Source organism: Sciurus carolinensis, chromosome 13 (assembly GCF_902686445.1).
Source record: "Sciurus carolinensis chromosome 13, mSciCar1.2, whole genome shotgun sequence".
In the NCBI taxonomy this organism is placed as follows: domain Eukaryota; kingdom Metazoa; phylum Chordata; class Mammalia; order Rodentia; family Sciuridae; genus Sciurus; species Sciurus carolinensis.
Window position 1 is genome coordinate 13,956,107 of NC_062225.1, and position 144,179 is coordinate 14,100,285.

The window sequence follows — 144,179 nt, forward strand, 5'->3', positions numbered from 1 at the left end:
CCCTTATCCCTCAGGTGGATGGACCAGAGATGGCAGAGGAAGGGTTGGGGCCCTGTGTCCAGGTATAAGGAGGTGAGCTGCAGGTATGTCCAGTACCCAAGGTAGGGGTCTAATGGCAGAAGTGGGCTGGCAATGGGGTGATATCGGCAGGCACAGCTGAGAGTCACTGCGTCCCTGTAAGGGCCTCTGTGCCCCATGTGCCTTACCACTCGAGTCCTCCAGGGACTCCTCCAGGGGCGAGGAGAAGCATTCACACTGCGCTGATGGGGGCACTGAGGCTTTGAGAGCGTGGGCTCTCTGCTCAGCAGAGGGGCAGAGCCAGGCTTTGAACCTAAAGCCTGAGGTCCCATGGGGCCCGCTTGACAGGGAGGCTATAGCCAGATGCCAGGGGAGGGATTTCTGGGCTCTGCAGTTCTGAGAACTTTGGGAGCTGTTGACCAGGAAGAAGCCCCATTCTGCCTTCTGGTCCCAGAACTGGGAGAGTTGAGTGTGCACACCCCTTCCCTGCCCCACACCTAGTCCAGGAAGCAGGGGTATCCCTGCCCCCCAAATTCAGTGAGAGCTCCCAGCTAGGAGGTTTAGACCTAAGAGGCAGCCAGGACCCCTGAGATCCAGACCTCAACGAGGGGAGGCATTTAAGAAGACCCTCATCTCCAAAGTCAGAGTCGAGGGTCTTTGTCCTGCTCAGCCTTCCGAGCTAGTGATCCTGGAATTTTCCATCTGTTAAATGAGAAAAAACCTGGTTGGCCAGATGGTTTGTTGTGCAAATAACTAAGAAATGACATGTGAGACACTTGCTCTATGCCAGGCCCTTGTATGGAGCCACCTGCCCACGTGGTCATAGGGTCCACTAGGGCCCAAGGTCTTGAAGTCCCTCCTCAGATGGCCCTTTCTGCAGGCTGATCAGGATGTTCAGCAGTATATAAGGAGGAGTGATGAAGACCCAGCATGACATCAGGTCACAGGTGCAGGACTCAGTGAGGGCAGGACAGGAGGACATGCTCTGTGCCTGCCATATGGGTCCTGTGCTTGGGGGTTTTGTTCCTGGGTTTCAGACATTCAATTATTGATCCGCTCATCCGCTCATTCATTCACCTATGCAGCAATACTCACTGGCCCCCACCACGTGCCCAGCGCGGTGGCTTCCTCAGTTAGCCTGATTCCCCTGGTCTCGGCCTGTGTGGAGCTGGCACACACCGTGTGATGTGAAAGAGCATGGCTCTAGGGACGAGTGGCTCTGGGAATCAGCCACTGCATTAGAACTTGTCTGTATTTGAAATAAATAAGGGGAAAAGGACTTGCTTCGCACTCTATCATGCAAAATGAAATGAAGGCATGAAAAGTGGCTTGTGCATATGTGCTTGGACTAGGATTCCTGGATCCTGGTGCGTTCTGTGTGGGCTGGGCGTGTGGTCTGTGAACCCATGTGGCTTCCTGAATAACCAGGGCACAGGAAGCACAGGAAGGCACAGGAAGCACAGAGGGGCGGGGCTGGCCTGGAGTCCACAAAGCCCTGTCTTTTTTTCCCCACATTATTTTATTGGTGAAGTCCTGTCTTTTTTAGAAGACCACTACGTAGGGAGTTATTCAGTGTTCTCCTGACACATGCCACATAACCACAGTATGTCAAACACAGGATATGTTGCTCAGGGGGAAGCCAGGAGAGACCAAGAGTCCCCCACCAGGAATTCAGGAGCCACAGATTGACTAGTACTTACGTATCCTATCTCCTCTTTTCACAGTGAGGAAACTAAGGTTTTGTCCAAGGTCATCCAGCAAAATGGGGACAGAACCCTGGGCAAATGGACAGAGATTTGGGGGTCTATCTTTGCTGCCCCAAGTGAGGGTTCGTCACTGCCCACACTGACGTTCCAAAACGCAAGAGGGCAAAAATCAGTGTCTGGGTCTCAGTTGAGATTTGCACAGAGATCTGCTTGTCAACCAGAGGATGCTGGCTCTTGTTCCAAACAGAAGTTTCTCCCTAGGACAAGGGATATGAGGTCCACACAGCGAGCCACAGGGCCTGCGCCCACCTGCCAAGCACCCCTACCCAAGTTCCCTGGCTGGGAAAGCTCCACAGGCGCCCCTCCCCATGCAGATGAGAGCCCGAGGAGTCCTGCCACCCTGCCACCCAGGGTGTCCAGACTTACCTGGCCACGGAGTCCCTACTGCTGGGAAATGCTCTGGCATTCCTTGGCATTCCAGAGGAGGCCACAGTCGGTCCCCAAGCCCTCTGAAAGAACATCACCCACTCCCTCCTTTGACCCACACTTCAGCTCTCTGGAGCGGTTAGGAGGGAAAAACTCCGTCTGGTCCATCTTGTCTGCCTTTGTCATGGAAACTAGGGATGAATTTCCTCCCATGTCCATTTTGCAAATGAAAAAGCAGACAGGGGAAGGAACCCACCACACAGGGCCATAGGGTAGAGGCCTGTTAATTTCAAGTGTGGGTCAGCCAGTGGCCCTATTCCTTTTGGGGCTGTGGCAAGGCAGCACATCACGGCAGGACTTCATGTGGAGGAAGCCCATCAGCCTCATGGCCAGTGTGCAAGAGACAGACACAGGGGGAGGGAGGGCTGAGGTCACAACCCCCTTCAAGGGCATGCCCCAACGTCCAGAAGACTTCCCACTGGGCCTCACCGCTTCATTTCCACCAGCTCCCAATGACACCATACTGGGGGACAGGACTTTAACATATGGGCCTTTGGGGACACTTATCCAAAGCACAGGCATTGTGGATCCCACATCCCCTCCCACATGCCTTACTCTGTTTTTTCCTGGGCCACTGGACAAGAACTTGTGCATGACCGGCCCATCCAAGCAGCTGCTCTGCACTGAGCTCAGGCCGCATGCCGGTGACCTGCATTCCCTCACTCAACCCCCACAGGGCTGCTCTGCACTGAGTTTACATTTCCAGGCCTCCAGCATAGAGTCTGGCACACCGAGGGCACTTATTGTTTACTGAGTAAATCAGTGAAGGAATCAGCAACCCTAGGAGGTAGGTGCCCTGAGAACAACTGCGAGCTTGGCCTTGTTCATTCCTGCATGCATTCAGCACCTGCGTCCGCTCCCTGGTCCCTGACTCAACCCCTGCCCTCAGAACTCACAGCCTGACAGGTGGAGCGCATCACACCCGCAGCCAGTAGTGGGACCCAGCTCCGGTGACCTGCTGCCTCCTCAGAAGATCCTTAAGTAATATCAAGGGTTTTTACATAGGCTTGGTGTGTGCGGAGAGAGACATACAGAGGAAGAGAACTGGCAAACAGGCACTGAGCTGTCCCCCTTGTCTAATTCCTGTGTTTAAGCTCGTTTTGTTCTTCTTGGTCTCTGGATCCCTTGAACATGTAAGCTCTCTGCCCAAGACCCTAGCTCAATCGAGCACACCTGCTGTGTTTTCTCCCATCTTTCTTTCCCCTCCAAGTTGTTGCTTGTTATATTTTTAAGTCATGGGGGTCTCTTTGTCTTCCTTCTTCATTTCATCAGCCCCTTCCTGGCCAGGGTAGTCATGAGGCTAAATTTGCCCTCCTCTACTTTAGGGGTAGGTGTAGGATACAGGGTGGGCCTGCAAAGGGCTGTGGTCAGTAGGCAGTGTCCTGGGCCCGTCTGCCAGAGCCACAGGGTTATGTGTGCCCTATCTTGCACGTCTTTATTAAAGAACAGCTACCAGGGTGGTGCCAGTGCACATAAGGAAGACCAGGGAACTTTGCGAACATAAACTAAGTAAAGAAAGTTAATGAGGAGGTTCCATAGGTCACAGGGAGCTAGGGTTTCTGCTAGAAATACAGGCACGTCTTTTTAATCAGCACTACTGGCTCCTGGGCCTGTAGTGGGATTTGGTAGTTTCTGTTGTTCTATCTTTAGGTTAATAGATACTTTCCTTTATTCTCTCAACTCTATTGAACTCATCTGTGAAGTTTTTTATTTTGTTTTTTTTTAGTTTTCAGTTATAAAATTTCCATTTAGTTCTCTATGCCTTTTTCAATTTTTTAATGTTTAAAATCATCGATGTGGGCTGGGCTGCAGCTCAGCGGCAGGGTGCTTGCCTAGCACATGTGACGCACTGGGTTTGATCCTCAGCACCACATTAAAAAAAAAAAGTATAGTGTCCATCTACAACTAAAGATATTTTTTAAGAAAATCATTGATGTATTTTTACAATTTCCACTTTAAAATATTTGTCAGATAAATTCTTAACCTGTGTCATCTCCCAACTCACATCTCTTATTTAGTTTGATATCTTCTGCGGTTACTCGAATGAGACTTCATCAATTTCCAGAGTGGTCGTGTGTTTTAGCAGCCTCCTCTGACACAGTGAGCAAGGCCTCCTTTCTATCAGGTGTGGGTGGAAGTCGATGTATTAGGCCTCCGCAGATAAAATGAAGGTTGGGAAGGTGTGTTAGTCAGCTTTCTGCCACTGTGACAAAATACCTGAGATAATCAGTTTAATTAGAGAAAAGGTTTATTTTGACTCATGGTTTGAGAGGTTTTAGTCAATAGTTGGTTGGCTCCATTGCTTCTGGGCCTGTGGCAAAGCAGCACATCATGGCAGAGAGCACATCTGGAGCCCGACTGCTCACCTCAGGGTGGTTGGGAAGCAAAGACAGAAGGGCTCTGCGTCCTAGTAGCCCCTTTAAGGACTCCACCTACTAGGGGTTCTGCCACTTTCCAGCAGTGCCATGGGCTAGAATCCAAGACTTCAACACACAGACCTTTGGGGAACACTGAAGATCTAAACCTTAGCCGAGGGGAAGGAAGGGTAACTGCTTATTCTCCCCAGGTGACATGCATGACAGATCATCTTGTCACTGCTGAATGTTGAAAGTGTTGATTATTGAAAGTCTCAACTCTCTATGAGGTCTGCTCTGACACCACCCTAGCAGGGAGTGAGAGGGGCACCCCCATGCTGCTGGCTGGTGGTAGTTGAGGCTCTCCACGTAGTCTTTACTGATAACCCAGGGATTATCCCAGCTCAGGTCTTCTAACCTCTGCTTCCAGTGGTCTTTCTGATACCACCATGGGCATGGCGGGAGGCTGAGGCATTGTCTTATAGTCAGGCAAACAAGGGTCACTAGGTGCCACTTGGTCTTTGCTGGCAGTTTGGAGATAATAGCACTAAAGATTTTATATGTGGTACTTGGCTGGAACAGAGCTATTACTGTTTAAAAGTCTTGTTTTATTAGGCCACCTCTTTCGTGGTATATTAGCTTCATAAAATTTTTTTTGACTGTGCCATTTACATCTGGGTTGCTGATTTCTCCATTTTCAAATTTAGGATGTGTGAGATAAGGAAAGCCAGGGAACTTACCACTTATATTAGCTTTTCAGGGTTGCTATAACACTAGGGGACTTGAACAAGAGAAATTTGTTTCTTCATATTCTGAATTGTGGAAGTTTTAAGATAAAAATGTCAGCCGGGTGGGCTCCTCCTGAGGCCTATCTCCTTAGCTTGGAGATGGTCCATCTCCTTGTTGTGTCCTCACAGTTTTCGTGTGTGCACAGCTCTGGTATCTAAATTCTTCCTTCTTAAAAGGACACAAGTCAGACTGGATTAAGGCCTGCTCTAAAGATTTCATTTTAGTTTAATCACCTTTTAAAGACTTTTTTTTTTTTTTTTTTTTTGGTGGTGCTGGGGTTCAAACCCAGGGCCTTGTGCTTGCAAGGCAAGCACTCTACCGACTGAGCTATCTCCCCAGCCCACCTTTTAAAGACTTTTACTCTAAATATGGTTGTGTTGCAAGGTCCTGGGGATTAAGACTTAAACATATGAATTTAGGGCAACATGATTCAGCCCATTATAGCTTTCCTCAGGTCCTGAGGTCCCTAGGTGGTCTACCTTCTTCTATTCACCTTCAGAGTCTTATGTTTATATATAATGTCCAAAATTTTTATTGTACTTAGTTGGAAGATTAGGAAAAGTATGTCCACCTCATTTTCTTGAAAATGGAAGTCTCTTCTTCACATCTTTGTTTTCTTGAAAACTCATTAATAAGACTTCTTTATTAATCCCTGGTTATGAAACGACAAAGCCAAATATTTTGACTCCTTCATCCTGGGTCTCTATATCAGATCACATTAGTTTCATTTCAAATAATATACATATAACATATAGAAACTCAAAATTCAACAAGTACCAAAATATTGACTTTTAAAAACATTGAGGTTTTTATTAGCCTGTTTTCTGTTGCTATAACAAAATACCTGAGGCAAACTAACTATATAAAGAAAAGAGGTTCACTTAGTTCACAGTGTTGGAGACTAAAAGTCCATGGTCAGGCAGTCCCATAAATTCAGCCTCTAATGAGGGCCTAATGACATCATGGTGTCACAATGACAGAATGCATGTAAAAGAAAGAAATCCCATCTTCAAACAGGAAGACAGAGAGCCAATACCAGGGCCCAACAAGAAATACTTCAATTGCAAGGATTGCAAGTTCAAAGCCAGACTCCTGCCTCAGTCTCCTGAGCTGCTGGGATTATAGGCGGATGCCACTGCGCCCAGCAAGAAGTTTCTTAATAAAAATCCCTACTTTTTTCCTTCCCACAGCTGTAGATAAAAATGTCCCCTGTTCCCCAAGAAGGCAAAGCTACAAATAGGACATCATCAAGAAGCCACGTGGGTCAATCTTGGTTGGTTACAGCAACAAAGTCCCACTGCTGTTTTTGCAGCAAAGTGCGTCACACCACAGATTGTGGGAACAGTTCTCGGGGAGATGAATATCTTGGCTCCCTATGTACCAAAGGTAACAGTCAACCATGAGAAAGTGTAGACATACTGAAATACTAACACTCACAGTTATCCTGTCCTAGGAAATAACTGGGGATTTCCACATTCCCCAGTCTACGAGGGCAAACTACTAGCTGTGGTCAAAACACCATTTCACTCAACACAGCTGCTGGGTTAAGGATGAAGTCAAGCTCACACCTAACCAAGAATCCTTAACCAGCACCACGGCCCAATCCAGTGCCAGGGCCGTGAGATCACAGCCGGAGTTGCTGGGCTGGGTTCATCATCCAGGAGGGGACAGCTGAAAGCCAGTATATTCAGAGAGTGTTTTGTACTTTGCTTGAGCCACCATGACTGCCACTGAAGTGACAAGTCAACCCACACCAGTCTCCTCCCTGCCAGTCATAAATGACACCTTTAATCAGGAGCTACCTCCCAAATGTGAGGGCAGCACTGTCTTAGTCTACTCAGGAGGCTGTAACAAAATACAATAGACTGGGAATTTTATAAGCAACAGGAATTTATTGCTCAAAGTTCTGGGCTGAAAAGTCCAACATCACGATACTGACAGATTTGGCGTCTATTGAGGGCTCACTTCCTGGTGCACAGATGGCACTTTCTCGTTCTATCACACTTGGCAGAAGGGGTAAAAAGGCTCCCTTGGGCCCCTTTTATAACATCACTAATCCTATTTGTGAAGGCTCCACCCTCCTGGCCTAACTGCCTCATAAACACCTCACCTCTTAGTACTCCTGCACTGGAGATCAGGTTAATATGTGAATTTTAGGGGACAAACATTTGGACCAAGGCAGCCATCACCTGCCCACCCATTCATTTCTTTCCAGGCCTCTCAATTTCACTCTTCTGTCTCCCAGGGAGACTGCTCGACTCAGAGCTCACATTATTTAAGTAAGTTCACACTACACCTTTCCTTAAGGTGAATTATAGACAATGCCTCTTCCATTTCTTTTCCCCATCCTGAAAATATTTTATGAGAATCATAGGGAAGAAAATTACATGAGCGAATCCCATGGAAGAATTCTAGGTCTTAGCAAATAACAAGGTAAGAGAATTCTGGACCCTGGGACCTTTCAGGGACTTCCAGATCACACTGTCCTGCTCAGCACCACAAAACTCTGAGCCAACCCTACCTATACTCCTTCAATTTCTGGGGTCACCACTGGATGGACCCAAGTGAGGTACTCTGTTCATTCTACCTCCAAAAAATGGTGTATCACTTAGTTTGGGTCAAAATAATGGGAATTAAAAATAAGGGCCTGGGATGTAGCTCAGGGGTGGAGTGCATCCTTGGCATACACAAGACCTTGAGTTCCTTCACCACAACAAAAAAGGGGAGAGGTGAAAACATGAGATGCTATATCATTCTTGATTCCTCTCTCACACACCACATTCATTCTACGCCAGTCTCAGTTCCAGATTCTTCTGGCAGATTGACCATGACAAAGAAAACCACAGCATCCTTGGCCAGGCCCCAGAGATCTGATAAGAAAAACATGTTCAATTAAAAACAAATCATAAGATGATCTGAAGGACAGGTGAGTCTCTGAGGTAGCACAGGCCGCCCATTTTTAAAGGCTTTTGATCTGCTGATTTCTATTCTGCCACTGTTTAGGATTTTGTGGCTATCTTGCAGAGTCAATCTACTTGGAAGACACACTGCTTAAACTTATGGTCTGTTCTTCCATTGATTTTTAAGTGTAAATATAAAATCCTCACATTAGGCCTTGAAAGAGTTCTGAATAAAGACAAAAACTCTCAAAGTGTTCACTCAACAAGCCAAATCTTTCTACATAAGATAAATGGCACTTCTTTTGCTCCATCTGGTCTGTGATGCCAGAGGACACAAAACAATTCCAACCCTGGGCGAGATCTGAAAATTTCACAGTTAATACAGGCTGAGTGTTCCTAACCCGAGTCCAAAATCTGAAAATCTTTGAGTGCCAACACGATGCTTCAAGTTTCAGATTTCAGAGAATTTCTTCCTTTTTGTTTTTTGGTACAGGGGATTGAACTCAGGGACATTCAACCACTGAGCCACATCCCCAGCCCTATTTTGTATTTTATTTAGAGACAGGGTCTCACTGAGTTGCTTAGTACTTCACATTTGCATTTGCTGAGGCTGGCTTTGAACTTGTGATCCTCCTGCCTCAGTCTCCCGAGCCGCTGGGATTATAGGCATGCACTCAGCCGATTTCAGAGAATTTCTAATTGCATTTTGGGATTAAGAATGCTTACCAGATAAAGTCTATGTAAATATTCACGAATTTAAAAAACTCTGAACCGGTGGCTCAGTGGTAGAGCGCTGGACTGGCATATGCGAGGCACTGGGTTCAATTTTCAGCACCACATAGAAATAAATAAATAAATAAATGTACCGTATCCATCTACAACTTAAAAAAAAAAAATTAAAACTCTGAAATCTGAATCACTTCTGGTACAAAGCACTATAGATGAGGGACACACAATTTCTATTACATGCATAGATCTGACCCAAGCAGCACATAAACGCTTTTAATATCTACACATCAAATTATATATTATATAAACCTGGGTTTTTCAGAATCTTCCTCTAAGTTAAATTCTCCAATATTTTCCTTAGCAATCCAATAATGTTTTATGCAAATCAGAAAGTCAATCTTTGAAACTGAAAGTTTGTGACTGATGAGTTTCAATATTTTATTAAAATAGCAATGTAACCACAATTAACCAAGAATACCTTAATTTTGTCCCCCACCCCCAAATATGCAGCAAACACAGTAGTGATTTCAAATATCCTTGATCATGATAACCAACAGAAAATATCTCAAAGTCAAATTTGCAACTAAAAAAAACTAGACCGTGGAAAAATTCTGTATTAAAAAAGAAACATAAAGCTCTGAAACAGAATTCTTTTATCTGTCCAAAAATAAATGCCAGTGCACCACCCACCTGACAATACTGCTAGGTTTTTGTTTTTCTTTATGCATAGTATAACATCTCATTTTATTTACTTTATAAATAAAATCAGCATTTTTTCATCTTATTTAATGTTCCTTTTCAGCTTCACAAAGAAACCAGTAAATAAAACTGTCAATGACAGTCATGACATACGCTCTCACAGCAAGATAAAAAACTTGGAAATATGCAGAGATGCATCTAGGCTATTTTACAAAAAGACAGATTCAAAAAGTGCAAGCAAAGTCTGCAGGTTTTGAGGGAGCTTTTAGGCACATCCATGTCTTTAAAGCAAGCTTCAGAATGAAATTCCAGTTTGTTCTTCATGACACCTGTTTAAGTCTTTTTTTAAAAAAACCAAAAAATACATCTCATCAAGTGTAAGACAGGGAGTCTTGTGTCCTAAGAGCGGGCTCAGTGGTGGCGCGTCCGGCCCTTTTTTATTCTGGCAGGCTTTGGTTTGGGGATGTACTGATTATTTGCCTGGTACTCCAGTTCTTTACGGAAGTAGTGAATTGCTTTATTTAAACCTTCTTCCAGTGGGACCTGTTGACAGAGAAAGTGAGAGAGAAGGTCACATTCCCCGAAGGACTTGGGTGAAAATAACAGCAGACTGCCTCAGAGGTGCTCAAGTGTGGTCGCTGGCTTCCTTCTGAGGACACTCACAAAACCACTCGCCGGTCATGAAAGCAATCAGATCCACCCTGGAAAAGCAAAGGTCCCTCCAAAGCCAGAATGCACTGTGCAACTGAACATGTGACACTCCTGCTGATGTACAGTGAGATCCAGCCCCCGCATAACACCCAGAACCACCTCGTGCTGGCATGATATCTCCTCCAGTGTGAATGAGTCACAACAACTGTTTAAAATAATGTGCACAGTCCATTTGTTCAGAAGGAATCTACGATGGAGCAGAGGAGAATGCTTTGAGGGGGTCATCAGCACGGACCCACAGCCGCGTCCTTCCATGTGACGTTGACCCTTTACACTTTCTGGCAGATGGTCCACTTGTACCCACACTGACTTGACAGTCTGAGAGGAACCATGACAACAACACACCCTGTAAAGCACCCTTAATTTGTGGTAGTGGTTTCACAACTGCCCAAATATAGAAAAACTTATCAAATTGTACATCTTAAATATAAGCCATTTGCTGTGTGTCCATTACGCCACAACAGGCCTGGCTGAGACCCTAAAAGCACAGGAAACAAAAGCAAAAAACAGACAAACAGGATTTCACAAAACAGCAAAGGAAACAATCAGCAAAGTGAAGATAAAACTGCAGAATGAATGACTCTACTGGCAAACTATAACCTCAGACAAGGAGTTCACAGTGAGAACACACAGGAACTCAAAAAACTCCAAAGAAAGGAAAAATCTAAAAGATGAGTCACAGGATTGGAACAGACATGTTTCAAAGCAAAATGTAGACATGGAGAACAGGTACATGAAAAAATGTTCAACACCAAGCATGAGGAAAATCAAATCAAAACCGCAAGGAGATACCACCTCACCCCAGAATGGCTGCTATACCTCCGCCAGTTGTCCTCCCACAAACACACACACAGAGGACAGTTAAGTTGGAGTTATCTAAGGTCCCTTAGATCAGACTGCCTCAAAATTTCTTCTGCAATAAAACTACTACAAAGAATAGAAGCTAATACTAGACACCTCATATTTGAAGAGTCAGACTACAATACATCCAAAATACAGGCAAGTAAAAATACTGACTGTACACACACCTCACACAACACTTTTTCAAAGTGAACATGCTTGTAATGTTAAAAAAAAAAAATTCCTTAAAATACTGCCAGAGGTTCTACTGCCAAAAGGACTAATGGCAAATTATTTCAAAAAACAATGACCCCGCATGCTTGCTGTGACTTGTTTTGCCCAGCTGAGATTGTCAGGTTTTGTTAAGTCAGTTTTATTTTAATTATAAGTTTTTATTTCATTCACCAAATTTCTATGGCCTTCAGCAGATAACTGAGACGCAGACATCACAGGGTAAGGGTCGGACTGAACTCTCACGTCCTGCAGGGCTCAGCCTCTAGGATTCTACTCACTGTGACACGCACTCTGAAAAGGTTTCCTGAGGTCTGAGCTGCACCTGTCTCTGACTTTGCCTGACGGTGAGGCAGCCTCACCTGCTGGGTCACACCCAGGATGGCCACACCTTTACCCAGCACAGGATGTGAGTCTGGATGTGACAGCTGCTGGGGCTGCTTCTGTGCACAAGGCCATGTGCCCCTGCCCCGGGGGAGGGGCTGCCCCACTGGCACATGTGGGGTAAGCAAAGAGCAGACGGTCAGACAAACAGCGGAGAGTGAAAGAGGTGGGCCTGCTCCGGCAGTGGCCGGTCCTCTCTACAAAGCTGTTCTCTGAAGGACGGCGACTTAAGAGACAATAATGAGTAGTTGTGGGAAGCCCTGGGGGAAGGCATTCACTGGCAAGAGAGGAGCACCCAATCTCCTGCACTGGGGTGAGCAGAAGGCAGCCGGGACCACGCATCACTACTTTTTAAAGCTCCTAAAATGATTCCAACGTGTGGGCGCGGGAGGGGACAGCCACACCTCACAGCATCTCACAGGCCAAGGTGGGTCTGACTCAGTCTAGGGGCTGATGTAAACTGGCTCACCCCTCCTCACACTGTAACCCTGCCCGATGCTGCAAGGGCACACGCTGCCGCCACGCTCCCTGACGCAAAGGCCACCAGGCCCACATAACACCGTTTATCAGGCTGGAGAAAAGCCTCCATCTGCGTGCGCGCAGAGCCCTCCTCGCCCCCGGGGGCCACGCAGCCTGTGAGGACACAGCATGCCGGGGGAGGAACCCTTCTGGAGCGAGCGTTTCGCCCCCGTACTCACCACAGGCTCCCACCCCAGCATCAGCTTTGCTTTTTTGATGTCTGGTTTTCTTTTCTGTGGGTCATCCTGGGCTTCAGAGAGAAACTGAATTTCACTTCCACTACCTGAATTGTTTAAAAAAAGAAGAGAGAGAAGGTAAGAGAGAATCCTACACCACTAAGATGTGTTCTTTTATTAGCAACCTCAAAGTAAAATCCCATCTGTGGAGTAAATAAGGGTGTAGGCCGTGTATAAACAGCTCCCACAAGTCACCCAGCTGTGTGGGGGACTGTCCTCAGGAATCTAGGACAAAGATGTGGCTGAGCTCACACAGGCTAGTGCAAAGGCTTTCCTTCTGGATCGATAAGAGCTTGGTAAGTGTTATGGCTTGGATGTGAGGGGTCCCCCAAAAGCTCACATGTGAGACAATGCAAGAAGGTTCAGAGGAGAAATGATTGGGTTGTGAAAGTATAAATTTAATCACTGATTTAATCCTCTGATAGGGATTAACTGAGTGGTAGGTAACTGAAGTGGTGGGATATGGCGGAGGAGGTGGGAACTGAAGCGTGGCTTTGGGCATATATTTGTATCTGTTGAGTGGAGTCTCTCTCTCTCTCTCTGCTTCTGGTCCCAGTGTGAGCTGCTTCCCTCTGCCATACTCCTCCACCATGATGTTCAGCCTCACCTCAAACCCCGAGGAATGGAGCCAGTCTTCTATGGACTAAGACTTCTGAAACTGTAAGCCCTCAAATAAACCTTTTCTCCTCTACAATTGTTCTGAGAGGATCTCTTACAGTAGTGAAAAAGCTGACTAAAACAGTAAAAAGGGGAAAGTTATTCTTCTCTACAGGTCCAAGTTCCCTCCCAGGACAGTGAGGGCCTGGTCCAAGGCAGACCACCCACACAGGTCACAAATGCAGACACATCCCTGGCCCCACGTACATGAAAACCACACTGTGGGATGGACCAGCTCTGAGGTGGACGCTCCCAGTGGGTCACATGGGGGTGTCTGGACCCTACAGAGCCCCTCCCCTGGAATGAGGTGGCTTTCACCGTAACCAGCAGAATGCAGGGGGAATTACCATGGCCAGTTTCAGGTTTCAGGTGTACAGCTCACCAAGACCTGGTCACTGCTGCTGTGGCGAGAACATACCCCAAGCTGACACGTAAGATATCCAGCAATCTTGCTGGAGGAATGACAGGGAGGACAGAAATGCCTTGGTCCAGCAGCTGAGGTGAGCCTAGACCCCAGGGACCAGCAGAGTAAAACCACAACAGTGACCATCAGCCAGACCTACAGAAATAATTCCCAGTGGAGGCTGGCCCCAATGTAGTGTCTGGAGCAAATAAAATGGTGGCTGACTTAAGCCAGTGTGGGTAGGGGTGATGTGATGCACAGCCCACAGAGCAACCATAGGGGCCTCCTGTGGCCCCTCAGGCTATAGGTCTGAGTTTCTCAAATGCCAATGTGTGGACAGACCACTGGAGGAAATTGTCCAGATGCAGATTCCAGTCTGGGAGGCGACACCTCACCAATTCCTCAAGACTTCGGGGTATGGTTTGACGGGGACATCAGGGTATGGCTTGACGGGGACATCAGGGTATGACTTGACGGGGACATCAGGGTATGACTTGACGGGGACACTGCCCCCAAGTGTTATACAGCCTCAGTGTCTCACGGTCAGCCTGGTCCGAGCTATAAACAACGTCAAACTTGACAGAAATACAAAAGCTGGTGGGACTCTCTCCTGTTCTATGTAATTCTAGTCTCAACAGGACCAATGTTTAGAAATCAAGGAACCGTCACACGTAGGATGACCTAACACAATCACATGTTGAACACTGAGAACAAATCTCTAGCTCCTGCTCCATGCAGATCTGCAACTAAAACCGAACAAAACCAACCCCACCTCTTTTCTCTATTACTTTAAGATTTAGAAAACAATTAGGTGCTCTTGATAAAAAGTTCTGCTTTGATCCAATTCAACTGGCTTGTATTAATTACCCATTTTTCCAGTCAAGGTGTTATTAAAGGACAAGGTAAGCACAGAAAACGTCATTCAAGAAGTGGTTTATCCTACTTACCAACAAGGTTTTTAATTAATTGAGCAAATTCCAGGATTGTGTGTTCTTCTGGGTTCCCCTAAGGAAGAAATGGTTTCTTCTGGTTATAAGTGTAATGATGACAAGCAGCAACCCCTACTCTGAGTCTTCCAAGTCACACATATTTTCAGAGATGTCTGGTGGCCCACCTCATCCCACAAGGTGCCAGCCTTGCCTGCCACCCTGCCACCTGAGCTCCAACTTGCTTAAGATAAGAGCTGTTCAACCTGCACCCCCTTAACCGGCATCCTCCAGAATGTCCATGCACAAGAACAGTCAAGGGTGTCTAATGAGGCTGCGCATCCACTGGCTGAGTTTCCGGGACAATTTTTTCCCTACCATTTCTGTATGCTGGGTGCTACTTATCATCAAAGTTAGGATTTATAAAATAAGCTTTCCTAAGACAATATATTCATTCCCTTCTGGGTGCACTGTGTTAACAACTGCAATGATAAAGGGCTTGCAATCCTGTGGGGAAAGCAGTAAAAGAAGTGGATGCACTCACAGACAAGTCTTCTGGACAAGCTGGAAAGGCAGTCTCCTAGTTTTATAAAGGGAGTTTATTTTGGGGTGCTTTCAGGAAAACCATTTTTCCCTTTCCTTTTTTCCAGCACACATTCTAACAGTCAATCCCATTTCCCTTCCCAGTCCTCTTACTCTTATTCCATCCCCAACACCAGACACCACAGTAAAGGCTGCCCATTTCCCAAACTGGTCTGAAGCCAGATTTATCATCTGGCAATAAGGGACTTGGGTCTACTTGTGAGCATAAAGAAAGGCTGAACTGGCCCTGTATTTTTTGGGCTTTCTGGTAGATGTACGATTCAGATCTTAGAAAGACAGGTTTCTAAAATGAGATGGGCATTCCTAAATGGCCCTCCAAAAAAGAAGAAAGAAGGAACATGATACCTGAGGAGCAGAGGGTCTTTTTAAACAGCATGTAACAAAAATGCCAGGGTAGGGATGACTCAGGCCTCAACAGAAGATGAGGCAGGCAGAGGCTCCACATGATTTCCTCTTCTCCTTAGACACCATATTGCTTCTTTCCTCCTCTTTAGAGGGTTAAGAGCACCCATCTCGTTTTGGAAACCTGTCTTCCTAAAATCTGAATCATGAGTCTGTCCTGTACTTACCAGGTTGACGGGGCTGCTGACGTTGCTGTTCATGAGAGCCACCAGGCCGTTCACCAGATCACTGGAAAAGAAGGGGAGGTGAGTCAGGTGCTGCCTGCCAACGTGCACCAGTGAGTGTCGCGAGTCACATGTGAGCCCTCCCAGAAGAAACTTTACCACCTCCCATAAAACAAAAACCCAAATGGAAAGCTGAATGTCAAAAGGAAATCCTGCAAATTAAGATGGTGCTTACAACATTAGCACGTTCATGGATGGAATGACATCTATGGCATCTGGGATTTGCTTTCAGGGGGTGGGTAAGGGTGGTTAAAACGTGAGGGAAGCTGGGTGATGGGGCCGAGTTTGCCACAATTGTGTATTTCTGAAATCATCTAACAATTAAAAACCAAAAACACATTAAAATAGAGCTGCACCCCCTCCAAAAAATTGGTCTGCAGAAGTCTTCAATGGAAGCCCATGTTTAATGTGAACTCACATTGGTTGGCCTATATGAAAGCATATGGTTATTTTACAAAATAAGATCCACCAAAATGAATGAACTCCAGTATGTATCCCCATACTGGCAAATCACAGATAAAGCCAAACGATACTGAGAGCTGGAATCAACTGGGACATTGCTCTCTACCCCCCAACCTTCAACCTGCCCCCTCCCAAAACACCTCACATGAAACTGTCAGGGATATCTGGATGTTTCAAATGAATCGTGATTGATTGGGCCATGAAGGTGAAGATAAGTAAGCAAATTTTCGCTTACCAAGGTTTGGTTCTTATTTTCAGAAGCTTTAAAGTGTGGCTCTGTTAAAAAAAAGTTACTTCGTAAAAATGACACCTCACTGCTAAACACAAGCACGTTCTCTAATGCTGTTCATCAGCTATGATTCTAAGAAGACTTTTAAGGTTCCATCCTGGTGATTCAAACCAAGTCTGTTTTAAAACCTCTCCCTCCGCTTCCTCCATCATTACCAGCAAGAAGCAGGTCACTATGGGTCATGATCAACTCCCAAAAGAAAACCCCAGATTGTTTTTGCTTTCCTTTTGTTTGGGGGATTTTTTGGGGGGGTGTATTTAGTAAGCAAGTTTTTTTTTTTTTTCATTTTCAACAAATGGGTATTTTATATGAACATGCTTAACATTCTATTCTCACAGATCAAGTGCAAATGCAAATCACTGTTGACCTTGGATGATTTCTCTTTTTATAGAAACTGGCAAAAAGTCACTTCATCACTATGGCAGTGGTCATTACATGGCAATTCATTCTCTTCTGGCTTCCATCTGTGCATATTTGTAAGGAGACATTAAAAGCTGCCATTCAATAGCATCCACAATAGGTTTTAATATTGAAACTGGGGTTGGGGATCATATTAAGTTCTTCATTAGGAGAAGAGGGAGGGAGAGTCATGCACCTTTTATATAACAAGCTGGCAACTTTTAAGGTCAAAATTGCATAGATCACACTCATTTAACCTGAAGCTCTTTGAAAGTGTCATTTTGACAAAGTGACTTTTTAAAAAAATACAGCATGCCTTTGTTATGTGAATGAGGATATAAGTCAATCATGAAACTATCAGACATAGTCGTGCCAAAATGTCAATGCAGATGACCACCTGTGAATCCCTGTGATGCTGTCGTAGCAACTTTGGATTTGGGAACAGTTACTTTAGTAGAGCTAACTATAGATTCAGAAGTACAGTTTTAACCATGAAGTAAATATTTCACTTTCTAAAAAAAGAACTCATTAAAAATTGCAAAGTTTTGGTCAGTTAATGATCTCAGGTGGGTCTTGAATAACTAAACCGTGTATGCTGGAAATCCTGGTCCCAAGTGTGGCAAAGTCGCTGAAGCCTCATCACCTGGAACACACTGACCTGAGATGACACTGCAGTATTATGGAGAACTTTCTAATGTGGTTTGTACCTATGTTTCTAGGAAACCAGTCCTCTAAGTTTTCTGTTGGCCTGAGACCACCATGCGTACGACAGGACTGACTGTCAGAGCAGAGCTGGACAGTGTGCAGTACAAGCACTGGTTATTAAAGTACCTCAATCCCTATCCCCCGCTCAAAAAAAAGAGACCATCTGAGGCTACAGAAAAGAATTTTGATGTGATGCCATTGAAGTCATGTGACCAGTAAGAAGAAAGAGTTCTAACTGGTTTCTCTTTCATTACACTCCATCTGGTGTGGGCATGGGAGAAGTTTGGGGTCACTAATTAGTAGTTCGAGATGAATTTGTGTAACTAAATACATTAAGCCCTCCTCAGGAGAGTGTACGACTGCGAGTGGGCCACAGAGGATGGGATGAAGATGTACAACTGTGAGAAGATGGTACTAATGCACAGGAGTCTGACTGATATGGTCCCGCTACAGAAATGTACCCGGACAATTTTCTCCTGAGTTAAGTGCCTTGAAGTGGAATCAGTCCTGCAGGAGGGCAGCTGCCACTTCCCATTAAACTGCACAGGGACGGATGTGCTTGTGCTGGCTGAGATGGGGCTGCCAGGACCTGCACCCCCACGGCCACCACCTCTTCCCTCGGGTGCCCCTGGAATGGCCCCAAGGCACCAGGAACAGTACTTTTGGATTGATAGGCATTCTGGGGTGTTTACATTAAATAGCAAAAATACATGGTGTCAAAATATAGAATGGGGTTTTACAATGATTCAGGATACCAGAAAATTTTACAAAAATTATAATAGCCGTATAATGGTGACTGTTTCTTTGGACTATTAACTGCTTAAAATAGTAACTCTAAGAATCCACGCCACCTTCTACAGATAGTTACCAACTGAACTGATCAACAAAAACCTAGATTTACAAGGAATGCCAAAATAAACAAAAAGCCACCATGTGAAGCTATTCAAAAAATATGTCTATTTGCATTTAGTTTCATCATAAAATTTGAAATTAGGATACCATTTACCCCAAATCCTAAAGAAGACTCTCCTCCCTCCTCGAAAGCCAAGTTTAAAATGAGCCAGATTTTGGAATCTGCAGGTTGAGTGATTAAGGCCCCCTCTCTTTTTGGTACCAGGGACTGAACCCAGAGGGGGTGTTAATCATTAAGCCATATTCCCAGTCCTTTTTATTTTTTATTTTGAGACAAGGTCTTGCTAAGTAGTTTAGGGCCTTGCTAAGTTGCTGAGGCCTGGCTGTGAACTTGTGATCCTCCTCAGTCTTTCAAGTAGATGGGATTATAGGCATGTGCCACCATGCCCAGGAAGGGCCGCAGGGAAGTCATGCAAGCCACACTCAGCACTGGGCAACTTCACCTACACAACACTAGGTGGCAGTAAAAGATCAGCTCAAGAGCCATAGATCGGTATGAAGATGAAAGTCAATCTTAACTTTTCAACAGAGAACAGCAAGAGTTTTCTCATCGTGATATTAAAATTAAATTTAATCAATATTATACAGGGTAGTTGAAGTAATCAACACATAAAATAGATACAGAATTGTCCACTCTGCATTCCCCCTGCTTCAAATCAGTGATAAAAGCCATACCTGACATACTGGAATGCCCTTGTTTGAGATCCAGATCCATACACCTAGAAGGGAAGCAACAGTTAGGCTTCTTGAGAAAACCACACTGGCACCAGAAAATGGGGCTCTAGGAATTCTGGGAACAACCACAGAACGGATCCCTAAGGTAGGCAGTGACACTGATCAGTCTTGAGCCACATCTCACTCACATTTGTCCTTCATTTATGCCCACTGGTGAGAAGGCAGCAGGAACAGTTAATGCATGCATGTATAAGTACATAAAGTTTTTCCTCAAATTATGGTATCTGAAGGAATCTGCTTTTCCTAGGGTCTCATGAGTTTCTAGGGACTGTGATCCCAGAGTCAGGCTGGATGACAGACCCACACCCAAAGAGTAAGCTGAACATTCAGTTAGAGTTCTCTACTCTGGTTCTTCATCAGACCAGCTGGTACTCCCCTGCCACTCCTGTCCACAGACTGAGGTGAGGCAGGCATCTCCCAGTGTTTCTACACCTAGCTCTGTGGTGATCAGAAGGTCAAAAGAGCCACCCAGGGGAATGCATGGGAGACCAAGGTGCCATCTTATTAATTCCCCTCTTCTCTCCTGAACTTAGAATCAATCAATAAGCAGAGGAGGGTCCTGTGGAAACCAAGCATGGTAGAATGAGGTTAGAAGGTTGCCTATACAGTCACAGGCTCCTCCCAGCTCACCTGGTATCTCTACATCAATGGTTCTCATTCTTGCCTGCACAGTAGTGTCCCCTTGTAGCCTCCTGCAATTACCAAAGTTTAACCACCACTGACAGACAGATTTAATTGATCTGGGTGGGATCATGCATTTTTAAGGTCCTAAAATGATTCCCACGTGCAGTCAAGGCTTAAAACCACTTAGCACGCACCCTCCCCCAGGAGGGGTTATTAAAACACAGGTTTCTGGACTGTACACCCAAGTTTCTGATCCAGAAGATCTGGAGTAGAGCCCACGAATTCACATTTGTAACAATGCTGCAAGTGACGGAGACACTGCTGGGTCTGGGACCCTGCTTGGAGAACCACTGCCCTAGTCAACAACTGAGCAGAGGACTACGAGGACCACGAAATTCAATTACAATGGAAATGTGTCTAGGTTGTTAGAGACAGTTTCTGTGTCTTGATTTTTACGTATTGAATAAGGAATACCATAAAAAGAAAAATGGGAATAGAAAACACAATCCCATGGTCTTTACACATACGTCACTGTATTGCACAAAAACACGACAACAGTTGTGGCTAACATGTACTGCACACTTACTATATGTCAGTCACCAGCTAAGACTATAGGGGCACTTTTTCCTTTCGTCCTCATGCCAACCCTCTGAGGTAATTACTTTATTATTTCATTTTACAAGTGGGGAATCGGTAACACAAACACACAGTACACAGGTTCTCTGTCCAGAATGCATTTCTACACCTCTGTGCTGTGGCTTACGTTCGTTCCCCTGCTAGCTATGAGTTGTCCAGTCTGCTTCCCACCTGGCAGAGGGCTAGTCATCTTTGAGGGACCAGCTCTGATGCCAGCTCCCCAGAAAGATCCATCTAAGCGCATTCACCAGGAACATCTACTCCATATGCCAGCTTCCCCCGATTGTGAGCTCACAATGCTTAGCATGGTGCGAGTGCAGGGTGAACACTTGCTGAACCATAACCTGTTAAATTCTGAAGTTTACAGAGGTTGGATTTTACCTGAAATGCATGGGAACAGTGTCTCAGATTTCAAAATACCTGCATATACATCAAGATTGGACCCAAGTCTAAACACAAAATTCATTCATGCTCCATATACATTTTAGACACAGAGCCTAAAGGTAATTTTATGTGACATTTTTAGTGTGTCTACCTTTTGATGATGACCTATTGCACGAGATCAGATGTGGAACGTTCCACCTGCAGTGCCATGCTGGCACTCAAAAAGTTCTGGATTTTCAGGTAGAGTTTATTCAACCTGTACCATTACTGAGAATGAAGAGACTGGAACAGAAGGCTCTCTGAGAGATTTCCTAACCCCACAGTCACAGAGAACAATGAGTCACCAGAGTTTCTGTCTGCTTGCAAGCTTGTGGTTGCAAGAAGGTGGCCGGGAGAGCAACTGTTTTGGAGTAAGCCCGACTGTAACACCCCAGGGCCCCTCCCCATCAGTTTGGCCTGACCTCCCATCATTTGGCCTGAGCTCAAAGAGAAGAAAGTCAGCAGCTCTGCAGAAAGCCCCAGCCCCGGCAGCCTCCCCCAGTGCTGCTTCCAGGAGCTCATCGCATCAGATTTGAGCAGATGGGAAAAGGGCAAGGAACAGGTAGGGAAGGAAAGCAGGCCTCGACGTTCCTGAATGTCATTTTTTTTAAAGCAGGTTTAAAGGCTGCTTTTCTTTTCTTAATGCACATTTACACAAGCCGATTCCATCAGTTTTAGTTCTATTTAGGTTCTGTTCAAGGGTAGATGGCTCTCAGTGAGGAAAAGCTGACAGGACAGAGAAACTGCAGCAGTGACCTCAGTAGGCGACAATGAGGAAAGACGGCTGGGCCTCTCAGAAGCATATCCCACTTCTGACTGACACAGCCAGCTCTGTGGCCTCACTGACACCTCTGATACATTTGCAAGGGTAAAGGCCATATCTTTTTTACTGACCTGCCACAAAGTGGGTGCAAAGCAAAGGCCAGGACGTGAGTAACACGTGGGTCTGTTGCCATTGGGCGCATCTACACAGCCCACGGACTCTGTATTGTCCTCCTAACAGAAGACAGGATGTGACTTTGTCCTTCTGACTTCATTTCACAGAATGGGAGACATGGAAAGAGTTAAGGCCATTCTCAGGGACCTGAGGGACAAAGGGCTGAGTGAAGGTCAAAGCAGCATGGTGTCTTTGGAGTCCTCAAGAAGGCAGGGGGCCAGGCGAGAAGGAGCGCTCTCTACTGAGCGCAGTGCTTGGCACTGTGCCTATGGCTTAAGATCCAAAAAGATTCTCTGCTAAACCAAACTTCATTCAGGCTCCCAAACCTCTCCAAGGTTCATCTACTCACTTTTTCTAAGATCCAGTTTTAGCAGGAACCCACTAAGTCAGTTGAGCTAGAAACTCCACCTTTATATTTGATTGCTTTCCCTATTTGATTGGGTTCCTCATCCTCCACTTTCTCTCAGTAGATGTCTACTCACTTTGGTTTGTCTTCAGCAAGGATCGTATTAGTCTGGTTTTGCCAGAATTCTCCTGACTCCAGTGCTTTCTCTTAATAATTTCCTACCTACCAATCCCAAACTGCTCCCTGGCTACAAATTCCCACTTGCCTATGTGTACTTAGAGCTGAGCTCAATCTCCCTTGCTAAATCCCATTGCCATGTTCCCCATATTTACCATCACAGTTCTGAATAAACTTGCTTTCCATTCTTTAACAAGCTGCACTGAAGAACTGTTTCTTTAATAGATCCTATCACTTCTCTTCACGAATGAAGGTCCCACATCAGGAGCACTCAAGACGCCATAGCATCAGTAAGGGGAATTACCACACCAACCTTGAACTGGGGTTAGAAATACAGTACTCTAAAATTGCCCTCTGGAAAAACATTAAGTCTTTTAAACTGAAATAGAACTCAATTCAGACCCCAATTCTGCCACATCTGGGCTGTCTTGGGTAAATTCATGAAGCTGTTTGCTTGTCAGTAAACTGAAATAAATCCATGGAAAAACAGAAACCCAGCTGTGAATGTGTACACTCTAATTGAATTGTGAGCCAAAGCCTCTTCAAAAATAAACATGGTAAGTTAGGTCCCCCTGAACTTCTATGTGATTCAATTTAAAATGCAACTTTGATGTTCAAGGTGCTAATCTACACACTTGCCTCATCCTCAGGACAGGCATCTGGTACGACTGTCAGGAGACCCTCGGGCATGCCCCAAGCCACAGAGGGCTTCTCGAGGGTGGCTGGAAAATGAGCGCTTGCACTAGGCCAGCTCCGAAGGGGGAGGGGAAAGGACTGAGCTGGCGCCATCAACCTGAGGATGTCTTTCATCTCAGAGAGACTTGTTGGAACCATGGCAACAAGGGGAGACAGATTATCTTCCTATCTCCCTCCTTAGCGAAGCTTTTTCAAGGACACCTGGGTGGAAACAGTCAAGCATCCCCTCGGATGACTTCCACAGAGCCCTCTACAAGGGCCATAAATGACATCTCAATTGGTCAGAAAAGACAAATTTTTGATGGGAAATAGAATTCTGTGTGACAAAAGGACTCCCTCAGGACTCCTGCCTTCTACCCCAGAAGGCACCTAGAAAAGGCAAGAGCCTGGCGTGTTCTGGATTAACAGCATTCACAATGGCACCAGCAATCTTTCCTTTCCTGCCTCTGGCACAGAAACTTGTAGGACCTGAAGACAACACATGAATTATTACCCTCTGCCAACAATGTGTGCACTTGTAGGGCGGCCAGGGGCCTGCTCCCCTACCTAACACTGGGGGTCAGGTTGCTGCCAAGGAGGCCATAAATCAAGTTGTTCCTGGGAAGGCTGTTAATAGTTTACTCTGCAAACAAAGTGGCTCTGATCTCATATGAGGAAGAGTTATTGAGCACAGTGGCTAAAAAGGCACCAGGGCTGTGCCCAAGAGGTGGAATTCTCAATAGAGCAGTTGGGAGGAGAAGAGAGTCGGTTCAGACCACTGGGAACCTAGAGCTGGGGTTTGGACTCACCTCTGTCCTGAAATGTTTTCAGCAAAAGTCACCTACATGCTGCACCTGCCCTGGGGAGGCCACTCCACTTTGTAACAGGCCCAGCCCTTTGTTCTACGCTGGCAGTGGAGTAGCTAACACAAATGATGGAGGCAAACCATGGAGAAGAGAGATTAAGAAGGGTCACTGGGTTTAAAAACAGGGTGTCACCATTTGGTCAAGGAAGCCTGGGCACTTTAACCTCGGCTTCAGTCTCCTTACCTAGAAAATGGGTGTAATAGAGGGTACTAAGGTCAACTGGAGCCCAAAGAGCTATTGTGAACATTAAGTGAATTAACAGCTATAAAGATGACAGAATAATAAAGCTAGTTTTATTGATGGACTGACTGGGAGTGGGTAGATTCATAAGTACATACAGATAGTCATTGACTAATGATGGTGTGACTTTATGATGGATTCACCTGAACACACCCCATCTTAATTTGAGGAGCATCTAGACCTGTGGTGGTTTGACATATAATTTCCAACTTAATGGGTTTATAAGGACATAGTGCCATTGTTGAGAAGAGTATAAACAGTTATAGTTTTCCCCTAGAATATAATCAATAAGCAACCCATCCTGCAGAATTTTCTGAGGAATAGGATACTTATCTCCTCTGGGTTCCCACCAAACTCCAAACTGAAAAGGACTCTAGAAGACTACAGATGTGAAGAGCAAAGATATCAAGACAGAAAACCAGAAGGAGGCTAGGGAAGGCCAGAAGAGAGAGAGGAGGAGAGCCAGGAGGTATCAGCAAAACCAAAGAAACCCAACCAAACTTAGGAGAAAGCCAGGGTGATCCTCCCTAGGTAGGTAAAGGGGCAGAGATGGATGAGGAATGAGCCACCCCTCCAATACCAACAGATGACACCAATGGAGCCTGTGGGGAGGGAGAAGCTAAGCACTTGTCAGCCTTTCCAGGTAAGTTCCCAGACTGACCCAGACATGGCTCACTTCCTTCCCACCCTGACCTGTGGATGCTTCCTGGCCTCCTGAGGGCCACTGAGTTCAGGCACAACTCTGGCTAAAGCCCTAGGTCAAGAAAATGACAGGGATATAAACAGGCCTGCTGGCACAGGAAGAGGGGGCCTAAGATGGACATGGAAGGGCCTTACCCAGTGAGGTCATCCCTTGTCTGGGTTCTGCCTATATACCTTCCTTTCCCTTCACTAAGCCTAGTAGAGATATGAATGAATCCTAAATGGCAATGCTGGCATGCTATTATTGCCTGAATCAAAATCCATTTGTCCTCCACCACTTTGGGCTGATTCCTGACTTGGGTTCTGAGTGCCCCTGGGCCCAGCGGGGCCAGCACCTACCGTTAGTGGCTCCCCTTGGAGAGCTTGCAGGATGAAGTTGCTGACCACCCGCCCGTCATTCATGTGCATGCGCGGCCCAAAGGTGTTGAAGATTCTTGCTACTCGCACTTCCACGCCTTCCTGGAACAGAGAGAAGAGGAACTGAGGTGCACATCCCTTTGCAGTTTGCATGTACATTTCCAGGGACCTACAGAGGTGCACCTGTGACAGGGGTACAAGACCTCACCAACAAAAGGCCACTAGCACCAACATTCTGGTAAAGAATCTATGAGACAGCACAAGGGGAAAAGTGTTCAGATGAGTTTTTCACTGGGAAAGATCAATTTTCCAAATGGGATCCTATAATATATTGTGCAAGTTTATCACACAAAAGAGATTTAAAAGTCAATGAATAGCCGGGTGCAGTGGCGCACGCCTGTGATCCCAGCGGCTCGGGAGGTTGAGAGAGGAGGATCATGAGTTCAAAGCCAGCTTCAGCAACAGCAAGATGCTAAGCAACTCAGTGAGACCCTGTCTGTCTCTAAATAAAATACAAAATAGGGCTGGGGATGTGGCTCAGTAGTTGAGTGCCCCTGAGTTCAATCCCTGGTAAACCCACAACCCCCACAAAAGTCAAAGAACATTTGACAGCTGGTAATAAAAACAACAAAAAACAAACAAACAAACAAAAAAACCCAGAAAGTACTTTATCTTGGACAAAGAAGGAAATAAAATTTTTAAAGAGCTGTCTTGCACCTTAATTTCTGTTCTAGAGCAAACGTAAATACAACTTGGTGCCCCATAAATGCTTAGCTGATGGCTTATAAAGATACCTCTTAATACTGTTTAACATGCTTATCTCTACTATTCATTGTCATCTGTGAATTTTCTTCTATCCTTTTTATAGGAAATTTTATCACTACACTGAACATGAATGACTTATACAACCCAGAAAAGTTTATTTTCAAATATGTCATAAGTGTTATTTTTTTCAACTACAAAAGTTTTTCCCAATTGAACCTGTTTAATTATAAATTTCGCAGAGTGCTTTGGCCAAGGATGAAAAAGTTAAATGTCCTTATAATAAACTGTTAGTGGGCTTTCACAGCGTGTGACCTGTTATGTTATGAACATACATATTCTGGGAGCCAGAGGGTAGGCAGGACGAGGTGTGACCACCTGGGGTTCTTCCAGCCTCACTGCTTCTTGTCAGGCCAGCACTACCTTCTCCCACTCACAGTAAAACTGGGAGAGGAACAGTACTTACTTCCCAGGGGTATTATAAGACTGGAATCTGCCCCTGTATACCCTTAGCACAGGGCCAGAGGTAATGATGATATGTTTTAGTTGTTACTGCTGTTGCTACCGGTTGAACAAATCTTTTCATTTCTAATTCTACCACCTTAGATCTGGCATGGGGGGAATCTTAGTAGACCCTTAGTTAATGAGGTTTATTTAACACAAAATGTATCCACCAGCATAGCAGGTAAAGCAGGAAGAACTGCACAGTTCCCGGGGCCCACATGAGATATCCAGCGACTGCCTCTGCCCACAGAGACTTATCTACCTCTCCAGCATACTGGCCAAACACAGGCATTTCCCACAAGTGCTACGATATGAAGAGGGTTGGGATCTACAGATCTGTCACACGGCTAACTTCAAAAATCATTGTACTTTATCTGTGCTAATTCTGCTCAGCAATTTATGATAATGCTTTTACACGAACTATTCAGATTCTTAACCAAAATGTGAATTCTTATTCTCAGGAATAAATCAATGCTTTTCTCTAGTGAACTAACTGGCATATACAGTCACCTGCTTTATCCATGGTTTCACATTCTGGGGTTTCAGTTGTCTGCAGTACAGAAAAAAAAAAAAAAAAGAAAGCAAAAGAAAATTCCAGAAATAAAAAATTCATAGGTTTAAAATTATAGGTTATTCTGAGTAGCATGATGAAATCTCTCATGATTTCACTATGTCCTGTCCAGGATGTGGGTCATCCCCTTGTGCAGAGTATCCGTGTTGTATATGCTACTTCTTCATTAGTCACTTAGCTATCCCTGTTACTAGATCAACTGTTGAGATGTCCTACACTAGGGTTCAAGTAACCTTATTTTACTTTAATAATGCTCTCAAAGTCCGAGAGTAGCATGCTGGCAACTGCAATAAGCAAAAGAGGAATTGTGAAGTGCATCTTTTAAATAAAAAGATAAAAGTTCTATGTTTAAGGAAAAAAAAAACAACAACACAAGTTAAGGGTTAATATTTATAATAAGAACAAATCTACTTGTGAAATTGTGAAGAATGGAAAGAGAAATTTATATTAGCTTTGCTGTTGCACCTCAAACTGCAAAAGTGAGAGCCACAATACACGGTAAATGCTTAGTGAAGATGAAAAGACATTACATTATAGGGTGCAGCATAATTCATGATTTGGGGTACCTACTGGGGTCTTGGAATGTTTTCCACAGATAATGGGATTAATGTATCCAAGGAATAGGAAAAGCAGACAAGAGAGACTGTTTTCCAAAGAAAACAACTCAAAAATATTTACTTGCATTGAACTGTTAAGATGAGGAAAGATGAGGAAAAAAATCCTAAGTGGGTGATTATGACTTTATTCTAGGAAAAATACTAGAAAAACCTAAGTCAATTCACAATACTCAAACCAGTGTGCCTGTCCAGTGAAAGTTTAATGTGCTCTGCCAAGTCTGTAGCAAATCAAATGCTTTCATCCTCTTGCTGTTCCCTTCCCTCAGGAACGACATTCCAGAGCATGGCCTCATTAAGAGCTGAGTTGTAGACATTGACTTGCCAGCAATGAGCTTGCCTGTTCTGATTTCTCCATTTGGAATTATACATGTGAGGCACTACACGACAGCAAGTTAAATGGGATGAGCTGTAGATTTCCCCCTGTGGGCCCTCATCGTTGCTAGACTTCCTGGCTGCAACCTCTGCCCACAGCAGCCTCATCTGTTTCCCAAGTATTGGAAGTAAACATGGCAATTTCCATGAACTTGGATTCTGCAGCCCGATTTACACCAATAAGATCAGCTATATTTAAGTCTAAGCTCCTTAAATGAAATAAAGATAAACCCAAGGCTGGCTCCAGTTAAGACTCATTTTCTTTTTGGACAATGGTGTCTCCTAGAGCGTGTGTGCTGATCTGTCTCTTTCCAGAAAGCATCAGCAAACCTTTGCCTTGACACAGAGGAACCCCCTGTTTGACCTGTGCAGTCCCCTTGACACCACCCTCACAACACGATTTCAGAAAACTAACTGCTGATTTGTTCTTCGTCAGAGCTGTGTGCCACTTGGTGCTCTCTACCCTGGTGGTGAACCGTGAGTCATTTACTTCTGACTCCAAGAAGGACAAGAGCAATTCCTGCAGTTTGAGTTAGGTCGGTATAAAATGAAGGGAAACTTAAAAGGGGGCGGATGTATAGAAACCCACGTGGGGAGAACGTACCTGAGTGGCACACACGTGAGCACACGGGGAGCGGGCAGATCGTCCTGGCACTCACTAAACACTGCGGGGAAGTCACTTCATTTTCTAAGACTTAAGAGCCAAACCTTTGAAATATATCCACTCTGCCACATCACAGGGATTAAAAGAAAATGTGAAACTGCTTTGAAAAATGCCCTTGCTATTATCTATCTCCACACCACGGTTTCAAACCCAGTACTAATGTCTCTTGGTATCTGCGGGGGCTTGGTTCCAGGACCCCTAGGACACCAAAATCTGAGGATGCTCAAGTCCTTATATAAAAGGGTGTAGTATGAGCTAACAACCTAGGCACACTCTCTTGAATAGTTTAACGCATCTCTAGATTACTTAAAACACTTAGTATAATGTAAACGCTGTGGAAACAGCCATTATACTATACTGTGTAGAGAATAATGACAAGAAAAAAGTCTGTACAGATACAATTTTTTCCCAAATATTTTCAATCCCTGATTGGCTGAATTTCTGGAGACTAAACCCACAAATGAGGAGGGATGACTAGTTGCTCTTGACCCCCAAGAATAAGGGGCACTACATTAATAATCAGGTCAAACTTTCTGACATCCACTGTACAGCAGGCTATGCTACCAATCACTGCAAGGCCAGGCAAGAGCAAATTTCACCTGCCAATGTCCAGATGGGGCAGTGGAATACAGAGGGCAGGCACCTAGTGGGCAAGCTGCAGGCGCCTGGAAGCAAGACTGATTTTAGGCAGGGAGGCCTACAGTGGAAGCCCTATCTATGGGGCACTAGACTTGATGTGGTTGACTTCTTTTCCCAGCAACTACAATATACATACCAACTCTTTGATTTTTTTTTTTTTTAAAGTATCCAGGGTCAAAAAATAAAACAAAGACATCCTGAAGGCCACAATACTAAATGACTTCTTTTTGCTGTGCTGGTCTCTGCTTTCATGAATGGTGGCCTGTTTTGCAGACCCAGTGCAACTGGTGGGTGGGCCATGACCTCAGGGGCGGACTCACTAGGAGCAATAAGCTCAAATGCACACTGAACCCTGACCACAGCCTACAGGGTAAGGCTCCACGTTTATAAAACCACTGGGACCTCAAGAATGCAGAAGGGGTTATTTAATTCCTGACGATGAATTAAATCCTATTAATGAAGGATGCTATGCCCTTTCATTCTACCTTCTACTTCATTCTATCCCAAAAGAAACTCAAGGAAGCCTCTCTTTCTGTAAGGGATGTACGATAGGCTTTCCTGGGAAATCAAACTTTATTAAACTTTATTTTGAATACATTAGAGGATATTTCAATCACTGAAAGAAACTCAGAAGTGAATCCTCTAGAAATGGGAAATTTTTATAGAGATTATCCATACCTCTATTCACTTGTTTATATTTCAGTCTTTATGTATTAGGTTTATTTAGAGTAAGACAGAGTCACATACCATACGGCATGGTGAAAAATGATAATTTATACCAAAGGGGATATGTAAAAAAATTAAAGTTATTAAGATAATGAAATAAAAATGTGTGAAAGGCACACCATTCCACCTGGCCCCTCATTTCCGATCCTTTTATCTCCACTTGTCTCCAGACATTGTAAGTTCTCATAACTCATATGTTAAGTCATTCCTAAGTCTTTCTCTCTCAAAAGGCTGAACGTTTAGAACTACGAACTGACCACTATGACTTTCTCTCTCTGCTGAGGAGGGACTGGCAATTCTGGAGCAATGCCACATGGACCGCTTGCTTGGGGCAGCACCATACGACTGTGCACACTGCTCTGGGCCTTGATGCCCTTGGACGGAGCTGTGTTCTTGCTCAGCAATGCTTCCTTATCTGTAGCCACCTGACAGGACAGTCAGATAGGGGAAGGGGCACACCCTTCGGGGAGTCCTCCAGGCCAAAGAATTGGAGACAAGTCTTGGAACCCCTTCCCATCTGTAAAATGGATTAACCACCCACCTCAAAAAAGACTGTGGGAAATGAGGGGAGATGAAACAGACTCAGCACTAATAGAGGCCAAGGCCTGGCGGGCACTCTCGCCCTGGTTCCCACTCCTTAGAAATATCCACTTCGGGTATGCAGGGAATCCTTCAATAACGTCACCTCCAGAGAGCGGCGCATTCAGAAGGGTACAATATCATGGCACCCTGCAGGGTAGTGGGCTCAGTTATGTAGGACCCACAGGATTGCATATGCTAAAATGAAGGAAATGAGAAGCAGCAATCACAGTCCCAGAAAACATGTCTTTGGAGCCGGAGCCTGAAGAAGGCCAATAACTTGCCCCAGACCAGGCCACACCCAACCCAGTGGAAGCAGCAGGTGCTCCCATTCACCCCAGCTGGCTAACATGAAATCCCAAGCTGAAGATCGGTCTTCCTGCCTTGAATGTTTTATAGCCTCTTCGCTCTTTACATGGTAGTTTTTGGTTCATCTGTTTTCCTCTCTTACATTTGTCTTTAAATGGCATTATGATTAGCATTATGGCATAATGAGGAAGAAAACTTCCTTCTGGGTTAACCTTGATTTCTTATGTTTCTACTACCTAGCAAAGCATCCTGCCATAGCAAGAACCTAAACATGTCTCACTGTTCTCCTCCCTACTTGGCACCAATTCAGACAAAAGAGGGAACAAAACATTCATAACGCAAAGAATGAGGACAGGAGATGATGGCGTAGGCTGATTGTCCCAGCTACTCAGGAGGCCGAGGCAGGAGAATCTCAAAGTCAAAGCCAGCCTCAGCAAGTTAGTGAAATTCTGTTTCAAAATATAAAATGGTCTGGAGATGTAGTTCAGCAATAGTGCACTCTTGGGTTCAATCCTCAGTACCAGCTCCTCCGCACCAAAAAAAAAAAAAAAAAAAAGAATGGGGACAAGGGGCTGGGAGTCCACATCAGGGCCTTTTCACAGGTTTGTCAGAATTCAGGTGATGTCACAGTGACCTCTACTCTGCCATATCATCTCTTCTCAAAGTCACAACCTCTACCTATCTGCCTTGCAGTCACCAGAAGGGGACAGGATTCTGGCATACCCAAGGTTAGGTAAATGATCATTCTGTGGCTTAACGGCCACCCAGGTAACAGGTGAGGGGTTTTAGGGACATGCAGCTAAATTACACCTGCTTACAAGTCCCAAACTGTCTACAGGGGCAGGCTTCCCTAGTGTCATCTCTAGAATGAGACTGCTGCACTTGCCTGGGCAGATGTGCACCTAAGCATGGTGATGAGCCCTGACAAACTACAAGTACCTGTCAGCCAAGAGGCCAAGTTCCACGGTTTCCTTCCCAGGAGGTGCTGGGAAGTAACTGAGGCTTTGTTCCCACCAGGAGGACCCACATGCCCTGGTGAGAAGCACACTAGGAGGCTGGCCAGGGCTGTGACTCTTGCATGCATCCCACAATTGTGTGGCGCCTTCTGGGCATGAGGTATGTGCCTGGTAAATCCAGAGGCGCACTGTGCCAAGGGAGTGATACAGGTCCTTCACGAGGACAGCCCTTGCCATGTGGGGACACCTGATGGGGTTCTGGGCAGGGATGCTCAGTCACAGAAATGAAGGACCAGTTACCCACAAGGGGATTTTTAACAGGTACAGCCCTCTACAGGTTACAGGGCAATGCCATTCATGCCATGAAACCTGAGACAATGCAAGCATAAACCGAAACAATGGTTCAGACATGTGTGACAAGCAGACTTTGGGTAGTGTCTAGGTGCCAAGAACAGGGCCTTGGCACATAGAGTGCTCAATAAAAGCTGACTCCATTGTTATTAAATTCTATCATTGTCATGAGCACATAGTCACTGAATGTTAATAAGGTTATACTATTAATCATTTAACAAAAACTAAAAGTTTAATGACATTTTCTGACTATCGACCAGTTTTACTTATATAAACCTGTCTCAAAGTTATTAATAAAAGAAAAGGCCTGGGGATGTAGCCCAGTGGTAGAGAAATCTGGGTTCTAGTCCCTGTACTCCTTCCCCACCATAGTCATCAGACTGAAAGCAAAAGAAAAAAGTCGAGAACATACTATTCCTGAAACATACTACTAGATAAAATGCATTTATGTTCCTTCACATTCTATCCAGTTTTTGTAGGCACATAGGTTGTTCTGCGTGTGCAGAACATCTTGATTTTGGGGTCTAGATGTTCTGGGTTCAAAAATGACAAAAGCACATTTTTTAAAAAACTGGTTAACATTTCTTAGAATAAGTGGATAATACAAGGCAATGGCCCAAAGTGGGCTAGAAAGCATTAGTTCTACTTCTGGCAGGGAAATAAAGCAGACCAGTCCAAATACTAACACCAGCACAGGTTCTTTTAAAGAACCTTTAATGGTATTTTATTAAAGTATAAGGAGCAAGAGAGACCCTGACAAGCCCCTCCTGCCATAAAAAGGGGCAGCATGTTCCTGCTTGGCTTCACGCTGCACCATCTGTGGTGCATGTGCCCATGCCTGCTCCCCTAGGGCCTCAGACAATCAGGAAGAGTCTCTGGGAACTGGGCACCCATATGCCACTCTCCTCTCTCTCAATGTCCCAAGTTCACCTGCAGGCTGAGAATACTGTTCCCACTGACAGACACTGCATCTTTTAACAACCTATCCTGGAACAACATTCCATGCTCACATTTATTTCCCTGCATGTTCCACTTAATAAAGAACATTACCCTGAGGATCTGAGAGAGCTGGCCTAAGGATAGGGAAGTACTCCCTTGGAAAATGCATGGAAGAGCCTGGGCTCTCACCTGAGCCTGTGGGTCCCCCTCTCTGCACAGCGCATTGGCCAGCACAGCAGGTGCACTGAACCCCATGTCAGGGGTTAAGAAAAGTAACCAGTGGGTCATGTCTCCAAGTCACACAGCAGCAGAGACTGTGGGAACCTCAGCCTTTTAGTGGGTAATTTCCGTTATGCCACGTGCACATTATGAGATATCTATGCAGAAGCACCCAGAGCAACAATGAACCATGAGAAAGCAGGAAATGATAGTAAATAAATGTGAAGAACAATTCTTTAAAACAATAGTGAATTCATTTTTATACTATTAAGAAAACCAAAAGAAAAAAAAAAGAAAATCCATCCATTTGGAGGTTTCAGGAAGTGAGGCACTCACAAGCTGCTGGTGAGCAAGTGGTAACAGAGAAGCATACTGTTCGATAGTATTCCACACCTAAGAATTCAGCTCTGTGAAATTATTTTTAAAATAAGGAAACACACGACAAAAGTTGTGCATAACACTGTTCATTAATTATAATGTGCAACTGGACTTCTCCACACCCACACCCAGGCATAATTAATGGCAGCATTTAATCCTTTTACAGCCCTTTACGTCTGACATGCTGATGCTCTCTGTGCCTAGAACACAAGCCCCAGACCTGGTTAAGTACCTGCTTCATGTAGGCATAGCACATGGTCTCTGCGACACGTTTGCCTTCGTCGTAGCAGGCCCGGGGTCCTATTGGATTCACGTGGCCCCAGTAATCCTCACTTTGAGGGTGGACTTCAGGATCTACAGATCAGGGAAAAATGAGACTGTTTTCATCTTTCCTTTTTAACCAGTTCATCTGCATTAGTAACAGACCATCTTTGTGATGCAAACATCTACAAAGGTAGAGAACTATCAAAGTGGGAAGGAAACTCAGAGTTCCATACACCATTCTCCTAAGTTCCAGCTGGAACTGGTATTCTTACTACTGATATTAAGTAATGATAGCATTTTATTTTTTTGGTATTAGGAATCTAACCCAGGGGCACTTTACTACTGAGTTAAATCTCCCCACCTCCTTTTTTTGAGATAGGATCTCACTAAATTGCTCAGGGCCTTGCTAAATTGCTGAGGCTGGCTTTGAACTTGTGATCCTTCTGCCTCAGTCTCTTGAGTCACTGGGATTACAGGCATGGATCTCTGTACCTGGCTAATAATAGCATTTTAGAGGGGGGAAAAACAAAACAAAACAAAACACCAAAGTGTCTCAAATCTCCCTTCTCTTCCATAAATTGTTCTTAAACTTTTAGTTTGTCACATAAGTTATCATGTGTGTGTAATGACAATGCACTAATAAATATATAATAGAAAAGAAATCGGTGGAGTATCAGGAAGAGGGGGATGGGGGAGGATGGGAGGGAAAGGGAAGGTACTGGGGAAGGAGACTGATCAAATTATGTGCATGTATAAATATGGCATATTGAATCCTACTATCATGTATGATTACAATGAACCAATAAAAAGCAAACAAACAGCATCTCTGGAACATGATGACTTTCATATGTTCTATCACCAGAACAAATCTGAACCTGTGATGAGACAAGTTGGAGGCCCTCTGGGGGGTAAACAGTGGGACACCGTGTCCACCAGCGAATGGAATACCAGTTCCTGTTTTCCTAGTGTGGAACCAATCACACTGTAAGATCTACCAGAGAAAAGAAGTCAAGTAACAAATTCTTTTTTAAGTACAAGTGTATTTCTGGAATGTGAATTACTACTTGGTTTATCAAGTACATCAAGAACTTCATACTCTGGGTACAATCGGGTAGAAAATATATAAATCTTTGTCAAAAAATCTGGACAAAAAGATACAGGGACTGTATGTTATTAATTCACATCTTGCTGATCTTGCCCCTGAAGTTTGAGTTCAGGTTCTTCAGGAAGAGGGCCTTGAGCGAGCACTGGGAGGGGAACATGCATACCACTGGCAAGAGCCTTTGAATTGTCACCATCTCCACAGCCCCCTGCAGTTGCTGCTGCGCAGCACAGAGCAAGGTCTCTCTGTCTGGGGCTGCAGCTTACTGTTCCCTTAAGAAGAAGCGAGGCTTTCGTTGCACATGGGTAGAAAAGATTGAAGCAAAGACTCCCAGAGAGGAAAACCAAAGACCTGCATTCACAGATGACTGATACTGGAGCTTTTCCCAAGGATTTTTGACAAGGGCTGGGCAAGCCAGACACCAAATGAGATGGTCATAAATTTCTAGCAAAGGATGAGAAAGAGAGGGCTGGGCATACCCATTCAGTCATTCACTGGCACCGTCTGGGCTGAAATACCCATGGCGCCAAGATTCTGAAAAAAAAGTTTCCTCACAACATCAATTTGGAGAAAAACTGGGACAAACCACTTTGTTATTAGAAAAGTAAAGTCAAAAATGATTTCTAATTGCTTACCATTTTATTGGTATTTTGCAAGGTTAATGGACTAAGCAAATGCTCCACAAAACATAAGTGTTCATTTGTCAAATGTCAGAGTAGAGGAACGGGCAAATTAATTGCAAGGATTACACCCTAAAGTTATTTAAGAACCTAAAGGACATCAGCTCTTATCAAAAATGCAGATAAGAAATCGGGTGGGCAAGGATGAAGGAAAAAGATGTTACTCCATCTTTTGGACAGAAACATAGGTGAGGAGATTCATACTCTGCCCTTTAGCTGTGCAGGACTTCAAAGATGAAGATGTGCTACATTTTCATGGGGTTATGAAGATTATAACTGCATTGGGTACAATTTGAGAATTTTTTTTCATTTGCTTCCCTTACATTAAAAAAAAGTGTCCCTTCCAATTTTACCTTTCCTCCTTTTTCTCATCCAGAACAATAATGCAAAATAGGAAAGGGAAAAAACAAAAGAAGGGTCAGGGTGTGGCTCCCATTGCATCGACTAAGCAGTTTCCCCAAACCTTGCATCCAGTTAGTTTTGGGCTGAATAGAAGCCAATGTGGATTGAAAACATAATCCTCCTCCTACCACCAACATGAATTCCCAGGCATTGGTGGGCCTGGAGAATGATGAAGGCTTCAGCCTACTAAATCAGGCTATGGAGTTTTCTGGCACCCTCCACTTAAGGTTCTTCCAGAGATTGTTCTGTATCAGGTAAGGCAATCGGCACATGCCTCATCGCCCAGCAAGCTCTAAAGGCCAAGCTGTGGGCTGCTGGTGGATCTGGCATGCAGCATGCATTGTTCATAGTGAGGAATAACGTGTGCCAGCTGAACAGGCAAACTATCCCCATGGAATGCAAATTCTGTTATACTTAAGAGCAGAATGGATAAAACACTCCTGTGGAATCAAACAGTGGGCCCTTATTGGCCAGGTGACATGGTTCAGTCCTCCAAGGTATACAGTAAGAGATAGCCCACTCAGAGGAGGAGTCTGGTGACCCCAGCGGCTGGGATGGAAAGCCTCTGGGTCATCACATACAGGAAGAGCATGAGCGGGCTAGGCCTTCTCAGAATGGGATCCTGGACTTGATTCCTTCTTCACCCAGGACACGAGGGAAACAGCATAAAGGGTTAGCGGAAGCAACTGTGTCTGGGGCACCACCCACTCACCTCCATACACCTCTGAGGTTGAGGCCAGGAGCAAACGGGCACCCACGCGTTTTGCCAACCCTGCAAAAGAGCAGAGACATGATCTGAGAAATTGTTCACTTTCAAGGACAGGCACACTTTATGTGGCTGATTTAAGTGTGTTTTAATATGAAAATTATCTGGTGATCCACCAAATTATCCACTCTGATTGCATCTACTTTGGACCAAACAAACAAAAGCAGTAAGAAAAATCACAAATGGATCCTTAGACAAACAGTATTTGGTTGGATTTTTAGGTTGTAAGGAAGATCAGAATCTGTTGTTTTGCTAAGGTGTGATTTCAGGAATTTTATGAAAAATTATTTGCCTTATGAAAAATATATTGCCCCATATTTTCTGACCTCACCTTGGTAGGCAGAGGGCAAGGCTTTTTTCACCTTAGGCTCCAAAATGGCCCCTGCTGCCCAGGAAGCACTGCCAGGAGGGCACACGAGGCAAGGTGTGCAGGCAGGACCCAGGGGCAACGTGTGGAGGCTGGGAAGGCTGAGGGCTATAGTGAGAGGGAGTCAGCGGTCTGAGTGTCGGAGGATCTGGAGGGAAGCAGAGAGCCATGAAGGTAAGTGGTTGTCGACACCTAACGGGGGCGGGGGGAGGTAAGGGAAGAATGGAAGGAGGATGGACTGTGTAGGCGAAAATGAGGGCTGGGGGGGCGGGGGAAGGAAAGGTAATAGAACCAGACAAACATCATTATGTACATGTATGAATATGCAAAAGGTATGACGGCTTCGTGTACAACCAGAGAACCAATAGTTGTACTCCATTTGTGCACAATGAATAAAAAAAGTAAAGAAAAGAAATTTAAGAATGTGATAGCTGCTAAAAAGGTGAGAACCTGGAGATGGATCCCACCAACCCCACCATGTGCAGGAGGAAGGAAAGCTGTTAACAGGAGGTTGCATCAGATCACATCCACAGGATACAGACTCAAGGGCCCACGGAACCTGAGAGGTGGGTCACCACAGTGTATTATGGCAGAGGCAGAAGTCGTAGCTTCAACAAGGATCCTGAGGTGTTTTTTCATTGTAAAGTTGACTTTTTGAGATATTTGTACATTCAAATTCAGTGGTACGAAGTTAACACAGAGAGATCCTATGTACTTCTTCACCGTTTTCTTCAATGTAAGAACTTCCAACTCTGAAGTATCAGATTTTACAATGTCACAGTGACACTGATGTAAAGACCATCTCCACTGATAGAGTCCTCCACTGATGAAATGGACACAGAACATTCCGTCTCCACAAGGACCCCCTACTGCCTCACCTCTTCTTTCCCTTCCACTCCCTTAACCCCAAAATCCATTCTCTATTTCTGTAACTTTGTCAGTCTAATATGATACATAAATGGAATCATACATCACCTTACAGAACTGAATTTTTCACTGATCATACTTCCTTGGAAGTCCACCAAGTTATTATGTCAACACTTCCTTCCTATTTTGTCCTGAGGACTGTACGAGGGAATGGGTGTACAATCTAATCATTTACCCTTTACTGGACATTTTAGTTCTTTTTAGTTTTTCACATGACCAAAGCTGCTATGAACCTTTATTACAGGTATTCATGTGGATGTATGTTCTCATTGCTCAGAGATAAATGCCCAAGATGACAATCACTGGGTTATTATGGTAGTCACATATTTATTTGTTATATTTATTTTTTTATACTGGGGGTGCTCTACCACTGAGCTAAATCCCCAGTCCTTTTTATTTTTTATTATGAGACAGGGTCTTGCTAAATTGCCCTAGTTGGCCTGAAGCAATCCTCTTGCCTCTGCCTCCAGAGTAGCTGGAATTACGTATGTATGCTGCCGTGCCTTCCTGCTCTGTTCAATTAAAAAAAAAAAAAAAAAATCAAGCTGTTCTCCAGAGTAACTGTACCATTTCCACCACATGGGAATAATCTAGTTTTTAGTTTTCTCTAACTTTGGTAAAATATACACATAAATATGCAACATTTTGATTCAAGAGATACTGAGCATAGAGATTCTGAAATAGAGGCAACTGTGAAGCCAGGATAGCTCAGGTGTTTATGTTGAGACTGGACAAAGAGCAAAGAGGTTTCATCAGATGAAGTCAACTCAGGACTTGAGAGGTGGGGAAGCGGGGGAGGGAAGGGCTCTCCCTGAAGAAGCCAGGCAAAGTGCACATCTTGTCTCAAGTGCAAAATGGTTGATGACAGCTCCTCTCGGTTCAGACTGCAAAGTTCCATGTGGAGTCCACCATCCTACTGAGGGTCTCCTTTGATTTTTGTCCATGTAATTCCTAGAAGATCCCCCATCCTTCCTGCAAGACTTCCACATCCACTCTCACTCAAGCCCTAGCTCAGTCCTAGCTTGGACTCCAATGGCATCTTGCTGGGACCTTTCCCTTCTTCATCTGCATCACCAATGCCTGTGCCTACAGAGCACCCTCCCACGAGATGCCAAGGTCCCTGGCAGAAGAGCCTGGGTACCTTATCTGAATCCCCTCACAGTGGACAGTATGGTGCCCTGGGTACAGAGACTGCATTCCCTAAACTGATGATCAGATACCATGAGCACAGTGCGCTTTTCCTCCATGGGGTGTGGTTATGGTACAATGAGGGGGATGGGGGGCCAAGAGAGTGTGGGGAAGGTTTGGGAGACTGTGGTGGCAAGACTCGGGTGCAGCACACCATGTTTCTAAGTAGGAGGAGAGATACCCTTTCCTGCCTAGTGATTAGGGCAGGTGGCTGTAACAAAGAGGGGAAATAAATGCTCTTTCTAGGTTAGAAGAACAGATCATCTTAATCCACTCAGAACTTGACCCCTGTGAGGGTTAATTTTATGTATCAACCAGATGGATTAAGGGATATACCCCAACAAATATCTAGTTGAACATTATTTTTGGGTGTGTCTGTGAAGGTATTTCTGGAAGAAATTAGCATCTGAATCTGTAGACTGAGTAAAGGAGATGGGCATAATCCAATCCCTTTAGGGCCTAATAGGATGAAAAAGTAGGCATTGATCTGTCCTGAGGTCTCTGGTTCTCAGGCCTCTGAACTACACTGTCCACTTCCCTGGGTCTCCAGCTTGCAGAAGGAAGATGGGAATTCTCAGCTTCCATAATCATAGGAGCCAATCCATCATAATAAGTTCTGTTCTTCCTTCCTTCAATTTTTTAAAAAATTGCAGTGCTGGGGATCGAACCCAGGGCCTTGTGCCTGCTGGGCAAGTGTTCTATCACTGAGCAGCATGCTCAGACCTGAATAACCCCCTTCCTACATATCTAACTACATTCCTACTGTGCTCCTCTCAAGGACCCTGACTAATACAACCCTCCAAAATGTTTGGCCTTAGAGACTTAAAATCCAGTCTCCAGCTGCCCTTTTAGATCCTTGTCTCCAAGTTCCACTCAAATTAATATTTAGGACTGTCTTTCCTAAATCCATTTATAGAACCTGCTTTAAATGTTCCTATAATTAAACCCATTTTTCACTTGACATTTTAAAAAGTGGTTCCTTTCTTCCACTTTGCAAATAATCAAAACACCTGAACAAAAGTTAAGCATGCCTCTAATTTCTTTTTAGTGTAGTGCTGAGGATTGAACCCAGGGCCTTGTGCATGTGGGGCAAGAGCTCTCTCTACCAACTGAGCTATATCCCCAGCCCCAAGTCTCTAATTTCAAATGTTAACAAGTGCATATTACCCACAGCCATGATCTAAGGCACACCGTTTGTGAATACATATGCAGTCATTTTTAATGCCACCAACCCTTTCATCTTCCACCTCTAATGTAAATCCTAAGGTTATTAGAGCGGAAATTCAGTTTCCACAACATCCACATAGGCAGACTCTTCACCCCCACCTTCCAGGGGTGCTGCTCAGTCACCTCTTTGGGCATTATTTAATAATGGTCCCAGTCCAAGATTGTGCCATCCCAGTACAATCTTGGGACCAGAGCCTTCCAGCACAAGATGTGCCATTAATCCTGGGCACTGGTCAACTGAAAGAGGAATGCTGGTCACCTGTGGTCACTCCCAGGGGATTTACCCTGAGGCATCAAATACCAGTGACTGTGACATAAGAAAGTTATTTTTGACATACATGCTGCATACTGTGAAACTGTCAAGTAACAGGGGCAAGGTGATGAAGAAGACGTGTAAACACCAAGGTCAAACTAATTAACTTCCAATGGTGGGGGTCCTCTTAGGCAGCTTTGCTTTTCATGGTCAGCTACCTGTGGTCAACCTCAATCTGAAAATATTAAATGGGAAATTTCAGAAATAAGCAATTCATAAGTTTTCAACTGTGCACTGTTCTCAATAGAGAATGAACTCTTGTGCTGTCCCACCCTATTCTGCTCAGTATGTGAAACATCCTGTTTTCTGGTGTGTCCACACTGTATTTGCCACCCACCAGCTGGCCATTCAGTGTCCACCTCAATGATCAAATGTTCTGGTAGGGCACTGCTTATGTTCAAGAAACCCTTATCTTATTTAATGATGGTCCCAGTACCAAAGAGTAGAGATAAATGAAATTCAGATAGGCCAAAGAGAAGCCATAAAGTGCTTCCTTTAAGAGAAAGGTCAAAGTCCTTCAATAAGGAAAGAAGAAAATAATCATAAGCTAGAATTGTGAAAAAGAAAAAAAATCTGTGTGCAAGTTTTGTGGTTGCATTTCAAACTGCAAAATTACCACTGCCATTAAGTGGTAAGTGCCCTGTTAAGAGAAAAGTGTTTTAGGAATCCTCTGGTGGTCGTGGAGTGTACCCGCTGCAGACAAGGAAGGACAACTGCATCTATGCTTGCAACTGCCCAAAATACTCCCAGCAAGAGCAGCAAAATGAGAAAATGACCACTTACCTAACATGTTTAATGTCCCAATTGTATTGGTCTTCAGTGTCTTGATAGGGTTATACATATAGTTCGGAGGGGAGGCGGGGGACGCCAGATGGTATATTTGGTCAACTGAAGGAGAAAAAAGGGAAGCGTGTTATTTCCAAGAAAAACACTTGAGAAAGTTTCAAACTTCTAGCGATTACACTGTAAAATAAAGGTGTTAGTGTATCTTTCACTAGAATTCTAGTTCTTAGCACATTATTCTTTGTAGAAACTAATTTACATTTGTAATTAGAAGAACTTTAAACAAAAATAGAAAGTCTAATTATCTGGAAACAACATACGTGCTGGGTCAGTAAGTGGAGTCTGTGCTCTGTGACTAAACTCTATCTGATGATGGAGTTCAAAATCTTCTGAGATTTGTGTCCCAAATACAGCATTCATATCAGAAAGAAGACTGATTTTGAGACACAGAATTAAGCATGCATATCTAAAGTGAACGTTTAGTTTGTGAAGCAAATCTGATACAAAAGTAGAGCAGAAAATAGCAACCCATACGTGTAAAACTAGACCCTGAGACGACGGCTGGAGAGGGTGGTTCCAAAGCTCTGCAAGGAAACACCCATCACTCACAGCAGAGCTAAGAATGAGATCAGAAAGCCCAACTGCCGAATCAATCATCCTTCGCACATGGGTTCATCCTGTACAAGAGGCCTGGAGGGAACCCTTTGCCCTGACACACCAGCTCTTCTCCAAAGTTTCCTGCCCACCTCCTGACCAGGGGACCACTGCTCCGTCCCTTTCCTGACCCTGGGGTGTAAGGGATAAAGAAGAAGTTCCTGAGGCTCAGGCTGGGATCTCCATTAATCTTTGCTCCACATCTGAGTGCTATGGTTTGATGTGTTTTGTCCCCTAAGGGTCCATGTACTGGAGGCTTGGTTCCCAAAGTGGCAGTGTCAAGAAGGGATAGACCCTTAAGAGGTGGGGCCTGGCAAGGGGTGATTAGGTTGTGGACTAAAGCAGTCTCTCCAGAGTCTAGCTCCTGTAGGCTATATTGATACTCGAGAGAGAACTGCTATATAAAGGTGGGCCTGGACACTTCCTACTCCCCTGCTTCCTGTCTGAACATGTGATTTCTTCTTCTTCTCTCTCTCATCCTTGTGCTACTGCTAATGCCATACTTTTGAACCTTCAGAACTATGAGCTAATTAAATCTCTTTTCATTATGCATTATGCTGAATCAGATATTCTGTTATAGTAACACAAAACAGACTCAGAGAGTCACCCAGTGGGGCCATGCCTGGGTAACAGTCTGGTATAGAGTTTCAGGTGGGTAGACAGGAACTTTGTGTGTGTTTGTATTGTATATATGTATATACGTATGTATGTGTATACACACACACACACACACACACACGTATATTTAAAGCCAAATCCAAAAAATACTGACCTAATTTAAAAACAGAATTAATGCTTGGTGAAACAATAATCTTTTTCTCAAGAGAACTAAGAAAACACAAATCCTTTAAAATCTTGTTGTCCCCCCTTCCACCAACTATTCTAACCTGATAAATTGCTGAAAATAAAAAGCAAACCAAAAAAATCTATATTACATGAACTAGAAATTAACAAGTATTTTAGAATCAATTCTCACAAAATCCCTTAATCCCGAGGCTTCTGTCTTTTCAGATTACAAAGAGGACCAGTATGAGTCTGTGTGGTGTAGTTTGAATCTGGAATATCCCCCAAAGGTCCTTGTGGCAAAGGCCTGTTCCTTGGTTTAGCATTAGTGGAGGGAAATGCAACCTTTAAGGGATGGGAGCTTGTGGGAGGCTGTAAGGTCACTTAGGGATGTGCCCTTGAAGGGACAATGGGACTCCAATCCCTCTCCTGCCCATTTTTCCCTTCCTCACATGGAGTGAGTAGTTCTGTTTCACCAGGCACACTTACCATGTGCTGCCTCACCACAAACCCAAAAGCCACAGGGCAAAGTGAACAGAGACAGAGACCTTTAAAATTATGAGCCCAAATAAACCTCTTTTCTTTATACGTTGATTATCTCAGGTATTTGTCACAGTAACAGGAAGGTGACTAACATACTGTGTTGTTCCTGTGTATCTACTTAAAGGTTCTGGGGCTGAAGGTTTAAGTGGCAGATGGTTAACCTCAAATGTGGGCACTGAGGCTCCCTAAAACATGTCCTCAACACTCCCTGCCACTCTAGAGCAGGACCGGGTCATCAATACTCAATGTGTCAAGCAGATGTTCAGAGCCAGAGCCGAGAGTGACCCCAGAGCACACGGAGGTGGGCCAAGACCTGGATCTTGCTACCCACCTCACAAGCATTTCTGCTCTCACACAGGGACACCCCATGTTCCTCAAAGACAGTGTGAGCCAGCGCGCGTGGGTTGTGACCTTACAGAGCCGGCTGCTCAGTACCACCTTCACTCCTGTGGAGACAACATCTGCAGGGAGACAGAAAACTGCACTGAGAGGAAGAGGGAAAGAATGCCTTGAGAGGCTGGGGACACCGTGCAGCCGCAGAGCACCTGCCTCCCGTGTGCGAGGCCCTGGGCTCAGTCCCGGCACCATCACACAACACACACTCACAGGATTAAATAAACACGATTCACCTTAAAAAAAAAAATGCTGTGAGAGCCCGAGACAGCCCCGACATCAAACGGAAACCACCGCCTTGCACCTTCCTCTCCTCCTCACGGCTCGGGCGCGGGTTCTCTTCTTCAAGGCTGAACCCAGACATCGGTTTCTGGGAAGCCTGACCAGAAAGAATCTCTCTTTGCTGCCGGGGTTGTAAGGCTGGCTCACAACAGCTTCCGGCTACCTCACCGACCCACACGTCTTAGGCAGACTCCGTGAGCACCAGAATGCCTCTTCTCCCTTCCTACCTCCACACGGCTTTGGCTGCCGGGAGGGCAGGCCTCCTTGGTGGCCTACTGGCATGTGCAAACAGAAAGCCCTGAGCCCACTGCAGGGCTCAGGCACAGACTCTGTAGATGGGCCCGGAAACCTTCAACTGAAGACAAATAGCCCTCACAGTGCTTTGGGCCCAAGTCCAAAGCAACAGCTGAGTGAAGCGATAATTTGGAACTTTTTCATTAAAACAGAGTATTCCATCTGTTTTTTTCCCCCACCATTTGAGAGTTTAGCCAATCTCCTGCCTCTGATAAGTTAAGGGATATTCCCATAAAACTGTGTCATGACCTTATTTAAGTAGAGCATGGTGCAGCACCCCGCTTAGAAACCTAAGAGCCCGAGGAAAAGCAGAATTCTCCTCAGCCCCTCTTCTCTGTGAGGAAGTATTTGGCCTGTAACGCTGATGACAGTAACTCCAGTTCCTGTCCTAAAAAGGACACTGCACCAGTCTGTCATTTAATTAATCTGGTAAGGAATCATGAAGGGGAGAGAGGAGGGGAACTTCAAAGCAGAGATAAAGAAGCAGGGATGAGACGCCACGTGAGTGCTGAATGATATTAACAATGACCAGTTCTGGAATGTAAATAAGGTGCAAAATTAATGATGCCATGATTTCAGCTAGACAGGAGCCTCAAGAAATGAGCCCAAAAGAGCTCTGATTAATCAGACAGTACTCCCACAGAAGGCGGCAAGAGACAGGTGAGAGGACAGACAAGGCCTCCTCTGCCCTCCCAAGAATCCCAGAGACGGAAAACCCTGTGTCTCGCCACAAATGAACTTTCTATGTTCTTCAATGGACTTTGCTAATGATCGCAGGTGGGGAAGAAAAGAACAGGGTAGAAACAGAACAGCTCTTGGGAGAACCAAAACCACTTATCAGAGAAATCAGGCATTAATTTCTACCAGAGAGGCGATCCATATAAAAACAGACTGCAGGTATACACGCCTCTGTTGATCACCTCTGCAGCACTTCCACGGTGCCCGGTGTCAGTTCCTCCTGCCATGCTCAACAGCACTGTGGAGGGCCAGTAAAGATTTGCACCTTGAAACTGAAGACCCTGGACAATGAAACAGCTAAAAAGGGGTGGTTCTTTCTGTGAATGCCCGTGACGATGCAGCATATAATGAAATATTATCATAAAGCTATATGTGCCGTAGGATTCTCTTTCTACACTCCACGTCACAGGCCTGGCAGAAATAGAGTCAGGCCTTCCATATCCATGGCTCTGCACCCACAGATTCCACCAGTCATGGGTCAAAAATATCCCCAAAGGACTGCATCTGTACTGAACGTGATGATTTTGTCTCATCATTGTTCATTAAGCAACACAGTATTAGCAAGTGTTTATATAACATTTACTTTGATTAGGTATTCCAACACATCTAAAAAGGATTTAAAGCACGCAGAAGGATGTGCATTGATTTTGTGCAAAAATCACACCATTGTATGTAAGAGACTTGAGCATTTGTGGATTTTGGTATCCTCGGGGGTCCTGGAACCAGTCCCTGCTGGGTATGAGGGATGACTGTACTACCCAAGGAGAGGTCACTCTGCAACTGGCATCCCACAGCATGGCCCTTGTCCCCAGCAACAGTATTTATGACGGAGAAAAGGATTTCAGAAGATGCAGAACTTCTAATACTTCTCTCAGCATAAAGAAGAGTGTGATTTTGCCTTGATTCTTATCAAACAGTATTGACATAATGTGAAGGCTGTAAGCTGGAGATGTGGCTCCTCTTGGAGAGCACTCACCTAGAATAATGTGAAGGCTGCACACGCCGGACATCTGACTCAGCCCTGGTCCCGGGGCTGCCGTCAGTGCTACTGGCAAGGTACAGAGGGTCCCTTGCCCCATGATGCCGCCACAGGGAGGGAGACTTCCAGTGTCCTGAGCCGCTCTGGAGGAAGCCCCAGTGATCCAAATTAAACGATGGGACCTCTGAAATCCACTACCACTACAGTTCATATTTACATACGCAACATAACAAAGTGGAGACAGAAATTCATGTACTATAATTCAATAACAATACTCTCATCATAGCAGCACATTAACAGGGACTCGACCCCCTTGGCAAACCCCATTTCCCTCCACACACCTTTTCACAGTGGGCACCAGGGCTGGGAGCCCAGCTTCTGCTATCTTCCCTCTTGACATCTCTCCTCATGGCCTTTCAGGGTTTCAGTATCTGGGTAGAAGACGGGCAACTGAACTCTGTGCCTTTCTTTCCTCACCTGCTTCACACAGCACCGAACCTGCTAATCGGACTGTGGTCAGAACACTGCCTTGGACGTAGAATGTGTGCAGTGTTCGCTGAAGTCAGGCCCTCTTATTTTCCTAACTTTTTCTACGGCAGTTTCCAGGTATCAGTCTCCCCAGGACCCGATGGGCATTATTGCCTTTTTTGGTTCTCTACAGGAATGCTGGTCTCAAGAGTCCTATTTATGAGGACAGGGGAAAAGCAAATCAGAGCAGCTTTTCAGGAAAATACTGGCTCCTTGTTTAGGCTCCACTATAAATGGAGATAATGATGAAAGGGACATACAAGTGAATACTGGTGGCTTTCTGAAGAATGGTTCATGATGGCCCTAAGTTGCAAAGAACCTAAAGACCCAATGACAAGAAATAATGAAACTGTCATATATTATCACAATGGGGACTTTCCAATAAATAACACTGAAGGGAAGAAAAAAAATCTTTGTAAAGAGATCTAGAACAGCCACACAACAGAATACTAAACAGCTGAGCAAGTCTGATATGAAAAGATCACCAGGATGCAGTACGAGGAAGAAAATGAGATGCAGGGCACTAGGTAACAGGTTGCTGTCTCTTTAAGGGAGATGGATGAACACATACTTGTATTAGCTAGGTCACTTATATACACTTAAGATTCTCTCATCTCAATCTTTATCAAATGCATAAACAAAAAACTTAATTCTCTTATTTAGGTCAAAGTACTTTTTTTATTTTGGGGGGATACCAGGGATTGAACTCAGTGGCACTCCACCACTGAGCCACATCCCCACCCTATTTTGCACTTTATTTAGAGACAGGGTCTCACTGAGTTGCTTAGCACCTTGCTTTGGAGAGGTTGCTTTGAACTTTCAATCCTCCTGCCTCAGCTGCTGGGATTACAGTCGTGAGTCACTGCGCCTGGCTGAAGTGCTTTTTAATCTCTATTGAGATTTCTTCTTTGACCCAGGTGTCACATACAAGTATGTCATTCAAATCTCAAAGTATTTTGTAGTTTTCTAGCTATCCTGCTGCTCTTGATTTCTAGTTTAATTTTGCTGTGGTTCGACAGTATATTTTATCTGGCCTTTATTCTTTCAGGTTTGCTGAGGTGTTTTGTGACCCAGAAAATGGTCCGTTTTGGGAATGTTCCTTGTGAGCTTGAGAAAATGTGCACTTAGCTGCTGCTGAATGAAGCAGGCATTGTGGGGAAGAAGTGGTGAAGGGAAGAGATGGTGTGGGGCTCCTGCAGGACAAGGAGGGAATTATCAAGCATGTGAAAGAACCCTATGCCAAGGCTGGGAACCTTGGAAGGAGGAAGTGAAAAACAGGCTTCAACTCTGAGGGGGAAAGGCTTTGTGCCTCCCAAGATAAATGTCAACTGAGGGGATTTGATATTTTGAGCACAGGACAAAATATTCATTCATCATATGATTCCACCAGTGTAGGGGTATGCACGTGTGTATGATGTGTTCTACACTCGGTCTACAGGCAGAAGTAGTGGAAATGGCCTAGAGTGGCTTTGGAGTCAAATTTCACAGGTAAGGAACATAATTTACTTACTAACATAGAATTTCTACCAAGTTTCCGTTTCTCAGTAGTACTAAATTATGTAATCAACTGCTTCATACTATAATAAACATATTGCCAAGTATAGAACAAAAAAAAGAGTAATAAGAAGAAAAATGGTTATCCTTTAGGGAGCAGTAGCTGTGGGCCAGGTATTGTGCTAAGACCCTGTGGTTGTTTTCTTACTACCATCCCAACAAATTTAGAGGCTTCAAAACTACCCAACCATGAGGTCAGAGGTCAGGCATGGTGTGCCTCCACCGGTTCTCAGCTGGGCTCTCTTGGGCTGAAGGAAGTGTCAGCAGGGCTGTGTTCATTTCTTCAGAGGGTGATGCAGCACACTGGAGAGCTGAGCTCCTCCAGGCTGCGGACGGCCCCTCCTGCTGGTGGAGAGCTGCTCTTGGTGCTGTGCTCCTTGGCTCATGGCCCCTTCAAGGCTGGAAGCCTTGTGAAGTGCCTCTCCCACACAAATCTCATGGCTTCGCTTCTGCTGGGACTCTCCAGGGCATCTCTTCCAAGAATCTCACCTGCCTCTTCTACTTCTGCTGCTTTTTAAGTGTTTGTGTGCTTGATTACAAGGGGCCCTCCCAGATAATCCAACATAATCTCCATTTTACAACAAGTGGTTCTTAATGTTGGCTGCGTCAACAGAGTCCCTTCGCAGCGGTCTCCAGACGGATTCTGGGTGATTCCTGAAAGAAGACACCTTAGCAGGAACCTCGAGAACTCGGCCTGGCAGAGCCCTGGTCATTATGAGTAAGTCCAGGGGCAGAAGGTGGAACATCTGACCTATAGTATCTCAAATTGGTTCACTTTACAAAAACGTGGCCCAATCTAAAAGTCAAACCGAAGTGGACTCAAAAATTAAATATTTAAAACAAGGCAAAAACCAATCAACTAACAAAAAAAATCCCACCATGGCTATTTTTAAAAGATCAGATTAAATATTCATCTAATCTTGAAATGGTTAAAATATAACACAAACAGAAAAATAGCAAAGGTGAAATGAACAGATGAGACTATATTAAAATTATAAAGTTTCGATGAAACAAAAAGGCTCAAAAAACCAAACTGGGGGAAGATGATAAATACAGACCAAAGCTTAACATTCCCAGTATGAAGAACTCATGCTAAAAGCAAATTTTACAAGTCAGTTAAAGAAACCATCTGAATTTCTTTTGTGAATTAACATGTTAGAAAATTGCAACTTTTCAATGCAAAGAAATATACCTTCAACCACTGATTTTCTACTATATTAGCAAAACATTTTGTTAGTAGTTTTTAAAGATAGTACTTGGCGTTATTAACGTCAAAGTAAGGGTCAACCTCCGAAAAGGAAGAAGACATGGAAGTATTCGGTACAACTTGCTTTTTGATATTTACAGAGAAGCAAAACATTCCAACAAATGCATTTATAACAAAACTCTGTAGAATGTTAAGTAGGATTAAATGAACTTCGGGGCAGCCATACAGTAAGAGCTCCTCAGTGATTACACCGGCTGCTCAAAACACTTTGTTGGACATGGGCAATGCCTGCAGCGTGGGAATACCGGGGAAGGAAGCACGCTGCTCTCTGTATGTGTCCAAGGGTTGGGAGAGGGTATTGTAGAAGCCCTGGAGCCTCAGAACCAGGCTGAATTCTGACTTTGCCACTAATAGCCCTATGCTTTGGGCAGATCCCAGCCCAACTCCAGTTTTATACTCTTCAGCTCATGGGGTTGCCCCAATGAGGATGCCTCAAGTCTGTGAGCTCAGAGGCTCCCACCAGCAAGACCTGGAGGCAGCTCGCCTCAACACGCCTTAGAAAATTTTAGAGGAAGAAGACCTTTCAAATTCCACCGAAGGCCCCTGAATTAGCTTCTTAAGGTTGCTTTAGCTAAAGACCCACAAAGATTAAAACATGTATTCTTGTTCAGCTATAGAAGCCAGAAGCCTGGCAACACAGCAGTGCCAGGCCACACTTCCTCCAGAGACCCAAGGTAAAGCCTTCCCTGCCTCTTCCAGGCATTCTTTGACCTGGGGCTGCATAACTACACTCTTTAGTCTTCACATGGTCTTCTTCTTTTCTTCCTGTGTGTCTGAGTCTTCTCCAATTCTTTTATAAGGACACTTGCCATATGAGGTATGGTCTATCCCATTAATCCACGTGAGATTCACTGGAAATCCTTAATACACCACTTTCCACAAAAGGTATATTCTGGGGTAGGTTCTGGGGGTTAACATGTGGATGAATCATTTTGAGAGTCACTATATTACCTATTGGCCCAATCCCTTTAAAATGGCAAAGTTAAGAGGACTCTAAACACTTGTAACTGATATTAATTCAACATTTTTATTAGTCATCTCTCTATTACTATAAAGAAATGCCTGAGACAATTAACTTATAAAGAGGAAAGGTTTATTTTGGCTCATAGTTCTGGAGGTTTCAGCTCAAAATCGAGTGACCCCATGGCTTTGGGTCTCTGGTAAGGGCAGCACATTATGGCAGGAGTTTGTAGCAAAGCAGAATCAATTACATCACAAGCCAGGAAAAAAAGAGGAAAAGGGAAACACTGGGATCCTGTAACACCCTTCAAAGGCAAGTCCCCAATATTCTAAGGACCCCCATAAGGCCCCAACACCTAAAGGTCCACAGCACCTCCCGATAACACAACCTCAGGGACCAAGCTTTTAATACACAGACTCTTGGGGAACATTCAAGATTCAAACTGTAGCAGCATTCTACGTCACGAACTTTCTACAGGAAGCTAGAAGTAATTAGATGCAAGTAGCTTGGGAATTTGACTTGTTAGGCAATAGAAGTGCTGTCTTAGTTCACTCAGGCTGCTATAATGAAGTATCATAAACTGGAGACTCATACGCAACAGAACTTCCTCTCTCATAGTCCAAGACCAAGGTGCTGGCAGATTCAGTGTCTGGTGAACACCCGCTTCCTGATTCACAGATGGTACCTTCTCACTGTGTCTACCAGTGGTACCGGGGTTAGGGGGCTCTCTGGGTTTCTGCTATAAGGACATTAATCCCAGTCATATAGGGCTCCACGCTTATAACCTAATCACCTCCCAAAGATGCCAACGCCTGGGGGTTAAGGCTTCCACATATGAACCTGGGGTATACACACTCAGACCCTAACAGAGTACATTACACAAATGTTACTCATCAGATCCAAGAAGTTCAAAGCCAGGGTGTGACAGAGAGGACATTCACACTGTGATAATCATTCTGTACCATAGGAATGAGGAAGGTGCCTTATACACATTGAGATCATTTCAAAAACAGAACATAACACAACACTCAAAGTGGCCCAATCAGGCCAATCCTTGGGGCTCTGCCTGCTCTGGGGAGAATGGCTACCAAACTTAAAATGAAGCCGATGTGCACTTTTCTCTTACCTTCTATGTAGAGGGGCTCCACTACATCATGGTTTATCAGTTCGAAGTTCTCATGGCCAATCCAGTGCTCCACGTTTCTCTTCCTGCCTGTGAAGAAGTTGTCCACCACGGTCACCTCATGGCCGTCCATCATGAGTTTGTCAGTAAGATGGGAGCCCACGAACCCTGCACCTCCGGTAATCTGTATTGGGACACAGCACGTAAAACACCCCCAGAAAAAGGCACATAAGAACACTGTGACGACTGACATGGAGGAGGCAGAGAAGCAACAGGCAAAACACTTGCCTGTGTGAGGGCCCATGTCAGACAAAACAGAGATTCAAAGTGGCCACTGTAAATACGTTCAAAGGACTAATGGAAACAACGCTTAAAGAAGAGAGAACGCAAAATGAAACAAGTGAAAATTCTGGAGTTGAAAAGTACCACAACTGAAAAGAAAAATTCAATAGAGGAATTCAACAGCTGATCGAAACTGCCAAAAGAATCAGCAAACTTGAGACGGATTGGGAGGACTTATGTAACCATGGGATAAATTAAAAAAAAAAAAAAAGGAAAGAAAGAAAAGGAAACTGAATAGAGTCTCAGACAAAGAGGGGATACCATTAAGTGCAGCAACATGCATGCAGTTAGAACATAAAAAGGAGGAAGACAGTAGGAGGCATCACCATACCAGGCCTCAAACTATACTACAGAGCTACAGTAACAAAACAGCACGGAACTGGCACCAAAACAGACATGTAGACCAGGTACAAAACAGAAGACACAGAGACAAACCCACACAAATACAGTTATCTCAACACTAGGCAAAGGTGCTAAAACCATTCACTGGAGAAAATACAGCCACTTGGACAAATGGTGCTGGGAAAAATGGAAATTCACATGTAACAAAATAAAATTAAACTTCTATCTCTCACCCTGCACAAAAATCAACTCAAAGTCGATCAAAGACTTAGGGACTAGAACAGAGACCCTGTACCTTAAAAGAAGAAAAAAGTAGGCTCAAATCTTTACCGTGTCGACCTAGGATCTGACTTCCTTAACAAGACCCCTAAAGTACAAGAAGTAAAATCAAGAATCAATAAATGGGATGGATTCAAACTAAAAAGTTTCTTCTCAGCAAAAGAAAAAATCGATAATGTGAAGAGAGAGCCTAGATAGCGGGAGATCTTTACCACATGCACCTCAGATAAAGCACTAATCTCTAGGATATATAAAGAACTCAAACAACAACAACAACAAAATAACCCAATCAATAAATAGGCTAAGGAACTGAATAGACACTTCACAGAAGAAGAAATACAATCAATCAACAAATATATGAAAAAATGTTTAACATCTGTAGCAATTAGAAAAATGCAAATCAAACCTACTCTAAGGGGCTGGGGAGATAGCTCAGTTGGCAGAGTGCTTGCCTAGCATGCACAAGGCCCTGGGTTCAATCCCCAGCACCACCAAAAAAAAAAAAAACTACTCTAAGATTTTATCTCACTCCAGTCAGAATGGCAAATATCAAGAATACAAGTAACAATAAGTATTGGCGAGGATGTAGGGAAAAAGGTACACTCATACATTCCTGGTGGGACTGCAGACTGGTGCAACCACTATGGAAAGCAGTATGGAGATTCCTCAGAAAACCTGGAATGGAATCACCATTTAACTCAGTTATCCCACTCCTTGGATTGTCCCCCAAGGACAGCATATTACAGTGACACAGCCACATCAATGTTATAGCAGCTCAACTCACAAGAGCTAAGCTACGTAACCAACCTAGTGATGAATGGATAAATAATATGTGGTATATATATATACAATGGAATATTACTCAGCCATAAAAAAGAATGAAATTATGGCATCTGCTGGTAAATTAATGAAATTGGAGAATATCATGCTAAGTGGAATATAACTATACGTGGAATTCAATTAGTAAAAATGTGATACAGATCTCATAATATATACAAGTACTAGAGAACCAGAAATAAAATTAATTTTAAAAGTTAAAAAAAATTACAGTAACTCAGGTGTTATACAAGAATATATTTAAAGCAAAAGAAAACAGGAATACAGGAACAGAGACATGAGGCATACAGAAAAGTTAAACAACAGGTATAAATCCAACTATCTCAACATTAAATGTGAAAGGATTAAACAATCTACTCAAAAGGCAGAGATGATTAGAATGGAAGAAAAACAAGATCCAATGATGTAAGTATTTAATGAGGCACACTTCACATTTAAATAAGCTGAACATAAAAAGATCTAAAATATAGTATACAATCAGGAACAAAAAAAAAGTGGCTATAACGACAACAGATAAAATATGCTTTAAAATAAAAAATATTAAAATAGAGAGGCCTTTTATAATAACAAAAGGGTAATCAGGCAAATATAACACTTATAATCATTTACGTAACTAACAAGAGCAACCCAAAATATTGAAAGAACTGAAGGAAGAAACAGTGAATTCTACAAGAATAATTGGAATAATCCCTTGGCTCAGGAGGCTGTGGCAGGAGGATCTGAGTTCAAACCAGCCTCAGCAAAAGCAAGGCACTAGGCAACTCAATGAGACCCTGTCTCTAAATAAGGGGATGTGGCTCAGTGGTCGAGTGCCCTTGAGTTCAATCCCTGATACACCCCTATCCCCAAAAAAAGAGTAATTGGAGACTTCAATCTTCCAAGCTTATAATAGAACTATGCAGATTAACGGGGTAACTGAAGGCTTGGAAAACACTATAACCAGTTAGAGCTAACACAGCTATGTTATGCTCCAACCAACACTGTAACAACAAGATTCTTTTTAAGAGGAATAGAATACTCTTTAGGTTAGACGACATCCTATTCCATAAAACAAGCATCAGTGTATCTGAAAGGATTTGCAGCAAAAAAAAAAAGTGTGTTCTCTGACTACAACGGAATGAAATCAAGTTATCAGTATAAAAAGCTCAGACGATGCAGGAATTTTCAGAGGTAAACTGATTAGATCATGAAAGGTACGACCTAATCAGTGGATTGATTCACTGGTGGATCAACTGGGTGGTAACTGTAGGCAGGTAGGGTGTGACTGGAGGAGGTGTGTCGCTGGGTTGTGCGTTTGGGGTTTATATTTTGTCCCTGGTGAGCAGAGTTCTCGCTTCCTGGTTGCCATGCTCTGTACTGCTTTCTTCCCCCACGATGTCCTGCTTCACCTAGTGCCCACAGCTATGGAGCTGGCTAACCACTGACTGAACTCTGAAACAGTAGGTCAGAACAAACCTTTTCCCCTCTGTTTCATTCTGGTCAGGTTTTTGGTCACAGCAACGCAAAGCTGACTAAAACACAGAAAGCTGAGATAATTACAAGTATGTAGAAATTAAATAACACACTCCTGAATGGCAAGGGATCACAGAAGAAATCACAAGAGAAATTGGAAAATACTTTTGAGATGAATGACAATGAAGAAAGGGTGTACCCCAACTTATGGTATGCAGCTAAAGCGGTGTTTAAAGGAAGATTCATAGCAGAATGTGCCTATACTGAATAAAACGAGATCTCAAATCAGTAACCTACACGCTCAGCTTAAGATACTGGAAAAAGAAAAGGAAACTAACCCTAAAACAGAAGGAAGGAAATAATAAAGATCTGAACAGAAATTCATGAAATAGAGACCAGAAAAACCCAAGAAAATCAACAGATAGTTCCTTAAAAAGATCAACAAAATTGACGCTATGCTAGACTAAGAAGAAAGAGACAATATTCAAACTAATAAAATTAGAAATGAAAGGGGAAACATATTACTGAACTTACAGAAATAAAATAAATTATAGCAAAGCCATAGTCTGACCAATAAATTAGACAACTTGGGTGAAATGGAGAAACCCCTAGAAATGCACAAGGTACCAGGGATGATTTACAAGATACAGAAAATCTGAAAGACTGAATTAGTAATTAAAAGAAAAAAAAATAAAACTCACAAAAAATTACTAACAAAGTCCAAGCCCAGAGGGCTTCTTTGGTTAATTTCAGTACACATGTAAAGAAGAATTGAAACCAAGTCTTCACAAACTCATCAAAAAAATAAATAAAAGCACAAGCAATCAACAAACATATGGAAAAATGTTCAACATCTCTAGTAATAAGAGAAATGCAAATCAAAACCACCCTAAGATTCCATCTCACCCCAATTAGAATGGCGATTATCAAGAATACAAGCAACAACAGGTGTTGGCGAGGATGTGGGGAAAAAGGTACACTCATACATTGCTGGTGGGGTTGCAAATTAGTGCAGTCACTCTGGAAAGCAGTGTGGAGATTCCTTAGAAAACTTGGAATGGAACCACCATTTGACCCAGCTATCCCACTCCTTGGCCTATACCCAAAGGACTTACAATCAGCATACTAGAGATACAGCCACATCAATGTTCACTGCTGCTCAATTCACCATAGCCAAATTGTGGAACCAACCTAGATGCCCTTCAGTTGATGAATGGATAAAGAAACAGTGGCATATATATACAATGGAATATTACTCAGCCATAAAGAATGATAAAATTATGGCATTTGCAGGCAAATGGATGAAATTGGAAAATATCATGCTAAGTGAGATAAGCCAATCTCAAAAAACCAAAGGAAGAATGATCTCGCTGATAAGTGGATGATGATGACACATAATGGGGTGTGGGAGGGTTAGTTTTAGGGTTAGAGTAAGGGTTAGGGAGGGGGGCAAGAATGGGGGAAGGAAGGACTGTATAGAGGGAAAAGAGGGGTGGGAGGGGTGGGGGGAAGGGAAAAAACAGAATGAATCAAACAACATTACCCTAAGTAAATTTATGATTACACAAATGGTATGCCTTTACGCCATGTACAAACAGAGAAACAACATGTATCCCATTTGTTTACAATAAAAATAAATAAATAAGTAAAAGCACTGGGGGAATACTTCCCAATCTATCCTATGAGACCGCTATTACTCTATTAAAAAAAAAAATCACAGACCAATATTCCTTTTGAATATAGATTCACCATAACCATTCAGGATTTATTTTGCATATGCAATATTGGTTGCAAACTGAGCAAATTAGGAAGTAACTTCTTCAACTTGACAAAGGGTATCCACAAGAAGGTCACACCTAACATGATACTTAACTGTCAAAGACTAAAAGGTTTCCTGCGCTTCATAAACAGAAACAAGGCAAGGGTATCTGCTGTTTCCATTTACAGTCAACATTGTACTGGAAGTACCAGAAGTTCTGTCCACAGCAATTAGTCAATGAAATAAAAGACACCCATATTGAAGAGGCAGAAGTTAAACTGAGGTAGAAATTTGGGGATTTAAAAAAAAACAAACAACTGAGTCTCAAAGAGACCCGTGAACCTCACTGGAATCAAGAAACAACATGAACCATCAGCATACAGGAAACACCAGTAAATGGATGACACAGAAAACCCGCAGAGCCTGAGCAACCCAGCCCCTGTCCCTGCCCACAGAACAGAACCCATGAGGGCAACAACTGAGGCAAAGCTGTGTAACCAAGACCACCTCTCGTTCAGCCCCGGGGCCACCATCCCTCTATGAATGTTAAAACCCCAGACCACCACAATGCCAGATAGTCTGCACTCACTCTCTCTTGCCCTTCCAGTGTATAATCCTTGTTTCCTAAAAATTTCTGTGCTTGGGCTTATACCTGGTGTATCCTTCAAGTGTTTTCTGTGACGTTTGTCAACAACCCCCCAGTCCTGAGGTCCTTCTCTATGGGACCTTCGCCAGTGATAAAACTACCTATACTTGCAGGTAACGTTCCCTTGTGTTTAGAAAATCTGAAGAAATCCAATTAAAATTACTAAAGCCAACCAATGAATCCAAGAAGGTTGCAGGACACAGCAAAATAATCAACGGGTTTCTATATACTTTCCACCTACAATAAAGCTAATAAAACAATTTCCATATACAATAGCAATAAAAACAAATACTTTTGAATACATTTAACAAAAGGAGTAAAAAACTTGTACTCTGAAAACATAAAAAATAATAAAATAAAACGCTGAAAGAAATAAGACTAAAACAATAGAAAGAACCCATGTTCAAGAATTACAAAGCTTACTATTAAGATTACGTGAATGGTATGAATCTATATTGTGCACAACCACAGAAACAAACATTTGTACCCCATTTGTGTACAATGAATTGAAATGCAGTCTGTAAAAATAAAAAAATAAAAATAAAAAAAAGAAAGGTGGCAATACTGTCCATATAGACCTATAGGTTCAACAGTCTTTTAAAAAAATCTTAGATGACTTGTCTAGAGGAACTGACAAGCTGATTCTAAAATTATAAGAAACTACAAGGGATCCCCCAAAAGCTCCTGCGTTAATGCAGGAGGCAGGCAAAACGACTGGATCATCAGTGTCTCCTAGTTTGAAGGGATTAACTGGGTGCAAACTGCAGGCAGGTGGGCGTAGCTGGGGGACCCACCACAGAAGGGTTCATCTTCCCTACAGTCCCTGCGCCTTTCTCCCTCTTCCCTCCTGGCCTCGTGAATGGAAACTGCTCCTCCACCTTACCCTCCGTCATGACGTTCTGCCTCACCATGGGCCCAGAGCAATGCAACTGGCTGGCAATGGACTGAATCGCTCAAACTGTGAGAAGAAATACACTCTTCCACCCCTAAGTTGCTCTTGTCAGGCATTTTGGTCACAGCTGTGAAAATATGACTAACACAGATTCAAAATAACCACAACTATCTTGGAAAAAGAATGAAGTTGAAGAAATTATCCTTTCTGACTTTAAAACTTACTACAAAGCTAAAGTAATCGAGATGATGTGATACTGGCAAAGGATAGCCATATGAATTCTATGGAGGTGAACATCTAGAAACAAATACTTATATTTATGGTCAACTATTTTTAACAAGCATGCCAGGATAATTTGATGGGCAGTTATGAATCTTTTCAACAAATTGTGTTGGGCAATTGGTCAGCCAGATGCAAAAGAATGAAGGACCCTCACCTAACACCATATTCAGAAAGTAACTCAATTGGACATAAATCTAAATTTAAGAACTAAATCTATAAAACTCTTAGTAAAAGACACAGTAAAGTTGTATGATTTTGAGTAACCAATGACTTAAGTGTAATGCCAAAGTACAAACAACAAGACAAATGGACTTCACTGACATTAAAAACTTTGGTGTTTTAAACAATGCCATCCAGAAAGTGAAGACAGGTCACAGAGTGGGAGAAAATATTTGTACATTAAATACCAGATAAAGAGCCTGCATGGGGAATATACAATGAACTCTTATAAGTCAATAATAGATAGGAAAATAATCCAACTTAAAAGTATCTGAAAATTTAAAAGATATCTCCAAAGTTAAGAAATGGCCAATAAGCACACGATAAGCACTCAGCATCATTCATAACCTGGGAAAAGCAAATCCAGACCACAAAGAGAAATTACTTCACAACATGATCAAAATGACCCGACAACAGTGAGTGTTGTAGAGCACGTGGAAACCAGAACATTCACACGCTGCTGGGGGACACGTGAAAGGGCACAGCTGTTCTGGCCAACGGTCTGGCAGGTTCTCAAAAGGTTAAACACAGAATCATCATTTGACCTATAAAATGAATGTATAAATAACATGCTTTATTTGCACAAAGGACTATTTGGTGCTAAGAAGACAAAAGATACCGAGACAAGCTACACTTAGAATGAAGGTTGGAAACTTCATGCTAAGTGAAAGATGCCAGTCACAAAAGGACAAACATGACATTATTTCATCTGGATAATAAATCCACAAGTGGTAAACCTATACACCAGAAAGCAGACTGCCAGCTGCCAAGGGCTTAAGGCGTGGAGGGCTCTGGGGGGAAAACAAGTGACCATTAGTGGGTTCAGGGTTTTTGGGGTTCTAAATTAGATATATAAAGGTTGTACAACTCTGGGATTATATGAAAAACCATGGAATTGTACATTTTAGGTAGAGTAAATTACATCTTAATAAAGCTGTTAGTTAAAAAAAACATAAAGGTACAATCTCTTCAGTTTTCTATAGGATAGTAAAATAGGGCTTTTTCACTGGTGAAATTTGTATTGATGTTTAACAAGAAGACTATTAGCCAAGGAAGCCACCACAGTATTTACCCCAAAGTGGTCTTTGAAACAGAAAAAGTTGAAAACTTCTGGAAGTTTCACACTTCCTCAAAAAGTTAAACATAGGATTATGTGATCCAGTAATTCTATTCCTAGGTATGGCCTAAAACTGAAAACCTACATGCACAACAAAACACACACACACACAGACAGATGTTCACAGTAGCGTTATTCAAAATAACTCTAAGCATGAACAACTTCCAAAGTCCAACAACTGAGAAATGGATAAGCAAATGAGGTCTATCCATAAAATGGAATATTCTTCAGCCCTAAAAAGGAATGAAGTACTGCTTCACAGAACAGTATGGATCAGCCTTGGAAACATTATTCTTGGTGAAAGAAACTAGTCACAAATGACCACATATGGTTATCACTTCGTTCATATGAAATGTTTATAAAAGGAAAATCCACAGAGACAAAGTAGTTTTAGTTGCCAGGAGTTGAGGAGGAGGTGATGGAAAGTAACTACTCATGGGTACAGGCTTTCATTTGGAGTGATGAAGATACTGTGGAATTGTGCGTGGCACTGTTGCAGTGATGCAAACAAACTACAGCCCACGGAACTGCCATCTGAGAAGGCTGGATTTTATGGTATATGAATAATCTCTCCATTAAAAAAAGAGTGTCTTGCTGGGTGTGGTGGTGCATGCCTGTAATCTCAGAAGCTGGGGAAATTGAAGCAGGAGGATCGGAGAGTTCAAAGCCAGTCTCAGCAAAAGCCAGGCACTAAGCAACTCAGTGAGACCCTGTCTCTACATAAAACACAGACTAGGGCTGGGCTGTGGCTCAGTGGTCGAGTGCCCCTGAGTTCAATCCCCAGTACCTCTCCCACCCCCAAAAATTGTCTTAATATGTCTTAAGATGTGCAAACTTACCAAAATTCTTTTCCGATCCTTTTCTGATAAGAACTTTACTGGTGGGTATTTCTGGGTAAAGCTGTATAATATGAAGAGATTAAAGAAGAAAAGTCAGACATCTCCTGCATTTTCTCCATTGACCATCAGAACCAATGCCAGATTCTCAAGTTCTTGCAATTTGCTCTTCCTGTCTTCGCCTCGACTAGGAGAGCCCGTGGCCCTTGCTAGCTTCAGTTTAAGAAATATCCCATTTGATCCTGTTTAGAATCAAGCTAGGGACACAATGTGAGTTTCTATCCCTGGGAGGTGAAAATGTAAGAGGCTGCAGGCAGCCACGAAAGCAGAGGCAGGGCTACCGCTATGAGATCAGGTAAAAACAAAACGTGGGAGCACGAGGCATTCGGGAGAAGTACGTCGGGGTCTGAGGGAGCGTGCAGCTACATGAAGTCAGGCTGCAGGAGGCTGCCACACGAGGCTGAGAAAAGGAGACACTAACAAAACCGTCTCCTGTGACGGGCAGTCTCACGCTTCTCTCAGCCCCTTTCTGTCATCGACACTTCTGGAGGACAGGGGTCTTCTGCCTTAGGTCTGGGACCATGCTGCAGGACTTGAGGGAGCTGGACCCATCTCTGTTTGTCAAACAAAATTTTGAGTCATTCCTTCCTCTGTTTCTCACGTGGGGGCTGGCAATGGAAAGCTCTTGTGGTCCAGGTCACCCCTCAAACGCACTGCAGTCTCCCTCAACTCTTGCTAAGCACACAGCACCCTGGCATCCCACTGGGGGGCAGAGCACCAGGGAGAAGTGCTCATTCCCACAGCAGCACCGTGCCTGGCCAGAGCTCTCAGACTGCTGGAACCCATAACGCACTCCACTTCAGGCCTGGGTACCCTTCACCGGCTGTGCGAGTCACCTCCCCACCACCTGGTGATGGAGACAGAACCTGGGCTGGAACCTGCTAGCAAGCAAGCCTCCAGGAGCTACCCCGCAGCCCAGGGGTTCATTCTCTACCATGCACAAGGCTTTAGAGGAAGAGTCTGAGGAGAATGAGATGGAGCTGCACCCTGGAAAATGCAGAGGAAGCACAGAGAAATCCATGCAGTGAGGGCCAGCGGCAGAAAACTGCCTGAGAGAACCTCTCCTTAGGACTCCTAGGTACCGACATCCGAGGATGCTCATGTCTCTAACATAAAGTGGCACGGTATTTGCATTTTACCTGTGCACATCCTCCCATATGCTTAATTCATGTCCAGGTTACTTACAATACCTTATACAACGTGAATGCTATGCAAACAGTCATTAGACTGCATTGTTTAATGAATAATGAAGAGTCTGTCCAGGTACAGTATGAGCACATTTTTCACACACACACACACACACACACACACACACTTTTTTTTTAAATACCAGGGACTGGGCCCAAGGGCATTTTACCATTGAGCACATCTCCAGTTCTTTTTTTTTGAAACAGGGTCTCATTAAGTTTCTTAGGGCTTTCTCTAAGTTGCCAAGACTGACTGAACTTTCGATCCTCCTGCCTCAACCTCCCAAGTTGCTGTGATTATAGGTATGTGCCACCATACCCAAGCCCCCCTGAAATATTTCTGATGCATGGCTGGTTGGTTGAATCTGATGCAGAACCTGAGGAATGGAAGGACAACTAAAGCTACTGTTTGAAAGCTTAATGAAACAGTATAATACTTATACCAAGAAGAAAATGCATTTTCTTACAGGAAATGTACTTAAATAAAAGTGAAGCAGATATGAACAGTGCACAATATGTACATGTAACATCAACTAGTGCCCCTAAATAGGCACAACTTTTATGTTCATTTTTCAAAAATCTGAGGGAGAAGCACAATTACCCACTATGCAGATTTAGTGTATGGAGGATGGACTACAATATATTTCCGACACTGTGTGCTGAAACCTATAATTTAATAAACAAAAAAGAGTTGGGGTTTCCTGCTTTGGTTTTCTCCAATATGCAGCAACTGTGTTCCAGAGTTTGCACATGGTATTGTCATTCAACTTTTAAAAACTATCTTATACCCTCATTGCTTCCTTGGAGAAATCACACACAAGAAGCTGTGACGGGATGGGAGAGCCACCAGGGCCCTCCCCAGTATGCACGCCCCACATGCCTTCTTGTAGGCGTGGGGGACAGGGTAGGACGACCAGGGGGCAGTGCTGGGTGCACATGGCTGGACCACACCCTCAGCCAGTGGCTCAGCACTCCCCAGCTGGACAGTGGGCCGCAGACAGGCACAGAGCCTGAATGGGGGGATCTCAGCCAGTGTATTGCTCTTCCTTTAATTTAGAAACCTTAACTGAACACTGGTGCCACGCTAGACACCGGGTATACGGCAGTAAACAAGGGAGCAGGTCCCTAACCACACAACCCCTGCGTCCCTGAGTGTGGGAGAGACCAGCCAGAAGCAGAGGCAGAAGAAGGATGAAGCAACTAGTGGGTCTTTTCTTACACCTTCTCAAATTAATCCTTTCATAATTGCTATATGTAATTTTCAGATCTTACTGCTTAGTAGGACAGCCTGCCAGAAGTACTCTTACTTGGAATTTCAATTAACATTACTAGCTATCTACTCAAAATATGTTTAAAAAGACAGAGATGAAATGAAATCAATGGCACAAAGCAGGCATGTCAGCAGGTTTAACCTTCAAGAATTCAACTATGGATCAAAAATATTTTAGAACTATCTGTATTGAACAGGCATAGGTTTATTTTCTTGCCATTAGTACCTAAATAATACAGTGTAACAACTATTTACATACCATTGACAGATATAAATCTTTTTTAATGAAGAGTATCTAGTGCTTTCATTAGAAATAGTCCTTAAAGACAAAAGGTAAAAAAAAAATGGGTCTAAAAACTGCATTTAAATTTTAAAGTAAAAACTCATGTTCTTATGGAAAAGATTTCTCTTGAGAACACCTAACATCTTCTATATTATGTAAGTTTCACATATAAGTTCAACTGAGATGAACTTATATTTGACATTGACCTTTCCTGTCACATAACTAAGATACAACTCAAAGCAAAAGGTGCTCTTACCTTTTCTCCAAATCTCTGATTTTCTCTCTGAGTGGTTCAACAATCTAGAAAAATCAACCAAAATCAGGTTTAAACAAAAGCAGTCTTCCACTGTTCTCACTCCATTCTGATGCTTTATATATGCATGACATGATGCAGAATAGATTTTAATTCCACCTACAATTTCACTTCCACTTTGAAATTAAGGTAAAACATTTGAGTCACAATGTTAGAATCAAGCAGATAAATTCCATATTGGCACTCTAACTCCACAGGTCTACGTTTGAGAAAATTCACCTTTTTACTCACTCACATTACTAGGAAGAACGTGAAAGGTGTTTCAGGTTCATAAAAATGAGATCAACACTTTCCATCTTTTCAGGAACCAAGAATTCCCCAAGTGTGGCCCCCACAATCCTAATGTTTTGTTTTTGTGATTATATCCATGTTATCAGTTCTTGCACATAAATCACAGGCTGTGAGTCAAACCACATCCATGTGTGTCACCACCCATCATGAGCTCAGGTAAAGAAAGAGCAATCCAAAGGCATCCCTGGGATGTTGGTATTGGCTTCAAATTCAAAGTGGATAACTCTCCAGCCTCTCCCACAGTCCATGCTATAATATCCTAGATGTATCTCTATTTATTTATCTATATGATATAGGCAATTGTCTTAAAATAGAAGGTATACGATCAAGCAGAGGTGCTTGCCATCAGCTAGGTGGGCATGTGATCAACCATTTGTGCATATGGATGCTGTTTGTATTTCTCAAATTCCTGCATTTGGTTTGGGGTAGTTTTCCTTTGAGCATCTGCTCCGTGCCTGGGTATTGGCACTTCCTCCATCTCTCACAGGTTATTACTTCCCTTCCTCTAAGAAAGGCTCACCTGAAGTCATGTGAAAGTCTAAATATATTTGGTCGTTAGGGCAAAATTTGTTTTAATATATCAGACCTTTATAAAAATAGGCAAATGGTGATAGATTGAATCTACAGGATAATAGAATCACCTCTTAAAGAAGTAAATGATGGTTTGAGAGATGGTTTCAAAATCGCCGTATGACATCAAGCTGGCACAGTGAAGAGGTCAGCATAAGCAAAAGGAAGTGAAACCGCATAGTTAAGACAAAAGCAAAATATGGAAAACAAACCAACCTCTTCAATCTTGCTTTCAATTTTTAGTTCGCCGTTTTCCTGGATAGACCTGTTGAGCAGAAAGCTACAACACTGAGATCAATTGAAAGGACTCGTGACTTCAAGATTTATTTCTGAACAAACTGCCATAACAAATCAAAGGCTGCAGCCATCTCTCCCCCTGGCACCAGTGATGTGTGCCAAATCCCTCCAGCAGGGGGCATGCCAGGGGAAAGTAGGACACCAGGAGGAGGAAATCTCCCTAAGTCCATATGTGAACATGCCCAGTTTTAACTATTGGTTATTTTTATAAACCAAACTAATTTCACCTCCACATTACACCATGGGATTTTAAATTAGAAGCAGGAAGCTATGTCCATAGGAGTATATGCTTCTCTGCGGGGCTTTCCCAGGGATTTAACACAAAATGGAGTTTATCCAAGTAAAAACAGAGCTCCTTTAAATGGGATCTGAGCACCCCACCTAGCCACACACAGCAGCCTTTGTCAGGAGACACACACCCCAGCAGCAGGAATTGGACCAACATGGCCCCACCCACCTTGCAAAACCAACTCCGCACGCAAAGCCTGCTGGGGGTCCAGTAACCTTCTGCCCTGTACACTTGTGCAGCAGGATGAACTTCCAGCGCCAAATTCCACAACACAAATGTGTCATTCTTACATTTCTTAATACCATGGAATAACAAAGTGGAGCAGATTTTCTTCAAATGGAAAACCATACTAATGGTGCCAAATTTGCTTTACGGCGAATACTCATTACTTTTGTGCTGACTTTTTAAAAAGGGCTATTTTTAAGTTTGGTAGAGATAATTAACATAAGGATTTTTGCTTTACAAGCGTCCCTCTTGCCCTGTTAAGTGGTACAAATAATGCACACTTAAGTCAGAAGTTTCCTCAAGCCTAACCCTGGGATTGACAGGTGGTCTCAGCATCCATATCAAGTATGGGCTGAGCATCCCAAACCTGAAGATTAAAAAAAATCTGAAATCCAAAATATTCCAAAATCTAAAATTATTTGAGAGTTGACATGAGAACACAAGTGGAAAATTCTACCTGACCTCATATGACAGGTTATAGTCAAAATGCAGGTACACAAAAATATTGCACAAGGTCATCCTTAGACTATGTATGGAAGGGACATATAAAACAAATAAATTTTACATTCAGATGTGGATCTGGTCCCCCATCTGTACACACACACAGAAAAATAACAACCAAGATCAGGTTTAAAAAAAAGGCACAGTCTTCCACTGCCTTCACCCTATTCTGATATGTATATACACGTATGTACATATATGTGTGTGTATCTACATGTGTGTGTGTATTCCAAAGGAAAAATATTCAAAATCCAAATATTCTGGTCCCCAGTATTTTGGATAGGGTTACGCAAGCTGTAGTTTGCCCTGAGATCAAAAGACCAGCTATCATTTCCCTGGGACAACTCTGTTCTCAAAGGCTTTGCCCCTGTGTCCATGCTCTCACCACCCAGAAATACAATTTACCTTTTAATAGTGCAAAAGATAGGGTCACAACTGTATTATCTACAGGAGGAGGGACAGTACAGAGGCAATAAGAGAGGAGCTGACCATTCTTTACATCTGAGATTTCTTTGGGTAAACATTCAAATCAACTATATTCCTTGAAATCATCCACAGCAGAAAAGAAAGAGCCCAGATGTGTGAATAGCAAAATACTTAGTTTCACTAAAATTATTCAATTAACCCATGACACCAATAGCATGTAATTACTAAAGTGTGTCTATAAAACCCAACCACAATACCCAAGCAATTAAAAACAATTACCTCATATTAACAAAGTTGCCCCAAACAGCTGTAAGAGAAAGAAGAAAAAAAAAAAGTCAACATTGAGTCTGCAACATTCAGGAATTCCAACTGACAAAATTTTAATTTTTTTAAAGGCTATGAACTTCTAAAAAATTTTATTTATTTATTTATTTATTTGTTTGTTTGTTTATTTATTTTTATGGGGTGCTGAGAATCAAATCCAGTACTTCACACGTGCTACCCAAGTGCTCTACCACTGAGCCATGACCCACAGCCCAATTTTCTTAACCACTGAGAATCTGAACTATAGCTCATGAAGACAATAAAATGTACACTTTGTTTTCAGAAGAATTAAGTCCTACTAAAAAGAAAAAACAATCCTATCTATTCCTATAGTTTTGACATCTGGAGTTCAAGGGTGCTTGTGTTTTGGATGATAGTACGTCCACAACACAGTGTTTCCAGAAGAGTCAGTCACAAAAATAAAAAGAACTGTATACCTCAAAGAGAACCCAGTGTTCAGTTCAAACTCTCCCTTTTAAATGTTAAGGAAAACAAACCCCAGAAGCTAAATAATGGCCTGCAGTTGCAGCTTACCACCACCAGGTGGCTAAACCTTTGTCAGAGCCTTCACCAATCTTGGTCAATGACTTCTCTGCATGTCTCTGCTATTGGTTGCAGGCACCTGGTGGCAGGTTATCTTGTGCCTTTGGACCCAAAGTGAAACCCAACCATGGATGGTTTTAAAATATAATACAGAGGAGCATCCTGATTCTGAAAATTCAAAACCTGAAATGTCCCCAAATCAAACTTTTTGAGCCCTGATATGACACCACAAGTGGAAAATTCCATCACCACAAAACATTGTTTCATCCATGAAATCGTTAAAGATACTGCATAAAATTTCCTTCAAGTTACATGTCCAGGGAACAGATTAATTTGATGTTTAGAGTTGGGTCCCATCCCATTTTGTATATGCAAATATTCCAAAACAAAATTCCTCAAAATTTCAAGTCTGAAACACTGCTGGTCATAATATTTCAAATAAGGGATACTGAACCATTCTAGACCATGAGAAACCACCTTAAATTACTGAGCAGAGCATTATTTCATAGGCACTTTTGCTATGAATACATGGTCCTAATGTAATACATGGTCCTTTGTATGTATTCCAGTTTGGCTCTCACCAGCCACTGCATGCCTACAACATGCCTGACACTTTTAGGTGATTCCAGGTGCAGTGGCTGAACAGACAGCAAATACAAATGTCCCAGGGACAGGAAGTTTTTGAGTTTGGGAAGGCCTTGAGGCTCGTATCTAATAATTCTAGGCTCTGTCACATTGCTATCTCTGGCACAGAGTAGTGGTTTAGTAAATGTCCAAAGTCGTCCCCAACACGAAATTCCCATTGTCAAGTGGGGAATGTTATTGATTCCATAAAAGCAAATCTCTCTTCAGAGGAGGAAACTATTGATAGAAAAGACAGCAATAAATAACTACACAAGTAGTAAATAAGAAAATAAAATTTAAAAGTTACACTAGATTCATTAATCATTAAAAAAAACAAGTGTTTGTTTTTGGATCATGTACTATTCTCGGGAAAAAAGCGTAAATATAGGAAAGTCACCTTCATAGAAATATAAACTTGCCTGCACACCAAAAGGAATAAACCCCAAGGCCCCACAACTGGGAACCTCCTATACAAATTAGAGTCATTCCAGGCAATCTGAAAGCCATTAGGTACTCGTATGAAACTACATGGTACCTGTGTAGGGAAGAAGGGGCTGATCCCTTTCCTCCCCATCCTGAGGGTCTGTCAACACACCTATCACAAAGGAGAAAAGCAAAACATACATATTTAATCATAGTTTTATAAGACATGAGAACCTTCAAAATGAAGACCGAAGGACATACAGGAAAATGTCTATTTTATGGTTCAGTTGGAAGAAGCAGGAACAACTATGTGAAGATGCCACTGGACAAAGGGTGTGATCTAACAGTGATGAGGCTGGGAAGTCCAGCAGGCCTGTCAGTCCAGATTCTTCTTGGCCCCTCTGTGCAGCACTCTTTCCCGGGAATGGAGGTCCGATGACCTACCATCAGACAAGGTAGGTCAGACAATCTCTTAATGGCCAGCTCTGAGACAGGAAAGTCCAGGAAGGCGAGAGTACTATTTTTAGGTTTTATGGCTGACTTTGGGGGAAAAGGACTTTAATTTCTATGACTTGTCCTGGGGAAGAGGAATTCTGGTTTCCATGATTTGCTTCTGTGGAAAATGGCAAGAGACAGGAGGGTAGAGAGACCTTGGTTCTAAGTCTGCTTCTGAGGCCTTCCAATGTCCATTATTCAAAATACTCACCATGCAGAAGCACTACACTTTGGATTGTCATTTTCTGAGCCTCAAGACATGTCAATGCTCTTATGACAGAATCAATATACATGATGAAAAAAATATATATTTACAGTATGTAACAGTCAGTTTTCCATCACTCTAATAAAAAACCTGAGATAAACAACTTAAAAGGAGAAAAAGTTTATTTTGGTTCATAATTTCAGTCCATGGTCACTTCATCCTGCTTCTCTGGGCCGGTGGTAAGGAAGAACATGGCAGGAAGCACTTGGCAAAGGTGTTCACCTCATGGCCAACAGGAAGCAAAGGAGAGATGAAGGGGTGGGGTGCTAATATCCCCCAATGACCCAACTCCCTCCCACGAGGATTCACCTCCAAACAGCATCAACAGTGACCAAGCCTTTAACACCAGCCAAATCATAACACAGCATAACGTCCACTGCTAAAAATACACTGAAAAAACTGAAATTCTTAAAAACCTGAGTTTAAATGCTGACATGAGGAATTGTTTCTCCTTGGATTTAGGAGTTTACTTGCTTTTAGTAAAAGAGGGGAGAGATTTTTTGCTAAACTCCATGCACCTGTTACCCTGTTCTCAGTCTCCTCCTACACCCCTGTGAACACCCGGTCAGTCCTCACCTCAGCCACAGGCACTGCCACCACCGACAGAGCCACAGAGATCACGGGGGAGGCACTACTGTCGACTCACGGGAACTTTAGGATAAAGCTCCTTATCTAGACTAGACAAGGCTCTCTCTGGCTATGCTATGGAATCATGTACACAAGGAAAAATCCATTCTTTAAAGTGCCCTCTGGGTGGGAGCAGACGAACTTTCATATCATTCTATGACTACTGGTTTATTCAGCTTTTTTCTTCCAACCTTTGCTCATCTCTCAGTCTTATCACCACTGAGTCCAATTCAGAGCAGCCCAGGATGCCTCCCCTCCCAGACACCTGTTCCCCGGCCCTCTTTCCCTTCCCACTAGTCCTCCTTAACCCCCACTCCCCAGGAAGCAGGTGAGGCCCCAGCTTCACCGTCCTTTATGAATGGATGAGAATGGACAGGAGTGAAAAAGGCCTGCAACTATTTCTGCAGCTCAGGCCTCTTAGACTGTAGTTCCCACCTGCAAGTGCTCCCTCCTTCCTGGTGGTTCTTCCCCTCCTCCCCAGTCAGATCTCTCAGCAGCCCTACTGTGAGACCTGCAAGCACCTCTCTCTGGGGGACTCACGGGACTCTGCCCCTTCCTAAACCACTCACCACACCCGACCCTCCTGGTCCCTGAGGTGGTATCTGGGCGAGAAGTGGCCACCACCAAGCACTGCCAAGCTCAAAGGAGCACTCAGGAGAGGTCCCCTGTCACCACAATGCACACTTCCCATTTTCTCTGCTGGCTTTCAGGAGGTCTCTCTTCAAGATGAGGAACACCAGGCACATGCCATCCGAGTACTAAAGTTGTGTATGTCAAGGAATTTTGTCCCGTTTCTTACAATCTTTATCTTCTCCTTATTACTGTTTATTTTCAAGAGTATCACCAATTGTATTTACAATGTTTTCAAGTCAAGGGTTTTGGGTCTCTTTTTAAATGATCAAAAACTGAACATGCTTTTCTTTAGAGAGCAGAAAGGAGCTCAGCACCTAGCACAGGCAAAAGAACAGGGGCACCTGCAGGCAGGACAGAGCCTCGTGACACGGTGCACTTGGTCTAAGGTGAGACACAAGTGGTGTCCTGCAGTTCCAGGGCCTGGCTCTGGTGGGTTTAAGTGGCTCATGACAGACTTTAAAAGTTTAACATTGTAAAAAATTAATCTTGCTTCTAGAACTTTGCAATTTGTTTGAGTTATTTTGACCCATCTTACCGTGCCTCAGAGGGACAGCTGGGCATTGCTAAGAGATGTACTCCGTAAATATAAATATCTGAACTAAATCGAACTGAATTGAATCGATTACACATAATACCAGGAGTCAATGTCACAAAAGGTAAACACACTAGAGGGCTGCACTGCCACACTGTGGTCAACGGCAGATGGCACATACCAACGGAGGTCCCATCATATTACAATGCAGCTGAGCAGTTCTATCGCCTAGTAACATCAAGGCCACTGTAATGCTACACTGACCTTCTTTTGGTGATGCTGGCGTTGACACACCTACTGCACTGCCAGGCACAGCTAAGTACAGCACATGCACTTTTGTACAGTGCACAATATTTCACAGTGATAATGAATGACTGAGTTCCTGGTTAACTTATTACCACAGTGTGTTTCTTACACGGCAGCAGCCTCATCCATCTCGTTTAGTAAGTCTCTTGACTGCATCAAGAGGTCACATGGATTGACCAGCACTATCCAGGTTTCTATAAGTACACGCTGTGATGGTTGAACGAAGACAAAAATCACCTAATGATCACTTCTCAGAACGTGTCCCCATCATTAAGCAACATGTGACTTAAAAAAAATAAAAAAGTAATTATTCATTATAATTGATAAGGGGTTTAAACCCAAGTTCCCTTGCATAGATTTCCAGATATTTTAATTGATTTTAATTTTTAATGTAAATTTTTAAAAAATACTATGTATGCAAACTAAGGCACATTAATTCTTGATGCCAGGGGTGGAGCTCAGTGGTAAGGCTCTTGCCACAAAAATACAAAAAAAGGAAGTGTTTTTCACAATTCTTATTATGTCTATCTAAATTTTGTGGTGTCCAGGAAAATTTGTTTCAATAAGATCTTATTACATACATATTTTCATTGGGGCAAGAAATTGAGTTTTTATGTATATAATTAGAAACAAGCACCCTCTTCCAACATAGGAAAAAATTAAAATGCTAACATAACACCTTTGTGATCTTAGCCTAACTTGGTTTCTTAAATATTAATCAGCTATTGTGAGATAAATCCTTTTAGAGCATGATTTCTCAATCAAAAGTCTGTGGTCTCTAAGGATTTCTGAAAGATTTGCAGGTATTTTGAGGAAGGGGAGAAAAAACTTTGAAAAAGTTGCAAAATCATGTGTCCACAGCTTTCAAAAGTCCTCTAAGGAGCTCAAGACTCAAAACAAATTAGAAACTACCAGTTCAGAGTCACAAAAGCTTTGAATTTAAAGAGGCACATCTGTTTTAGAATGGGATGAGTCTGAGTTCTGGAATACAGGCCACTGTGGGCTCAGACTCCCCTCTGGGGATCCAGGTCTGGAGCAAGCCATTTCCCTGGCCCTGCTGAAGAACCTTCACAAGGCTGGATCGGGCACAATGACCATTTCCACTTCACACCTGTCCATTTTAAAGGCTGCAAGGTGTCTGGCACTCTGGTCACTTTTTTAAGCCAGGAAGTGTTACGTACTTTCACTCTAAGTATGGCTTCAGGAAACAGTGCTCTGGCCCAGGCATGTTCGCATACGGAGCCCCCGTAAACCGGCATGCCGGGCACTCAAGTCAACAGAGCAAGTATCAGACAGTGCAGACCACACAGGCACTCTGCCTTCCTTTCATGATTTCCTGACCTTCCTTGTTCATCCTGACAGGGAACAGACAGACGCAAATGGTGGAGCTTAAGAGAACAATTCTAAAAATGGGCATGCGGTGCTGACCCCACGTGCTTTCTTTTTCAAGAAGCAATTACTGCAGCCCTGCCTGCCTTAAGCGGACATGTCACAATCCTCAGCAAGCTACCTGTTATCCGCAGGAGAAATGCAAGCCCAAAATAATGCTAAGAGGAACCCAAGTTACTCTGAAGGAGTAAACTTTTGTGCCCCTTTCCACAGACCAAATTCCAAAACTCAGGGAGATGAGGATAATTCCTCCTAACCATAAAGTCTGCGAGAATTTATGGGTTAAGAATCCAATGAGAACCAGTCAGCACGAACAAAGTGACCTAGAGTTGCCATGACAGTGGGGACCTGAAAGTCTGATGTCATCCTGCTCAGTCAAAAGTCAGGACTGAGTCCTGGGCAGGACTCTGTGGAAACTTCTCTGGGATCTCCAGTGAAACTGGAGTGCAGGAGAGGCACACTGTCCCTTCTGTCTGAGAGGACCCACTCTCCCTGCAGAGCGTCCCCTTTTCCTATCCCTTCAATGAACTCATGCCTGTTACTCTGAGCAACACGTCTGAAACCTTTCTGACTTGATCATAAGCACTGGGGTTTGAAGGCCGGGGGGAGGGGCGGTGTCTGCGCCCTGCTTCAGTTTCCCAGAAGCCCCCAGCCCTGTAACAATCCACAGGCCACTGACTGAACAAACTCGTGCCTGGAGCTCCAGGAGGAAGACCCTGTCTCCTTTGCATCTGGAAGGGGTGTGAAAGTGTGACGCTGGGAAGGTCCTTCAGTGAAAGGTGAAGCAACCTCCACCAGCTGGAAGCAGGGGAGCTCGCTAGGTCACTGGATGAGCACGGCATCCCCCCCCAAAAGAAAGTAACAGAGAGGACAGGCAGGAGGCATAAATGTAGGTGTCCTTAAAACTTCAGATGTTTATTTAATGAGCCCCTGCTAGAAGCCAAGCTATGTGTGAGGTGGGGCAGCCAGGGTTCCTAATTCAGGCTGCCCCTTAGCTTTTAAAGGCTCTGCAGACTGATGTTGGTTGTGAATGGGACTAGGATGGAAGAGTGGGGCTCTGATTCTCCAGTCTCAATCAATAAAACCAGGTATTGCATGGCCTGCCAGGCCCTACCCAGTGTGTACTGCAGACCTACTGAAACAATCTCTGCAGAGGGCTCTGGCAGATGCATCTTTTAAGTGCCCCAGGTGACTCTCATCCCTGGCAATCTGGGAACCAGCCACTCTAACACCTCACCTATTGCCCACCTCCAGGCCCAAGCCACTCTGCTCTTGTAATTACTCCAACTTGTTGAGCCTGCTCCCCACACCCCAGCCTCAGGGCCTTTGCACTTATCTTCTCCCTACTGCCTCCCTCTTACAGTTCATTTAGGTCTCAGCTCAAAAGTTATCTAGTCAAAAAGGTCTTCTGGGGTTCTATCAGTAGGAACACCCCCAGGCCACCCCACTCCATCTCCCTGTCTCCATGAAGCCTGCTTTCTTTCTCTTCACAGCATTCATCACCGGCTAATATATCTATACAGGTTGCATAAATGTTTGAGACTGGAAGTGTACAGATTTTGGAGTATTTGTACATATATAATTAGACTTCTTGGGGATGGAACTCAAATCTACACATGAAATACATTTATGTTTCAGACCCACATTATACACAGTCTGAAGGTGATCTTACAAAGGATTTTTAATAATTTTGCTCATGAAACAAAATTTCTGCACACTGACCCCTCGGGAAGCTAAGCTGCCACTCTCTTAGTCATCCATGGGTGGGCCAGGGGTCAAGTGGCACCACATCACCTCAAGTCTGAATTCAGAGGCTGCTGATCAGCAATTGTCTTCTTACACTTACAGACTTAACATAAAAACTTGAGACCGCATTCACAGTGAAAAAACGGAAGGTTCAGGATAACCAGTGTCATGTTGGTACCAAGAAAGTTCAAGATTTTGGAGCATTATGGATTTTTCATTTTCAGACCAGGGAGGCTCAACCTGTATATCTATTTATCTGTGATCCCTGGTAACTGCCAATTTCCTTCTCCCAATAAAATATAAACTCTGAAGCAGCAAAGATCTATTTTTCACACAGCACTGTTTTCTAGAGCACTGAGACAGATGGACATAATACATACTCTCTAAATAGTTGCTGAAAGAATGAATGAATGAGCGAGTGAATAAACAGCTTCCTCAAATGATTAAGAACAGCTGCTCCAAGGGAACAGTCAGAAACCCTTTTTTATAAAGAGCTAGGTAATAACTATTTAAGGCTTTGAAAGTACACATGGTCTCTGTCTCAACTGCTCAACTCTGCCTCTTCGGGTGACCACAAACATTGACAATTTTGGAAAAATCATGGCAGTGTGCCCATCACATCAAGGACACAGAAATTTTGATTTCATATAATTTCTAAGAGCTATGAGATATTATTCTTTTTAACATTTTTGACCACTTAAAAATTATTAAAATTTTCTCAGTTTCTGGGTCCTACAAAACTAGCCGTGGCTGGATTTGGCCTGCGGGCCATAGTACCTCATATCCTGGAGGAGAAAACAGTTATCAGTCACCTACATAAAATACATGCCAGAGAAGTAATGGCTGCAGTCTGCAGGGGTGGGAGGGTGACAAAGCTCAGGACCTGCTCCTGGAGAAAGAGGGTGTGAGGTACAATGGTGGCAGAGGCCCCTGGGGAGGGGTAAGGTCAAGACGAGCCAGAGTAGTTTTCTTACACAGTTTCCCTGGAGACTCTGTTAAGGAACCAAATATGGGCACCACCATGTTTTCTTTTATATTATTCAATAAAAGCTGGGCTCCAGTTAGTAGGCAAGGAGCAAATGTTTGGAGTGTCATGAAGGCCAGCAAGATGCTCTAGCCTGTACCTCAGCAAAACAGAGAAGCAGAAGCCAGGGAGAAGGTGGACTGAGGGGACAGAGGCCCGGGTGAAGACTCTGAGGGCAGAAGTTGGAAAGGGTGGGGATCACGGTCTAGGGTAACAGAAGCTCAGCTAGAGGCACCCTACAGTGATCCACAAGGTGTCAACAGCCAGGAGAAACTGAGGCCTGGAACCCAGAAGGCCAGTGGTGTACGCAGGGGCCTCTGGGGCAAATGCAGCAAAGGTTCATCAGAATGTGGCAGTGACTGCTACTTGCCACCTGGTGAGGGATCTGGAGACAATGCCAGGGGGGCATCTGCAGCGCCAGCACTGTGCGGCTCACCAGGCACCTGCTCCACACAGGGCCGTCGTGCTTGCTGTCTCTAGTCACAAGGTCATGTCAGAGCCTTGTGCCATCTCACAGCCAGTGCCAGACGGTTGTCCTGTGACTTGCTCAGGCCCACAGAGCCAGTGGCCCCCATCCTCGTGCCACCCTTTGAGTGTGAGGCCTCATCCCCAGTCCTGTGTGACCTGCTGAGGGCTCCAGAGTTGTCCCCACCTGCACGGAAGAAAAGCACCTTGTTCATTTCCAAACTTGTCGTCTGAGCTAATCCCCCACCTTCTGACGCCACATGGCATATGCTCAGACTAAAATGGAGTGATACTGGCCTTCATGAAAGCCTCAGGTGGGAACAAAGCTATTCCACATGGCGACACTCCCACTTCAGAGAACAAACAGTGACTGCAACCTTTCACCACTCGGGGCAAGAACACTTTAGTTTAGAGAAGTATTCAAAATAGAAACCCTGCACAAACAGAAGGGACCTTGAGCACATTTAAAGTAAGAACAACGCTGCCACCCATTCTGCTGCCGGGCTGTTTACTGTTCCCCTTGAGCTCTTCAGAGCATGTTAACTGCACTGCGGTGCTTGCCTCACCTGTGACTTGGACTGTCTGCAAGTGCTCCTGCAAAGCTCTGCTGTGTCACCATGTTTTTACAGAGGAGCCTCCAACACGCCCTTTTAAAACCTGCCCCAAAATTATCTGACACGCTTTCCATGAGGCGAGGTCTACATGTCCTCCCTTTGAATCCAGTGGACTTATGCTGCTCGGACCACAGGGAAGATCAAGATGACACTGTGTGACTTTCGAAGCCATCACAGACAGCCAGGAGCTGTGGTTGCTGCCTCATTTGCTAGGACACGATCTAAGAGGCCTTGGTCACCCTGGAAAAAGTCTAACCACTTTAGTGTGGAGAGGTGGCAGATGGGTACTCTAAGAGCCGGAACGAAACGAGTCTGAGCTCAAGGAAGCGAACAGGCCCCGTGCAGGTGGCTGGCTGGCCATCAGGAGACACACACACCATCCCGCTTTCAAGCTCTTGACCCGTACAGCCAACGAGCATCATACAATGAAGCAACGTTTTTTTAAACACTGAGTTTAGACGTGGTTGGTTCAGCAGTGAAAACTAACCAGAACTGAAACAGCTGAGTCTGTAATCCTCTTTAAAGGACACTCAGATCCAGTCCTAAAATCAAGCCAGGTACTAGAATTAAAGTTCCTCCCACCCCGACCAAAGCATTCCCCACCAAGGACACTGGCACTCCTAGACAGAGGCTAGCTTTGCATGGAGAGATCAAACCTGCAGTGCTGGGAAATGCTGACACGCCTCAGCCCTGGTGTGGCTGCCCATCTGCCTCATTGAACAAAATAGCACCTAACACCCGGGAAAGGTGCACTCTTACCTCCAGAAAACCCCAAATGTGAGCACTCTGGGGAAAGAAAATATTTGACTCACCCTGGATAAACTTTGAGAGGGCACAACTGAAATATTTTCTTGAAGCAGATAAGAACATGTATTATTCTTGTAATAAGAAAAGCACTGAACTTCTAGATTAACTGACCAGAAGATTCAAATAAGAAGATATGAGTCTGCCTCTAATTCTTCAAACACAAAAAGGTGACAGGCAGAAGTGAGGCCACTTCCCAGTCTTCAGTTCTAAGAATGAAGGACAAGGGCTGGATTGTGGCTCAGTGGTAGAACTTGCCTAGCATGTTCAAGGTCCCAGTGTCCACCCCTCGCACGGGGCAAAAAGACTAAGAGAATGAGGATCTAAAAGGCCAGGCAGCATGAAGCACCAAAAGGAAGCCTGCCTGTTCCTGACCTACTCCTGAGCCTCAGCCACTGTCCTCAGCCTGCCAGGCCTGAGCACTAGCTAAGCAGTTGTACAGGATGAAAACTGCCCCATATTAAAAGGTGACTGTGAGCAGGCTCTAGAAACTGGTACACTCTGAAACTCACGCATGGGGACTGACCTGTCAGACCTTCCTGTGGCTCCAGCTCTGCTTCTGGCCATCCCAAGGTCCAGACCTCCAAGGAAAAATCCAGAGGTGAAGGAGCAGTCCTTTCCAAAACTCACTGCCCTGCAGCACCCTGAGTCTCAGCTGGTGGATTCTAAATTCCAGTTATGAAACCTCATCAGTTGACTCACACCTTCCCACAGACTTACCTGATAAAAGCTACTGCAATGGCTGGAATGTTCTCTCCTAAACTCATGTTGAATTTAACTGCCACTGTAACAGTATTAAGAGGTGGGACCTTGCCAGGTATAGTGGTGCATGCCTGTAATCCCAGGAACTCAGGAGGCTGAGACTTGGAGGACCGTAAGTTCCAGGCCAGCCTCAGCAGCTTATTACTATCCTGTCTCAAAATTAAAAGTAAAAAGGGTGGGGGATGAAGTTCAGTGGTAGATGATCCCAGAGTTGGGGGAGGGAACCTTTAAGAAGTAATAGGTCATGAAAGCAGAGCCTTCATGAATGGATTAAGGTTGGTATCACAAGAGTGGGTTAGTTATCACCAGAATGGATTCATTACAAAAGCAAGTTTAATCCAAGTCCCTTTGTCTTCCACATGCTTCTTCACCGTGGGATACCTTCCACCATATTATGACACATGAAAGCCTTCATCAGATGTGGCTCCATGATCTTGGACTGTCCAGCCTCCAGAACTGTGAGTCAAAAAAATCTTCTATTGTTTATAACTCACTTGTCTTTGATATTCTTGTTATAAAGACATTTGCCAAGATTACCAGAGGGAAAAGTTTTACTCCAAGACTTACTTTTCTAAAAAAGTGATAAAAAGTACAAGAGACTGTGGGGTTTGTAGGTGACATCCAGACCTTGAAAGTCTTTATGGGTAAAAATGGCAGAGCTAAGTGAAAAGGGCAATTATAGAATAACATGTAGAGTCAATGCTTTGCTTTTTAAAACTACATGTAATTTTAAAATCACAAGGATGTGTATTTTTTAATACCAGAAGAAAGTCTCACAGAGATGACGTAAGATAGTTCTATACATTTGCACTGCATTACTTTAAGTTCTACAACTCATAGGAACAAAGATTTAAATACACTTTGTAGGTCCTGCAGAGGATGATCTGGTCTGTCTAGTCGAGGGAGGGCAAAGTCACAGTTTTCAAAGTATCAGGTCAAATCCTTCAAACTGGCCAGAAATTCAAAACCAGTTACTTAACTCTCTCAAGGAAATTTACTACTGTTTTAAAGCCTGGATAAGGGGAATTCCCTTCCATAGGGATCCCTGTGGGTGGACAGGACAAATGGTACAGCCAGAGCTACACAAGCTGTGTCCCCAGATGGCGGCAGCCACTGCCTGAAAACCGTGGCAAAAGCAGATTCTCAGGTGCACCCGTGGCTCTGTGACGGTCTGAATGCGTGCCCCTGCACTGGGTGGCTCTCTGACGGTCTGATTGCGTGCCCCTGCACTGGGTGGCTCTGTGACGGTCTGAATGCGTGCCCCTGCACTGGGTGGCTCTGTGACGGTCTGAATGCGTGCCCCTGCACTGGGTGGCTCTGTGACGGTCTGAATGCGTGCCCCTGCACTGGGTGGCTCTGTGACGGTCTGAATGCGTGCCCCTGCACTGGGTGGCTCTGTGACGGTCTGAATGCGTGCCCCTGCACTGGGTGCTGGCATCCGATCCCCAGGGTGATGACAAGGAGCTGGGAGGTGATGAGGTCACCAGGTGTGGCCCCCAGGATGGATCAGCACACTTACAAGAATAGGAAGAGACACGGGAACATCCTCTGTCTGCCACGTGAGGACACAGCGAGAAGATGGCCACGTGCGGCTGGGAAGAGAGCCCTCATCAGGAAATGAGTCAGCAGGCACCTTGATCTTGGAAACAAATTCCAGCTAGTCTATGGTACTTTCTTAGAGCAGCCTGGATGGAGTATGATACCCCCAGTCAGAAGCCTGGGTTCTCGCGAGCGCTCCAGGTGGTGCCCATGCCACTAAAACCTGAGCAGCTCTCTGTCCTCACTCGCTCAAACCTCCTAAAACAGCCCAGAAAACAGTTAAGCCATGTCCAATACGACCTCTCTGCCGACACCCCCCTGTTGCTGACACCACAATTCTGGAAGCCCCTGTCCCTCCTCACTGACCCTTCCTCCCTAGAGGACTGACTCATCTCTCCAGAGCCCTCCCCACACCAGGGCCTGGTCACTGCATCACCAGGTGACCTTCTTCGAGGTTCTATCCTTGCCATCTCTGTGGCATTCTCCCTTACCCACTGCAATGTCCTGCTCTAGACTGCAAACTCAAGAGTTTGTCCTACTTAAGATTTTGAGAGTTCTCCTGACCATTTTGAACGCCTACTTCCAATTATCAAAAAATCTGAGCATGCACTTTACACACATGCTTATGTGCCACTGTATTCTGTGCTTATCACAATTAAAATGAAAAATGTAAAGAGATGAGGTAAAAAATGTGACATATATAGTCCCACCATCTCTTTTCACAACACTCCATGTGGGGTGTTCCAGGGCCCCTCCCCACACTAACATGTGCCTTCCACTGGCCTCACCCCCAGCGAACCCCCAGCCCCATTCCACTCCTTCTTCCCTGCAGCCAGCAGGGCAGTACCGTCTTCCCACCCCATAGTGTTCCTTCTGGCTTCTTCTATCACGTTTGTATTTCCCAGCCATGAAATAATCAGTGTCTGATCAAAACAGGTCTCTCTCTCCCTAGTGGATAGCAGAGTGGGGCTGATGCAGTTCGCAGGACTGGTCCCTGTGCTGTGACCCCACTCTGCCAGACAAAGCCCACCATGAGCACTGGTGTCCAGCTCCCCGTCCCCGAGGGTGCCCTATGCTTCCTCCCTTGGTTCCCCATATACTAGGCAGAGGTGGAACATCCTCTCCAAATGCATGCAACCCCAAGGCTCTCCTGCCTGTGCTCCTGGGCAAGACGCCCGAGGGACTGTCTGTGACGAGGCCCTGCCTGCCACCCCTCCAGTCTCATCTCCCACTCCTCACCCCACTGATCTTCCTCCTGCAACACTGATCCCCACTTTCCTCCTCATGATCTGTCTCTGCCATCTTTCATCTTGTGTGGGTCTTCACATGCCCTCTTGGACCCTTCTTTTATACTTCCTTTATACTGTGTGGAGGCTTTGCCTCCACAAAGCGGTCAGGGTCCCTGTCCTACCCATTCTGTCTGTTCCTCTGCATGTTAAACATCAGAGAGGAGCGTAAACTGCAACAGGAAAGAAATTCTAACACAACTGACCTTACAACCCCAAGGCAGGCTTTGGCAAAATTTTAAAGCTCTAAATACTGAGTTCTGTCCTTACTCAGGAAAGCTGTAAGAATAAGTTTAAAGGAACAAAACTCTCCACTGAAAGCCTCACCTGTGCAGAGACTTCTTTTCACCTACAGGAGACACCATATGATCGAAATCTACCTGAGCTCTGTGCAACCATTCAAACGATGAGGCAGATCTCACACTCAAAGATTTTCTTCAGGCCTAGGGCTATAGTCTGAGGCAGAGCAGGAGGTTTGGGTTTCATGCCCAGCACACACACACACACACATACATACACACACATAAAATCTCAATAACTCTTGCACCTCACTGTCTAAACAAACTGTAAATGACTTAACCACTAAGTGAACTGGTTCCCAGGTCATTCAACTCAACTCAGTACTTGGCAGTAACAACCTCACAGAAAGAAAGCTTCCTGTGTAACATGCATTAGTAACAATTACATGACTAATTCTTACAGCTGGAATTATGATTCAATCTTTCTTTACCTGAGAAAAATCATGTATTTTCTGCCATTGGCACAGGACACCAAAAAGTCTATAAACAAGTTTCATTCATACATACCACTCAAAGAATAAGCAAATACTAACAAAATCTCAACCTGAAATACCACGGATAGCATCAAATCTGGGGAAGAGAGAAGGAAGGAAAGCAGTTAAACCAAAAAACACACCCCCCTCAAAAAAAAAAAAAAAAAAAAAAATCAGCCAGTCCACTTCTGAATTTCAGAAAGCAAAAATGTACTCTAATTCTTCAAAGAGCTACAAGATAAATATTAAGCAACTAAGAAATCTCCTTTCTACCCTTCCTTAGAGTTCTCCAATACCAACAGGTGCCTGGCATAGAATGGAGAATGCTGCCACTTTGTTTCTTTTGCTTTTTTCTACTTAGGTAGATGTGGGGTCAAATGAAGGGAAATGTAGCAATATTTTCTCTAAACACTGGAAAATGAGACTGACTTCTTCTGAAGCTACCAAATGAATGTACCTTCAGTTTTCTGATAGAAATAGAATCATTAAAGAAAAAGAGAACAAAGAAGGGAGAAACTTCCACCCACCCAGCATCACACAAGGAGGGCTGCAGGAAGATAAAAGCTCCAACGGCATAGACCTCTTTTTTGACAAGTACAAAATGCTGCCTTCTCCTCCTCCACTGGCTTCTCAGGAATACAACTGCCAAGGCTGAGAAGAACCATGCAGGAATCTATTCTGAGGGGGCAGGGAGCATGGTGCCAGTAGGGATGAAAAAGTAAAGTCAGATCTCACATCACAACTTTGCATCACTAAGGGACAAACGGGTTACCATCCACCCTGGAACCAGAGCCAGACGCTCAGATATGACATGGCATGTAAAGCTGTATTGATTTCATTTAGAAAGAACATTATGATTAAGATGGAAAAAATGTGGATACATTAAAGATGAGTATAAAAGGAAAAGGAGATATTTGCTTAAAAAATAGATTATGCTTTGGGGCTAATTTTGTTGCTCTGTGTTGAAAAGTTTTCTGATACTGAATCTTTAGGTAGAATGCTCATGTAAAACTTGATGGAAATAAACATCACACAAAAAGGTACAAGCCTACATGAAAGAAACTACAAAACTTTCCTGAGCGCCAAGAGAAAGATCTGCCTAAATAAAGAGAAATGCACTATTTTGGAGATGAAAGATATTTTAATACGCATAAATTATGGTTACTGTGAATTTTTGATCTTCTTTGCACTTCAATCTAGTCTTCCTACACTGAGCACCTTACTTTCCTATTACGTTGTAATTTTTAAATGGAGCTTTAAAATGTTTAATGATGTTGAGGTCAGCCTTTTCATTTTGTATTCAAAAAGAGGGAAAGAATATGGGGAGGGATCTGGGAGGTCTGCCTCCCATCCTCAGTGCTCAGGGGCATGATGGCACACAGGCATGACCTCAGATCATGGGCGTGACTGTTGGCAAGCACTCTGCATTCCAACTGAGATAGTGCTCTAGGCTCATTCTCCTTGGTGGTGTGGCCATCCACGTGGTCAGACCCCATGACATGCTGTTCCTGGAGGTCAGCCTAAAGGTCCCTGCCAGCCTATCACCAGGTCCTCAGGGAGGGCAAAGGCAGGGTCTATAAGAGCATATGGAAATCAGAGTTAGAAAAGAGGGATAGGCTGAGGTAAGAAGAGTAGGGGTGGGTGGAGAAGGGAAGAGGGTGTGGTGTGAATGGGGAGTGAGGAGGTTGAAGTGGCGGGAGAGAGAATGCAGGGCACACAAGGGTGGAGAGATATGAAGGAGGTAGTGGGCAGGTGCCTTGGAAGGGCTCTGGGGGAGTCAGAGAAGACAGTGGGGCACGGAAGGGCAGTGCCACGCATATGCACATGGGATAGGTACACGTAGCTCCTGTAGGTCAGTACACAGCACCTAGAGACACCAGTGGGGCTCAGTTAGAGCAATGTGCCTTCCAGTCACCTAAACTGGGGAAACTAGGTGTTGGGGGTTTCAATCCAGACAAGATGACAATAGGCCACCTGTGACTATCACACCGTGCCACCATTAGCCACCTTAGTGCTATAGGGAAGGGGGAGAAGGGTCCTACAAGAGGCTACTAGACCACTCACCAAGAAAAGGACAAGGATCCAATTTCGATCCACCAAAATATAGTTCCTTGGTACCTGGCGGATTAGTTTCAGAACCCTGACACTCCTCCCCCATAGCAAAATCCACAAGTGCTCAAGTCCCTTTTGAAAAATGGCACAGTATTTGCATAGAACCCATTCACATTCTGCTGTATACTTGAACTTACCTCTCTATCTTACTTATCACACCCAGTACAATGTAAATGCTAGGTAAATAACACTTATTTATTTTTTAAATTTATTCTTGTTTAGGAACTAATGACAAGAAAGAGCCTGTGCATGTTCAGTACAGATAAAATTATTTTAACATCTTCAATCCCTACAGATAGCTGTATGTCCTCCTGCCCCACACTTGACCTTGTAGGCACCCCATGAGGACTGCCTCAAAGTAACATTTCTTTCAAGATATGTTTCATGAAAAGTTTATAAGCCCACCTCATATCCATTAGGATGGCTACTATTTAAAAAAAAAAAGAAAAAAAAGAAAAGAAAGATAATGCATGTTGGCAAGGATACGGACTGCTGGTGTGAAAGTGCTATGTAAAACAGTGTGACAGTTCATACAGAAAATTAAGCACAGAATTACCACAAGCTCCAGCAATCCCACTTCTGGGTTTGTACCCAACAGAACTGAAAGCAGGGTCTTGAAGAAGTGTTTGTGCACCTGTGCAGCATTATTCTCAATAGCCAAAAGGTGGAAGCAACCCAAATACCCATGGTCAGATGAAGGAGCAGGAATGTGGTACATACACACCGTGGAACATCAGTTAGCCAGAAGAAGGAAGTTCTGATATAGAACAACATGGGTGAACTCTGAAGACATTTCACTAAGTGAAATAAGCCAGCCACAAAAGTAACAAATGTGGATAATTCCAGTAATATGAGGTACCTACAGTGAAGAAGTCATAGAAAGTAAAATGGTCACCTGGGGGAGAGGTGCACTGGGAATGCTTTAACACGTGCAGACCACCAGCTGGGGAGGATGAAACAGTTTTGGAGACTGGCTGTAAAACACTGTGGATGTACTTAGCACTACCGAACCACACATTTAAAAGAAGATTAAAATGGAGGCTGGGCTATAGCTCAGTGGTACAGTACATGCAAGCACGTGCAAGGCCCTAGGTTCGATTCCCAGTTTAAAAAAAAAAAAAAGTTATTAAAATGGTAAATTTTATATAATTACGTGCATTTTGCCACCATTAAAAAAAAAAGTCTACATCCATGCTAACAAATGGGAGAGGAAGAGCCTTTGTTCCTTCAGGTCCCTCTATGCCACCACAAAATCACTGCAGTCGGACTGAGACCTGGGGCAGGGATTTCAATGTGCCCTGCCTCAGTCTTCCCATCTATAAAACGCAGAATGCACACCCCCAACCTCTCTGCAGCACATCCGGGTGACTTAGCAGGTCACTCCTTTTGCCCAAGGGCAGAGCAGGTGGAGCACCTGCAAGGGTAGGTGGGGCTGGGGTGGGGGATGAGGGCCAGGGGAAGCCTAAGGAGGGCAGAGCAGGCCTGGGCAGGGAGGGGAGTGTCACCACACTGAAAACTTGGGAGAGAAATGTTTGACTTTTAAGCAATTAAGATGAATTCCGATCAAATTCTAAATAACCGCAAAGGAACTAAGAGGAAGAAAAGATTCTGATTTGGCCCCATATGAGTTTTGAGAAGCCCCACCAGGAGGATCTTTTATCCACCCCCAACAACCATTTCCACAAGAACTACCACTGGCGCCCTGGATGAGAATAAAATTAACCAGATTCTTTCACTTATTACAACCTGGCTGTTCTACACCACTAGTCTTCTGCTGGTGCTATAACCCAGCTGCCTGCAGACACCTTTAAACAAATAGACGAGAGCCAGGCACCTACGGTATGTAGGGCAACTTAGACGCAGCATGTTTTGTTTTCAACTTCTGAAACTACTATAAAAATATTCAAAGATACAATGAATAACACTCCAAGATCTCACCACCCTGAAAATTATTTTCATTTTTTAGCACCCTTAAGACTCCCTCTGAAAAAGACTACTTTGAAGAAGTTCAAATGTTTTCTTTTGTTGCTTTACTTCACTTGTTTATCTTGGTTAGAACGACTCTAAAAAGCTTAGTCAGGAAGTCAAAAGAAACTGACAGATTAATTTCAAATTCACTCCTCACCCTTTTAAAGCAAAGGGCCATGTCAGAACAGCTCCCATTCGGTGGCTGTCAGTGTGCTTCCTGCCTGGGAGTCTCTTCCTCTCATAGGATACTTTATAAGACCCACACAAACCTTCTTTTCCCATGTGGCTAATCAGTTAGAGCTATCATGTCTTTAAATCCTTTCAGTTCTGGTTAGTACTTTTAAAAGCTATTCTTGCCTCCAAGGCCTAAGAAAACCTAGAAGCCCCTGTCAGGCAGATGGCTTGCCCTAAATTACTGGGTGGCTCAATCAGGACAAGTAAAACCATCCTTTCCAGAAAAGAGCTAAACCTGAGTATTCCTTCCCACAGTTACTCTCCAGGTAATTCCTAAGACCTGTCACCTTTGTAGAGCAAAAAGCAAGAAAAGACACTGGAAGGAGGCATGAATGTGGGCTCAAGACACAGGGAGAACTAGGGACCTGGCTTCACCTATGAACACCTCTTCACGAAATCTCTGCATCTTCACAACAGACATGCTCTTGACTTCCTGGCTCAGGCCACTGTAACAAAATGCTATAGGCTGTGTGGTTTATACACAACAGAAGTTTATTTCTCCTAGCTCTGGATGCTGGGAAGTCCAAAAACAAGGCACCAGCAGATCCGGTGTCCTGTGAGGGCCTGTGTGCTGGTTCACGGATGGTATCTTCTTGCTTGGTCCTCATTGGTAGAAAGAGCAAGGAGTTCTCTGGAGTATTAGTGCCATTTGTGAGGGTTCCACACTTTGATCCAATCATCTCCCAACACCCCTCTTCCTGATCTTCACCTTGGGGATAAGGATTTCAACATATGAATTTGGGTGGGAACACAAACATTCAGATCACAGCACTGACCTACAGAGCAGCATCCTATGTCAGATAAAAGTCACCGGCTAGCGTATCTACGAACAGATGAATGTACAGAGGAAAGCACAATATTCAGGTTAGATGGGACACCCCCAAAATGCAAAATTGATTCTATTTTGCCCTGCCCTAATTCTTAGGGTATGTTTACTGAACTCTCCTTTCTCACACATATATTCTCAATGAATATTTATTCGCCTCACTGAATCAGGTGTTATGAAGAGTCAGACTTCACATTCTACCTTTATAGGCCTCAAGGAGACCTGCTCCTTGCATCCTGCCACCTTGTCCTCGAATCTCCTTCACTGTCAACTCCATGTTCAATCCCTCTCCAGTCACTAAATGCCCACTCAATATCGGCTGCCTCAAGAGTATCCCCATTTCTTCAAAGTTCAGGGTCTTCTTCGGTCATGGTATTTGGAACTTTGTCTTGACCAGTTCTTAAGAGCTACATGGGGAAATAGGAGAACTGTTGAAAATGAAGATTCCCAGGTCCTAAGTCCTGCTCCTACCACAGAACACTTCTATTACCAAACGTGTGGGCTTCTCCCACACCTGCAATCTGATTCAATTCTGATGCCAACCACCCAGAATGCAGGCCCAAGCTAAGGGCTCCATCCCATAGGACGGTCCCCACTGTAGCCAACTGTCCCAGGCTTCCTGGACTTCTGACAAACCAGCTACAAACCAGGAATTCTCATCCTCCTTGGGTTCACAAATTGCTAGAACAGTTCACAGAATGTAAGAAAATACTTTATTTACAATTACCAGGTTTTTAAAATAAAGGATACATCTCTGGGAAAAGCTCAAGGGAAGACATGCCTAGGTTGATGGGAGAGAGGCCTGGGATAAGATCAGGGGAAGGGTGCAGAGCCTTCGGCCCTCTCTGGGCATGACATCTTCCAGCAGGTTCACCAACCACACTGGATGCTCCTCAAATCTCACTGTACAAGTTTTTAAGAGCTCGATCTTCAGCACTGTACTCCCCTTCCTGAAAGTTGGTGGTGAGGCTGCCATTCCAATCCTCTGACTATGTGATACCTCTAGTGACCAGCCCCATCCCAGGGCTCTCTAGAGCTCCAGGCTAAGGCACCTCATTTGCTTGAACTCAGGTGTGATCAAAAGGGGCACCTTTCTGCTGGGAAAACTGGAAATCCATATGTAGCAAAATGAAATTAAACCTCTATCTCTAACCCTGACTGAAACTCAACTCAAAGTGGATCAAAGACTTAGGGATTAGAAGAACAGACCCTGCACCTAACAGAAGAAAAGTAGGCCCAAATCTTCACCATGTCGGCCTAGGATCTGACTTCCTTAACAAGACCCCTAAAGTGCAAGAAGTAAAATCAAGAATCAATAAATGTGATGGATTCAAACTAAAAAGTTTCTTCTCAGCAAAGGAAACAATAATGTGGAGACAGAGTCCACAGAACGGGAGAAAATTTTTTACCACATATGCCCCAGATAGAGCACTGATCTCCAGGATATATGAAGAACTCAAAACACTTAACACCGAAAAACCAAACAACCCAATCAATAAATGGGCTAAGGAACTGCATAAACTTAGGGACTGGATAGACTTTACGGAAGAAATATAATTGATCAACAAATATATGACACAGCCACATCAATGTTCACAGTAGCTCAATTCACAATAGCAAAATTATGGAACCAAGCCAGATGCTCTTCAATAGATGAATGGATAAAGAATTGTGAGGGCTGGGTAGCTCAGTTGGTAAAGTGCTTGCCTTGCAAGCACAGGGCCCTGGGTTCGATTCCCAGCACTACCAAAAAAAAAAAAAAGATAAAGAAATGTGGTATATACACACAATAGAATATTACTCAGTTTTTTAAAAAAAATTTTTTTGTTGTAGATGGACACAATCTTTATTTTATTTATTTATTTTTATGTGGTGCTGAGGATTGAACCCAGTGCCTCACACATGCTAGGTAAGCGCTCTACTACTGAGCCACAATCCCAGCCACATCAGCTTTAAAGAATGAAATTATGGCATTTGCAGGTAAATGGATGGAGCTGGAGAATATCATATTAAGTGAAATAAGCCAAACCCCAAAAACCAAAGGCCAAATGTTTTCTCTGATAAGAGGATGCTAATCCATAATGGGGAGGGGGTGGGTAGGGAACAATGAAGGAACTTTGGATTGTGAAGAGGGGAGGGGTGGGGGGTGGGGATGGGAAGGATGGTGGAATGAGACACACACTATTACCCTCTATACATGTATAATTACACTGCCAGTGTGACTCTGCACCATGTTCAGCTAGAGGAAGATGTTGTGCTCCATGTGTGTACAACGTGTCAGAATGCATTCTACTGTCATGGATAACTAATTAGAACAAATAAAACATGGCGGCACCTGGGAACTTCCAAGGGTTCAGGGGTTCTGGACTCAGAACCCAGAACAAGACCAACATCTTTTATATTTGGTCACACCAAGTCTAAGAAAATCATTGCAAATGTCATCACAATGGACACTTCACATCCCCAGTGCATAGAATTCTTAAAAATTAGAGGAAAACACCAAAACTCAATAGAAAAATGGGCAAAAATATGAGCAGTTCAGAAAAAAAGCCTATTAATAACCGTTGAGTGTTTAAAAAGATGATTAAGTTCACTCACAATAAGAAAAACAAATCAAAACTATGAGGGAATACTACTTCTCACATAGGTGAAAATGTGAAATTTATCCACTACATTTTGTTGAAGAGGGAGGAAAAAAGAGGATCTCACCCAAGGCTGACGGGTTCCTGAGCAGAAGTCTCTTTACTGCAATAGTATTTATCATAGCAAAATGTTTAGAATAACTTAAATGCCCTTTCATAGAAGACTGATTCAATATTAGGCCACACTCACAGGATTACCATACAGCTGCAAAAAGAAGGCAAGCAATGTGTAGAACTTCAAACACAGTTCTTCCCAGGGCAAACTGAGCAGGAAAAGAGAGATACAAAATCCTCTATCCAGCATGCTACCTTCTGGGTAAAAGATGTACAGATACACACTCATGCCTATATTTGCAAAGTAAAACATGGGTTATTTAAAACTAATAAAGAAAGAAACAAAGTAGGGAGGCAAGAGACTGCAGTGAGAGACATCTGAGTATTAACTTTTGATAATCTGACATTTGAACCAACAGTTTACATATTTTAAACAATGAGAAGCAACAAAGCAAACTGAACACAAAGAAAACTAAAATGAACCTAACTTGTATCAGGCATAGAAAAAGCATTTCAATTTACTTTTGAACACAATACTCTAAATGTAAATCCTTAAAGCAATATAGTTTAGGGACAAAAGAATTACAAAGAAGTTCTCAATTTTCTTGAGTTTGTTATTGATGATGGCATTGATGTAGTGAATCTGAAACTACAGGTGCTCCTGAACTACTGGTGGCGTTACGTCATGATGGATGAGCATAAGCTGAAGATGCATGTAATCCAGCCTATCTCCTGCACATGCGAGGTCAGTCACATGGCATGCTATAGGAGGTGGTGGGGTTGACTGGGAGCTGAGCTTGCTGCCACTGCCCAGCACCACAAGAAAGGATGAAACTGCAGATCACTAGCCTAGGAAAGATCAAAATTCAAAATTCAAAGTCTGGTTCCTACTGAATTTGTAGAGATCTCACAGAGGGAGGATGAGGAGGCCATGGGAACACAGGGGCAGAGACTGGAGTGATGCAGGAGCACCTGGAGCCATGAATAACCTCAGCGGGAGCACAACCTGCCGGTTTTGATGGGACTCTGACATCTAGAACTGTGAGAACAAATTTCTCCTGTTCTACAGCCACCTGCGTTAGGATAATTCATCATGGCAGCCGCAGGAAACTACTATAGAAAGTGAGAGAAAAGGGAGAGAAAGAAAGTTCTTTTCAGAAGAATGACAGTAAATGTCGAAGGATTTACTAAATTTGAAAATCACCGGTTGCAATGTACGATACAAAAAGTGGCCCAGGCAAGGAAGTCAATGCATGCTGAATACATCCACTGCAGATGGAGAATAAGATATGCACACAGTCTCAAGAATCACCATGCAGACTAGATCCTGGGAAAATGCACCTTTAAAATGAAGCAAAGTAGCTGGGCACTGTGGTGCACACCTGTAATCTCTGCTACTAGGGACATATAACACTAGTCTACGAAAGAACCAAACCAAAATTCCAAGTCTGGCCAGCGAGGGCAACTTAGTGAGAGTTTGTCTCAAAATAAAAGAGGGCTGGGCTGGGGATATAGCTCAGTAGTACTGAGTCCCAGCTTCAATTTCCAGTAAAATGCATGACACACACACGGAAGCAACATGAAAGCCACCCACCTTCCAGGGCCTCAAATTAAGTTCCGTCAACAGTGAGGCCAACCCAACACTGCACATCCCACAATGCAATGATCTTTAACAAGCATTATTATTAAAAATGTTCAGTCAAATTTAATCACAAGAAAAACAATCAGATAAATATAGAATGCAGGATGTTTTTAGGACAACTGAGCTCAGGTTTTTATGTTTTATGTTTTTTGTTTAAAGTAAATGTTCTGGAGGAAAAAAACCACTATTACAGCTAAAGAAACTCAATAGACATAGCAACCAAATGAAATGTAACATGTAACTCTTGACTGGACACTAGATTTAAAATGATAAAGCAGAACAAAAAACACAAAGGCTACAAAAGAAATTTCTGTTATACATGTAGGAAATAAGATATGAACTATATCTTAGATGATATTTATGTTGATTTTTAGCATGTAATAATGGTAATAAAATCATATAGAAGAATGCCTTTATTCTTCAGGTTTCATATGCTAAAATTTGTAACGTGTGATGACTCTAACTTTCAAACATTTCAACCAAAAAGTCCACACGAAATATACCTACAAAAAGAGAGAGAAAAAGTAAATGTGGCAAATGTAAACATCTAGTGAATCCGAGTGGAGGGTGTCTGGTGTTCACCAAATTCTTCTTTCAAAAGAAAGGGCAGAAAATAAGTGTGAAATTTTTCAAAAGCAAATGTTGAAGGTTCAAAACTTTTCCAGGTTTCATGTGCACCTGCCAGGCTGCTATGGAGCAGGTGTGGGGAGGGTTCCAGGAACCTGCATCTAACAAACCCAGGATTCTCACGCCCAGGTGAGTCTGGACACATCACTGATGCCGTTTGTTTTCAGTTACCTTTTCTCCCTAGAGTCTGCTGGCGTCATGACGCTGTCTCACTCACTGCTTATCTTTCAGGGCAGCCAGCCAGGAAATGTTTCCTGAGTGAATTTGTGAGGTGGCCTCTGGTGTGGATTATATATAAAGGGTAAAACTGTACTGTAACCACAAAGAAGTCTGAAATCTCTGATCATTAATCACAGAGTTAACACACATAAAACATTCTGTTATACAGCTTAGGAGTTTTATGTTTTTTCTTTTCAGCAGAATAACAGTGACAGAAAAGAAAGGTACCCAACTAAGATGTCATTACAATAAAAACCCCACGATACACCAAAAAGTTCAAGAATTGTACTGGATGTGACAACTCTAGCTTTCGAAAGCTGAAAGTGAAAAGATAATGGCTCTTCAATCCACGGAATGTCAGAATTTTTTTCCCTTTAATTTTTTTGTTCTTGTTTAAGGAATAAACGTGAACAGGAAAAAGGAAAGTTAGCCCCAAAATGTTGCTGAAGGGTGGAAAGAACATGGATAAGGGCAAAAGGAGAAGACAGGAGCCAAGTGAGCAGTGGGAACAGCCAATTCATACCCAGAAAGGGGCAAGAACTGGAGTGGCCTGGCACATGTGCATGGGATGAGCAGGCAGCTAAGGCAGGGAGCATGAATTTCAAGTACGTCTAAGAAGTAGGACAAACTAACTGCCAAGCCTAAGTCCTGCCCTGGCAGAAGACCAACACTTCCATCTCTGGATCTGGGAGCACCAGTCCAATCGGGACATGCAGGGTGCTGCAGGGGCCTGCAGTCCTCTCCCCACTGGGCTCCAGGATGATTCTCTGCTGGATGGAAAGCCAGGCCTGCCCATCCAGCAGAGGCCAGGGAGCATCTGGTCAAGACACCCCAGGAGGAACTACAGCACTGAGGTCAGAAGGCTTCAACAAGAAACGGTGAAGCTCACAGTGAGTGGGTGTTCTCCATCATCTCTGGGGGCCCCAACTCTTAAACATGAGTAGACCATCTGAGGAGACTCAGACAGTAAAAGAGAAAGGAACCTGGAGGAAATAAACTGTTCAGAGAAATGTCAGCAAACGAAACTATCACTGAGAAAACAACCACGAAGCAAGGACCATTTTTTTTTTAAATTTAGAGAACAGAATGATTGTAAATGATAAACAATAGCAAAAATAAGATTTAAAAGTACAAAGATGAAGATGATTTAAGAAAGTAGACATCAGAACACGGTAGTGCTGTAGTTTATAGATCTGGAGTGTCTTTCAAAAGCCCCTGTGCTCAAGGCCTGGTCACTAGCCTGTGGCCCTACTGGAGTGGTGGAATTCTTAGGAGGTAGAATCTAGTGGAAGTAAGTTAGTTCACTGGGGCTCACCCTTGAAGCAGGTATTGGGACCTCAGTTCTTTCCTGTCCCTTTGCTTTCTGGTCATGATGAGGTGAGCATCTTCCATCATGAACTCCCAACATGACACACTGTGTCACCACAGGTTCAAAGCAACAGGCACAAACAACCATGGAATGAAACCATGAATCAAAACAAGCTTTTCCTCCTTTTAAGTTGATTTTCTCAGGTATTTTGTCACAGCAACAGAAAGCCAATGAACACAAATAGTTTCAAAGAAAAAATGGGGGAGGGGGAGGAAATAACCAAATACATCAAGAATATTCTCAGTACTGAATATATGTGTCTCAATTGCAAGGGCTCAAAAATGTCTGGTGTGCTAGATACACCCAGGCCCATCTCCACATTTCTCAACATTAGGGATTTATCGGTCAGGGCAGGCTTTGTTAAGCTGCAGCAATCAGTTGCCAGGGAGCCCTCAGAGGCTGAAAACATTTATTCTTACAGTTATTTCAGTGGACTGGAGCAAAGGGGAGGCTGCTCTGTCCACTGAGTACCATCACCTTGAATGCATTTAATTACCAGACCAGAGGGAAAGAAAACGATGGCAGCAACCTGCATCCATAGTACCACACAGGGCCCAGAGGTGAGGCTTGGCAGGTCTGTCTGTTCAACTTCTGGGCTCAGCGACTACACGAGACTCCCAAGCACAGAGAGTGAGAGAGGCAATGCTATCAAAAGCGGGGGCAATGGGCTGGAAATGGGTAATGAATCATGACTACCAGGGGCACACAGAGCCCACAACTCCAAGAAGAGGGACTGGCTTGAAAATCCTCAACAGGATCAGAAGCCAGAAAGTAACACAAGAATACCTTAAAAATCATGAGGGGACTTTTTTCTAGAATTCTGTATTATCAATCCGTCAAAAGTGTTGGCAGAAAAGACACTAATGGATAAAGCTTCAAAACTTACCTCCTGTCCCAATCTAAATCAGGGAGGGAAACAAGAAAGAAAAAGCAAAGCATAGGAGTGTTAGTGAGGGCCAATCCAGACGGATGGAGAAGCTGAGGTCAGTGATCAACTCCTTCTAGAAGGTGTGCCAAAGAAGGGATGTCCTGATGCTTATCAACATCCTGGGCAAAGGTGTGGGCAACTGGCAAAGTATGTGGAATTGGATCAGTTATAGTATGTAGAAAGCAAAGCATATTGAAAACAAGCCAAAACATCCAGCTATTAGCTCTATTTTAGAGAATAAAAAATGTACACCATGACTATGAATAGCATTTACATAATCATACACGAACACTAAAGTTTGATCTCAATCATCTTCCAAAGAACAAAGTCACTAGGTATGTTACATCTATGACTGAAAAATCAGAAAGCCTATAATTCAGCAAAACAACGATAAATACAAAAATAATCAAAATAATGAGCTAGAAGTGAAGGGCTTGCTTCTGGGTAGAGGGAAACATTGGCAGGAAGGTTGCTGAACCTAACAAATCCTGCCAAAGATATGTGACTGTAAACCTTGCAGAGATTTACCTGACTTTTTAAACTATATATGTGTTAAAACTATATATTCTTAGTCGGTTGGCATGAATTTTGACTCAATCCACTGTGTAGTTACCAAACTCTCTGATGCATTAATGGCACTACCTTAAATGCTACACAGGCTGAAACACAGAAGATTCAATCTCTGTCCTCAAGGATCAGGAATTTCATTGAGGAAAGAACATGTGCATAGAGAAAAATTCAAGTGAAATGTAAGTCAGCCTATGATCTCTCTCTCTCTCACACACCCACCGCCTGGTGCAGAAGTCATATGACAGCAAGAAGGGAGACTGAGTAACAGTAAGCAATGAAGACTGGGACAGAAGTTAAAAGTAGAAAGATTCACAGAACTTGAGTTCTGCTTGAGGAACAGAGAGGGCATATCTAAAAGGCAGACTCCCAGTGAAGATATGTATAATTAGGAGAATGTACAAGGTTTTCTTCTTCTTCTTCTTCTTCTTTTTTTAAATAGAGTTAAGATTTCATTCATAACAGGATGGCAAGATTATTAACAAGGAGAAACAAGAAATCACATGTGTCACTGTGACTAGACTACATCTTCAGGATCTGCGAACACAATCAATCAGAGAAGCACTGTAACACTTTTCTTTGAAAAGCAGTTCACACCATCACCATTCATTATTAATACTGCTTCCAGACCAGTCTTAAAATCCTCCTGGCTAAAAAGACCACTCAATTCGTGAGCTGAACTGAAGCCTCCAGGGTCTATCTGTCCTGGCCCTGATTTGCCTCAAAATCTTCATCACTGTGCTGTAATTCCACACTCCAATGACACTACTCTTCTTTGAATTACTACAATATTCCCTGCTCTTGGCTGCCACAGGACTTCTGCACATACTGTTTCTTCTGGAACATACTACCTTCTGTACTTCCTCTGTGAACACCTACAGACTTGACATTGTCCACTTATACCTTGATTCCCCAGGGAAAGTTAAACTTCATGTGGGAGGCAGCAGTCTGTTTAAACAAACAAGGAAACAAAACACCCCCCCCAAAAAAAAACCTCCAGATGATTTTTTTTTCCACTTCAAACTGCCTTATCACATCTTAAATAACGTACAGTTCAACATAGCATCTACCTTGCATCCAGCCTCCTTGCAGTACACCGACTTTAAATAGAGAAGGGGAGAAGGGGGCGGTGGTACAGAGCTCAACAGAGGTGCAGGTGGAGAGCAGGAGGGCTGCTGCACTCTCTGCCAGGACCAGGCCCCCCGCGGTCCACAGCAGTTTTGCATGGTGGTGCAGAAGACAGGATGGCGAAAAGCCTCTCCTGCAGCTCTGAGGGGCACTGGATGAGGGAGGAGGGGCCCTAGAAATGAGAAACAGAGGTCTGCCTCAGGTGCAGAAGGTGGTCCTAACACCACGTGATTCTGATGCACTCTCAAAAACCCCTAATGCTATCACTCAGGAGTCCCTTCACAAGTTCTCATGCATAAAGATCTTCACACCAGTTTGCAATTTAACTTTCCTTTGGATGATTGTCCAATTCATGACCATTTCTTTCTAGGCAAACAGAGGGTCCCCAGTCCATAGCAAGAGAATCGCAAATAAACTATTAGAAATGCAAAATTTTCAGGACACATCCCAGGCCTACTGAATTTGAATCTACAGGTGTGAGGCAGCAATCTGTGTTTAAAAAAAAAAAAGAAAAAAAAAAAAACAAGGGATGGGGTTGTAGCTCAGTGGAAGAGCACTCACCTAGCACGTATGCAGCACTGGGTTCAATTCTCAGCACCACATATAAATAAATAAAGGTATATCAACAACTAAAAATATTACAACAAAACAAACAAAACATCCTCTAGATCATTCTTCGTGTACTCAGAAGGTGTGAGAACCCTGTCATTAAGCTACTGGGTCTAGATTCTGTGCCATCATGGCAAAGACTAGATGTTTTTCCATTCTCTGGTGTGTTCTGGTACCAAGTTCAGCAAGAGAAAAGAGTAAGGACTAGGTAAGATTTGCTAAATGAATGAATGGTGAAAATTTTTCTATGGCTCCATAAATTCCCAGCCTTATTAATTCTAAATCCCTGGGTCTAACTTTAGAAGTGAAGCACCAGACATCCTACCCCCAAATCAATACTGAAATCTGCAGTCCAATGACCTGGGTTCTAGTCCCACTGTCCATGCATTTCAGGGCTCAAATCTTGGCTCTCCATAGTTTGTGTTTGTGTGATCGTGTATTTCCAAATCTCTCATGAACTTAATTTTCTCACCCCTAAAATGGGAACAATCATAGTGCCTACTTCCTAGGGTTGTTAAGGTAATTGAGACAATGGTCCTAAGAATCATACCTGCACATATACAGTTAAGCACTAAACAAACTTAGGCATTATTATTGTCATGTTATTGTATTATCAATAATTCAATCATAAATAGTCTATCTCTCTTGGTCTCAGATTTCTTACTCAGTACTGACCATGCATACTTCAGGCTAGTTCTTACTTCCTTAGGAAACTACTCACATCTAATATCCATCCCTGAAACTTCCCCTAGCAACCAGGAGCCCTACTCGGGTTTCCCGGCTCCACCTCCTGGAGCAGATGGGCTGTAGCAGACAGGATGGGTCTCACACTTGCCTTCCTATCAGCTGAAGTCATTTTCTGGAGTACCCACTCACCTGGGAATCAGACCTAGGTAACTCAACCAGTTAGCGAGTATTTTCATTTCTGTGCCTGTCTGGATGCCTAGGATTCAAACGGACCTCACGCTGGGAGCTATTTTTAGTCAAATTTTGGTACCTGGTAAAGTATTAATAGCAGCAAATATTTTCTTATCAAATAGATCTCAAAAAAAAAAAATAATAAATAAAGGTCGGCTTCTGCTTAAGAAGTAGAGGACCCGCCACCTGTCTGCAAACTGGTCCTCCTGTCCTCTCTCCAGGCAGTAGTAGGCTGCGAGTGATGAAGAAACCAGAATCTCACAAGCCAAAGTCATGGGAACGCCCCGCCAGGTCTCCTCTGCTGTAGCTCCCTGCTGGGCCCGGCTCAAGTCCCGGTGCACTCCGGGGGACACCTGGCACCCCGGTGCCTCTGCGCCTGGACACCTGGGCGCGGTCTCAGGGGCTGGCAACACTTGGCTCCCCCGGAGTTAATGCTGAGTAATTTTCCTGCAGAGCAAACACGGAGCGGGGACTCTGCCAATGGCAACAGTATTTTTATCCTACTTAACCAACACGGCAGCGCGGCCGCGGGTGTCCCGAAGGGTGTCCCCGCGCGGCACTCTCTGGAATCGCCGGCCGGGACCCTTGCCGGCTCCCAGGGCTACGTGGACCGCAGTGCCGCCGCTGATCCCCGTCCTACCCAGCGCGGTGCCGCGGGGTCGGCGGAGGACGGTGGCGTCTCTGCAGCGCGGGGCCCGTGGCTACAGCGACCAGGGCAAAGGCCCCTCCAACCGGCCGCCGGGTCTACCCGCCCGGGCCTAAGCGCCCAAGGGTCTGCGCCGAAGTTGGCCGGCTGCTCTGCTGCAACAGTGGAAAAGGGTAGAAGCAGTAGCTCCCTAGGAAGGGAGGGACACCGGCTGCGGTGCCACCCGGGGGCCCCACACCGCCCGTCGCCGGGCCCGCAGCACCCTAGTCCCCGCCGCGGCGCCGGGGAATGAATGGGGCTCTCCGGCCCACCGCGGAGCGTACTCACAGGCGACGTAGGCGAGCAAAGCGATGCCCAGCAACAGCTTCATCCTCCTGCGGTTGACGGCAGACACGAGGCGCAGGAGCGCCTTGCTCACCATCCCCAGGAGCCGCGCGGGTCCAGGGCGCTGCCGCGCGGGGGCCCGCCTGCTACACAATGCGCGGCGGCGGCGGCGGCCCGGGGAAGCCCCGCCCCCGCCGCCCGCGCGGCCCCGCCCCTGCGCTCCGGGTTTCCTGCCCGTAGGACCCTTGCGCAAGCGTAACTCCGCCCCCCGCCTCCGGCTCCGCCCCCACAGCCCCGCCCCTCCATCTCCTCTTCCCGCAGGCGCAGTAGCCAAGGCTAACGCCTGGGTTTTCGAAGAATGTGGCTGGGAGGGCGGGCGTGGCGCATGCGCATGTTGGCGTGTTTGCCCGGAGCTCTGGGGATCGCTGCAGTCGCGATGTGGAAGGCTGGTAGTCGCCAAGGTGTGTCTCCCCCACCGAGGTCTAGACCGCGGGCTCCGAGTTTCCGAACCCAACCCAGCGGGTGGCGCGCGGTGGGCACTGCAGGGTTGACCTGAAAGGAAACCCTTATTTATGTCAAATTTGGCGTGTCTTTGAAGTTCTTTGCTTCTCCCAGAAAGTTGACTGAACGGTTTTCTGGACTTTCTGTAAGCTTCTTGATCTGTGATAACGGCAGCGGAAATGATAAATTCCCTAAACAGGGCCAGCGTCAGAACCGCAGCACATTTTCTGTTATGAGCAACTGGGATGCCGTTCTTTTAAAAACAAATGGATTTTATTATTATAAAAAAGCAATGCTAATCAAATAAATTTAGAATAAACCAGGAAATGGGGAAAATAAAATATTCCACCCTTATGTTTCATTCCAATCTTCTGTTGAGTTTACCTGGTCCAGCATAGTTATGGGGTGAATCGCGGTGCAATACTGATTTCGTATGAGGACCTGAATTTACTTCTTTGATAAACATTTACTGTGATAGGGACCACAAGCATGGTGTGTCAAAGGGTCTACAGTTATCAGAAGTTCATGGTCAGATTCACAGAGAGCTGGGTTGTAGAGGGGAAGACATACAGGCCTGTGTGATACCAAACTCTCAAGGTGATGGGAGCTGCTAATCTTTGACCACAGGGAGAAGATTCCTGCAGGAGACTGCTGCAGCTCTGACTCCTGCAGCCCCCGGACCATGTTGCTAAACTCAGTCACTGAATAACCTCCTTTGACTTTATAAGAAACCGCCAACAAAAATAAATACCCCAACTAGCAATAAATCAAAGCAGTAATGTGTCCCATCATTCAAACTACAGAGCACAAATACTGGGATTCCGATGCAACCTTCCCCCATTACATCCCTCCCCATGAACATTGAGAATCATTGAATTGAGGAAACAAGCTGAGCAATTCCCATAAGGGCAGAACCACCCTGCTATTAGCCATGCTGCCTCCTTTCAAAAAGCCCAGCTCCGTGTCTGAGGTGTCCAAGGAGGCTACCAGGTGACAAAACACTGGGCATAGGAGCCAGAGGCCTGGGTTCCGAGAGTGACCAGGCTACAGAGCAGACCTTTTTGGAACAAATCAGTTTTTGTTTGTGGATCTTCCTTTCCTCATCATTGGACATTTGGGGTTTGTTAAACCTATGCTTTTTGAAAAGAGAAATAACTAGAAGAGGTAGCAGCTCTGAGCACCTCCCATTCTATGATTCATTGATTTTTAGAATAAAACTGAGGAGCAGGGATAGGAGAAAAGACTTTGTTGACACCCATCCTACCAAAAAAATCAGACTGAAGCTTCTAGCAAATTTTAAACATTTAGTTTGTAAGTGGTGTTTAATTGATAGGTATGTATTAGTTCAGGTAGACCAGAAACTGGGATATTTGTTATTTGTGCACAAAGCTCTTTAAATCCAACCTTTCTAGTTGAGTGTTTTTTCATGCTGTCAGACACTATTACTGACTTCCACCTCCTTGAATGAATCCTGTGAAAATCCCATTAGTGGCTGCTACTAAAGTAACTTCTGTTGTCCTTGCCACCCAGAAGGCTATTAGTATCCCAAGATCCTCAGCCAGAGTGGGAAATAAGCAATAGTTAAGTATGCACCCAGTAAGACCAGAAGGCCTGAGAAAAGAGCTGCCAAAGAGATCCTCTAAGCTCTCCTAGAATGCCTTGGCCTTAGACAGCACGCTCTCTGTACCCATGACCTTCCTTGTCTCATCCCAGCCTCCCCATTCTGGAACAGGTTCGGGTTCACATCCCTACCCTCACATTGCCCTTGCCATCAACCCCTTCATTCTTCCCATAGATCTGTTAATAACAATATTATTAAGCAATTACTAGTTAAAAGGCAGTGCTCTTGACACTCACACTAATTAAAAAATGAATCACAGTATGGCTCTTCTCCTGGAGTGTAAAAATTTAAAAGAAAACAGAAAACTAACATTTATTAAACTTCAACAGTGTTCCAGGAACTGTTAGACTAGGAACTTTTACTCATTATCTCATTTAATTCTTGTAACAGCCTATGGGATAGGGTTGCTTTGTTGCTGCTATCCTTTTTTTAGATAGTAGCATTCTTTGTTAGATTAAATTTTAAATTAATAAATACAAACTGCATATACTTATGGAATACAGGATGATATATACATTATAGAATGGCTAAAACAAGCAAATTAACATCTCCAGTACCCTACATACTTGTTTTTTTTGTGTGTGTGTGTGGTGGGAACATTTAAAATCTACTCTTAGCAATTTCAAGTTTACAGTGTATTGTTACTAACTATAGTCACTGTGTTGTATAATTTACTCCTCCTGTCTTAGTGAAATTTTCTATCCTGTGACAAGCATCTTCTCAGCCTTCAAATCCTGTACCCCTCAGCACCTGGTAATCACAGTTTTCCTCTCCACTGGTGTGTGTTCAATTTTTTTTAGATTTCTGAGTATCATGCAATGTTTATCTGTCTGTGCCTGGCTTATTTCTCTTTTTACAGTATCCTCCAGGTTCATCTACATTGTCCCAAATGGCATGCTTGTTTCATTTAAAGAAATAATAGTATTCTTTTTTAAAAAACTTTTATTTTTTTCATTAACTTTTTTAACAGTGATAAATATTTTTTTTAAATTCTTTTCATACAAGTACATAAGGTAATAATGTCTCTCTCAATCTACCATCCTTCCCATCCCCACCCACCCCACCCCTGCCCTCACTTCCAAAGTTCCTTCATTCTTCCCTACCCACCCCCCAGTATGAATCAGCATCCACTTATCAGAGAAAACATTCGGCTTTTGGTTTTTGGGGATTGGCTTGTAAAGAAATAATAGTATTCTATTGTATGTAAATACCACATTTTCTTTCCTTATTCATGTGTCAGTGAGCATTTGTGTTCCTTTTTTGACTTCTGCAAAATACTGCCAAGAGTATGGGTGTATCTCTTTAAGACCCTGTTTTTAATCCTTTGTAGTATATACCAAAAATGGAATTACTGGATTATGTGATCGTTCTGTTTAATTTTTTGAGGAACCTCCGTACTATTTTTCTTAATGGTTGTACTAATTTACTTTGCTGCTGCCTTTATTAGATGGGGAAATTGAGCCTCTAAGCAATTGGTAAATGTACAGTGTTACCATTCATATAGCTAGAAGGGCAGGGCTGGGGTTCCACACAACAGCTTTCCCTATATGAGGACCCTTTTCTATAGGTGAGTGAAGACTTGTGCAAAAACTGTCATTCATGATTTTACCATCTAGGGGTTTGGGGTTCATTGTCTCTGTTCAGCAAAGAACAGAACACAGAGATAGCAAGCAAGCACCAGGTATATTGCAAAAGTGATGTAACAGACTTCTCTGAAGAGAAGGGACCCCAGAGCCAGGAGTCTGGTGGGGAAGTTTTGGCTTGTTCTTTCTCTGGTCCCTGGAATTTCCTTCTTTCTTTATCGCCTCTGCTGTCTACCTCTCCTCACTAGTGTTCATTGGTACCCTCCTCCATGTCCACATGTCTATTTTGGTTTTTCTATTGGATCCCCTGCTTAGGAGCACAGTATGGAAGGAAGTTTCTGTCTGATTGGGTCCCCTGCTTGTGTACACAAGCACTTTCATCACCCAGGAAGTTGACGTCATTGAAAGACCCTCTCCATGCTCCTTTAGTCTGACCCTGTCCCCGACTTCCTTACTGGCCATCTTGCCCTGCCTGCTTACACCCTCCTCCATCTCCCTCAATGGTAGGATGTGTTGAGGCTCACTATGGGACAGAGTTGAATAAATGGCTAAGGAACTTCACAAGAAGGGAGCATGCTCCCAGGCCACAGAATGTGACTTGTCATGCAGAGACCAGCTGGTACACGCTCGCAAGCACTTGCTGTCAGCAACATTCTTGTGAGAGTATTTACACTGTGGAAATGGGCACTGTTCACTTTTTTTTTTTTTTTTAAATATATCACATGTCTGCTTCCAGGTGAGAACAGTGAGTGAGGGAAAACTTTGCAGAGCAGGAGCTGCTTGAGCTGAGTTTGAAAGGATGCGTAGCATCCTGATGTGTAATAATTTGGGCAGAAGCATCCTCAGGAAATATCCTGGGAAGGAAAGGCTTCATAGGAATGATAGGGACCTTTGGGTAAAGGAACAGGGAGCAAGAAGCAAAGGTCTAAAAAATGTTGAAAAGGGAAGATCCTCAAAGGCTTGTGGGTTAATTCCAGCCAGGCATCATTCTTGCCCTGTCAAGGGTTACCTTGTCTGCTAACTATTCACTAGTATCTCTCAACACCCATCTGCACTTCTGTACCCTGTTCTGAGCTCTGCTGAAGCTAAGGAGGTACACACCATGTCTTCTGGCTTCCCGTTAGGTTCTGCCAAGAGGACGCTCTGGTGGAAGATCAGTGGGTAGAAGAGAGATGCTTCTGCCCATTGCTAGTGGCTTCAGGCAGTTGCTGGCATTTGCTCTACCAGCAGAGAGGTACCAGCCTCATGGAAGGCAGCTTCCTCACAGAGGTCCACTCTCCATAATCAAGGCCTCTTTTCTGGGTTGATTAGGGCTCCCGCCCCACAGACCTTCACAACTTTAGATTTCTGGAGATCGCTTCTTCTTTTTTGCCCCCCATAATCCCTCCTCTTCCTTTTGGTTTTGTTGACCTTGTGAACATCTTTGGAACCAAACCCTTATATTAAATTTTTTCTATTTGAAATACTTAGAGTAATTTTCCTGACCTAATACAGCTCCCTCTAAGAAATTTGAGAAAGAAGACTTGGGCCAGGGCTTGTCCTGGGTTGCCTGTCATTAAAATTGATTTTTTAATAACAATTTTATATTTACATAAAAATTGAGAAGATGGTACAGAGAGTTGCCATATACCCCATTCTCTTTTTCCTATTAGCAACATTTGCATTTGTGGGATTTTTATCACTTCCTATCCAAAGTTCACACTATCAAAATGATCTGTGGCTGTTAAACTTGCCCTTGAAGCAACCTTGATCTGATTTAGGTTTCTCCACTGTGAATCACTCTCCCTTCTTCCACGCTGTACGCTCTGGAAGGACACTCACTCTGCAGCCCACCTTCTGTAGGGTGGGGAGGGATGCTCTCCTCAATCTACATAAATTAGTTGGAATTCTACTGCACAGGGGTTTAATTCTCCCCCTTTATTAATTAGTCATTTATGTCAATATGGACTCATGAATATTTATTTTATACTTTCAAGTTCAAATATAGTAATATATTTATTTTTCTGTTCAGATTCTTTCAGCTTCTGTTATTGGGAGTTCTTTAAGTTGGTTCCTATTGCTCTTTGAAAAACTGCTAATCATTGTGGAGTCTTCTTTACTTTTTATTTTTAGCATTCTTTTATTTTTTAGCTATAAAATACTCCAAGCTTATCTTGTATATTTCCTGCCCCTGTCCTAGAACCAGCCATTTCTCTAAGAATCCCCGGTTTCATTTTTCTGGCAAATGCTATTAGAAACCATGATCTGAAGTGAGGTGTGCTGGCACTACTGGGGAGTCATTGCTTCTAGGCCTCATTGGCTAATAGAGCAGCGAGATATATGTGTGTACACAAACATATATGGATACACATCTCAATATTTAGATACACATCTAATATTTCTATAGGTAACCTTTTGCGTCTATACACAGGAATTCTTGCTGTTGTCTCCCACACAAATCTATTGCCATAGGCATCATCCTGGCCTCCTCCTTGCTTATCCACAACTTCTCATTCCTGTGGTAAGAAACCTGGTTCCTACCACCTGCCTCCATTTACCAAATTGTCCAGTTCTAGTGCACATGCATAACAGTGTGACCCGAGTGTTTGGCCACCTCACCACTTGGAATAGCATCCGTGTAGATTTCCATCCCTCCCCCTACACATACACACATACCCCTTTCCTCTCCTTTTTCCTCTGCTCATTTCCCAATGTCCCATCCCATACCAATCCTGGAATTCCTGTTTATTTCTGTGGTTCAGTTTGTCTCTCCTTGTTTAGTCCATTCCCAATGGCCTTACTGTCCTCACCTAACTTGCTAACTGAAGCATCTTTCTAAGCATATCTAGCTTCCTCCCTAAAATGTCCTTGCTTGTCAACTTTAAAATAGGGTCATAAGCTTTATCAGGATAAGAGTCTGATCTTCTGCAGATAGTAGGGTATGACTGTCAATCACAGGTCCCAGACTCCCACTGTGCAGGCAGGTCATTGGACAGGCAGGGCAGGACAGGACAGGAACCTGGCATAGAAGGCTGCTACAATAGTGCAGGTGAATGGGAGCAGGAATAAGCTCTTAGTCATGGTGGAAAGGGCATGGAAATAAATTGGAATGTTATTTCAGAAGCAGACTACTAGAAGTTCTGGTTGATTATAGAGATCAAAAGGGGCAAAGATTAATCAAATACGACTCTCATGTTGCATGCTGCGGTGACAGTTGGAGGTATTATTCAATGAAGAATAAAGGTGCTTTTCCTCTCTAGTGTTTGCATTTTAATGAGACTCCTGGAGTAGAATCCAAAGTAGGCAAATGCATTTCAAATGCATGCCATTTTCTTTAGAAACGTAGGGGCTACCTGAAGCTCAGAGGCAGGAAAGTCTCCATCATCCAGATGGTGGGAAAGTATAGTGATGTTGGTAATGCCTGCATGGTTGAGGCAGGGCGGGTCAGGACAGGAGGTCTGACTCTTTTTGGTATTCTTGCTTCTATTTAAAGTCCTAATTCAGGAATTTTATGGTGAATGTTTTAGTTAGCTTTTGCTTCACTGTGACCAAAATACCCAATAAGGACAACTTAGATGAGGAAAAGTTTATTTGGGTGTCATGGTTTTAAGTTTCAGTCCATAGAGGGCCAACTCCATTGCTCTGGGCCCAAGATGAGGAAAATGAAGAAGGGCCCAGTGGAGGAAAGGTACACAATTCATGGTGGGGTCAGGAAACAAAGAGCAAGAAGTGGGGGATGGGGCCACAGGAAGAACAACCCTTCCTGTGTGTGCCCCCAGTGACATACCTACCTCCTCCTCCATGCCCTGTCTGTCTACAGTTACCAGTCAGTCCATTCAAAAAATTGGATGGACTGATTAGGTGATACCTGTCACAGTACAATCACTCCACCTCTGTGGAACTTTTGGGGACACCTCATATCCAAATCATAACATAGAATTTTAAGTACTAACAGCCACCAATGGAGGAAATAATTTTGAGCAAAAGTCTTCACATCAAATGGTGGAGGCATGTGGGGCTAGGACTGTAGCTCAGTGGTAGAGTGCTTGCCTGGCATGTGTGAGGTACTGGGTTTGATCCTTAGCACCACATAAAATTAAATAAATAAAGATATTGTGTCCACATACAACTAACATTTTTTTTTTAAATTGTGGAGGCAACAACTTTCCTTATCTAATCTAAGGCCAGTTTTTTATTATGGACTAAAATAATCAAAGTTGGGTTAGAACCCATTAATATGAGTTCCAGAAATCAACCTGGGATGGTCATGGTGGCACACACCTGTGATCTTAATGATTCAGGAGGCAGAGGCAGGAAGATCACAAGTTCAAGGCCAGACTTGGCAACTTAGTGAGCCCCTCAGCAACTTAGCAAGAACCTGTTTCAAAATTAAAATAAAAAGGACTTGGGATGTAACTTACTGATAAAGCACCCCTGGGTTTAATCCCCGGTATCACACACACACACAACAACAACAACAGAAAAGCAAAAACAAAACAAAACCCATCTAAACTTTGCTCAGAGCATTATGTGATAGATAATAGCACATTAATTAATTATTACAGATTAATTATCAGTCACTACTACATCATACTTCTCAAACCTTACGGTATCTTAAGGTATGGCAGCAAGAACATACACATGTAGGATCTTTAGAAGCAGGGTTTCTGAAAGGCCATATGACATTTTGATAGGAAGGGAAAAAAAGACTCCCCTTTTTCAATACACTTCACTTCCATCTGCAGGAAATTGTCATAGTAAATAAATAAATGTATGTTTTCTATGATATTGTGCCTTTGGTCAATGCACAACCTGTACTGCTATATGTATATACAGCCAGAAAAGTAGGAGTTGAGTGGAGTGATGCAGTGAGAAGGTAAAAGAGAGGCTAGAAAGAAAATGACTTCTCTGTATGCACTGGGACTGTGAAGCTGTAAGACTTACTCTGATTGGGTTTCCAATGCACAATCCTGACTGACTTGGGCGTTTTCTGGCAGGCAGTGATGCATGCAGAAACCCATGAAGTAGTGCCCTTTCTCACGTCCGCCACTTCCACTTCACTGTCAATAACAGACAAGGACAGTCAGCAGAAGGTGGGATGTGACTGAATTGAGTCAAAAAGAGAAGGCGGTAATCGCCACAAAACCACTGAATCACCTAAAATACACGGGAAGACAATTCCACAGGCATTTTGAGAAGGTGATAATTCTAAAGGACAATATTAATTTGTGCATTAAAATGTGCAGAAGTCAGTTCCTTGATTGTCATACTTCAGGTGCAGCCTGACAATTGTTTTTAAATTAATATTAAAAGCTAAAACCATGATCCCATGATGGTTGGGAAACTCCATCATAAATGGGGGATGGGACTATTTAGGGAAATAAAACAGAGTAGGAAAGGAGAGCAGGGCAGAACATTCACTGCAAATGGCTATCATTTGGTTCATTTTAAAGACAGATGAGCCTCATTTAATACACGACTTTAAAGGGAAGCAAGATGCATCAGTGAGATAGCAGCTCAAGGAAGCTCAGGGCCTTCTCCCTTCCCGTGTGAGAAGAAGCTATTCCTGATTCCTGAGCTTGCTTGGGGGGAAATTTGGCAAAGAAGATCTTCAAAAGAGATATTCCTAGGTGAACTTATAAATAAAGTGATATTACCCTAGTGTCCATCAGCTGTTGAATGGGTAAACAAAATGTGATCTAAACATACAATGGAATAAAAATTTTGGCACATGCTATAACCTGGATACTTTTAAGGACATTATATAGAAGTGAAATAAAGCCTGTTACCAAAGGACAAATACTCTATGATTCTACATGTACTAGCAACAAGGAGACATCAAGTTCATAGCAACAGAAAGTGGTTTCCGGAGCTGGGGGAGGGAGCGTGGAGAATTAGTGTTGCATGAATACATAATTTCAATTTGGAATGATGAAAAATTTCTAAGGGTGATGTGCACAGCAATGTGAATGCATCTAATGTCACTGAAGTGTACCTGTAAGTGGTAAAAATGGTAGATTTCATGTTACACGTATTTTACCACAATAATTTAAAAAAAAAATCATTGTCATTTTCTAGCCTCACTATAAAGTGATAGAAAGCCAAACCTGTAATTGTGTAACACCAATGATAAGCTTCTGCTTTGGTATTCTCTCTGCACTAAATGTATTTTTAAAAACCCAGTGACACTAAAATATTCACCAGAGCCTTTTCTAAGTTGCCTGACTCTAGGATTGCTGAGAAGAAAGCAGAGGTATAACTATGAAGAGATGAAAGCCTCATATTTATTATTATTATTTATTATTTAGCATTCCACTCACAAATTGTGTGAACTATTACTTAGTTCAACATAACTGGCTTAAAAACTTTATGAAGGTTTGTAGAATGTAAAGATATGCATACTTGACTAAATTGATTAATGGTGGATGCTTTCATGAGAAGTTCAAAATAAAATCCTTGGTCTTTATTAAAGAGGCTTTTTTTTTTTTTTTTTTTTTTTTTGAAAAAAGAAACAAGTAGTGTTATCTTGATTTAATACATGTTGTCCTAAAGTACAATGTGTCACAGCTGAGAAATCTAACTGCGTTGGGAATCACCTGCCACATTCAAGTATTTTTTTAATCACCATTTTCTGAGTCTTCTGTTGCCGTGAAGAGGGATGTTTATAGTCTCCTTGGCATGGGAAAACATTTTAGACTTCTTTACTAATTCAGACTAATGTTCATGTAACAAAGACCTATGCATTCCCCTACCAAGCATGGCTAGTAGCCACACAGCAAGATATGGAGAAAATGGCACAAGACTTAGTGTTTGAGGTCAAATGACTCCAGATTCCATCTCTAAACCTGCAACTGATATGGCCCTGGAGAAGTTACCTAGCCTCCTGGAGTCTTCATCTGCAAGATGTGTTGAATAACATGGCTTTCAGAGTTGCTGTGAGGACTAGGGATATTTTGTGTAAAATGGTTACAGGCCCTGTGCCTAATGGACACTCAATAAACATTAATCATTATTACAGTTATTTGTGTTGGCTTTATTTATTCAGAATAAATACACAGTGGCAAAGTGTGTCTTTTCAATCCTGTGAGATTAATGTTGGATTGAGAGCAATGATAACTCTAACAAGTAGTAGAATTTGTTGATTTCAGTAGTTTAGTTAACTCTGAACTTTCCCAATAATTTTCTCCTTGATTTTTTTCTGTTTTCAGAAACAGAAATATCATACAGTAAATGCAGTGTTAAGGCATGCTGACAACCGCCTTGGCTGGTGAAGAAGGAAATACCTGTTTTAAAATGTGTCACATCACTTGATAAGGACCGTCACAAACAGCAGATGCTGCAAAAATACAGGTGGTGATTTAGTAGTAGGTGCAAGGAGGATGTCATCACCAAGAGAAAAGTCACAGACTCTCCTCAGCCTTTAAACAGTTTTTCATCAGATTCTATAATGGAACCCGCAGGCGTGATGCTGCTGAGTGTCTTTTAGCATGTGAGAAGCACAGTCTCAGGAAACTGGCAGTTGATAAACTCAGTTGTTTTGTGAGGACATTTACAGTTGCAAATGACAAAATCAGCCTGGTCTGCCACTGAGAAAGAAAGGTGCTGGGATAATTAATAAAATCAAGAAAGAACAATAGCAACTGGGTAGTCCAGACACAGACTAGACTGGGCGCTTGATAACTCTCCCCACCTCCACACTCCCTCCCGGCTTCTGCTCCCCATCTCTGCTCCCTCTCACAGATACACATCTCTGCTTCTCTCTGTGCATTGGCATAAGTCCCTCTAATGCTAGGTAGAGAGGTATTTCCCCCTCAAAGGAGGGAAACATGTCCCAGGGAGTCCCACGACTACCATATAGGAGTTAACAAGCTACAGCTGTGGGACTCCTATTTTTGTGTGGCCTACAATCCAAGAATGGTTTTGCATTTTAAGTGGTTAAAAAGAAATCAAAAGGAGAATAATATTTATGACATGAAAATTATATAGAGTTCACACTTCTGCATCCCTCCATTTTATGAGAACATAACCACATTCCTGTATTCTGGTTGCTTTTGTACTACAAAACTAGAGATGAGTAGTTGTGACAGATTGTATGGAACACTGGTCATTTTGCCTTGTTGCCACCCACACTCAAATACCAGTGACGCCTTTGTAACTCAGCAGCATTTCAATTGCCACAGAGATCACTATGCCATGACATTTTCCTTTCTATTACCAGTGCATGTTTTTTATGTCACAATAAGAAAACTGTAAGCTAGGACGGGTTCGGTGGGACCAAATGTAAACTCAGTGGGCTTGGCGGGCACAGTTAGCAGCCAAATAAAATGGGACAGAAAGTGGCCAAAGCAAGCTTTATTGGAATTTGGCTCTCGGGCGAAATTCCCAGACCCCCGGGGTATAGGGACCCAGAGAAAATCGTAAGTGGCCCTGGCTGCCCAGGGTTTTTATAGACTAGGATGGGAGGGGGTCCTGTTGAGTGACAGGTGGGTGTGAAGGATCAGTGGAACTTTCCATCCACCTTGCTGCGAACTTTCTGGTCACCTTTGGCGGGCTGGTCTTTGTTCCAGCTGCTCAGCTTTGCCCCCTACAGTCGCCTAATTTCCGACCTAACAAAAACAACAGTGGACTTTAGGTGTCACACTTTTCAGAAATAGAAGAATTTGCATTATTTTATTGAATTAGAGGGAAAACCATTATGTTCATTATTCAATGACACTATAGCTGTTGTTAAATGAATTACTGCATAGGTTGACATTATTAGACTAAGCCATCACAGAAATATTCCCAATTCATAGGAGAGTGACAAAAATTAGAACATTTAAAAAAGATGTCAAGCAGAAGTTCTTCACAAAAATGAAGATAAGGGGCTGGGGAGATAGCTCAGTCGGTAGAGTGCTTGCGTTGCAAGCACAAGTCCCTGAGTTCGATCCCCAGCACCAAAAGAAAAAAGAAAAAAAAAAACAAAAAAGAAAATAAGGCAGCAAAGTAAGTTTCCAAGTGGCTCATTTTTTAGCTATTTATCAGCAGTGATTAATGAAATTGTATCTTATTACAATATACAAAGACATGTCCAGAGACAATAAACTTACTGAAAACTTTTAGTCTTTTGGTGAGAATTGGCCTCCAGATAGAGGTGGGATGTTTGGAACAACATTAAGTCAACTTAAAAACAAGGCAAATGTGGTTTTCCTTGACTCTTGAAGAATCAACAAAAGATACTGATACTGCTTAACTGTTGTAATGAATGCAGAACATTAGTAGTTTTGGTCGACTTTTTTCACTGTGACAACATGCCTGAGAAAGACAACTTAAGCAGGAAAGATTTATTTTTGGCCCAGTTCTGAGGTTTCATGGTATGCTGGCTTGGTGCTACGGGCTGTGGTGAAGCAGTGTGTTATGTCAGAAGGGTGTAGCAGAGCAAAGCTGCTCACCCATGGGAGCTGGAAAGCAGATAAAGAGAGGAAGGGCCCAGGGACAATATTTATTTCTTGAGGACACATCCCCAAGGACTGTTCAGCTAGGGCCCACCTCCTAAAGTACCCCCCCCATAATGTCACCAAATTATGAATGGATTAATCCATTAATCAGATCAGACCCTTCCTGATCCAATCACTTCCTAAAAGCCCAGCTTCTGAACATTGCTACATTGGGGACCATGCCTTCAACACAGAAATCTTTGGGAGATATTCCATATCTAAACAATCACAGTGGTAAAGTGGAATCCCTCTAAATAATCTGTGTAGAAGAATGATGAGAATGTTTTCAATGAGGTTGGAAAAAACCCCACTATTTTGATACAACCTGAAGTGGAATCTGCTAAGATATTCTTACATCTGATGGTGGTAAAAATATGTGTGGAGTAGAAAAATAACTTGGTTTAAACAAACTTATAAGGTCTGTGAAAGTGAAAGGTGTTTAAAGCCTGTGGTTACTCAGTATATTATTTTTTGGCAGTTACATGATGGAAAATTGAAGATCATGTATTATGAACTACTTATATCAGAAGTGGACCTCATTTAACCCCTTGAACTTAACCACAGTCAGGTCCATGAGTTTTGTCAGAAAAAGCTGAATTCCACTGGGACTCAGAAAATGACACCTCAGAAACTGACACTGGGACATGCTGAGAGGCTTTAGAATCTACTTCAGAATCAAGGTTTCTTGGGCTTTTCTTTATTTCTCCCCTCCCAGTCAGGGAGAGGCTTTCTGCAGTTTCCATATCTGCCTAAAGTCTGAATCTGCCAGGGAAGAAACAACTATCTCTTGTCCTTTTGCTGAGCTTTCACTAACTGAACTTATATGAAGAAAAATTGAAGTCTGTTGGTACAGATGGGCAGACTTTTGTCACATACTATTGTCCTTTATTTCAGTTCCATAGAAAATTATTTACAAACCATAGTCTGTTTGGTTGACCAAAAAGACTTTGCCCCAGGCCATTGAATTTCCCTAAAAAATCACTTATTGTTTCCCTGACATTTCTAATTCTCCCCTTCCTTGATAAAAAATGGGGTGTGTAAGCTTCTGAGTCATATTGAGCTGTGAATAATCTCACCCTTTGACTTTTCCTTTTTTCATGTTAAAAATTTATGTCTTTTCTCCTTTTGAATCTAACTTTGTCATTTTATCCCACCAAGCAAGCATTCAGAGGGCAGAGTGGAAATTTCCCTTCACCCCTACAATATCCCAACTTGCTCCTCCAAAATCAGTTCAATGGATACCAGTTGGAACATTTGATTGCAATTTTTGGAGTTGAGGACTGACATTTAATTTTTTTTTTTATTGTAAACAAATGGGATACATGTTGTTTCTCTGTACATGGAGTAAAGGCATACCATTTGTGTAATCATAAATTTACATAGGGTAATGTTGGTTGATTCATTCTGTTATTTTTTCCCTTCCCCCCACCCCTCCCATCCCTCTTTTCCCTCTATACAGTCCTTCCTTCCCCCATTCTTGCCCCCCTCCCTAACCCTAACTCTAACCCTAAAACTAACCCCTCCCACGCCCCATTATGTGTCATCATCCACTTATCAGCGAGATCATTCTTCCTTTGGTTTTTTGAGATTGGCTTATCTCACTTAGCATGATATTCTCCAATTTCATCCATTTGCCTGCGAAACTATCAGCAATGCGAAGTAAGAGCCTACAGAGTGGGAGAAAATCTTTGCCAATCATACTTCAGATAGAGCACTAATCTCCAGAATCTATAAAGAACTCAAAAAACTCAACACCAAGATTACAAATAACCCAATGGACAAATGGTCTAAGGAAATGAACAGACACTTCACAGAAGAAGACCTACAAGCAATCAACAAACATATGGAAAAATGTTCAACATCTCTAGTAATAAGAGAAATGCAAATCAAAACCATCCTAAGATTCCATCTCACCCCAATTAGAATGGCTGACATTTAATTTTTGAACAAAAAGAACTTCCCTTAAACCCATTAACAAGCATTGAATAGCTTTGGAAATTTAGCTTTTGCCACAGACTTGATAATGATTCCTAATGAACTCTTCCAAAAATTGCAAGGTAAAACAGAACATGCACACAAAACCTAAACTGTAGTGAAATCATTCAATAACAACTAATGCTTTACCCACATTTCATGCTGTCGTACTTAAATTAAAAGATATTTTTGTTTCTCTACAAATTGGTGGTAGATATATTTTTTGAACTCAAGGTGCAGTTCTAGCAGTGTTTATCAGACCTTGATGCAAGTGAAAAAGAAATTTCTATATTTTAAAATATTTTTAACTGTGTGGTTGAAGAACTTCCACCTAAACTTCTGTTGGAAGTGATTAGTTTGTAACATAATGTCATGCTAAATAGCACATTTCAATAGAAAAATCCAGTGGTATTCTACAAATGCCTCCCAAGCAATGAATATTCTCAGAAAAATCGTATGTTCATGGATTTTTATCAATATTTTGCAGTACTTGTCTGTGAGAAAAGATATTTCCAATGACAAAATGCATAACATCTCATTACAAATCAGCATTAACAGATGAATGTTTGTATTTGGTGTTAATTATTTTATCACAAAATAAACAAAATCTCCCCCCACCCCAATTCCATTGGTCTCATTAACAACCTTGTCCCACAAAAAAGTATTTAACTTTTATATTTTTGATCTTTCAATAAAAATGTATAGAAATGTGTTTTCTCTCTTCTAAGAACCTTTATTATAGTCTCCAAATCTATGCATTTCCTATCTGATTCTTTAAAGAAAAAGTTTGCCAGATGTGTAGAAATATGTTTTCTCTCTTCTAAGTACCTTTATTGTAGTCTTAAAATCTATGTATTTCCTGTCTGATTCTTTAAAGAAAAAGTTTGCCAGCCCTTTCCCAAGAAGAAAGAGAACTTTTATCACTAATTCCACTTAGAAAAGTGAAGAATTAACCAAGTGAAGAACTGATCCTATCCATAAACCAAGTACTGTGACCAATAGGATTAGGAACCATGATTGGATTAGCCTGGACCACGGGCCATTCCTACAGTGGAGGGTTGTGAGGCTGAGATTGAACATACCCCAACAATGAGTGAAATGAGAAAGGAGAAGTTCTCCCAAAGAATTAGAGGAAATTATTGCTGGGAACATTATATTAGTTTAATAATTAGAGAAAGGCAAATGAGAACTTTGTCATACATGATGTCAATGTCATGACAGCCTCCTTCCTGACATAAATACTTTGGAAATACATACATATATATATATATATATATATATACATATATATATATTACATATATATACATATATATATTTATAAAAATTTATATATATTTATATAATTCTAATTAAATATAATATTGGATTTTGAGTTGATGAGAGCTATAGCTGAGGATATAAAAAGTATCACAAATGTTTGGCAAATATGACATGGAAGATGAAACACATGGAATAAAGAATGAGAAGATCCAACATGTGACTGAAAGGGAGAATAAAGAGAAATGGATCAGCAGCAATGTTTGAAGAAACCACATCCTGTAATTTTTCAGGATGGAAACAAATCATGAGTCTCAAATGTAAACAGTAACAAGAATTTAAGGCCATACCAAGACACTCCTGCCAGAGAAAGGATGTAAAGAAGTTTCTGTGTTACGTTCATACTGACAGACTTGTCTTCCAAAAGATTACTTTCCATCATATTACTCTTGTTCTTAAAAACTTCAGGGGATTTATTGATATTTATTTATTGCTCACTACCTAAACATTTGAATTTATCAGCATCCAAATAAATAACCCAGAAACTCAAAATGTTTAAAATTCAGAGAACACCAAGCACTACAATGTAGGGAATTTGTTATGCTGGTGAGTACTTGATACGAGCAGAAAGTCACTACTGTTCCTTGTGTGGAGGAGCAAAGCAGTGCTAACCATAGCACAGGGCTGGTGAGTAGATACGGGGGGGCACCATGCTCCTGCCTATTGGGACTGGAGCTGTGGTGGAGATGGCTACAGGGGGTGAGAGGATTGTAGACATAGCTGGTTTCTGTTTCCTGCTGCTCCAGGTCTCCCACCTGTGCCCCTTCCCGTGGACAAACCCCATTGCAGGCGGACAGGCTTGGGAGTTGGGAAATGCAGACAGATGCAGAGGGCTCCGATGTGCTACTGAACAGAGCCAAGGGGGTGGTGGGATGTGGATCTAAGACAAAGAGGATGAGTATGAAACCTCTGGGCACGTTATCTACCTTTCCTCATTAACCTAATGCCAATCAAACAGAACCACTATTCTCAAGAGTGCCTCTCAGAAAGAACTTCCTTGCCTCTCTGAGTTTAATTCTCTGTTCTTTTCTTTCCCCTTTGAAATCCCTCATTATCTACCATGTCCAGCTCAAATGCCACTTCTTCCACAAAAGGGTTCCTGGCCCCCTAGCTAGAAGTCATGCCTTTCTGCTTTGAATTCTCTTAGTATTTTATTTCTAGTTGCACATACAGAGGAGCTTGATTGTCATCATTATAACCATATGTTATCTCTCCTAATAGACTGAGTCTTGGGGTTCAGGATGCCATCTTTCTTCTTTTCTAATTTTCTGTCCTGCCTTGATCCTTGTAGGTATCCAGTGAAAAATTTGGGGGGTGGTAAATAAATGTAAGTAAGAAACAGTCATTGGTATGGTTAAAATGACTACATAAATCAAAAGAGCCAATTTGGGTTATAGAAAAAACTTAACCATGGAGACCCCCCTAGTATATCATGAGAGAGGATGTGACCTATTTTTTTCTTATAGCCAATGGCTCCGGCTCCCTGGGATGGCCTCCTGATGTCTCTTCCCGTTCTGATGGCTTCCCCATTCCTTGATCTTGTCCTTTCCACTTGCTTCAACTAAAGAGACCTGATGATGGTGATATATTGATAATGATGATGGTGATCATGGTTTATTAAAATTTTATTCAGAATTATTTATTCCAGATGCTCAGTTTTGGAGCTATGCTGTAATCTACATGATTCTTTAATCCTTGATTGAATTATGCCAGAATAATGAAAATATCCCAGTTTTGCAGATAAGCAGGGTGAGGTTATATAACTTTTCTAAACGTTAAGTTATACAAGTTTTCTGAAAGGCAGCTGATAAAAAGCAATGCTATCACCTAGTACATCCACTTTCAAAGTCATTGATCTCAACTTCTTCCAAATACCATGATTGGGTTCTAAAGTCAGAAATTTAGGAAGAATTTTATGTTGGCAGATTACTTAAATCCCTCAAATTGCCCATTAAGGGGAACTTACTTGATTTTGTTGTACAACCTGCTGAGTAATTCCTTTATGCATTAACTTGAGGCTATCAATCTAGAGGGGGAGGGTTCTCAGGTTGGCAGCCCATTAGAATCCCATGAGGCAGGCATTAAAAAACAAAATAAATAAATAAATAAATAAAATACACCTTAGAGATCTGATTGAGTTGGTCTTGGTTAGAGCCCAGAGGTCACTTGGTGGTTGTAACATGCAATCAGGTCTAAGAACCATCGAAATTCTAGACATTTTTTTTTAAAAAAAACAAATTCATCTTCTCACGAATTGTCTAGCCTTTATGAGTAAGAAATATGGAGTCTGATGTCTGTTTGGATTCAGATCAGGACAAATTACCTAGTTCCTCAGTTTCCTCTTATTTTAAATGGGATCAGTAATAGTATCTGAGTCATAGTTTATGGATTAAAAGAGTTAATACATGTAAATCACTTAGAAAAGTTCCAGGTCCATTATAAATGCTCAGTAATATCAGATATTATCCTTGTTCTTTGGACCAAAATAGCTCTTAAGTGCCTAGCAATCACTAGGATTGATTCCATTAAGTTATACAATTTAAATTCTATAACTTTAATAGCATTTGATTGCTCTTGCAATGATTAAACAAGATACCATGCCATATGTTCCCTAATTGAAGGCAAGTGTTTTTCTTCCCTAAAGTGTACTTTTTAAAAAGAGCCACCTTATGATTAAGTCATTACAAAGATTCATAATGTGGAATGTGATCCTAATTATTTTGAACAACAGTTTAATCCTGAAAGAACCTTAGGAATGCCAGCTTTGGATGCTTATAGAGGTCATCTAAGAAATCAATCATTAAAAAAAAAGGAGGAGAGACATTTGGCAAAGGTTTAATAATTAATGTGACAATGTGTCCTCAAGTTGCAACCATTGAAAGCCATTGTACAGAGACTTTTAAAAGATCAATTAAGAAAGGAGTAATTATTCAAATTATGAAGATCATGTGTAAGATGAATGAAAAAAATCAACATCCCGGTTATTAAGAGAATGAATACTTTTGATTTAGCCTCATTTTTCCACTGAAAGTATAATATAGTAATTCAAAATTAGCTCTATCTCACATTAGCACAGAATTGAAAATGATGTGCTCTAGAAAATTGTGCTAGAGGCTCAAATTTTGGTCTAAGAATAATAAAGATACTTATGTCAAATGTTCACATGAAGAGTTAATATAAAATTGAGGAAACAAAAGAATGTAAAAATTAAGATTTCTATATATATTGGTGCATGTGTTTTATAAGGCATATTATAGCTAAATAATAAATTGAATATTACAAGTGGACATTTGATCAAATCTGCGTGTACATCCCTAAAAGTTGTTTTTTTTTTTTTTTTTTTTTTTTTTTTTTTTTTTTGTGGTGCTGGGGATTGAACCCAGGGCCTACCAACTGAGCTACATCCTCAACCCCCTAAAAGTTTTTATACCCAATCTGTCTACAAAACCAACAAAATATACCAAGTATATTAGACTATTTTCTGTTTCTATAACAAAACACCCAAGACTGGGTAATTTATAAAGAAAATAGATTTATTTGTCTTATGGTTCTAGAGGCAAGAGCATAGCACAAACATCTTGTGAGGGTCTTCTTGCTGTATCATAACATGGCAGAGGGCATCCCATGGTGAAATAGCAGATGGGCTAATTTAGATGTTTTTCTCTCCTTATAAAATCACTATTACCTTATAAAATCAGAATGACAGTCCCATCCTCATTACCTTGTCTGATACTAATTACCTCCCAAAGTGCACACCCCCAAATGCCGTGAATTTGGGGATTAAGTTTCCAACATGTGAATTTGGGGGGACACATTCCAACCGTAACACTGAGCAGATATTGAAAGCATGGAGCTTAGGATCTGATTTCTAGTAGGTGGCAATAAATGTTCTTTTGCTTTGAGCACAGATCACATGCACCCTGACCTTTGAAAAGAGAGAATTGGACACCTGCTTCCTGCCTGTGGCTGCCCTCTGAGCAGTACTCTTGTGCCTGTGAGTAATGGTTAGTTATTGCTCATAGAAGCAGAGGGAGATGATCAGGATTGTAAAATAAACATATAAGTTAGATGCCTGTGTAACATACCTCTACCATATGGTACCCCTGGAGATGTCTGCAGGAAGAATTGGGGAAAAAAACCAGAAAGCGGAGTGACCTGGCTTGGATCTAAGGTCAGGGACTGAATTGGGAGGAGGACTGAGGATCACTAATTGCCTCTCTGTGCCCCTTTATGTCTGACCACACATGAACCAGATTAATGGACCATGAATCTTCCTCTAGCATCTTCTCACTGTGACCTTGATAGCTGGTATGGGGGTGCATTAACAACCAGTGTGTGGTTGTTCCTTGGTGTCCTTGGGGAATGAATTCCAGGACCTATATAGATACTCAAATTCAAGGGTGTCCCTTATAAAAACTGGTGTAGGTTGGGCACAGTTGTGCATACCTGCAATCCCTGTGACTCAGGAGACTAAGGCAGGAGGATTGCAAGTTAGAGGCCAACCTCAGCAATGTAGCAAAAAAAAAAAAAAAAAAAAAAAGTTATGGTAAAGTGTCCCTGGATTCAATTCCCAGTTTAAAAAAAAAAAAAAAATATATATATATATATATAATATTTATTTTCATAGAACCTACATACATCCTCTCATAAACTTTAAATGAACTCTACCTTGCTTACAATATCTAATACAGTGTAAATGCTATGCAAATAACTGTTATACTCTATTATTTAATTTAAAAAATTGTGTGTGTTCAGTACCAATGCAATTTTTCCCCCCTGAATATCTTTTACCTACCCACGGTTTGTTGAATCCATGGATGTGGAGCCGGAGGATATAGACCAACTATACTATCTTTGGAAAATGATCGAAGAGGTGACAGTGTTGAGGAGTATACTTAGGGGTACAGCTCCCGCCCCACTACTGCTCCTGAATCCATTGCCGTGGGGAGGTGGGGCTGGGCTGGGCTGGGCATTGATTGTGAAGCAATCTGTTTCCTCAAGACAGTGGAGAGAGAGCAAATGACCAGAGGACTGCGTGGTGCCCAGAGCCTGTGGCATAGCTGAGACCCACATAAGCACAGGCAAGAACTCCGGGGGATGATTTCCATCACAGGAAAAGTGGAGATGCTGATGACAGAGCCCGTGATCCTGGGCCAGAGAGGGCCAACTCCGTGAATGAGCGCTAGGAGGTCTGAGAGAGCCTTCTGGGGTCTTGCCTCTATTTCCTGGTAATGTTTGTTTTTATGCATAAGCCAAAGGACTGGAAGGAGTGGAGTCAGGGAACTTGAAGATGACTGCAGATGTCGCGTAGTGATTTTTCTAATCAGCACCTCCCCGGCCCAGCTTGCTGGCCTTCACTACAGCACCAGATCAGAGGGTTTCACTGGCAATAGACTAAAACCAAGTTTAGAAGAACATCACTGTTGTGTGACTGCTAATTTTTGAAGTGTTTAAATTTGAGCTTCTTCAGAACCTGAAACATCTGCAAGAGGAACATACAAAGAAAGACCTGTGTGCTGAGTGACTATTTGTTAGTGAAGAGCACAGAAAAATAGAAATGTCCTGCAGTTTTGGGGCTGGGATGGTACTTGCCTAGCATGTGTGAGGCACTGGGTTCAATTCTCAGCACTGCATATAAATAAATAAAATAAAGGTCCATTGACAACTAAAAAATTTTTTTTAAAAAAAGAGAAAAGAAAAAAAGAAAAGAAATGTATGCAGTTTTCCCTTAAAGTGTTCCCTCTTCTGTTCTTTTGCATCATGGGAAGCATGAGCTATGAATTGTCTCTCTACCTAGAAACAGTACCTCCCCAGTAAAGTGAGATTTCTAATGAGGGGGTAATAAATTCTGGTTTTTAATGTACACTCCAATTATAGTTGTGGCACTCAATAAATACTTATTGACCATCTGACTCCAGGGAAAGTGCATTATACAGGCAAATCACCATTTCAATTTGTTATTTTGTGAAGTTTGCATTAGCCATAAAGACCCTGATTTCTCTGGGGTGTGTTGAGTAATTAACTTCTCATCAGTGAAGAACAAAGCAGCCGTCAGATGTGCACAGTCTGCTTCTGAAAACCATTATCATCATCAAGTTGAGAGGCAGACTCCTTTCCTTTTAAATAGTCACCTTGATCTACTATAAATCCGTTCATTATTAGAAGTCCAATTAATTTTTAAGCACTCCAATTACATGGCTACATAGTGACACCAGACAATTTTAAGAGTGAGTACTCAAAAGACCTGCAAAAACTGTTTTAATGGCACACTTTGGTACCTCTTCTTCCTTTCCTGGGAAGGGAGGTGAAATCTATTTGAGATAGAAAGAAGGCTTTGTAGCCTTTTGGAAAAGATGGTTCGTTAGCTCAGCGCTTTAATTAGGGCCTGAATTGCAAATCAGGATTATATATTTCCCTTCCCATGGGAGGACAGCCTTGTAAAATGTGCTTGGTCAAGCAGGTTTGCATAATATCCTGCTCCCCTTTCTCCTTTAGCCAAGGTACCAATTACGTTCAGAATGGGCTACTAAAAATGTGCTCTGAACGTTGGCTCACCTAGAAATAATTTTGTTTTTGAAATTAAAAGCGCCGAAAGCTCCATTTTAAAAAAAAGAAAAGCTGTCGGGAAATTTACTGTGCACAGTGCAATACTTTCCTCAGGATTCATCAGGCAGACTGGTTTTCTTTGGTGATTGTCTCATCATTTTAAATCAGTGTGCGGCACTTGGATGGCAGTCAGAAAACACAGAGAGACTGGCATCCACGTTGTCTTTCAGCTGTGTCACACATCAACTGGGTTCAGGTGTCACAGACACCGTCGCGATCCTGGAGGCGGGAGAACTCTTCTCCTTGGGAATATCTCATCTTATTGAACAGGTTCAACTGGAAAAAGCATAAGATCTCAGCAAGAAGAAATTGATTCACTGGGAACTGGAGGCAGGTCATCCAGAGTCATCCTGGGGAAGCGATTAGTCTGAAAGGATCAAACAGAAAAAGCTTTCCTCAGGGGGTGAGTTTCGAGTTAAAAAAAAAAAAAAATTGAAGGGCATGGTCAAGCTGAAAGAAAGGGGAAGAAGACATTTTAGTTTTCCTAGGATCCTTGTAAGACAACAACAACAGCAACCCTGCATTCTAAAGCGCCAGGACAAAAGCAAACAATTCCAGACATTTTAATCACAAACTATTTACTCATGAAACACTTCTAGTCCGGAAGTCACGAGGGAAGTCCCTGAATACCCCGGAGGAATTTGCTTGGCCTCTGTCGGGTTTCCGACAATCCGGAGCATGTCTTGTGGCTCTTGATGCTATGTTCCTACCCATTTGTATTTTGAGGCTCAGGGGCGTGCATTGTTCCTATATGTATTGTAAATGTTTCCTATGAGATTTTTGTTTTGATATTTAATAGCTACATTCTTATGTGAATGCTATGGTTTGAATGTTTGTCCCCACAAAAGCTCACATTGAAGGTTGTCCCCAATGCATAAGTGTTGGGAGGTGGGGCTGAGTGGGAAGTGTGTGGGTTGAGGGCACTGCTCTCGTTCACTTCTGAAGATTTTGAGTTAACCAACCAACCAACCAACTTAAATAGAGTGAAAGAAAAAAAAATACAGGAGACAACATCTGTTTCAACTTAATCCATTTTGTATAAGCAATTTCATTGGACTAACTCTTCCAAATAAATAAGAAAGTCATCAGGATGTTTAGGTAGGGGTATTGACCTGTGTGATTTTAAATGAAAAGATATGTGTTTTTTCCAAGTTGTCATAAGAAAATTTAGTCAGTTAGAAATGTAATTACATCCTGGCTCAGCTTCTATAGGTATTGATCAGACTCTTATTAATTACTAAGATTTTTCTGAAGTCCAGCACTTTCATTAGTGAACTCCGTGCATGTGTGTCTGTGTGTGTGTTTATAGTGGGGTATACTGAAGATTGAACCCAAAGGCACTTTACCACTGACCTACATCTCCAGCCCTTTTTAAATTTCATTTTTAGAAAGTTTCTCTTTAAGTGGCCCAGGACGGCCTCAAACTTTTTTTGAGGATCGAACTCAGGGCCTTATGCTTGCAAGGCAAGCACTCTACCAGCTGAGCTATCTCCCCAGCCGGGCCTCAAACTTATGATCCTCCTGCTTCAGCCTCCTGAGTTGCTGGGCTTATAGGCATGCATGACCACAGCCAGCTCGTCTTCATGTGTTTGAGCAATGAATCAGAATTCAGTGTTAAAAACTCTTATAAAAGTTTGTTTCTTCCACTTTGTGTCTGGTTCCTGCTGCAGACACAACCACATTATGTTGGGACAGAATATCAGCCTCTCCCATACACCCGGTTCTAAGGTATATGTGCATTTTCATGAAAACCCTCTCCTAACCGTATAGCATGAGAGCATAGAAACTGCAGAACTGCTTTTCTGGTGGTCTGGGGACCACCTTCCTAACCCTACCAGTAAGAAGTTAACAAAAATGTCTATTTTACCTAACGGATTGAACATTTCTTGAAACCAAAAATATCTTTCCAAGTATGAGGTGATACGCTGAGTTTAGTGTTCTTAACAATAGTTGAAATTTGGGCTAATCTTATTTTTCTTCCGCACAGCAAAATCACAAAGGCAATTTCAGTCTGAGGTGAGTGGGTTACAGTTTACAGAGAGGAAGAGTACAGGTATGTCTTTCTTAAAGATAGACCTACACTCTTCTTTGTAAATATTTTACGCCGAATCTCTTGGACTCACAGAATAAGACACAATTTAGCAATCCTGTCCTCCATTCTAGTCTCTATTTTACTTGTTTATTGTATCTCTCCACCTTTGGCAATTGCTCTTACGTTGGCCTTATCAATTGAACTGTGACAGTCTATGTAACGAAACCTCAAATTACCCTCTGTTTTAGTCAATTTTCATTGCTGTGACCAAAATATCTGATAAGAACAATGCAGAGGAGGAAAAGTTTATTTTGGATCTTGGCTTCAGAGGTTCAGTCTGCGGTTGACCGACTCCAAAGCTCTGAGCTCAAGGTGAGGCAGAACATCATAGTGGAAAGGTGTGGCAGAGGAAGGCAGCCCAGGACACGATGGCGAGGGAGCAGAGAGAGCTCCATCCACCAGGGACCAAAGACAAACACCAAAACACATCCAGAGACCAACTTCCTCTAACCACACCCTAGCTGCCTACAGTTACCAGTTAATCCATTCAAGTCCATTATCATTTCACCTCTGAACATTCTCGCATTGTATCACATATGAACTTTTGAGGAACACCACATCTGCAGAACACAACGTCCCTTAAACCATGAGCAGTTTCCAAAAGAATTTCCCCTTCATGTGTGTGGACATGGTTCTTAGTTCTGTAACCTTGGTTCTTTCTATCCCTGAGTACCCCTAAGGGGTATACTATGCCCGCAAGGAGGTAAGTGCTGGAATTTAACACAGAAGAACTCCATTCAAATACTGATGTTGCTGTCTTGAGTGGTTGGGGTTTGGGCAACATAATGCCTGTTTCTGAGCTTCCATTTCTGGCTCTCCGACCATTGTTGAGATTAAGGAGCACAAGTCTGTGAAGGCACCCAGAACCCCAGGCATGGTGTTCTGCCTGGATGCTCAGGATGAGGGCAAGCCACAGGAGGACTTCACTGCACATCCTGACTCAGTTCTGGAGAAGCAGACACACCAGGGGACACCCTGCCACCCTCAGATTGCCCTGTTCAGTGCCTGGCACACAGGGCAAGTACATAAGAAATCGCTGCTACAGGGACACCTACATAACCAGTGGTCAGGTGTAAAATGACCATCTCATAGTGCTTCCAGTTTGGGGAAGCAAGTCGCCCGGCTTGATCTCTGCCAACCACTGCACATCTATTATTGTCTCACTTGTCAAGGTGTCTCTATGTCCCAGGCATACAGCAGGCATGTCTCCCATGTAGAAGGCATTTTGAAAATATTTCCATGGGTAGTGTTGAGGGCTGAATGGTATCTCCCCCAAATTCACAGGTGAAGCTGTAATCTCCAATCCCTCAGAAAGAGATCATATTGGGAGACAGATCCTTTAAAGAGGAAGTTAAAATAAAGCCGTTTCGGGCAGGACTTGATTCCATCTGACCGACGTTCTTTTATAAACAGGGAATTTGGGCACAGGAGGAGATGCTCGCTCCTATAGAGAAAAGACCATGTGAGGACATCATAGCAGGGAGATGACCTTCTGCAGGCTGACAGGCCACAGGAGAAACCAAACCTGCTGATGAGCTGATCTTGGATTTCCAACCTCTAGAACTGCTAGAAAATAAATGTCATATTTAAGCAGCCCAGTGTGTGGCACTTTGTTATGCAACCCCAGAGAACTAATACAGATATTCTTTTATTTAATGCTTACAACAATCCCATGAGACAGTATTGTGATCCCAGATATACAAATAGAGAAACTGAAATAGAGAGTGGTTATGTGACCCAGCTTACGATCACACAGTTAATCAGAACCCTTTGGCTCCAAATCCTCTGCATCTGAGCTTTCTTCTCCGTTAGGTGCTTGCTCCCCCCATACCCTCACTTGCCACCTCCCAGTATCCCAGTTTATCTTCTCATGAGGAAACCCAGGCTCATTGACTGAGAAAGAATGAACCTAAATCTTATTTGATTGCAAACAGTCTTAGGTCTGTTATAAAGTAACGCTATCACTATAGCATGCCTCTATAGAGCTCTGGTTTTTGCTATTTCTTTGCTTTGAAAATCTAATAATATTTTTAAGTTTTTAATTGCCAGGAAGTTGGCCAATGTTCAGTTCCTTAGAATACTACCAGAAATACTCCAAATGGAACCCCAAGTCCCAATGACTGGAGACCCCGGGCTTTCACTTTGAGTGTTATTGAACTGTTTAAGAGACTCATTGATTTTAAAGCTGGAAACTTCAAGATTTTCTGGACAAATAGAAAACTAAGGCTGAGAGAAGTTGAATACATTTGTCAGAATATAGTTCTAAGATTCACAGGGCTCAGAGTCTCAGCTCATAGACAATTAGTGGTAGCAAGTTAGAGGTGAGATTGGGATGACCAGGGCAGACCCACTGAGAGCCATGAGAAGTGACAGAATGGCAGTCAGGGAGGGAGGAGCCAAGCTGACTACCAGTCCCAGCATTAGCCGTGCCTCACATTTGAGGCTGTTTTATGCAGGGACAAGCAGTCCCACAATCCCTAGTCACTCCCAAGATGTCCCTGTGCTCACAGCTCCATTAAATAATTAATGTTTATGATGACCTTGGGCCATCAAGAGAAGTTAAATTATACTCTATTTCCTCTGATTCCTAAAGGCAGGGACTTACATAATACATTTTATGAACATTTACTGAGTGCTATGTGCCAGGATCTGTGCTATGTGCTTTATAGGGATTATCTCATTTTAGAAATATTTCCATCCAAAATGGTTTTAACTAAAAATATTTTGGTACTTAAGTTGCAGTTGGCTGAAAAATTCACTTATATGGAAAAACACATTCACTAAGGAGTTTCTGACTTCTATGCTCTCTCTGTCCTCTTCATTTGTGTGTATGTGTGTGAATATATAAACATAGAAAGTCTTACATATATATGTTCAGGATAGCTATGTTAAATGTATACGTGTGTATAATTAACAGTAGTCACACTTATTCATGGAGAATACATTCCAAGACCCCCAGGGGATGCCTGAAACTACACATAGTACTGATCCCTTACATATAATGTGTTTTTTCTTATACATGCATGATATTGATTAAGTTCAATTTATAAACTCTGCCTAGTAAGAGATTAATAACAATGAGTAATAAAACACAATAATATACTGTCATAAAAGTTAAGTGAATGTAGTCTCTCTCAAAATATCTCATTGTACTATGCTCAGCCTTCCTCTTCTTGTAATGATGAGAGATGACTGAAGTCCTACCTGGTGAGATGAAGTGAGATGACAGGCACTGTGACCCAGCATTAGGCTGCTATACAAGTGTTACTTGAATACAAGCACTGTGATACAGCGACAGCATATCTGATAATCGAGATGGGTACCAAGCGATTAACTGGTGGGTAGTGTGTACACCGTGAAATCGCTGGATGAAGAGAGGATTCACATGCTGGGTGGGATCTGGAGAGTTAGCTTAAGATTTCGTCTGAGGGTAGTTCTGCTTTTGCGTTATACTCCATGAAACTTCTTATTCCACATTCTCTTGAGTCTTCCAGTTGATCTATGTCTCATATAGCCTTCACAGGCTGCTGGAGCCCAGTCTTCCTGGGATGGCCTTCCTAACCTGCCTTAGCCCCGAGTCCTTCCAGTCTTAGAGCTGCTACAGCTCTAACTTCCTGTCCAGTTCTTTTAGTACCATCATGTTTGATCTGGTTTTGCTACTCACTTTTTCATGGGTATGGGGATAGCCACTGACACCAAAACCCATGTCCTTCTTTGAACTTAGTGCTCCTTTGATGCTTGCTGCTGCTGAGGAGGATTACTTATGTCACCATCTGTCATTCATTCATCCATCCTCTGAGAGCTTCAGTTTTCTCATTTGTACAATGGAGATGATACCATGTGCCTCATGGGGGTTGTTGTGGACATTAACATGAAGAACAAGTGGAGATAGATCTTTAACCTCAGCATTGCTATATAAATGTTAGTTATTTTAAATGCATTTTGAAGACTCATTGTAGTAAGATGTGGTATGCACACAGCTTGTCAGAAACATATTTCTTATGGAACAATCTGCCCAAACTGGGCCTTGAGCAGAGCCCACCTATTGCCACTGGATTTTCAGGATAGCACCTGAGCCAGCCCTTTTAGGGAGTACTTACTTGATCTTCTGACACAAGTTGGTCTATTCAGATTTTCTCTCTTAAATTTGGGACTGCACTACAGAAATGTTAGTGTTTCTGTTCTGTAGAATGAACATTTATGTCCTCCTGAAATACATATGGTGAAACCTAATCCCCAATGTGACGTTATTAGATGAGGACTTTGGATATTATTAAGTCATGAGCACAGAAACCTCATGAATGTGATTCTGTTCTTATCAAAGAGATCCCAGGGAGCTCCCTTGTCCCTTCTGCAATAAGGACCCAGCAAGAAGATGATAACTATGAAGCAGGAAATGGCCATTGATAGATCTCGGCTGATGTCTAATCTGCAGACACCTTGATCAGGAACTTCCAGTCTCTAGAACCATAAGAAATAAGTTTATGGGTTTTTTGGGGGGTGGGATGGGGTTGGGAGGATACCAGGAATTGAACCCAGGTGTGCTTAACCACAGAGCAACATCCCCAGACCTTTTTCTTTTTTATATTTTGTTAGAGACAGTATCTCATTAACTTGCTTAGGGCCTTGGGAAATTGCCAAGGCTGACTTTGAACTCCTGCATCAGCCTCCAGAGTCACTGGGATTACAGGTGTGCACCACCACATCTGGTTTTTTTTTTTGTTTTTGTTTTTGTTTTTCTGAGACACCGTATACGGTATTCTGTTATAGCTGTCATTATCTTAAATATTCTCTATTAGGTACTCAAAGTGGAAATAAATATAAGCTCTGAACCATCTTTGGGAGAGTTGTTACCAAAAGAGGGACGACAGTTTTAAGGGGTTGAGAATACAGTGAACTTGCATATATAGGATCAACCCACAAACCCCAAAGAACTGGAGGTAACTCCTCCACTGGTCCCTGTTTCTGGCTCTAATCCTTCTGGAGGCCCAGCTGTTTGTCCTGCTACTGGGTTCCAGCAGATATTATTCTTCTGTTACCAATGTCTTTCCACAGTCATTTATTTTTTAAACCAAAAGAGCATTCAGGAATCCAGGTATGGTGGTCCATGCCTGTAATCCCAGCAGCTCTGGAGGTCAAGACAGGAGGATCATAAGTCCAAGGGCAGCCTCAGCAAAGGTGAGGTGCTAAGCAACTCAGTGAGACTCTGTCTCTAAATAAAATACAAAATAGGGCTGGGGATGTGGCTCAGTGGTTGAGTGCCCCTGAGTTTAATCCTCAGTACTGCCCCCCACCCAAAAAAAGAGCATCCAGGAAGTCATAATGTTTGGTTCATCTATCCTCTATTTTCTAATCAAGTCAGATATTCTGAACTTGAACAATAAATTTTAGAACAGTAGCTTGAGACTACTTTATGAAACCAATGCTTTTTCATTACAAAGGCACCCTAAAGGGATAAAATGACTGTCACACTATGCATTCCACAAAATTTCTTTGCTGAGTCTGAAGTGTCCAGGGGATGTATTCTGCTTTTCAAAACACACTTTGGCATTTTGTAAGTACTAGTAATTAGTGCTCATAAAACACAGCAATGCAAGCCTGTGCCAAGGAGTGGGGGGGAACTGGGACAAGTCACACTCTGCTTTTCCACCTTTAAGTCCAAAATCTGCTTTTGGTTTTCACACTCTTGACCTTTCCATAACTCTTGACACCATTGTTTGCATTCATTCTTTCATTCATAAGATCTACACTCATTTGAAAGTACTTTCATTCAACAAGTAGTCTTTTTTAAAAAAAATATTGATGGCTTCTCCTCTGCTGAACCCTCAAAGAGGTCTTCTGCTGCATTCTCTTCTCCCTGTCCAATCCTGCCCCCTGTTCTCCGTGACTCCCAGAATCTCTCCCAGGAGAGGGGGAACCAATAATGGTGATCTCAGGCTTAAGGTTTTTAAAAGACCCACTGAGGCCCACAAATAGAATTCCAAAATGTTTCCTGTGGAATTCAGGGCACTTCCAGCCTTTTGGAATGAGGCTTTTACAGCTGTGAGTCACATTTTTTGGTTCCAGGCACCCAGTGTCCATCTTGCTAACTAACGGTGTGTCCTTCGTGGAGCCTGGTGGCTGCGGCTACCCCAGACTCTCAGCTGCCCTCTCTTCTCCTCCTGGCTCGGCTTGCTCCTTCTCCTGGATCACTGATACACACTGGAAGTCTTCCCCCTTCTCTCTGGTGGACGTGGTTTCTCGTAGTACAGGGCTTGTACTACGACAGTGGCCCTTCCTCCTTTTTGCCTCATCTGAGAGCTACTCTCCCACCCACTGCCCTCTTCAGGTCATTAGTTCTTACTGGGGGAGAGCCACGTCTCCTGTTTCTACTCTTCCCTCACCCTTTGCTTCGTGACTCATCCGTATTTGCTAAATTTGGGAGCTGTTGAATGTGCTGATTAAGAGAATGGAGCCCTGAAATCAAACTCCAGAGGTTTGGAAACCAGCTGCTATGTTTTATGGTTGGGGTATGATCCCCAAATGTTCACGTGCTGGGAACTTGGTCCCCAGTGTGGCCATGTGACAGATGATGGAATCTTTTATAGGTGGAGCCTAGTGGAAGGTGGTTAGGATATTGGGGGAATATTCTTGGAAGGGATTAGTGTAGTTTTCAAGGACACTCACTCAGTTCTTACAAGAGGGGGTTGTTATAAAGTGAGACCAGTTCATACATTTGACCCCTTATGCACTTGGCCATTTTCCTCTCTGCTTGTCCACCATGTTGTGATGTAGCCTTGGTGGCCTTAATCAGAGGCTGAACAGAGGGGACATCTGATGTAGGGTTTTTGCCCTGCTAACTTGTGAGTTAAATAAACTTTTTTACTTTTTAAATTACCCTTCCTCAAGTATTTTGTCATGGCAACAACAACAACAACAACAAAAAGAAAAGAACGAAGATACAAGCTCTATGAGATGAAAATAAAAGTAATACTAATATTCTAGGTTGTTGTGAGGATTAAATGAGATAATAGAAGCTGTAGTGTACAGTCTAGCAAATAAACAACATTCTATGTTAGTTCTTATTATCAATTAACCTAAATGCCTAGGTTATCATTGCAGAGGGTTCACTGTCAAACTAAGTCCCAAAGTACTTATTCCCAGGGGAGTTTGTATAGAAAGCAGGTTTTATTCCTTTTACCTTGCAGAGAGTTTGGGTGCTTACAATTTGATTACAAGCTGTCATATGCATGGTTTTATTTTTTTCAATGTCAGAAAAAGCTAATTCCTGGAGTCAGAGCCCATGCGCCATCATAGAGGTTCTTAAACAGGAACGCATGTTGGGATCCCCTGGAGGGTTTGTTAAAGCACAGATGGCTGCCCCACCCCACAGAGTGTCTGATCTGTAGCTCTTGAGGATCTGCATTTCTAACAAGTTTCCTTGTGACTCTGATGAGAACAGCTCTATGTTTCCCAACGCTAGGGCTTCATCTGTAGTCTTTTAGGGTTGGACGCCCTGGAAAACATGTTTTATAATTTCGTTTAGAAGAAAGATCAACGGAAAATAATGCTCTTTGATCTCCAGAGGACTGAAGGATTGTGTTGATAATTTGCAGATTATTAACTTGTAAGTCTCTATCTTTAAATTATTCAAGTTGGCCTCTCAGGTAGAAATACCTCAAAGCCACATTAGACGGTTGGCGCCTTGGGAGTTCTCAGGTTACTGCCTCTCATGAGCTTGGTGCTGCGATGTTGCTCGTCCTGGCTGGGCCAGCACAGCCAAAGGGGGCACGCTCCTGGCCCAGGCGTTGGCACTCCTATGGGAGCATGGCTGTGGCTTGGTCACCACTGTTGGCTCCTCCATCAGGGAGTGTCTCTCTTTTGACAGGGGTGGAGGCACTTTGGGAACAGAAAGGAAACAAGAGCCAGGAGAGATCAGAGGTACATCCCTGCAGTCTACAAGGAGCCTGCTCCCTTGGGATGGGCATGACCACACGGAATAATTGAGAATACCTGAAGGACCCTGTGAACCCTGGTTATTTCCATTGTGTGTGTGTGTGTGTGTGTGTGTGTGTGTGTGTGTGTGAGTTTGGGGGCTGGGAGCAGACATTAGCTTATTTGATCATCATAACAACCCTCTGCAAAAGCATTTACTATTATCTTCATAGATAAGGAAACTAGAGATGAGGAAACTAGAACTCACTGAAGATGTTCAGTGATGTCCCTAAGATCTTACAGTTCCTGAGTGTCAAAGCTGAGTCGCCAGCCTGAACTGAGCCTCCAAATAATGGGCAATGATGCTTGAGAAGTAATAGTCCTGTCTTATGGCTGTCAAAGCTCTATCTCAGACAGCTGGTGGTTTCATTAACTTATTCATGCATTTATTAAGCACCTACTATATGAAAATTATGGTGAACAGCATTATGTGGAATAAGAAACTGAATTGGCCAAAAGATTTTACCTTAATACATCTTTTTAGTCTTTTTTTTTTCTGAAAAACATTCTCATGTATTTATTAGCAAACTAACCTATTAATGTGAAAGCGTAAAAACAAGGGGAAAATTCAGTGTTTTCCCAGTAAAACATGTCCAACTCTTCAAACAGTAGTAGGTTTTTCAGTTTGATATAGTCAGAGCCTAGACACCTTATTGCAGCATAAACATGTGCATGGTGATTATGCAGTTTCTTACAGACCTAGCTTGACTCTTCTCCAATATCTCTTTCTGAACTTAATTTTATTACTAGCTTTCATTTAATTCCATGGAGAATGGATTCAAATCAACAATATCATAACAGAATGGAAATATTGGCTAGCACTTATTTAATAAAGGAACAAAGGTTGAAATATGGAAGTGAAGAGGCTGGAATGATGGCTGGTCCTGGCTTCAATGTAGCACAATACCCCCTCCACCATGATGTTTTATTACAAAGGTCACCAGGGCCATAATTAAGGAATTCTATTAAAAGGAGTTAGCAGGTAAGATGGTTTCAGATGCAAGTAATCTCACATCAATGGACTTAAAGCCAGGAACACTGAGTGTCAAAATCCCTGGAAGTCCAGAGAAAGAGTTGGGCACAGCAGCAAATCCCTCATGTTATTAGGTACCAGGTGTCTGTGTCCTTTCTCTGTGCTGTGCTCTGCTCTGTCCCAGGGTTGCTTTCCAGCATGGCTTCAAGATGACAGCAGCTAGCCACAGGCAGCGTTGTATCCAGATATGACTAGGCCTGACTGGGATGAGGGGCTGCTCTCCCTGGTGGCCCTTTTTTTATGAACTTGAGTGGGGAAACCCTTCCAAGATGCTCCCTAGCCACTTCCCCTCCAGGCTTATTTGATCACACCTAAACCAATACCTGATATGGGATTGCCAGTTTCGGCTTGGATCAACATCATTTAATGAGCGTCAGAGAAAAACTGGGGTTTTGTTAAGAAAGGGAGACATGAGCTGGGGTTGCGGCTCAGTGGTGGATCACTTACCTAGCACATGTGAGGCACTGGGCTCTATCCTCAGCACCACATAAAAATAAATAAAGGTATTGTATTGATTTATAACTAATATAAATATATATAACATGTATATTTCATATATATGTATATTTCATATATATGTATATTTTATATATGTATATTTCATATATATGTATATTTTATATATATATGAATATATATGTATATTTCATATATATATATATATATATATGTAGAGAGAGAGAGAGAGAGAGAGAGAGACAGAAAGAAAGAGGTCATTGTAGGCAATAAATGCATTCACAGCAGGGTCATGAAATTTAGGTTGCCCCAAAGAGGTATGTTGCAAAATGACATATTTAGTAAATGGTCTTGAAGGTGAGTCTCTGGTGCATTTATTACTTTGAATAAAAATAGTGAAGTATACTGCCTTCCCTTGCCTCATAAATCACAGTGAAAAGCATTTACAATGCCATTTACAATGACAGCAGCCTTTCAGTGATTTATTTGAATAGATGCCACCAACTTGCTGGAATCCATTTCTATTCTAACGAAAAAAATTTTAAAAAGGTGTTAATTAACAGAAGTAGTGGCCATGGTTTTCAGTAATTGTTTTAGAAGCATTTTCTCCCTGGTGGGTTTTCAACCTGGGAGATCGTCTGAACTCTGGCAATTGAATTGTGATAAGAGGACTTAGTAGACGGAGCAATGCTCCCTCCTTCAACCATGTCAGTATCTATATGGTAAAAATGGGTCCAATCCCAGATTGCCTGTGGTCTGACTGGCACCCCCACCCTCATTCTGCCTGAGTTTGGGGACCGTTTCCCCATGTAGGTGAGAAGTCATTGAGATTTGGATGGTAAGTTATATCTGAGGTTATCATCCTGGGGAAGTCGCTGGGGTCAGATGAGGCAGGTGTAGATTTTTCTACAGGTTCCAGTTGCATGGATGCCGCCATTGTGGATGTGGTGGAACTCTCGCACCCTCTGATGCTGACTTCTCTGACAGGTGGCTCTTCTGGCATCCACTCCCCTGGCTCTTAGAGTAGTCACAAAGCTCCTGATTTTGTTTTGAATGCTTTCGACCCAGGATGCACAGGGTGGTTACTATTCTCCTCATCGAAACTTGGTAGGTCAGATCCTCTTGCTTCTATACCCAAACACACTCAATCTCCCCTCACACACAGAGGTTCTGTTAACTTCCTTCTCCAGAGTTAACCACTATTAATAGTTTGATAGGTATTATTCCATTTATAAACACATAAATGTGTCATGTCTACAATATTAAAGAAATCATATAAATTAGATCATACTATGTGTGTCTTGGGTATATTTTCATGATATAGGTATTGCCTTTGCTATTTTTAGTGTCCCATAGTGTTCTGTTGTGTGACTATAATACAATTTGTTTGTTCTCACCTTGAAAAGCATGCAGTCTTGTCTTTCCACTCATGGTGTCTCGGTGTGAGAAACATGCTTACTTGTCCAAACCAAAGGATGAACTAAGAGACACAAGGTACGGTAAGACTTTTTACTGATGGTCTTGCAAGGTCAGGTGTCTGGTGAGCAGACACGCCCAGAGTGGTTACAGTCAGCAAAATGCAAAAATCCCTAGTGTGCAAGGTCTTTCCCCCGTTCCTCATTGGTCGAGTACTATGTGCTATGGGGTGTGTAGTGTTCCTGAGTGTCACCTAGGTTTCAGTGTCTCCTCCTGGGTTATTTACAGAAGTGTACCGTTAGTTGTTCCCTGTGTCCTTTTGTTCTTCCATGGTGGGAAGGCCTTCTTGGGGTGACTGCATCAGGCTGACCCCTTACCTTTCACCGCCTGCTTGTCCAGAGTGTGAATTTTTCACTCTCTGGTGTTAGCTGCTTATAACTTTCTGCTCTGCTCTCCTCTCCAGCTGCTTTCCTTACAGCCCAAGTAATTTTACATCTAAGGCTAAATACTGTATTCTGAAAATGCACCACAGGAATTTCTATTTCTCACATGCAGTGAGCATCTTTGTGAGGTTATCTATGTGTTTGTGTTTGTGGCAAATGCTTTGTAGGACACACCCTGGAGTTGTACATTTAGTATTTTGATAAATATTGCAGACTACCTTCCAGAGGCTATGGTGATTTTTTAATCCCATCAACATCAGATCGTGATGACTAATTCCCCACTGGTTGTGTAAGAACTCAAGATAAAGGATCATTTTATTGCTTCTCATGACTATATACTTTTCTAATTTGTATTTTATGTCACTTTTTCCCCTACAACTTTCAGAACACATGTGAAATCTAAGAGTCAAAGAGATTTTGACAAAAAAGTTCCTGAGGAGTAAATTGGGAATGAAATTCTGGTCTTGAATTTCCAGTCTTGAGTACAAAACTTATCCTTTTAATTCAGCATTGTTAGCTCGGCTTGCGACTCTTTCAGACAGGGATATGTAAATAATTATGAGGAGCTTATATTAGGTTGAGCCACATAAAATTAGTTTTGGAGAATTAAAGACGGCCCAATATCTACAATTTTATATGGTTTATCTTAATACCAAAGTACAGGAAACACTGTGTATATCAATTTAACAAACATTTATTGATGGAACAATTGTATGTCTGCTATGTACAAGGAACTATGTTAGATTCAAAGGTAATATAGAGGATGATATAAAGATAATATTAAACTTAAGGAATTCACTATAGTGAGAGTAAATGATTCCTTGGGTTCTCTGTGATTTGGGATTTGAGTTCTTCCTTTTTTCTCACAGAATCACAGCACTTTGAGACAGACATCCAATCTGTCACTTCTTTGCTATTAATGTGGTAGGATGCTTTACACAGAGTAAGTCACAAATATAACTTTTACAAAAGCCCTTTTGCAGCTTATGTTCTGATAGAAGACAGGCTATGGAAAAGTATATATATCTCCTTGTTAGGAAGAGCTTCCACCATGCCATGGGTGCCAAAAGTAGACAGTAGGCTTTTTTTTTTTTTTTTTTGGGAAAATATTTTTGCTTATATTTTCTTTAGTGCAAAATTGAAGTTATGAATTAAGTTCTGTATTTTTTATTCCAAACCGTTTATCTTCTTTTCTTGACCTAAAAGTTAAGTACTTTTTAAAAAAATTTTTATTTGTTGTAATTAGTTACACATGACAGTAGAATGCATTTATGCATTTTGATAAATCATACATAAATGGAGTATAATTTTTCATTTTTCTGATTGTACATGTCGTAGGATCACATTAGTCATGCAGTCATACATGCACATGAGGTAATAGTGTCTGTATTTAAAAAAATTTTTTTTATTGTAAACAAATGGGATACATGTTGTTTCTCTGTTTGTACGTGGAGTCAAGGCATACCATTTGTGTAATCATAAATTTACATAGGGTAATGTTGTTTCATTCATTCTATTATTTTTTCCCTTCCCCCAACCCCTCCCACCCTTCTCTTCCCTCTATACAGTCCTTCCTTCCTCCATTCTTTCCCCCCTCCCTAACCCTAACCCTAAACCTAACCCTAACACTAACCCCTCCCACCCCCCATTATGTGTCATCATCCGCTTATCAGCGAGATCATTCGTCCTTTGGTTTTTTGAGACTGGCTTATCTCACTTAGCATGATATTCTCCAATTTCATCCATTTGCCTGCAAATGCCATAATTTTATCATTCTTTATGGCTGAATAATATTCCATTGTATATATATACCACAGTTTCTTTATCCATTCATCAATTGAAGGACATCTAGGTTGGTTCCACAATCTGGTTATTGTGAATTGAGCAGCTATGAACATTGATGTGGCTGTATCTCTGTAGTATGCTGATCTTAAGTCCTTTGGGTATAGGCTTAAGAGTGGGATAGCTGGGTCAAATGGTAGTTCCATTCCAAGCTTTCTGAGGAATCTCCACACTGCTTTCCAGAGTGGCTGCACTAATTTGCAGCCCCACCAGCAATGTATGAGTGTACCTTTTTCCCCACATCCTCACCAACACGAATTGTTGCTTGTGTTCTTAATAATCGCCATTCTAATTGGGGCGAGATGGAATCTTAGGATAGTTTTGATTTGCATTTCTCTTATTACTAGAGATGTTGAACATTTTTTCATATATTTGTTGATTGCTTGTAGATCTTCTTCTGTGAAGTGTCTGTTCATTTCCTTAGACCATTTATTGATTGATTATTTGTATTCTTGGTGTAGAGTTTTTTGAGTTCTTTACATATTCTGGAAATTAGTGCTCTATCTGAAGTATGAGTGGCAAAGATTTTCTCCCACTCTGTAGGCTCTCTCTTCACTTTACTGATAGTTTCCCTTGCTGAGAGAAAGCTTTTTAGTTTGAATCTATCCCAGTTGTTGATTCTTGCTTTTATTTCTTGTGGTATGGGAGTCCTGTTAAGGAAGTCTGATGCTAAGCCGACATGTTGAAGATTTGGACCTACTTTTTCTTCTATAAGATGCAGAGTCTGTGGTCTGATTCTGAGGTCCTTGATCCATTTTGAGTTGAGTTTTGTGCAGGGTGAGAGATAGGAGTTTAATTTCATTCTGTTGCATATGGATTTCCAATTTTCCTAGCACCATTTGTTGAAGAGGCTATCTTTTCTCCATTGCATATTTTTGGCACCTTTGTGTAGTATGAGAAAATTGCATTTATTTGGGTTTGTGTCCATGTCTTCTATTCTGTACCATTGATCTATGTGTCTATTTTGGTACCAATACCATGCCGTTTTTGTTACTATTGCTTTGTAGTAGAGTTGAAGATCTGGTATCGCTATACCCGCTGCTTCGCTCTTTCTGCTAAGGAATGCTTTTAGCTATTCTGGGTTTCTTATTCTTCCAGATGAATTTCATAATGGCTTGCTCTATTTCTGTAAGGTATGTCATTGGGATTTTAATTGGAATTGCATTGAATCTGTATAGCACTTTTGGTAGTATGGCCATTTTGACAATATTAATTCTGCCTATCCAAGATGGGAGATCTTTCCATCTTCTAAGATTTTCTTTAATTTCTTTCTTTAGTGTTCTGTAGTTCTCATTGTAGAGGTCTTTCACCTCTTTTGTGAGATTGATTCCCAAGTATTTTATTTTTTTCGAGGCTATTGTGAATGGAGTAGTTTTTCTAACTTCTCTTTCTGAAGATTCATCACTTATATATAAAAATGCATTAGATTTATGAGCATTGATCTTGTAACCTGCTACTTTACTGAATTCACTTAATGAGTTCTAAAAGTTTTCTGGTGGAATTTCCGGGTTCCTGTAAATATATAATCATGTCATCAGCGAACAGGGATAGTTTGGGTTCTTCTTTTCCTATTCATATCCCTTTAATTTCTTTGGTTTGTCTAATTGCTCTGGCTAGAGTTTCAAGGACGATGTTGAATAGAAGTGGTGAAAGATGACATCCTGCCTTGTTCCGGTTTTTAGGGGGAATGCTTTCAGTTTTTCACCATTTAGAATGATATTGGCCATGGGCTTAGCGTAGATGGCCTTTACAATGTTAAGGAATGTTCCCACTATCCCTATTTTTTCTAGTGTTTTGAGCATGAAGGGATGCTGCATTTTATCAAATGCTTTTTCTGTATCTATCGAAATAATCATGTGATTCTTAACTTTAAGTCTGCTGATATGTTGAATGATATTTATTGATTTCCGGATGTTGAACCAACCTTGCATCCCTGGGATAAAACCCACTTGATCATGGTGCACTATCTTTTTAATATATTTTTGTATGCAATTTGCTAAAATTTTGTTGAGAATTTTTGGATCGATGTTCATTAAGGATATTGGTCTGAACTTTTCTTTCCTCGATGTGTCTCTGTCTGGTTTAGGTATCAGGGTGATATTGGCTTCATAGAATGAGTTTGGGAGGGTTCCCTCCTCTTCTATTTCATGGAATACTTTGAGGAGTATTGGAATGAGCTCTTCTTTAAAGGTTTTGTAGAACTTGGCTGAGAACCCATCTGGTCCCGGACTTTTCTTTGTTGGTAGGCTTTTGATGACCTCTTCTATTTCATTGATTGAAATTGATTTATTTAAGTTGTATATGTCCTCCTGGTTCAGTTTAGGTAATTCATATGTCTCTAGAAACTTTTTGATGTCTTCGGGGTTTTCTGTTTTGTTGGAGTATAGATTTTCAAAATAGCTTCTAATTATGTTTTGTATTTCACTCAGGTCTGTTGTGATATTTCCTTGTTCATTCTGAATTTTAGTAATTTGAATTTTCTCCCTCTTTCTCTTTGTTAGTGTGGCTAAGGGTTTATCAATTTTGTTCATTTTTTCAAAGAACCAACTCTTTATTTTGTTATTTTTTTCGATGGTTTCTTTTGTTTCAATTTTGTTGATTTCAGCTCTGATTTTAACTATTTCCTGTCTTCTCATACTTTTGGTGTTGGTCTGCTCTTCTTTTTCTAGGGCTTTGAACTGCGGTGTTAAGTCATTTATTTGTTGATTTTTACTTCTTTTGCTGAATACGCTCCATGAAATAAATCTTCCTCTAAGTATTGCTTTCATAGTGTCCCAGAGATTTTGATATGATGTGTCTTTGTTCTTGTTTACTTCTAAGAATTTTTTTATTTCCCTCCTGATGTCTTCTGTTATCCATTCATCATATAATAGTGTATTATTTAATCTCCAGGTATTGGAGAAGTTTCTGTTTTTTATTCTGTCATTTATTTCTAATTTCAATCCATTATGATCTGATAGAATACAAGGTAGTATCTCTACCTTCTTGTTTTTGCTAACAGTAGCTTTGTGGCATAAAATACGATCTATTTTAGAGAAGGATCCATGTGCTGCTGAGAAGAAAGTGTATTCGTTCTTTGTTGGATGGTATATTCTATAAATGTCCATTAAGTCTAAATTGTTGATTGTGTTATTGAGACCTATGATTTCTTTATTTAATTTGCGTTTGGAAGATCTATCCAGCGGTGAGAGAGGTGTGTTAAAATCGCCTAGTATTATTGTGTTGTGGTCTATTTGATTTCTGGAATTGAGAAGGATTTGTATGATGTACATGGATGAGCCAATGTTTGGGGCATAGATATTTATGATTGTTATGTCTTTCTGATTTATGCTTCCCTTAAGCAGTATGTAATGTCCTTCTTTATCCCTTCTGACTAGTTTTGACTTGAAGTCCACATTATCTGAAATGAGGATGGATAATCCAGCTTTTTTTGCTGTGTCAGTGTGCATGGTATGTTTTTTCCCATCCTTTCACCTTTAGTCTGTGGGTATCTCTTTCTATGAGATGAGTCTCTTGCAGGCAGCATATTGTTGGATTTTTCTTTTTAAACCAATCTGCCAGTCTATGTCTCTTGATTGATGAGTTCAGGCCATTAACATTCAGGATTATTATTGTGATATGATTTGTATTCCCAGTCATTTGACTCATATTTGTTTTTTGACATGATTTGGTTTCTCCTTTATTTGGCTATTCCTTTAGGTTAGTTCCTCCCGTTGCTGATTTGCATCATTTTTTTCATCTCTTCCTCATGGAATATTTTGCTGAGAATGTTCTGTAATGCTGGTTTTCTTTTAGTAAAGTCTTTTAGCTTTTGTTTATCATGGAAGGATTTTATTTTGTCATCAAATCTGAAGGTAAGTTTTGCTGGGTATAAGATTCTTGGTTGGCATCTGTTTTCTTTCGGTGCTTAAAAATGGTTGTTCCAGGCCCTTCTAGCTTTCAGGGTCTGGATTGAAAAATCTGCTGATATTCTTATTGGTTTCCCCCTGAATGTAATTTGATTCTTTTCTCTCACAGCCTTTAAAATTCTGGTTTTATTTTGTATGTTAGGTATTTTCATTATAATGTGCCTTGGTGTGGGTCTGTTGTAATTTTGTATATTTGGAGTCCTATAAGCCTCTTGTACTTGATTTTCCATTTCATTCTTTAGATTTGGGAAATTTTCTGATATTATTTCATTGAATAGATTGTTCATTCCTTTGGTTTGTTTCTCTAAGCCTTCCTCAATCCCAATAATTCTTAAATTTGGCCTTTTCATGATATCCCATAGTTCTTGTAGATTCTGTTCATGATTTCTTACCATCTTCTCTGTTTGGTCAATTTTGTTTTCAAGATTAAATATTTTTTCTTCAATGTCTGAGGTTCTGTCTTCCAGGTGTTCTATCGGATTGGTTATGCTTTCTATGGAGTTTTTGACTTGGTTTATTGTTTCCTTCATTTCAAGGATTTCTGTTTGTTTTTTTTTCAGTATCTCTAACTCTTTATTGAAATGATCTCTTGCTTCCTATATTTGGTCTTTTAACTGTTGATTGGTGCGATCATTTAATGCCTGCATTTGCTCTTTCATCTCTCCTTCAATGCCTGCATTTGCTCTTTCATCTCGTTTGCTTCTCTGATTGTTTTAATTATGTACATTCTGAACTCCCTTTCTGACATTTCTTTTGCTGTGCTGTCATTGGGTTTTATTGATATAGTATCTAGGTTTGTTTGGGACATTTTCTTCCCTTGTTTTCTCATATTGGTCAGATATCAGTGGGACTCTGAGATATTGCAGATTTCCTCTATTGGCTTATAGTGTCCCTGTAGATTTCTAGTATATTACCTCCCAGCCTTCAGTAGCTTGAAGTCTTGGAGGAAGTTGATAATGCAGTGCTTCCAAAGAAAGCTGTCCCTAGTCCCCTACTGGGTCCAGGTCTGGGGGCTGATTCTGCATGGAAGTCCTCTCACCTGGTGGTCCTGCTCCTAGGAACTGGCTATAGACAGGGCCTGCCCCTGCCGGAGGCAGCAGGGCTGCTCAGGAAAGCCTCTTCCTGTCCTGCCTTGGTCCCAGAAGCTGCCTGCGGGCCAGGGCCCACTGCTGGTTATGGGGCTTGGGGTTGGCTCTGTGCAGAAAAGCTCTCACTGGGCGGGCCTGCTCCAAGAAGCTGGCTGTGGAAGGAGCCTGCCACCGGAGGGAGCAGGGCTGCTTGGGGAAGACTCTCGCTGCCCTGCCCTGCTCCGAGAAGCTGCCCCTGTCCCGGCCTGCTGCCTGAGCGGAGCTTCACCCAGTGGGAAAGACTCACCCTGCGGCTGTATGTTGGTCCGAGTCTCTCAATACCTCCCCTTCTTGAATCCTGAGTTCTGGAGCGACAGGAGGTGCAGTCACCCTCTAGTCTGCCATCTTGGATCTCCTCCGACAGTAGGCTTTTTGAGTTAGATCAAGGTAGCTCATCATTCATAGCATGGCTCACAGCAGGAGCATAAACATAGTTTACTAATCCTCCTTCCTGCAGGGTCTGTGAGGTGAGGTCAAGGTCCTAGTAGGATGATACACACGCAGGGGTGGCACCTTGGGTAGTGAGCAGCAAGCCAGCCGGTCCCCTCTTGTGAGGGAGCGAGCAGTGACAGAATAGTCGTGTCGTGGGCTCCTTGACCTGCTCAGATGAACGTCTTTCACAAAATTATCAGCAGAGCCCAAGTAAAGTCAGAAAACTTGAAGATAAATAGAAACTGCATATATTGGAGTGCAAGTGGAAAATAGAGTAAAAGAACCAGACAGAGAATCTAATAACTGTGCAACAATGTCAGGTGTCACATGTATCTATTAGAATTCCAGAAGGAGAAATGGAGGAAAGGGTTAGAGAAATATTTGGAAAAGCAGTTGCTGAGATTTTTCAAAATTAATGATTGATAAAGAATCACATTGTCAAAAACTGAGAGTACTAAGCAAGATAAGTAGAACAGAAAACTAAATAAAATAGAAAACCAACCAACCAAAACAACAATAAAACCAATAATAAACCACAAAAAACCTATATACTGAGGTCCATCATGTTTAAGTTTCTGGCAAGAAAGACAAAGAAAAGATTCTGTGGGCAAACGGAGAAAAAAAGGTACACTAACATAGCAAACGGATGTAAAAATTATAGTAAACTTCTTGTTAGACATTACGGGAGCCAGAAGACATCTTAACATGCTTAAAAAAAAGTAACAAGTATCAACCGAGATTAGTGCATAAAAAAGAAAATATCTTTTGAAACGAAGGAAAATCAAGACTTTCAGGCAAAAAGGAATGCATTGTCAGAAGATCTACGCTACAAGAATATTAAGGCAAGAAGGAAGGGGATACCAGCAGAAACTTAGATCCATACAATGAGATAAAGGATACAGGAAATGGAATAAATGAAGGTAAAATATTTTTTCTCATTTTTAGTTTCTCTAAAAGAAAATCAGCTGTGTAGAGCAAATACGGAAGGAAAATATAGGGCAACAATAGCACAAAGGATGGGAGAGAGGAGTTGGGAAGGTATTGTGTGAAGGTCTTCACATTTCATGCAAAGACGTGGAATATTATTTGGACATAAACTCTGATCAATTACAGATATACAGATTAATTAATGACGTAGGCTGTAGGGCAACCACTAATATTTAAAAAAAATAGTTATGCTCCTTCATCTTGGCTACAAACATGCCATCCAGACCAAGGAAGACTTGAAAGTTTTGGGGTCACGTGAGCCTTGGCTGCATGGACAAGTACGAGAGTCACCTGGAGGGCAAGGCAGAGCTGGAAGCATCACCACAGGATCAACTTCAGCAAATGTCACCCAGGTTCCTTTGGAAAAGTTGGTGTAAGATATTACCACTTCAAGAGGAACCAGAGCTTCTGCCCAACAGTAAGTAAACTCTGAAAAATTATGGACCTTGGTCAGGGAGCAGACATGGGTAAATGCTGCCAAAAGTGAGACTGGAGCCGCTGGTATCATTGATGTGGTGTAATCAGACCACTACAAAGTCCTGGGGAAAGGAAAACCCCTCAAATACACTCATCATGAAGGCCCAATTCTTCATCCCAGGAGCAGAGGAAAGATTAAGGTGTGTGTTGTGGACCTGTGTCTTGGCAGCATGAAGCCACACGTAGGGAGGTTCATTAAATGCTAACAAATGTTTTTCAAAGAAA

At 42.7% G+C, this 144,179-nt stretch overlaps 1 protein-coding gene and 1 pseudogene across 4 annotated transcripts; one reads left to right on the forward strand and one right to left on the reverse strand.

The window, feature by feature from the left end:
- Nucleotides 1-9,406: 9,406 nt before the first annotated feature.
- Nucleotides 9,407-98,878, reverse strand: Uxs1 (UDP-glucuronate decarboxylase 1). 4 transcript variants are annotated; one of them, XM_047522549.1, is made up of 16 exons: nt 98,711-98,878; nt 68,748-68,807; nt 67,001-67,028; nt 65,200-65,263; nt 64,066-64,109; nt 61,013-61,073; nt 52,010-52,190; nt 41,908-42,012; nt 37,049-37,108; nt 34,121-34,242; nt 25,285-25,404; nt 19,260-19,303; nt 15,761-15,821; nt 14,610-14,667; nt 12,546-12,649; nt 9,407-10,224 (listed from the first exon to the last, which is right to left on the reverse strand). In XM_047522549.1, the coding sequence occupies exons 1-16, from the start codon at nt 98,802-98,804 to the stop codon at nt 10,093-10,095; spliced, it is 1,338 nt and encodes a 445-aa protein (XP_047378505.1). In that variant the 5' UTR covers nt 98,805-98,878; the 3' UTR covers nt 9,407-10,092. The 4 variants fall into 4 exon arrangements, with proteins under 4 accessions (XP_047378505.1, XP_047378506.1, XP_047378508.1 ...); XM_047522550.1 differs by having other exon boundaries at nt 65,200-65,248; nt 98,711-98,877; XM_047522552.1 differs by lacking the exon at nt 68,748-68,807 and having other exon boundaries at nt 65,200-65,248; nt 98,711-98,877.
- A 44,812-nt stretch (nt 98,879-143,690) lies between these two features.
- On the forward strand, nt 143,691-144,128 carry LOC124963692 (60S ribosomal protein L27a-like; annotated as a pseudogene).
- The last annotated feature ends 51 nt before the right edge of the window (nt 144,129-144,179 follow it).

What these genes read in the sequence shown, in the direction of transcription:
- Uxs1 (XM_047522549.1), bottom strand. Translation starts at nt 98,804, where the DNA reads ATGGTGAGCAAGGCGCTCCTGCGCCTCGTGTCTGCCGTCAACCGCAGG. An exon ending in TTTGCTCGCCTACGTCGCCT is followed by an intron (nt 68,808 to 98,710) that starts GTGAGTACGCTC and finishes CCTTTGTGATAG; the next exon opens with GTGTGTTGACAGACCCTCAG. An exon ending in GCTATGCCTACATGAAGCAG is followed by an intron (nt 25,405 to 34,120) that starts GTACTTAACCAG and finishes TCTCTGTTCCAG; the next exon opens with GAAGGCGTGGAAGTGCGAGT.